The 144,179-nt window shown below is 46.1% G+C and overlaps 1 long non-coding RNA gene across 1 annotated transcript; it reads right to left on the bottom strand.

Annotated features, from left to right (window-relative positions):
• Nucleotides 1–42,861: 42,861 nt before the first annotated feature.
• LOC138283217 (uncharacterized) lies at nt 42,862–114,910 on the bottom strand. The gene is made up of 3 exons (XR_011201133.1): nt 114,844–114,910; nt 45,928–45,979; nt 42,862–42,948 (listed from the first exon to the last, which is right to left on the bottom strand). It is a non-coding gene; the product is annotated as an uncharacterized lncRNA (long non-coding RNA).
• Between the last annotated feature and the right edge of the window lie 29,269 nt (nt 114,911–144,179).

Below are 144,179 nucleotides of genomic sequence, written 5' to 3'. Positions count from 1 at the left end.
CGCCGATGTGCATCACCATTGGCTCCTGGAACCCATAGGGCCCAATGATAACCAATGCTGAATTGCGCCGCGGTCTTCGACCGCCTACCGCGACGGTGTACAATGCCAGCGCAGTTACCTCATTTCCCCTTGTCCCACCTTACAGGTCAGGCAGCCACCATTTCAGGGGGCCACATGGCAGGCTAAATAACTGCGTCACACCTATTTAGGCCATGAATACGGACAGACAAAGGCACACAAAGAATAGTTCACTATTGTGCTAAAAATCCTTGTGAAACCTATGTGTTTTATGACCCTCTGCTCGCCGTTCTCCTCCATAGGGCACGTCCGCTGGGGCAGGTGATGAGATGGCGGCATCCTCCGGTGTACAGACCCCTGGTGGACCTGTCGACAATGGAAGACAGACACATAATTATCACTTACATACTTGATTGTGCAACAATCCAGGAACTGTGTGCCCAGTTGGAGCCTGACCTGATGTCAGCTATCCGCCATCCCACAGGAATACCCCCTCTAATGCAGGTACTCCATTTCCTGGCCAGTGGGTCTTTTCAAACAACAGTAGCCATGGCATCAGGAATGTCCCAGCCAATGTTCTCTCATGTGTTGTCCAGAATGTTATCTGCCCTGCCGAAACACATGTGCAGCTATCTCGTTTTCCCTCAGGTGGAGGATTTGGCCACAGTGAAAGATGAGTTTTATGCCCTGGGACATATACCCAACATCATTGGTGCCATTGATGGTACACATGTGGCATTTGTCCCCCCCCCGCAGGAATAAACAGGTGTACAGAAACCGGAAAAGCTACCATTCTATGAATGTGCAGATGGTGTGTTTGGCAGACCAGTACATCTCCCATGTGAATGCCAAGCATCCTGACTCAGTGCATGACGCCTACATTTTGAGGAATAGCAGCATCCCTTATGTAATGGGGCAACTCCAGAAGCACTGTGTGTGGCTAATAGGTGAACCTAAAGTCCCCACACAGTTTCATTTGCTGTATGGGTATGGGAGATTCCCTAATGTTTGGAGGATGTCTAACAGTTGTCCCTCGATATTTGCAGGTGACTCTGGTTACCCCAACCTGTCATGGCTACTGACCCCAGTGAGGAATCCCAGGACAAGGGCAGAAGATCGCTACAATGAGGCACATGGGTGAACCAGGAGGATAATAGAGCACACCTTCGGCCTCCTAAAGGCCAGATTCCGGTGCCTCCATCTGACAGGTGGATCCCTATACTACTCACCGAAGAAGGTGTGCCAGATCATTGTGGCCTGCTGTATGTTGCACAACCTGGCTTTGCGACGCCAGGTGCCTTTTCTGCAGGAGGATGGGCCTGATGCTGGTCTTGTGGCAGCTGTGGAGCCTATGGACAGTGAAGAAGAGGAGGCAGAAGAAGAAGATGTAGACAACCGAAAAAACATCATCATGCAATACTTCCAGTGAGACACAGGTAAGAGGATGGAACTGCTTCCCACATCTCATACTATTGTAGGACCTAGCATAAATCTGCCTTTTTACCTCTGTGTATGGACCCTGACTTGTCACTTTGGCTTTCCAATTCACAGATCTGGGTCCCAATTTGTGTCCTCTGCTATGTTTACTGCTGGCCTATAGCTGTGTAACATTGGTATGTGAACAAGTACATTGACATTGCTATATTTCAGAGATGTTGCAATTACACATTTGTGAAAGCACAGACTGACTCCAGATTGTTTTATGATTCAAGGGTGTTCATTGCTGTGCTAATAAGTGGAGGGGGTGTGCAATGGGCTGGGGTGATGGTGGAGGAATGTCCATGGCAGAGTCCAGTCTCTTGGTCTCACAGGTGCATTGTCCAATGGGGCACAGAAAGGGGAGCAATGGCAGTTTAAGGTGGACAGGGTGACAAAGTGGGACAGAAGGGTGACATTCAGGAGGGTCTTATTTCCTGGTGGGGGTCTTGGCAATGTTCTCTGTCTTGTTCCTGGTGCTCAGAGACTGTTTGCGGGGTGGTTCTCCTTCTGAAGGGGGCGGGGTGCTGGTGGCCTGTTGGTCCTGTGGCGGTGCCTCCTGTCCACTAGCGCCAGCGGAGGTGGAGGGCTGTTCATCATCCAGGCTAGTGTCAGGGGCCCGTTTCTGTCCCACTGTGTCCCTCATGGTGTTGACAAGGTCTGCCAGCACCCCTGCAATGGTGACCAGGGTGGTGTTGAGGGACTTCAAGTCCTCCTTGATCCCCAGGTAGTGTTCCTCCTGCAGCCACTGGGTCTCCTGAAACTTGGCCAGTACCGTGCCCATGGTCTCCTGGGAATGGTGGTATGCTCCCATGATATAGGAGAATGCCTTGTGGAGTGTCGGTTCCCTGGGCCTGTCCTCCCCCTGTCGCACAGGAGTCCTCCCAGCTTCCCTGTTATCCTGTGCCTCTGTCCCCTGAACCGTGTGCCCACTGCCACTGACCCCAGGTCCCTGATTTTCTTGGGTTGGTGGGTTTGCCTGGGTTCCCTGTAGTGGTGGACACACTGCTGATTGACATGTCCTGGGGACAGAGGGATGGGCCCGCTGGGTGTGTGCTGTGCTGGTGTTTCCTGAGGGGGGAAGGTCTGTGGTGGCTTGTGACAGTGGCAGGGGAACCGACTGTCCAGAGGTCCCTGATGGGCCTGGGTGGTCATCTTGATCCAGGCGTGCAGAGCTGCTGTCATCACTGTGGGCTTCTTCTGTGGGGGGACTGGATATGTCTGGCACCTCCTGTCCAGTGACGTTGGGTATGGGTCCTGTTGGGATGTAAATGCATAGTTTTAGTATCTGTGTGTGCCATCTTGTGCATTGGGTGAGGTACCCTCTACTCCTGTGCTTGCATCATTGTTTTTGCCCTTTTGTGATAGTTGGTATCTGGTCTGTGTGGGTATCTGTACTGGATATGCTTTGGTGACGGTGGTCCATGCATAGATGTTGCATGCAGGGCTTTGGTATTGAGATGTGTGGGTTGTGATAGTGGGACATATGTGAGATGATGGAGTAATGGGAGTGAGGGTAAGGGCAGGGGTATGTGATGGCATGCAGGTGGGGTGGGTGGATATGGTAATAAAGATATGACTCACCAGAGTCCAGTCCTCCTGCTACTCCTGCGAGGCCCTCAGGATGCAGTATTGCCAAGGCTTGCTCCTCCCATGTTGTTGTGGGGGAGGAGGTGGGGGTCCACCGCCAGTCCTCTGTACAGCAATCTGGTGTCTTGATACCACGGAACGCACCTTCCCCAGTATGTCATTCCACCTCTTCCTGATGTCATCCCGTGATCTTGGATGCTGTCCCACTGCGTTGACCCTGTCGACGATTCTCCTCCATAGTTCCATCTTCCTTGCAATGGAGGTGTGCTGCACCAGTGATCCGAAAAGCTGTGGCTCTACCCGGATGATTTCCTCCACCATGACCCTGAGCTCCTCCTCTGAAAACCTGGGATGTCTTTGAGGTGCCATGATGTGGTGTGGGTGATGTGTGAGGTGCTGTCTGTTGTGATGTGTGGGGGGATGTGTTGGTTCGTGTTGTTTGAGGTGCGTGGATGTTGTATGGGTGATGGTGTTGTGTGTCTGTGGATGCTGGTGTTGTGTTTGCTTATCTCTCTCTCTGGGCTTCTTCCAAATTTGTTCGTTGTAGGGTTTGTGGGTAATGTGGGTGTGTGATTTATAGTGTTTTGGGTGTGTGGGTGTGGTGTGTGTATGTGTATCAGGTGTGTGTATTTTGAATTGTCCAATGTGGTTGTGTTTTGTAAATGTGTGTGTATCATGATTGCCACAATGGTAACAGCCAAAGGATTACTGCGGTTGAAAGACCACCGCGTTGATTCGTGGGTCGTAATAGTGTGGGCGTATTCTTGTTGGCTTCATGGTGTAGGTTTTGGTATCGTCAGTTTATCACTGACCTTTGGTGTGGTGGACTTGTGTGGGTGTCTGTATTGTGGCGGATTCTGAGATGTGGGTCGTAATACCTGTAGCGGAATTCTGCTGCCACAACGGTATGTTGGAGGTCTTCATCACAGCGGAAAGCGGGATTTACCGCCAGGGTTGTAATGAGGGCATTTATGTCTTTTCATGTTATTGAAAGATGGTGGGGGTCTTTGTAATAATGACTCTTGTCTTTACATTTCTGTTTATTGCACTGTTCATTATCCTAATCATTGCAGCCCATGCAACTCATCGCAAATTGCAGTTGTGTTAAATAAAAACTATTGAAACTTTACTGCATCTTCGTTACTGCCTGTGTTTGGTTGAGACATGGTATATCTGTGAGAAAGGGGTAGTCTCCGTTTAACCACGACACTTCCTGAGATGTCATATTCTCGACTCCATGCGTAAAGGCTGCCACAAATCACCTTTTACCATTTGGGTTTTTGGTGAGGTGCTGCTAGTGAGCCGGAAGGGTTGGGACAACAGCTGTGACTTGTTGTAGGATAGGCATAGTCGCCTACAAACATAAGTACTGTCATCCTTAAACCAGCAGTCTTGCCTAGAGCAAGAGTCCAAACTATGACAGACCGTGCACTTTCACGATTAGTGATTGCTATAAATAAGGGTATTAACACTAATGCACTCCAGTCAGGCGCTGGATCGAAAATCGATCTATCCCTGGCAGACAATGCACATAGATAGAGCACCAAGATCGACCATAGCACCAAAGAGTGAGAGTGCGACCCATTGGTTTGCCGGCAGTGCCAGGACTAGCACCAGCAAGCACAGACACCGCAGGCATGTTTTAAGGTATGGGCAAAGCCTATCAGGGACCCCTAATAGAGCAAGTTCGGTTCTGCAGAGAGTCTTGCACTGATGATCTTGAATAATTCTTAAATAGATATTTCAAACACCATTTTCCTTTAATTTGTGCAAGCGCCTATTACAGACATGTTGCCGAGAAATGTTGCTGAGAAATGTTGCTTTATGTTTTATGCAACATCTATTTTAAAAATGTTTATTTTGGATCAAAACAGGACCTCACAAATTAGAAAATTGGGAGGTTGTCACTGAAATTATTTTCAGTAATACTAGTGAGCTGCTAATGTGTTACAATATTGAATACATACCTCTGTCACTATACATGAATATCCATGAACATTTTGAATTTGGACGAGTATGCCTGTGCACCAGAGTGTATGAAAGAGATGAGATTGGATCATAAATTCAAAACTGTTCCAAATAGAGCCCCCATAGAATACATTTTGCCCTGGGCCCAAAAAAATCTTAAGATGTCCCATAGCCCCCTGGAGGATCCAGTAAGAGTCTTGGCCCACAACCACCGATAATTGGCCCTCCTAGAGCCTCCTTCAACTAGCTCTGCTTTTCAAAAAACAAATCCAATTTGTTGAGCATCGTTAACAAAGATTTGTATTTTCTTTTGCCCATTGCTTTTCAGGATCACCAACGACAAGCACTGGCAAAACCAGACAGTTAGCAAAGGTGAGACCTCTTGGTTTTGCCAATGGGTGTTCTCATATTGATGTAATGAAATTACATTTTTACTGTGTACAAGAGTAATTTACATGCATGCTAGCACGTGTTAAATCTGTCTGTGAACTTTTTATCAGCACAGTGTAAAGAGCACAAAATTCTGTTACAATCATAGGTCTCCATCTATTTTATATACAACATACTGTATTAATTCATCTGTGCACCAAATTCTGATACAATACAATTGTGTTTAGGCCTGCCTAATTTATCACTCTCAAATAATATATTCTTTCACGAATATTTTATTTATATATCATCCACTATTTAAAGAAAGGATAGATTGGCAGAATCACATGTACAGGGTGACCATAACCCACATCTGTCACCTCATAGAAATTTCTGTCAATTCTGTCAGAGTGACCCCTACTTTGTAAGAAGTGAAAGTCACATGGCGTCATATCAGGTGATGATATCACGGTCAACTGTCACAATTTCACATTCCGTAACGTAGTAAAGGACAAAGATCATGTGATGTCACTTTTATGTGATGTTATCACACAGAAAATGGTGTGTGATATCACTTCCACTGTCAGTTTGGTGAGTGATGACTACAGGTGTTAATTTGTCAGAATAGTGATGAAAGCGATTTTTTTGGGAAAACTCATTGAATATTACATTTAGGGACCTTCCAGTAAACTGTGGTGTTCAAAAGGAGCAAGTGTTAGCTTTCTATGTTGTTAGGGATTTTTACAGGGCCTTTCACTGTTAAACCTCCATAAAATGGGTGTATGTACCACAATAAGCAGAAGTCAGATTAACTGGTAGGTGGAGTGGTATGAAGTGGCATTATGATTTATGAACTTGTAAAAATCTTTGACTGAAATTAATGGGGACAACGTTTCAGAGAAGTCTGGCAGTGCGCTTTGCCATGAGAGGAGTATGGAGCAGTGTCTCCTGTTTTGGAAAATGTAAATAACTTCTTTCATAAGAACTTTATACGAGATGGAATGTATACTCTTACGGTGAAAACTATATTACTAATGTATGTCCCCCTTCTCACAAATGGGATAAGTGTATTATATGTGAACCATGGTATTGGATGTATATAAGTTTAATTTGTTTTTTTGTCTTTCCATAAAAGGGTTTTCTTGTGAGTGCTACACAGAGCAGCACATAATTAACATTTGATGTTTTGTTTTTACACATGAATTCGGTCCATGCTGTGATGATTAACTAATGTTGTGTCTAAGGCCACTTGGTGGCCATTCTGCTTTGATTAACTTTCCAAAAGTGGCATTTTCAAAAGTGCAATTTACAATCTGACTATACCATAAGAAATTATTTTTCATTACAATTCCAAAGACACCAAACAAGAGCTGGGTACCTGTTCCCGTTTGGAAGTTACAGTGAATTTAACATAATAAGACAACTCCAATATTATCCTATGGGAGAGGTAGACCTTGCAGAGGTGAAAAACACATTTAAGAGTTTTTCACTACCAGGGCTTACATATCTTAAAGGTGCATGCCCAATGTTTACAATATACTGCACCCTGCCCTCTGGGCAGTTCAGGGCCTACCAGAGACCTACATGTATTTAGCCCAGCAAAGGGTTTATTTTGACAGATCAAAATGATTGCTTAGAATTGTCTGTACATACAGGCTGCATTTGCAGACCTGAGACATGTTTAAAGAGTTACGTAAGTGGGTGGCACAATCAGTGTTGCAGGTCCACTAGTAGCATTTAATTTAGAGGCACTGGGCACAGGTGGTGCCACTTTACTGGGGACTTACAAGTAAATTAAGTATGGAAATTGGTTATAAGCTACTTCTACCATGTTTTAAGGAGAGAGCATAATAAAGTAAAGTGTGCAGAACCCTAGGGCCAACAAAAATGAGGTCAGCAAAATAGAATGTTTCAGTTTAAAATATTAGAGGGGGAATCGCTCCAAGGCTGCCAAGTCCCCCAGCTAAAAGTGGGGAGAACTACCCAAACCCTGAGAGTTCTCATCACTTAGGTGGAAAAACCTGGAGAAACCATTGGCATGGGTGTGGTCTGTTTCCGGATGGTGTTCCACCATAAAGTCCAGAGAAAGGCCACCTCAACAGTTTGGGGTTTTCACCCTTCATCTCCAGCTATCTGAGGGATCTATGGTCTGTCCGAACCCAGAAGTGTGCACCAAACAAGTATGGTCTCAATTTCTTCAGTGCCCAGGGTGCTACAATGGCTTCCCTTTCCACTGTACCCCACCTCTGTTCCCTCGGAAGTAACCTCCTGCTAATGAAGGCCCTCTTTGTTCAGTTGTGAGAGCATGCCCCCCCAATGCCATGATTTGAGGTATCATCTTCACAATGAATTCTCTAGAGAAATCAAGGGCCCTGAGCATGGGTGCTGTGCACATGGCCTTCTTCAAGGTGTCTAAAGCGTCTAGCATGCCTCCTCCCAGATCACCTGTCTGCTTCTTAGAAGTGAGCTCTGTCAAGGGAGCAATGATGGTGCCATATCCCTTGACAAATTTCCTGTAGCATTTGGTGAGGCCTAGGAAGGCCCACACCTCTGTGTGGATCTTAGGGGTGTTCCCAAGCTAGAATGGTTTGGAGGGGCTACATCGTTCCTCTTCCCACTAGGTGTACCAAATATACCACAGAACCCTGCCCTATCGGGCAATCACAGGTTTTGATAGCTTTGATACTGTGCTGGGATGAGATGCAGTGTGCTCCTCCCCCATTGTGCTCACCTGGGATGCACCTGTGTGTCTGTGGAGTGGTACTGTGATCTGTGAAGACTTGGGTAGCATTTCAAAAACACTAGATGACTTTTCTCTGCTGTCTACTACTTCTGCTCTCTACTGATGAAGGGCTAAATCCAGAAACACATGTCTAGAGATAACAGCATTACCTGCACCGACTTTGGTGAAAAACGAAAGCAAGTTTGAAATAAGCATACTACCAGGATGCAATGGGGTGAACTGTGCTGGGATGAGATGCAGTGTGCTCCCCCCCCCTTTGTGTTTAAAAAGCTATGATAGGGCCTGAAACACTTCCCTGAGGTGAAACAAATGGTCCTCTCAGCTGGAGCTGAAGACCACAATGTCATCTAGGTGGGTGGCACTGAAGTTCTCTAACCCAGTCAAGACCTGGTCGACCAACCTCTGGAAGAAGGCAAGTGAGTTTTTCAACCCAAAGGGCATTACCCAGAACTGGAGGTGCCCTTATAGGATATAGAACAGGGGCTTTGCTTTAGCCCCCTCATTCAAGGCAATCTGCCAGTACCCAGATTTTAAATCTAATGTGAGGAGGAACTTGCCCGGTGCCAAACAATCTATGAGCTCATCAGCTCAGGGATGTGGTGTGTGTCAGTGTTGGTAACGGCATTGAGGCCACAGTAATCCACACAGCACCTAAGTTTTATGGTGGTACCTGGAGGAGCAGCTTTGCGGACCAATACCAATGGGCTGTACCAAGGAGTGTTTGAGGATTCAATGACCCCTAGCTCCAGCATCTTGGAGACTTCCCCCTTTATGCTGGCTCTCATCTTATCAGCCTGTATATTTTAGCCTTCACAGGCATACTGTCCCCAGTATCAATATTATGGGTGCATCGTGTAGTGAGTCCTGGGTGAAGCGAGAAAAGAGAGAGAAATTGCCCCAACAATTGGCGGCAGTTGCTCTGTTGCTCTAGGGTCTGGGTAAGGGAGAGGCTGCCACCCTCCACTGACCCATCCTGCTTTTTGGAAAAAAGGAGGTAGAGAAAAGGTTCACTCTCCTCCTCAACTCCATCATCCATGACCAGTAGCATGGTTACCTTGTACCTTCCAAAGTGGGGCTTGAGGCGATTGATATGCAAAACCCCTAAAGGGTTCCTGGGAGTCTTGAGTTCCATCAGGCAGGTGAACCCATTTGCATACTTTTTCACCTCATAAGGCCCAGACCAGCAGTCTTGCAGGGCACTGGGTTCCGCAGGCTCCATCTTCCATATTTTTTGGCCAGGCTGAAACTTCGACCAGAGTGGCTTTATGGTCATACCACCTTTTCATTACCTTCAGACTGGCTTCTGGATTCTCTTTGGTCATCTACTATCTGGATATGGCATGCCAGCTTGTGGCTTGCCACATCCTGGAAGGCTTTTCTCAGAGCTTGCTCCCAACCCTCCTTCACCAGACTGAGAAAACCTCACAAACAGTGTCTATATAATAGCTCAATGGGGCTGAATCCAACCTGCTTATGTGGTACCTCCCTGTATGCAAACAACAGGCATGACAAGAGGATGTCACACTTTCACATTAAGGACTCCGATGGGCCCATGACCATGCACTCCAGGGTGTTATAGAACCTCTTAAAAAAGCCCATTAATTTCAGGATGGCAGAGTGTGGAGAAAATATAGGTTATCCCACACTCCTTCCACATGGACTTCATGTATGCAGACATTAAGTAGATACCATGGTCAGATCATATCTCCTTGGAGAACTCCACATGGTTAAATATCCCCATCAGTGCCCTGGCCATCGTGGGTGCAGTCACTGTTCTCAGAGGTGTAGCCTTCAGGGTACTGAATGCCATGGTCCACCAAGACCAGGGTCAACCTGTTGCCCAAGGCTGTCTTGGGCTCCAGAGGTTCATCAATGCCGATGACCACCCATTTATAGAGGTGCCACTGACAGGAAATTACTGCAGGGAAGTCTTGCGCTTCTCTCTGATAGGAAATGATAGGAAATAACTGCATGAAAGTCTTGCACGTCATGGCATATACGGCATGACGTGCAAAAGGCATCTGAGGTCATCCTCATCTGGGGCCAATAGAAGTGGGTGACAAGCCTTTCAAAGGTATTTTCCTGCCCTAGGTAACCTGCCACGGGAACAACATGAGCCAGCTCCAGTAGGAAGGCCCTGTAACACTGGAGGACTACCAAAACACGAGTCTCGCCAGGCTCAGGAACCTTAGGCTCGCTGTACAGGAGACCATTCTCCCAATAAAGCAGCAAATCACTTTAATTTACCTCTTATAAATGATGCTGTTTGTGCATCTAAGTGTCACTTAAGTGAATAAATCGTTTTTTTGATACAGATCAAATGACTTCTAGGGAAACATTTCAAGACGGACAAAGGAAAACAAACAAAAATACAATAGAGGAAATGGAATATTAAAGTGACAGAACATTATTTTAATTAGAAGAAACTCATCAAAGAACACAATATACAGATTAAATGCCCACACTTTTAACATCTTTGAGAAAGTATAGCATGTGTAGTCTAGTTTTGGGGGTGAAAATCTGTAATAGGTTTTTACACATGAACTACTATATGATAGGTAAGGGTCTCACAATAAATACACAAAATAATGCAGAATGTCTAATGTAGGAAACTCATTGCCTAAAAGGGCATTTGTCTGGACCAAAATAACTTCCTACCACTCTGCGGGAAAAGTTATGTGATAAAGTGAAAAAAGTGTGAACAAATCAAATAATATAAAAACATTAATGTGCCTGTTTTCACAATTGTTGTCACCTGTAAAAAAAAAAGTAAACAATCAAGAGACAAACATGTATTACTTGGATATCATTTCTAACAGGATTGCATGCAGGAGTGTGTAGTAGCAGAACTTCATACCCCAATATTTAAGATTTTACACCAATAATCATAACTTCTCAAAATCTTCAAAACCCTGACAATTACCTCAGGAGGTTCCACTTCGGTGTGATCTTGCATAAAAGAACACCTCAGCCAATATCAGTTTAGCAGACTAACATAACATGTCATAATGACCTCTCAGTAACTAAGTTCTACATCAGGGAAATGTTGAAGGGTTTTATTTAAAAAATCTTGAAACTAGGTGGTTTAGTATAATGTCATGAAGGCTCAAAGTATAAAAAATAGTCCAAATCAGAAATCACTTTAAGTCTCAAATGTACAATCAAATCACAAGACTTCGGCCAGCATCATTAACGAAATAGGAAGATCTTCAAGCAAAAATCTAGCTCACCCCCAAAGTCAAGGAGTTTTATACACAATTCTTGCATAGAAAATAAGCTAAAAGCACCAATTCAGCATGGCATGATCCATGTAACACTTCTTTGGGCAAATCAGAATACACCACGCCAATGACATAATATGAAAGCACTGTCCCATTTTCTAAGAAAGCAGGATGCTCACTAGTGATAACAGTCTTCCGGTCAAGTTTTGAACATAACTTGCAACATCTAAGAGAAACTATTCATGAACATGTGAAATTAACTCATGGAAGCCCAGAGGAAGAAACCTTGAAAGTAACAACTTTCCTAGTGCATTATAAGCTTAATTTAATAGGTCTTTGAACTATTGTTATTCAGGAAAAAAACATTAGTTGTTTTCACTTTTGCAGAGCCTGTAGGGAGAGAATGCACACAGAGGAACCTGGTGGGCGGTGGTGAATGCAAGAGTGAAGACAGAGACAGAAACAGAACCAGCATCCATTTTTATTAGCAACGAGGCTCTACTAAAATATAGCGTGGCCAAAACATGGGAATAAACACACTTCGAAAAACGTGTATAAAACTCACTTCAAAGGTATGCGTACTAATTCAGCATTTGTGTATTTAATCCAACACAGAAATCGTCACTGTTCAATGTTATTTGTCACACAAAAATGTGAACATAATAAAACTTTCAGAAGTGTCATACAGCAACTAATGTCAATGCCAATCATATCATGCTTCTGTTTTGTGCAGTGAACGTGAACGTGATGAAGGTGAATCAACCACTCCTATGAATTTGCATAAGGTATATCCCTAAGCTTACCCACAACCCTGAGATGCTTTGTCTCAACTTGCAGTTTCTGAAACAAATGAAAAAACAGGGCTAAAAACGGGGATGGAAAAGGTTACAAAACGTGAAACAGCTTTCCGAGTCATTAAACCAAAAAAAATTAATACAGAACTGTATGTGCAAGCTGCTAAGAAATATGCGTCACAATCTTCAATAAGAAGGATGTATGGTTTATTTGTCCTAGAAATACGTTTGGGTGCACTGGTGTTAAAGTTCGAAATATAATGGCAAGTTACATTTGTAATTCCGTATTACTCAAAAGAAGAAAGTGTGTAGGTGTCCTCGTAGTCATGGTTTTCCACGCTCACTAATACTGTCATCTGTGTGATTCGAATGATGTGTATAACATACTTTCAAACATCAGCATACGTTAGTCACTTAGCAAGTTCCAAACCAGAGGCATAGAAAGAGGGTAAAAATGCAAAAATGTTCTACCGCTCATAGTTTGCTATCATGGCCATTCAAACTGCCTGGAGCAAGGAAACAACTGTCCCAGATAAAGCGGTATTGGGAACCAACATGACGTGTATGTGCTGCATATGTTCTGCGTGGAATCAATGGAATTGTAGTCTCGGTGAAGCCAAACTAACCATAGCATAGCATAATACAATGATCTGTTGAGGAAAAGGAGTATAAAATAATAATAAAAATCAGATATGGGATTGTAATCCGCTAAGGAGCTGTCATAGTGTCATACAGCTAGCCACTTATCATTACAAATAGAATTTAGCCTGGTGTGCAGAATGCATCTGCATGGGGACCCAAGAGGCAATATATGTCTCTGTCAGAGGAGACAAGGATGTTAATCCATTTCGCTGTATGATGAGAGCAATGTGGCACAATCCTCGAGGCCAATATACTATCTCAGACAATCATAATATGAAAAAACGGAAAAGCCTAGTCAGAATATTGAATGCACTTGTATATGTATCATGTGCAGAAAGGGTGGGTGAAGGGGGTAAAGGGGTGGGTTATTTGAGGGGTGACCCTGAGTCCCACTAACAGTCTGGGGGAGTCATATTGTAGTACAATTTAACACCATTGTTCTTGCATGACATAGTTCCAAACAGGGAGAGTAATTGGCTGAGTTGTGAGCATCAAGGTGCTATCAATTTCTCTGTTATGTATATTTCCATTGATTCAGATTATGCTGGGGAATGTCCACATTCAGGCCCACAATATGGATTTTAACCTTAAAATCCCAGCGCTGTTCTCCTTGGTAAAGAAAATAATTCCCATCAGATCCATTGGGTAGGTGTTCAGTTTTATCAATGACAGTTCAGAATATATCATTATCACTATGATTCTGGTCAGGATAGTGCCTGGTCATCTTAATGTTGTTGAAATTGTTGTTTGGTGTTTTGGTATTGTTGCAGTGGCACCTAATTGTACAGTGAAGATCCATTATTCTTATCTTAATTTTGCATGCGGTCATGCCTATGTAGAATAAGCCACAAGGATATGTAATCAAACAGATAATGTTCCTACAATTACAATTGCAGTGGTGGCTGAGCTCCCATGGGGTGCGAGACCCAAGTCAATCTCTGTGTCATTTCTGGTAAAATGGCATATCCTTTCAGTCTAAAAAGTGACCATAGCATTTCTTGATTGTTCCATTTCTTGGTTCTGGGTCTTCTATGTACCAGAATGTTCCTCAAGCTAGGACCATGTTGGAACACAAATATCCATTTAGCCAAATTCATTGATCCTGTATTCATGATGGTCCAATTTTTAAGGATGGTTTTTCAAATCAATGATTAAAGACTACAAAAGGTACTCATTCATATCAATCTGTCACAGGAAGAAAGTTGACGGTTCTCTAGTAAAGAATCTCCGTGTTTGTTGCGTGCCCGCTTAGCTGCTCTATAGAGCAAATGAGGTGCATAATGTCTCTCAATCAGTTGTTCGCTAACATCAAAAAAAAATTTTTTCATTCTGTGAGTTCTGAGCAGTTTCATCCGACTATACGAAATTTAACCATGTGTGAATTACCCTATAAAGACCTTGGAAGAAAACTGTCTTAGAGTAATAGGGAGGTTCTTGCCATAGCTTTCCTGTATGGTTCTGAATTGAAAGATTCATTCTTGGGATAGAGCAAGAAGTCAAGGAAGGGTAGTTTCTCCTTGCTGAACTCACAAGTGAATCTCAGAAAAGTGCTCCTCCTATTAAGCCACTGTAGAAACATTGGAATATTTAAGGCCTTACCTTTCCAGAATCGTTAATGTAACCCTTCCAGGGTTTTACATTCTCTTGATAGCAATTATCCTCTGTGTAGATGTAAGTACTTTCAAATCCGTGCATGTACAGATTTGCCATGCTGGGGGCAAAGGTACTGCCCATTGAAATTCCAGAAACCTGCAGGTATAGTTGATCCCGGATCCTTGTATTGGGAGGATTTTCTTGTGGCAAACTTTCAACAATTCTTACGGTGTCATCTTGAAAGGAGACAGGTGTAGAGAGATTCCACATCTAGCCCTACTAGTGGACCCTTATCAATATCAAACAACAGTACCCTCAATATTTTCAGGATGTGTTCTCACAATAACATGCAAAGCAAATCTGACAGACAATGTCAGTCATCTCACAGCCAGAAGGGGAATTCATGTCATCAAGTAACCTACTGACCAATGGGTAAAGCTCCTACATTACACACTGATGCCCATCACAGTTTCGAATTATTAGACCTTATAAAATAATGAATGTATTTTCTTTCCACTCAAAGTTCATTTTTTTAAGGGACATTGTGACCATAGTTGCTAGTAGCAACAAGAAATTATGTAATTTGCAGGATTCCAGATGCTCTCTGACGATGTGGGAAGCAGGGCTGGCATTTACCCTCACCCTGCCATTCACCCTGATGTCCACCCTCAGTGCTCAGTTACTTCTAGGTAACTGAGCACCATACAATGTATTTCAATTCACACATTCAAATTAGTAAATTCAAAGCACATCAATGTTGTTTCAAAACATAAATGTATCACCATGACAGGCTGAAATAACTAAACCGGTATGGTACAATTTAAATCATTCACTTTGTAATTAATGTCAGCTGTATAGAGGTGGCTCACACAAAATAAGAATTGTGGTAGGATAGTGGTACCAGGTGCGACAGTCTTCGTTGGCGCCCACTAGAGACCTTTGTCTCCGTGGATTCCCTCTCTCCCACCCTCCAAGGTGCCCCTCGCTCACAGGTGTTTAATTTCTTTATGGGTGTCAGAGCACTTTACATCACACATGCATTGGCTAAAGGCAATTAATCATACAACTGTGTAAGTCAATGTGTAGGGAAGACAATAAGGGCTACAAGGTGTCAGGTGTCATCTGTATTAGTAGACAGTGCATTTTAAGAGTGCTCGGTGTGGAGAAGCACAAACATAGGATTTAAAATGTTACACAGTGGTTGGGTTGGCTTTACCAATAATATATTTGCACCAAAATGAACCCTTTTTAGCAAAGACAGGTTTGGAAGTGAACATAAGGTTCTAAATCATTGCCTTGCAGTTTTCATGTAGCTCCTTGTTGCCAGTCATAGCTTACTGCCCTATATTACAATGATTGTAACTTATAAACTTCAAGTCACAAAAGGATATCTGTGACAAAAACAGTAACCCACTAAGCTAGCTACATAAAGTACAATTCTGTAATCTGTATCTTACATGTGCTCTGCAGTAGTCACATTAAACCTCTGCACTACTTTATGATGAGTCAAAACTACTGGACAAAACTCAGATCTCTCCACGGGTACATTAGTTACACTAGTTAACTTAGCATTTTTATTACTGCCTGGAAATTTCTGGGCACACCAGGAACTCTCCAGTGTTTTAATTAAAAATTTCCGCTTACTACTGGACTCTGGGCAATGGACCTTAGGTTTATGTGAGTAGGAAGGAAGCTGCAAATCAAAACATCAATAACCCTCAATTTGTCAATGACATTTCTTTATAGGAGTCAATGTTGAGAGATGGAAGAAGGTTTAATTTATTTATTATCAATTTTTAGTATCTCATCTTTATTGACAGATGCAAATTATATAATCAAAGATCAATAAAAATAGTGATAAATAGAACAATGCATAAAGTGTGCTCCATGCAATAATTTCCCTAATTTTATGTAAAGGATGGTTTTGTAAAGGGAAAATAGTCATCAATCACTCAAGTAGAAGAACCCATAGTTTGTAAATCAGGGATGTGAAAGGGTTCAGAAACTCAGTAGACTTTTGAAGCAAAATAGGTTTCAGGCAAAGAGTCTCAAAATGAATCTAAGGGGTCTATTTATTACGTTTTAATGCCGTGTTTGCATCACAAAAGCGACGCAGAACGACTGTCAATCTTTTTTTCATTAATTTACATTGAAGCGCTAAACTTGTTTAGCACTGTAAATTCACTTGAATGTAGCACCAAGCATGGCATAGCGCTGCTTTGCATATGTTAGCACAGAGGGGGAGTACCATAGATGGTATCATGTTCTAACATTGCTACTAAACTATCTACTGGATGCTGATTCTCACTATTGTTAAAAATAGAGGAGAAAAAAGTTCATGATTAGTGTAATGCATACTTGCACATCACATTTCCTTTTCCATATGACCTTTTCTATACAGCTTCTTCATTAAAAAACAGATTTTGTGATTTCAAATTAAACATTGTATTCATTTAATGCGTATATGAACATGTGAAGGTTAGAAAGACCATACTTTTCTACAGAGACTTACTGTTAAATGTTTCTAGAAATTAACAGTTATTCATAATACTACAGGGACATGTAGAAATTCGTCTCTAGGGTTTGGTATTGAAGTTGTGGCGCTAGAAATCTTCAAAATGGTCCTTGTGCCTGCCCGCACGCAGCCTGCCTGTGCTCATTAACAGTCTCAACACAGCAGATGAGGCAGAGACATTGAAAATGTTTCCCACATTAGTCTATCACAGTCACAACACCTCTGAGACTGAAGAGGTCCTCACAGTAAATAGTACGATCTCTCTTTCCCACCCTGGTCCCACATTTCCGACCTTTTCAAAGTTTTAAAAGGAAGGGAACCTAAATCTTCTAACAGCGAGGCAAACAGAAATAAAATGCAGGCGGGCTTCTGTGTTGCCATGACAACATAATAGTGTGCAGTGACGACTAGAAAACTAACGACGTGACAGCAGGGTCCATAATAAGGTTATGGGATAGATTCAGGAGACCAAACTCAGGGCCTCTTTTACAATGCCTATGGCGCAGGGCATCAAGCGCTTTGCTGCGCCACCCTGCGCCTCCGGGAAAGGGCAAAAATGCACTGCATCTACAAGATACTGCATGTTTCTGTTCTCTCCCCCTGTGCTTGTGCACAACTTGCTGCCATGCACCAAAGCAGGCACCCTTGCCCCATGGCTGGCACACTGCGCCACCGGAGCGTCAAAAACATGATGTTCTGGTATCACTGTGTGCCACTAGGACTTAGTAAATGACGCCCTCGGACTGTTGGAAGAAATGTATGTGATTGCTGGCATGGGGAGAGCCAGTCTAAAACGGGAAAGCAGCAACATTTAAAAAAAATATAATATCGAACAGACACAGGGGCTAAATTTGTTCAGACGAGAATGCGATGTCAAACAACTCATCAAAGTTAAGCAGGCAACTGTTCAAAGCATCTCGGAGACCCCTACCAACAGGATGGTCGGTAATACCAAGGTCTGTCAGAGTAGGCTTTCATACACATTCTGCCAGAGTGCCAAATGCTGAATACTTAACAGTGCTCTACAGTATGGAGCTGTTTGCAGAGGAGTTTCTCCGCCTCGCCATTCCTTCTCATCTTCCCACAGCTGTTCACACCTAAGGTTCTGTTCGGACAGCAAAAGGCTCCTTGCATAACTGGCTTTCTAGCCAGTTGTCAAGCTGCACATGTGCCAGCGCAGTGCTCACACCGCCCCAGAACCCGGGCCTTTGTTTAGTTTCGCCCTTTTGACTTTGTAGCCTGTTATAGTGCAAACGTTTCTGGCGCTGAAAGATCTGTGCAGCTCAGTCCCAGGAAGACTGAGCATGCCACTTCACAATGCATATTTAAGGTAATTAAACTCCATTTTAGGGTGACCAGAAGTTGAAAACAAAAACAGGAATTTACCTAAACGTTTATATGGGACTACAATTATGAACAGAGCGAGGGTCACAGAAGGACTCACCAACATACAAAAGACATAACATGAGGTATTAAGGGTAATTAAATGCAACGTTTACACAGTCTTGGTAAAAATTATTTCTCATGTATTCCTAATTGTTTCATCTATTAACCTTACAATTTTTATTATTTTAAAATAAATAGAATTAAAAACAAATGAAACAACATCCCCACATCTAACACATTTAACGCAGTAAAATCTAAAAAGTCGCCTAGTCGGCTTGCATTCTAGGGAAGTGCAGATGCTTAATAGTCACTGAAAAAGAAAATCATTAATTAATTTACAGCTAAAAGTCATGCCAATAGGAATTAGCATTAGAAATAATTTCGTTTGTCACAAATGACCGCCATCAATGTATGCCTCTAGCACATCACAAGACAGATATGGTCACCTTGGCACATCGGTAACCGCAGCGAGGGTCAGTTAGAAAGAGCTCAGTTTAAGAAATACTACCCCCACTAATCAATTATGCAACTAGGTAGCAAATGCAATTCTATGCACGGGTCGAATTTATGCTACTGGGGTCTGATTTTTTTGTGTACTGCTAGAGTCTATTGTACTGTTGGCAGGCTCAGCATCTCCAAGTCAGTTTTTTGCAGCGGTTAGCAGTTCCTTCATCGTGGTCAGGCGGCCCATAAATACGAGGATATTGGCTAAAAAATATGTTCGTTGTCTGACCTGAAACAGAACGATAGCACTAGTGGCTTTCTATCACAGCCACACATAACAAAAGTTTTAATGAAAAATTCCCTAGCTATCATAACACAAAGTTTCAATTTTATTAAGAACACGGAGGCGTATATTAGGCTTATCTCGCTTCACTTTATTCACCAGCAGCCATTAGAAAGTATATGTAAACACATTTTCAACATTAAACTTCATTTCCCATGTAGCATTGGGAATGATATCAAAGAGTCAACAGGTCAACCAATCCCCAATCTGGACGCCCTTCAAGATCCTCTGTCGACGCTCCTTCACCCCCCTTCTTCCTACGACCACAATTGATGCAAGAGAAGTTCAGTCTTGTTTATTGCAATGCGTCCCTGAGAAACAGAACAACAAGGTAAACATCTCAGTTCCTAAAAACGGTATGTAAACATTGTAGACATAACATTGCTTGTTAAAGAGAAAAAATGCAACTGTCAGCATATAGATGAATAGTCAGTCACGCGAACACCAGGAACTCAGAGTCCCAGCAGCAGCAAGGAGCAGGGGGTGGTGCCTTTGCCCCAGTGAGTGCTACATAGCGCCGGACAGCTTCCCGCCGCGTGGGACAAGCGAACACCAGGGACTCCGATTCCCAGCAGCAGCAAGGGGACACGCGCGGGCCGTGCCCAGGTGAAGCCCGGGCCAAGGGCAGGCCCGTCCCTTGCTCGTCATTGACCGGAAGAGGCCGGGCTGGGCCATCCCTCTTAGTCTTGGTAGAGGGGGTAAGTGTCCGGTTATTAGCTTTTATATGGTTTTTATGTAAATATATTTTTTGTTTTGCATAATCCCCATTTAGCTCATTTTTACGGTGGAGGGAAGTCTCTGAGATACCAGTAATCAAAACTGTGGGTGCTTTTTGCGACAAATCTGGGAGACTCTTGAGGTCCCAGTGGTAATCCGTGAGGATGGGCAGGATAAGGTCTTTGCTAAATGGGGAACAGAGTGGAGGGGAAAAGGGGAAAGTAAATTCAAATTTGGAATATTTTTCTTGTGCGTGCTGTTGGGGTAGTCAGGAGGGAGATTGACCTGGCAGAAAGGAGACTTTCGCTGGAGATGGGTGACTGGCAACAAATTTCTACAGAGAATGGGGGTCTGGGATCTATTGAGGTTGAGGACGGACAGCCTCGGATTGGCCAGGGAGATCATCCCAAAACCTCAGTACAAGCAGAAACAGGGGCATCAGGGGCAAAGGACTTGGAAGGAGGCATAAGGAAGAGTAAGAGGCTTCCTTATGCCGGGCAGCTGCAGTCCTCCTCCGAAAAAGAATAAGACGACAAAAAGACCTGGGAAAAAAACAAAATTGCCCCTGCTTGCCAATCCTAACTCAATCCCTCTGGGCCCTGTGGATCAGTACCCTGGTCTCTGCTTAGAAAATCTATTGCCAAAATTTAAAGAAATTGTTGAGTTCTGTTTGGCCCTGGTTATGGAGAAACTGCGGGCGCTTGAAACTGCAGTTTCCCGGATGAGCGGTAAAGAGTGGCCAAGGACGGCTCCTGCCATAGAGGGCCTCTTGGATTCTAGGTATCAAAGTAGTTTGGTCGAGGGGATGCCTCAACAAAAAGAAAATCCTAGCCCCATGCTGAGAGAGATGCAACATCCCCTAACCTATCCTATCCTGAGGGTCGCTGGTCATTGCATGGAGACTGTTTCGGGATATTTTTCAGCAATCTCTGAGACAAACTGTAGGGGGCAGGGTCTGGTCGGACACGCAGCAGTGGGTACAAGATAGTAGCGAGACTCAAAATCCAGACATGGTGCAAGGTCCCCCCCTTGTCTGCTGAGAGCTTCCTCCAGCTTGTGCACCCTATGTGGTGGTGCTCACTGATGTTCACCCCTTAGCATTGGGCATAAGTGAATCCAGGGTCCAATTAAAGAACAAAACCTGCCACTGGCTGAGTAAAAACTGTGATTTTGTTTGCAAGGATTTTGAGGATATTCTGTTTGTCAGAATAATTGACTGGGTCAGGCCTCGGGTAAAGGTTGGCAATTAGGATTGTGTGATTGTAAATTGTAGATATCCAGGTCTGGCTCAGAGGATCCTTTTGTCACAGATTTTGTCATTCCAGCTAAGAGTAAGATTGGTGTGGTCCCTTTAGTTTTTTTTTTATAACCACACCCAGCTGAGTGACAATACTTCAACTTGGAATTCTAATCCAGGGCAGGGTGTCTTACAGCTAAACGGTATGGGTAATGATTTTTCTACCTCCCCAGAGTTGAAGAGGGGGGATTGACGATATGTACAGAGACACATAGAGGGGGTGATAGAATCTCCTTCCGATGCCTTGATCACTGAAGGTCAGGATGGTTTCAATATGAAGTGTTGCCTTATCTCATGGAATTTAGCAGGGTATGATTCTAAGCTTTTAGACAGTAACTGGGTAAAGTTGTGGCACATTCATCATCATCATCATCATATACTTTATTCGACCATAGGTCATAAAAGTTACATATTAAATTGTACAAAAAAGGTACGTTTTCTTCATTATACTTTTACACTGGCTGAAAATAGTAAGGTTTAGAATAGGAAAAGCTTCTATAGGCAATGGCCTACTATAATCCACCATTGATCCCGATACATAACTTAACATTTAGATACCAGGGTTTCTGAGACAATTGCTTCATAACGTTAAAATAGTACAAATATTTAAAACTCTTAAAACAATATGGGGTGATTTCAAAATACATATTTCCCAGATGGTATCATCATCAAGATAAATACAAACTATCCGACCCAAGATGTAAAAATTTAAAGTGCTGATTTGATGTTACATAATAATATAATTCCTTAATAATTTAGATGGCATACTTTAACAAAGAGAGCCTACTACCGGCACAATCATTTGGCAAATTTAAGCACTGTCAAGTCGTTAAGACACAAGCACAGTGTGATAAAAAGCTTATATATTAACTTAAAATGGTTATCGGATTCATGTTAAAATGGCACGAGTACCAGACAGATGCATAAAAAATAGCTCTTTATGGCTAAAACTAGTGTTAAAATGGCAGAAACACATAATGATTACCTACATAATGTCTGAAAAATCTATTCCAAGCCCTATCCAACCCACTTCATCCAGATCATCTTCATCATCAACTTAGTTCATCAATGACCATAAAAGCACATAAAACAGAATATAATAATTCTTAAGTAAATAAATAAATACATGTCTGTAAATAGGTGTAAAATATTAAAACAATAACTTGATTTGCACATATGGCTCTAAATCTTACCTATATAGAGATAAGACCTTAAATAACTTTTTGAAGATGGCAACGTATGCGCCAAGCTGTTGCTAAATACTTACTTACTGAAAGAATTAAGTCAGCTGAATTATGGCTTTTTAGAACCCGTAGAGCCAAGGAGCAATTCTTGAATCACATGTCCCTGCAAATCTTGCGGATCCATTTTGTTCGCGGAATCGCATAGGCTGGGCAGAAGAACATAAAATGCTCAATGGTTTCAAAAATACTGCCACAGGCAGGGCATGTATCGGGAAGATTAATCGACCCCCACCTATGAATCAATGACATCAGGGGCAGTGAGCCAAAACGAAACCTTGGGTATAAGCTCTTGCCTTGCAAGTCCGGTATCACATCCAAATAGGATTCAAACTTTGGGGACCATTTAATATCAGTAAAGGAATTAGTTAAGCGACCATGGGATTTATGGATTATGTAGTTGTCCTTAACATAAGACCAATAGGTTAACTTTAAAACATTTTTGTGCCGTCTCTCTAATTTGTGGGGATTTTCCCAATAGTCGCCCAAGCCCAAAAGCCTAAGCCAATGGGCCACATGGCGAATCCAGGGAAGAGTATTAGCATTTTGGCATTTCAGTAAATCGAGTAATGCGGTCTTATATATATCTAGTTCGGGGGTTGTCCATAATCTAATCCAATAAAGGAGAGGTCTTAGAGTAGCTAGATCTGATATATTGCTCTGATATGATGAGGGTTGGACACCACTTTTGGCCATGTAATCTTGGTGAATTTGTTATTCCAACAAGATGGCGGAATGATTGTGACATGGTTATTAAGTGTTCTCCTGAACGTTTCTCAGAAAGAGTAAGGAGCAAGGGGAAATGGTCACTGTCACATCTTACTTCTATTTTCATATCTACCAATTGGGGCCACAACCTAACATCGACCAAGAAGTAATCAATAGTGCTTGTCGACATGCCCCTTTTAAAAGTAGGTGCGCTGTTCATATCAGATGGAGTTCTACCGTTACAGGCCCTAAAGCCATGATTTAAACATAATGTGGCTAATTGCATGGCCACCCGAGATTTTTTGCAAGGCTGGGTAATAGATAGTTGTGGGATCCCCCACTGCTCATCTTCTTCATCAGTTAAACCACTTGTGAGAATAGAAGGCTCGAAGGTACAGCTAAAATCTCCAGCTATGATTAGAATAGTTGAGGGGTGGAGGCTGCCTACAAATTCAGACAGAATAGCCAGGGTATGGGACTCGGAGCCATTTGGGACCGATCGTATATAAGCATTAACAATAACAATTGATAATCTTCTGTTAAACGTAATACACATGGCTTTTAGATCTACAGAATCAATTCCCAAAAGCTTGTAGTCACACTGCAAATTCTTGTTAACAAGTAATAAGAGCCCACCTTTTGCCCGGCCCCTCCCCTTCTCTGGAGGTATAGCAGGTGCACTAAATGAGAGAAATCCATCTATATTGGTGGCATCCTCCGCCCAAGTTTCCTGAAACAAACATATGTCTGTTTTTTTAATAAAAGAGGCCCATTCACCATCATCTAGTTTCTTTGCCAGGCCGGCAACATTCCATGACATAAGTTCTAATGTACATTTATCTTGGTTTGTCACCACGGGTGTGCATCCAGCGTCTACCACACTCGAGTCAGTACTACAAATGTTTGGTGATAATGTTTTGTCATCCCCCGTAAAATGTAAGGCCTTGGAGCAGGCCGTCACATTAGTTACTAGTTCAGTAGTCAGTCATACAGGATTGGGCAACAGCCTGGGATTAACTTCCTTTCGTGCAGCACCTCCGCGGGAATTAGTTAAACCATCAGATCCTGCCAGTCCCATGGCTTGTCCAGTATTTTGTGGGTGTAACATGAGTCTAATTCCCTCCCTGGTTGTTGCATATTCCAAGTGGGTACGATGATCAAAATCCATTAATTGTGTCACCATATACTTGTCTTCAAAATAGATAGTTATTATGTCAAGATTGGTCCCTGTGATGCTGCTTCTCTTGGCCGATATTATGTCAGAACGAATAACAGAGAGACAACTTCGTCGGGAACGTATCCAATGTATGACTTTGTTGATCAAGGAAGCTTGATTCTCAGCTAACCCTGGCGATAGTTTTGGAACATTAGTCAAATAGATTTTATTTGTTCCCTGACTTATAAACAGGTCCTGTTCTTTATTAACTATACTCTCAGTATTGTATCGGGAGAGAGTGATGTTGTTAGAGGGAGTCTTATGTGACTTGTTGGGGGGTTGTGTAAGGCTGGAATCTTGGACAGTTTCCGGTGGGTCGGATTTGCTAGTCCTACCTCTGGCCCTGTCACTAGTAAGATTACTTGACCAACTACCTTGACGGTCTCTGTGCCTAGGTACATTTGTAGACCTCCTGGGTCTCATGTTGTCGATATTGGGATCACAACGGTAGTCTTCCCTCCCTAGAAGAGCTGTCCCCCTTCTAGTGGGGAGACAACAATTGTCCCTTAGCTCCGTCCCCATTGGTGGGGCAGATAATGGGAAGGCTTCTTCCCCCCTGACCTCCCCACAGACTTTACAAAGTCCAGCACAAGCACAATTGCTCTTCATAAGATCTATTAATACTAAAACCAGTCCCTTAACTTCATCAACTCTCTGGAGAACTGTAGCCAGGTTGTCTCTACTAGCTGCTGGTTCTTTGCCTTCTGGCTCGAGCTGGGGGATCGGTGAAATAACACTAGGGTTGGGTTTTCCAACTACTGACTTGCACTTGGGCACACTCGTGGGCACGGGCGAGTCCTCTATTACCAATAGAGGTTCAAAACGATTAGTACAGAATAGGCTAGGGACCACCTTGATCACCGGAGTCAATGGTAGAAGGGTTGGTGTATGTGGTACGTGTGGGAGACCCAGCTGGGATACTGGAGAACTCGCTATGTTATAAGTGGGTGACGGTAGGGGGCCCTTGCAATTATGCGGGCCCCCGTCTCCATCTACTCCTATTATAGTATCTGTAGGATCCCTTGACCCCTTCTTTTTAAATAACTCTGGGATTTTCCTATCGTTAGGGGGGCCTCTCTTTAAATTAGTTGCCCCTAGAGTTGTTTGTGTACCTAACATAGACTCAACTTCTTTAACTAGGAGATCTATTTCATCCAATGGGTTTAACCCATTGGGTATAGCTGGATTCAAAGGTCTGCTTGGGCGTTTTTTTGCGATTTTAGTACCCTTGGATTGTGCTGGTAAATCTATAGCCTTCCTTTTCCCCATATTGGGAAGATGCCCGCAATGGGGTAGCTTAGAGGAGGAATTAATGGGGGAAGGGCTGAGTGAAGAATAGGCTTCTCAATTTAGGAATAGTAGGATGGTGCTATAATCTGTACTCTCTTAAACAACTCTTAGATAACAAGTAATTCTCTTACTACAGGTGAAAGAGATAGGGCCCAGCCCAGCCTCCTCCGGTCTCTGACGGGCTAAGGACGGGCCCGCCCTTGGCCCGGGCTTCGCCCGGGCGCCGCCCGCGCGCGTCCCGCGCTGCGGGAGCGCGAAGATAATTTAAAGGGCTCCTGCCCTATTGCGTGACTCTCCTCCCGGCCTCCCGGCTGTGACAGCGCTACCCGCGACGGCGGGAGCGCGAAGATAATTTAAAGGGCTCCTGCCCTATTGCGTGACTCTCCTCCCGGCCTCCCGGCTGTGACAGCTCTACCCGCGACGGCGGGAGCGCGAAGATAATTTAAAGGGCTCCTGCCCTATTGCGTGACTCTCCTCCCGGCCTCCCGGCTGTGACAGTGCTACCCGCGACGGCGGGAGCGCGAAGATAATTTAAAGGGCTCCTGCCCTATTGCGTGACTCTCCTCCCGGCCTCCCGGCTGTGACAGCGCTACCCGCGACGGCGGGAGCGCGAAGATAATTTAAAGGGCTCCTGCCCTATTGCGTGACTCTCCTCCCGGCCTCCCGGCTGTGACAGTGCTACCCGCGACGGCGGGAGCGCGAAGATAATTTAAAGGGCTCCTGCCCTATTGCGTGACTCTCCTCCCGGCCTCCCGGCTGTGACAGCGCTACCCGCGACGGCGGGAGCGCGAAGATAATTTAAAGGGCTCCTGCCCTATTGCGTGACTCTCCTCCCGGCCTCCCGGCTGTGACAGCGCTACCGTGCTTGTGGCACATTATAATTTCAACTTACTGCAAGAGACATGGTCGGATGGGCTGGCTGTGTGGGATGGCTTTCAAAGATTTACAGTCCCGGGCGTAAGGTCTCAAGGTGGTCGCCCCAAAGGTGGCTTCGTCACCCTAATCCGATCTTCCAAAATAGCAAGAGCCTATCAAATTACATGTAAACATCAGGGCTTTTTAATCATCTGGGTAGTCTTTTTAAACAAATTTAATGTTGTACTGGTTAACTTCTACAATGCTGTTTGGGACTCTGGTTGCCACATTGAAGTTCTTTTTTCTGTTTTGCAGAAAATGAAGTGTAAACTGGAGGGGCCTGGGCTGGCTTTCTGTGCTGTAGTGTCAGGGGACTTTAATGCTAAAATAGGGAGCCATAGTACTACGGAGAACCCTTTTGAACAGGATTATAGGATAAATTCAGCCAAGGGATCACACGATGCGAGGGGTGGGGCTTTGATCAAAGGTCTAAGGAGTTTGGGTCTTTTGAACTTCTGCGACCTGGGAGTGGTGGGTACACAGCAGGCCCCTACTTTTGTAGGTAGGGGGGTTGGAACATCAATTGAGACGGAAACTTCTGAGGGCTTGGGTTGCAATATTGCCCCTGAGACTTGGGTGGCCTATTTTTGTGGAATTTTTTCGGGGTGCCTCATAGGGGATTTAAAGGGTGATCAGCAGGGACATCCCTCAGATCTGGCCATTAGGTTCAACCTTGAGGAGGTAAAGGAGGCACTGCAACTCAGCGCTAGCCATAAAGCACCAGGCCCTGATACTATTCCAATGGACTTATACAAATATTGCCCACAGTTGTGGGCACCCATTCTGCTTAATGTCCTCAATGCGGTGTTTAGTGCAGGAACTCCAGCTACTTGGAGATCGGCATTTATTGTACCCGTCTACAAAAAGAGCAATCGTAATGACCCGAAGATGTATCATCCGGTTTCACTACTTGATTCTTCAGCAAAAATTCTGGGTTGGATTATCCTAAAATGTATTGAGGATTGGATGTCTGACAGTACAATCCTGAGCAGGGTTCAATACGGCTTTAGGGAAGGGTTAGGTACTCTAGAGCAGTGTCTAAATCTTCTTATGTTGATTGGCAAATATACACAAGCCAAGAGGGGTACCCTGTACCTTGCCTGTATGGACCTAAGCTGCGCATTTGATAAGGTAAATCGTAGCAAGCTCTGGGATAGGCTAATCCAGATGGGCATGAATTCCCATATTGTGGTGTTTCTGTGTTGCCTCCATTCAGGTACTAATGCTAATGTGAGGGTTGGGGTGCATGGTGAAAGTACGGAGCTGTTTGAATTGAATAGGGTCGTGCAACAGGGGTGTGTTTTGGGCCCTACCCTTTTTCTGTTATATGCAAATGGGTTGTATGACTTTTTAGCTAAAAAATGTAAGGACGCTCCTAAAATCAATGGCAAGAGTATCCCAGTATTAATATATGCGGATGATGCAGTTCTTATGGCCCGCACCATAAACGGTTTACGCAAGGCAGTTAAAGCATATGATACTTTCATGTCAACCTTAGATTTAGAGATAAATTGTACCAAATCACATTTTATGGTATATGGCAAACCTCTGAGTAAGGTGGGTGTGTTGAAAATAAAGGAGCAGGTCATTGGAAAGGTACAGGACTTCCCTTATCTTGGAGTGATTTTTGATGATAAGGCCACTTGGGAAACGTGTATCTCTAAGAGAGAGAGACTCTACAATTCCACTGTAGGTGCCACATTTGAGTTTGCTGCCAGGGTGGGTAACACACCCTTTTAAGCCCCTGCTGGAGGTATACAGGTGCAAATGTCTTCCAGTTTTGATGTATGGGGCCTCACTCTGGGGCTATACGGAAAATAGGGTCCCTGTGATTGAGGAAAACCATTTTTATAGAAGGTTATTAGGTGTGGGTCAAAACACTTCTGGGTTTTGCTTACATGTTGAGTTTGATCTGGTTTTCATAGAAGACGCCATTAAAATAGCTCCCATTTTATTGTGGATCTCAGTTTGGACTAATGAATTTGCGTCTTTTAACAGGGAAAACCTGCGGAATTGTTTGTCATGCGACCACGCTAAGGAAATTCCCTGGTTGGCTTATGTAAGAAAGGTAGCCAGTGCTTTGGGGCGATTAGACATCCTTGATGCTCCAGACCGCGGACAAAAAGTGGGTGAAGGAGAATTTCTCAAAAATATTAATAGCTAAGAGGGAGGAGGTGGAGTTAAGGAAAAAATCAGTGAGGGATTTTATTATGATAAACAGGGGGGTGGGCCCAGAGACCTACCTCCTGGAGGTAAAAAATGTATGGGAAAGGGCCCTCATTGCACAATTTTGTTTTGGGTAATCAGATGTAATTTGTGTTTCCCGTTAGGGCAGTTTGACCAGAACTCTATAAAACTGTGTCCATGTGACGGTGTATCCCCACAGACCCTAATCTATTTTACTATTTTTTGTGACCTTTATGCACCTTTTAGGCAACAATACTTAGTCCCCCTTCTGAGGGAAAGGGGTTTTGTGCAATACCGCCCAGCTTTTATGTGGTTGAGTATGACATCTAATGAGCGGGTCTGGCATGGGATTGGTTCCTTTTTAAAGGGAGCTATAACCTGGTGGAACAGCGTTAATTTTTAATCTTGTTTAGTGTTGGTATTACATTTTTGTTTTATCATGGAACCATCAATTTGAGTACTGTAATTTTGAATGTAATCTTTCTCTTAATTGTTTTAAAATTTAAATTGGGGAATATGAGGTCTGAGAGTTTTTGATGTGTTGTGTATTTATACGTATTTATATGTTTTTATGGTTGAAAATTCTTAAACCAAATAAAGTGACTATTGATTGATTGATAGTCAGTCAACAAATAATCCACATTTATTTGTAATTCATACAAATGCTCACCAGAAAAATAACATTGCATAAACATTCTAAATAGGTTGGGTAAAAGAAATACTCTGAAAGGGTGGGCTAATCCATGCCACCATGTCCTTAATAGAATTGAAATTGTCTGTTACGATAGCTAGGAACTTTTTCATTCTATGTCAGGGCCGGAAGCAATGATTAGGGTAGTTTAAAGCTTTTCCACCACAAGTGATGCTGGTTCCAGACTGGTTTAAAATAGAACTTCTTAAATGTACAGTCCGAGAACGAGTCCGCCACATTTAGAATATCCTCCCAAGGAAAAAGCTTTAGAGGCCATTGCCCCTCTGACTGAATGAGCTACTTCTATCAAAACGTCAATGACAGCTTCTTGCATGGCCCACCGAAAACACCTGGCAATGGTAGGAGAGGAAACTGCCTTCTCGGGTTTTGTGAGAGCTATTAACAGCTCTCTTTACCCTGGAGGACGGAGCTCTTCTGTCAAATTCTCATAGGCCTTTACTCACAGCACACAACGTCGGGACATCTGCAAACACAGGATAGGAATCAATTTTTGAATTGCATTTTGTTCTTCTACAAATATGAAAAGTGACTCCCTCTGAGGTGAATACTCTACCTGTTATGTCCAGGGCTCTCACATTTGAAATCCTGCAGCAAGACACAAGACACAGTAGGGTTCTAGTTTCACAGGCCTCTGTTTCCTTGACAGATACTTATTCGAAGGCCAAGATTTAAAGATTTGTAAGACCTCATTAACATCCCAAAGTGTAGTATATCTAGGTTTAGGAGGAAAGGACATCTTGATGCCGCTCAGAAATTACATACCAATGGATGTTCCCCTACCAGACAGCCATCTTCTGGAGAGTGGCCTGCCAAAATGGTAGATATAATGCCAACCCGTCTAAGACCAATGAAGCCAGGAAATTCAAGATATGGACAGCTCATGCCCCCATAGGATCAACCTCTCATTGATGACACCAACCCATCTATCGAGCCCAGGCTGTATCATTTAATGGTACTATTCTACCAGGCCTTGCTGAGCAGAAAAGCAGCTTTTCTTGACATGTCTGGGACTTTCCAGCCTTCCGGGTAATCCTCATGCCATGAGATGGAGGGAGCCTTCCAGGACCAGGTGATGTTTTTTACCCCCAGTGGTCCAGGAAGAGATCGGAAAGCAGGGGTAGATGGATTGGAAAATCCCAGGAAAGTTCCATCAGAACTGGAAACCAAACTTGAGACCTGCAGACTGGAGTGATAGTTAACAGGTCCTCCTGTTGCCTCTGAACCTGGGTGAATACTCTCATGATGATGGCGAAGGGGAGAAATGCATACCCTTTCTCTTGGCTCTAATCCTGGAAAAAAGCGTCTGTTGCCACCATTTTAGGATCCAGTCTCTTGCTGCAGTACCAGTCCAGTTGATGATCTAACTGTGAGGCAAATAGATCCATTGTGAAAGGGCCCCATATTATTGGATCTTTTGAAACACAAGAGGGTGCAGTTTCCACAGGCTGCCATCTTGCCAGTTCCCTGAGTGTCAATCTGCTACCTGATTGGAGATCCCAGGTAGGTGCTCCTCTGATACTGATAATCCGATAGGCCAGGAAGTAGGACCAAAAACTCCAGATGAGGTTGGAAAGGGATTTCAACATCATCCCTCCAAGATTGTTGATGTAGCAGACTACGGCTGTGTTGTCGAATTTGAGGAGAATGCAGCATTGCACCTTGCTCTTTGTCGAACATTTCACGGCAAAGTACCCAGCCATCAACTCGAGGCAGTTGAGGTGAAGAGATTGCTCCACAGAAGACCATTTTCCTCCTGTGGAGAAAGTTCCCCACATCAGGCTCCCCAGCCCAAACAGCTGGCATCAGACTCTATCACCAGGTCGGGTTGGGAGCCAAATATGGCCCTGCCATTCCAGGTTTCCATCTGGGAGATCCACCACTACAACTCCTCTTTGGCCCCCTCTGAGAGTGGAGTGGATTGTGAGTAGGTGTGACCTCGATGCAGATGGGAGGTCTTGAGATGTTGTAAGGCACTATAATGCAGGGGACGTGGAAATGTGGCCTGTATAGATGAGGACAGAAGATCCAAAAATCGGGCTAGGCGCTGGAGAAAGATAGTGGGTCTCACCAGGGTCCGTATGAGTTTGTATATGATTTTGGTGAGTTTCCAAGACGGGGGACTCAGCATAGCCTGGACAGAGTTCACCACAAACCCCAGGAATTTTGGTTTGGGTAGGGCACCAGGGAGAACTCCAGAAGGTTGATGATCACCTGGAGATGGTTTGTTGGACATTGGTCCACAAGGAGGAAATGAGCCAGATAGAAAATAAGTCGAATACCTAAGATTACAGATGTTCGACTACCCATTTCAGTTGCTTGGTGAAACGCCAAGGAGTTGAGGACAGACTGAAAAGAAGGGATGTCAACTCAAAAATTTGTGACCGCAAATGGAACTGAAGGAAATGTCTGTGAGGTGGGAAGATAGAAACCATGAGGTAGATGTCCTTCAAATCCAGGCACACCATCCAGTAATTCGGTTGGAGTAGATCGCAGAGGAGATGGATGCCCTCCAAGTGACAAAAGTCAATCCCCTTGTTGAATTCCCACAGGATAATCACGAGGCATTAGCCCCCATCCCTCTTTTTCACCAAAAAGAGATTGATGAGAAACCCAAAGAGATGCAGCCTGGATTGGACAATCGCCCCTTTCCCTAATAGCTGAGTAATCTCTGAGTCCACTAGAGTTGTTTGGATTGGGGAGAAAATTAGGTTAGGTTCTTTGTGGTTGGAACAGTGAGCCATAAAGTTCTATCTGATAACCCCCACTGACTGGAGAACCCAGGCATCTGACATCTGAGCTTACCAATGGTGAAAGAATTTTGACAACCTGCCCTCCCAAGTTTGACCCCCGAAAGATGATGTTGCCTCTGAAATTCCCTCTGGAACCTCACTCACATGGGTAATTACACCACATGGCTCATACCATGTTGTCACATTTCGGCAAATATGATAATGCCTCTGGGATCTTTGTTATGCTTACTGAATCTTCAAAAATGCACATGAGTACGTATTTTGGAAAATCTTTCATTAAATGAGCATCTCTAAGAATCTTCTGATGTCTCTAAATTTACTACAAGTCAAATTTGCATTAATATTTAACCACAGACTGGAGTAACTATGGGACTCTTCATCCTACAATAGATACAGCACAGACATTGAAGGCAAGGAAGAGGAAGGTAAGACCGAAGAAACACGCAGAATCAATTGTTGCAGCTTGTAATGTGTAATCTGAAGGGAGTTAGAGGTAGAGACAATCCCTAGCTCACTCATTTTCACCATCAGTCTGCCTAGAGCCCTGAACACAGTCTACATAAAGGAGGACAGTAGGTCCTGAGAAAGGATCTGGATAGACGTGATACTGCTCATTTTGTTCATATCACTAGGGATTCATGTGGATGTTGTGTCACATGTGCTGTAAGCAAGAGAGCATGAGAAACACAAACAGAAAGAAGGAGAGGAAGAGCAAGAACGGGAAAGGGTTCATAATAGGTGCCAAATAGGTCGAAATTACATTGGTTTAAATATGAAACATATTTAATATGTCTTTGTGCATACTGGGCTGTTCACACATGTTTTATTTGTTTGCATGCACTATACTGTTGGTACATTGTAACATTGATACGAGGAATCAATATGTTGATTATAGAAATGGTAAACAATTGGAATACTAATAAACAACATTAGTTTACATGCGAAAGCATACAATTTAAGGTGTGTACTTTTTAAACACATACCAGTTTATGTTCCATTATACTGGTTAATATCAAAACGATACTGCATTAGTGTATACAGAGTATGCACAGTAAATAATGGTGTGTGCATTAATCAATGGTATGCTTTCACAATATATTGGTTTGTAGAAATACTCTATAGGTTTCCCTCATAATGAGATGGTTCAGATGGATAACGTTGTGATTCACATGCATACCCTACTGCTGTGCATGCATAACACACTGGTCCAGACGTGTAATCTATTGGTTGAGATGCATAATATATTGGTTGCCCTCATAATGTAATGATGTTATGCAAAGCACTCTGATTCACAGGAACATCTTACTACTTTGAAAGTAATACATGGGTGCAGATGTTTGATGATGTTTTCATACACACTATAGTAGGCCACTCTTGTAATGTACTAGATAAAGGGGATGATTTATCAAGGTTTTCCATAACGCAACGCAGCAAGACACCTTGCTGTTTTGCAATGTGTAAAAGGGAGAGGCAGAAATGCGCTATATTTAGCATTATATGGCATATTCCTGTCCTATCCGTGCACTGACATCTGCTGCCTTGCACCAAAGCAGGCACTGTGGTGCAATAGTGCCTGGGCTGTAGGCAGGACTGTTTTTGTGAAGGAAGGAGCATCTTCCTGCACAAAACAGTCCTTGGAAGCTATCTGCAGCACACTTAGAAAGAATAAAAATATGGGGAGAAAAAAAAATATTTCTTCTCGTTGCACCACCACCATGCAGTGAAACGGAAAGCAGTGACTTGCGCCGTCGTCCGTTACACCAGATTTACCAAACCACACAGGGTGGCCTTGCATGGCTGTGTAAATCTGAATCTAGGTTTTGCAGAAAGGTGACGCAAAAGATTGATACATTTGGCCCTGTATGCGTAATATATTGGTTGTAATGCACAACCTATAGGTTTGAATGCATTAAATGCTGATTTTCACATGTAATGCATCGGTACAATTAAATAACCTAATGGTTTGCATGAATGCCACATTGATTTGCATGCACACTGTACTGGGTGCCCTACATAATTGTGTTTTTCATGTACGTAATAAATCGCTTCATTTCTGTAATGCACTGGTTTGTCTGTCTAATATACTGGTGTAAATGTATAACCCACTGGATTTAAAGTGTTATTTGTTTATTCCCATGCAGGATATAAGGGTTCCCAAGCATAACCGGCTGGGTTGCATGATTAACATTCTGATCTGCATAAATAATGTACTGAAAGACGTGCATAATTGTAATACATAGGTTTGCAGGCACACACTATAGGTCTCATTTACAAGAAATGACGCAACGCTGGCGCAGCATTGCATCAACATTTTTAATGCCATGTAACAACAGTTCCTAACGCCATGCTTGCACTGTTGTTTCAGAATGGCGCTACATGGCATTAGAATCTGTGCAGCGTAAAAAAATGACGCTAGCTTGTGTGCCGCGTCATAAACTAAAATGACGTTAGTGCTGCAAAAGTGACGCTAGCCTGATGTGCGGCACATAATCTGATGCTAGCCAGCCTAGCATCACTTTTGTGCCTAAAAGCATTGGAAAAAACACCTGCTTCTCAAAAAAAACATGCTGCTTCATTAAAAAATGCAAACAGGAGACACTGCAGAAAGAGAAATGGAGCCTCCTGGAGACCAGACATCCCAGGACAACTGCTACAACCCCAGTACCAGCCAGGATGTCCAGACAGACTCCCAGGAGGAGGGGAAGAGGAAGTGCAGGTTCAGTGAGAAGGAAAACAAAATTTTCATCCATGAGGTGACACAGCATCAACAACAGCTATTTGTCACCTCAAAATTGCCATTAGAGAAGAGAGAGGCCATATAGAAGTCCATTATGGACAAAGTCAACAGTGTGGCAGAGGTGAAGAGGACAATCATCCACTGTAAGAAGCGCGGGCACAATTGCAAGTGCAGAACAAAGGAGAACCTGGCCAGCAACCACAAGACACCATTGCAGACCCGAGGTGGAAGCCCAGCACCCCGGGAGGAGTTAGATGACTTTGAGGAGATAGTGGTAGCTGTCATCCCTGAGGACTTGTTAACAGGAGTCCAAGGACACGACAGTGCAGCATTTGATGAACTACAACAACCACAGGGTAAGTCAGAGTGGGGGGCAATGTGGTCACTATGCCCTCCCGCCCTCGCCGGACCACAAGCTCCCTTTGCCGACTCAATCACAGACTACATCTCCGCACAAGCCATCACAGCCACCAATACACCCTGCTGGGAGACCTCAACTTCCACCTCAACACCCTACAAGACCCTGACACCACATCCCTTCAAGACAACCTCCACAACATAGGGCTCTGACAGATCGTGAAGCAGCCAACACACTCAGCAGGACACACCCTTAATCCCATCTTCACAACAGGAACCTCCGCCTCCTTCAGTCACACCTCAGAACTCTCATGGACAGACCACTGATGCATCCATTTCACCTTTAACACACCCATCGTCATCAGACACCAACACCAACCATCACATAGAAACTGGACAAGAATCAGCTCACCGCCGCCCTCGCCAATGCTGCCCCCACCATCGCACACAATGATGACCCAAACACCGCAGCACGCACCTTTCACAAATGGATAGCTGACTATGCCAACACCATAGCCCCCCTCAAAAGAACAACAGCACACACTCAAAGAAAGAAAGCTGGTTCACCCCAGAACTCAGAGAATCTAGACGCACTTGTCGTCGCCTCAAGAAAATCTGGAGAAACACCAAATCCACAGAACCCCATTACAACTTCAGAGCTGCCATCACCACACACCACCAGCTCATCAGAAACACCAGAAAGAAAGCTATACAAGAGAGAATCTCCTCCCATGCACACACCAGTAAGGAACTCTTCAGCATCATCAAGAAGTTTGCCTAACCCAACAGTGAAACAATGGACATCCCGCCCTCACTGGACCTCTGTGACAGACTCAACACCTACTTCCACCACAAAATCAAGACCATCTATGAAAGTTTCAGCAAGGACAGCCTATGCGCAGAACCCCCTCTACCAAAACCTGACACCAACAAACCAACAATCACCACCTGGACCCCCATCACCACCGAAGATACTCTGAGAACAATGAGGTCCATACACTCCGGGGCCCTCACGGACCCATGCCCCCACAACATTTTCAATAGAGCCGCAGACACCATCGCCCCCAAGCTCTGCCTCACCATCAATCACTCACTAGCTGCCGCCACCTTCCCCGTTGACTGAAATACGCCCAGATCAACCCCCTCCTCAAGAACCCTCAGCAGTCCCCACCACCCTCAAAAATTTCAGGCCCATCTCCCTACTCCCATTTCCTGCGAAAGTCATTGAAAAAGCAGTCAACAGCCAACTCGCCACGTTTATAGAAGACCACAACATCCTCGACATCTCCCAATCTGGATTCAGGAAAAACCATAGCATCGAAACAGCCCTCCTGGCCGCAACAGACGACATCCGCTCCTTGCTGGACAAGTGAGAGATGGCGGCACTGCTAGACCTCTCGGTGGCTTTCGACACAGTGTCCCATCACACCCTGATACAAAGACTCCAGGAAGCCAGCATCAGAGACAAGGCCCTCGACTGGGTCCAATCCTTCTTCTCTGGCAGAACTCAATGAGTGAGACTCGCCCCCTTCCTCGCAAACCCCACACCCACCACCTGCAGAGTTCCCCAGGGATTCTCCCTCAGCCCCCTGCTGTTTAACGTCTACAGGGCCCCGCTAGCCACCATCATCAGAAGCTATGGAATCAACATCATCTACTACGACAATGATGACACCCAACTCATCCTCTCCCTCTCCAAAGAACCCAACAAAGCCAGAAACAACTTTCATGAAGGCTTGGAAGCAGTCGGGTAACTGGATGCGAAATAGCTGCCTTCAACTCAACGCAAACAAGACAGAAGTACTCATCATGGACCCTCAACCCGATGCGTGGAACGACTCCTTGTGGCCACCCATCCTCGGAAAACCGCCCACCCCCACTAGCCACGCCCTCAACCTCAGATCATCCCGGACTCCAAACTCAGCATGAACTATCAAATCAACTCAGTCACCTCCACCTGCTTCTGCACCCTCCACCTCCTACACAAGTCCTTCAAATGGATCTCCCTTGAACATAGAAAGATCATCCTCACATGCCCTCATCCCCAGCAGGCGGGACTACGGCAACGCACTCTGCGCCAGAATCAACAAGACACTCACCCACAAACTATAAAACATCCAGAATGCCGCTGCCAGACTGATCCTTGACCTACCTCATCTGCCACATCTCGCAACACCTGCATACACAGCACTGGCTTCCCATAGAGAAAAGAATCACCTTCAAGATCCTCCCCCACGCACACAAAGCCCACCACAACACCGAACCAGCCTACCTGAACGAGCGACTCAACTTCCACGTACCCCACAGGGCCCTACGCTCAGCCTAGCTCTCTCTTGCCGGAATCCCCAGCATCAGGAAAACCAGAACAGGAGGGCGCTCCTTTTCCTACCTCACAGCCACCGCCTGGAACAACCTTCCTCTCCACATCAGACAAACCACTTCCCTCCTCAGCTTCATGAAGGAACTGAAAACATGGCTTTTTTAAGAACCATTGTCAGAACTGAAAACATGGCTTTTTTAAGAACCACCTCACCGGTAACCGCTACACTTTACCCTCCAGCGCCTTGAGGCCCTAAAGGGTGAGTAGTTGCACTTTACAAGCACTGATTGATTGATTGACTATGTCATGTCAAAAGGGGGTGGCAGCCATGTCACAGCACTAAAATGCACTGTCTGCAGGCTCAAGTATAGTATGCTGGCACACTTATGGGTAAATAGCAAAGAAATGTAATGTGCACTGACCTCACACAATTAGCCTATTCCAGGTCAGAACCATCACCTCACTTTCTTCATTGGGTGAAGGGCTGCATCATTCCACCTTTACCTCACTAAAAGCCTCAGTTACGAGGCACTAGCAGCACACCATGCATCAGAGTGTCAATTTTTATTGATGCTCAGAGGTGAAATGTGCCAGCCCATATTTACAAGGCCATGCAAAGCTACCTTGCACTGCTTGTCATGGCCTTGTAAATCTGGACACCTTTCACACATATCACTGCATGAAATGGTCATTACATGGGTGTTGCTTGGGGTGTTCACACTCAATACCCATTGAGCCCGAAGGAATCTGACGCATTCACAGATTAACAAGTCTGGGAATGCATCAGATTCCTACGCCACCCCAGGGATGGTGTAAGATTGACACAACGCTGTGAAATATCCTTATGTCTCTCGGTTTTTGACTCCTTCTATGTGTGCTGCAGAATGCAGTACACATACACCTTTTGCGATTGTGTTGGTTCAAGAAGGTGTCCCTTACTGAACAAAAACAATCATCCTTGCAATGCAGGCATCCTGCACCATAGTGTAAGGGTGCCTGCATTGGCACTAGGCAGCAATTTGTGCACCAGCGCAGGGGGAGAGAAAAGAAATGTGCCAGATCTTGTAGATGTGGCGCATTTCTGCCTTTTTCTGGTTGTGCAGGGTGTTGCAGCAAGGTACTTACTGTGCTGCCCTGTGCCACCTCCCACGTAAATGAGGCCCTTTGTGCCTCATGTACAAGGAAATGATGCAGTGCAGCTCAGCCAGTCAGCTTGCTGTGCTGCGCTGTGTCATGTAGAAAGAGCAGGGATGCGTTGTATGCATGGAAATTCAACGCATCCCTCTACTTTCCTCAGTGATTGCACTCAAATTTCTGCCTATCTCCAATGCAGGCATCCTTGCACCATGTAGCTACTCGGTATAATTGGGTCTATGCTCACTAATCTACGATGTAAATCCTCTGAATGAAATGGATGTGTCACAGGACAAACAACTCTTCTGAGAGGGGTCAGGTGTGGGTGCTGGGAGGCATACACAGGTAGGGACATGGCAAAAGACATGTCTTTTGTACCCTGCATGAAACTAAATTGCACCCACATGACATGGCGGGCAGGAGATTATATGTGGGCATGGTGGGACAGTGCTACTGCTCTGCATGTTAAGCGCTGACTTTTCATGGCAAAACTATATTTAGTGTGAAGGGGAGTCTGTAGATACTGGGGAGGTGGAAATGGACATGTGTATTTCATGGTACCTACACATCTACACATTCATCACTGGGTCTGACTAGGTGATGATGTTTGGCACACCTGGGAAGGGATGACAGAGAAAAACAACCCACTGGGGAACACAACCAACATGTTCTGTGGACCCGGTGTAATATGCGGCACATGCCAGGAAAGACTATGATGCAACAATGTCTTATGGTGCCACATGTGCAATTTGGAGGATATCAAACAGGGATTTGACAAAGGGATACCAAGAAACACCTAACCACCACAAATCATGTGACCCATAGAGGAATTTAGGCTGAAGTGGGTGGGCCCACTGATGTGGGATTCAGATGTAGGGACTTGTCACCAATCACAACACCACTACAATATGGTATGAGGCCCACAAATTGCTGTCTAGAGCAAAAGAACATGTAGTTCCACTGGATATGGACATGCAAGATCCACCTGCCGTAGGCATGTGTGAATGAACGTATGAGTTAGGTAGGATCAATGTGTGCAATTTACAGAAGCCCAATTCCTCTGAGCAGGCACACGGTGCCTGTGAGGACAATCCATTTGCAATTTTAATTTAGGGAAACAGTGCATCAATACCCATGCCCAACAGGTGTTTGACACATCACTGTCCAATTCAGGCCCCATGTATGAGGAGATGATGCAATGTAGTGCTGCAAGCCAGTTTACTGTGCTGCATCATTTTGAAAGTGCAGGAATGCGTTATACCTACCAAAATGCTACGTCATCCAAGACAACATACTCACTGCTTCCTAGCGCCAACACAAGCAGCTTTGCACCTTGGTGTGGGGGTGCCTGCGTTTAAGGGATGAGTGCTCATGTGCTGAAAAGGAAACTTTCTTGGATTTGAACTGTCAAGAATGTCATATTCCACTTTTTATGTGTGCTGCAGAATGCAGCAAAGATTGAAAAAGGAAACAAATGGGGGCTAAAATGTCAATTCTCTCAGTTGCACCACATCAATGCCTCCCCTGAGGTTGTATAGAATTCTGACGCATTTCCAAATATCTAAATCTGGAATGCATCACATTCCTTTGAATTCAATGGGTGTTGCAAGTTAACACCCACAGCAACACCCAAGGAACTCAACTTATTTGTAGTGTAATGCGTGAAAGGAGTACACAATTACAGGGCCATGATAAGCTACACAAGTTGGCGTGGGGTGGTCTTGTAAATTAGGGGCCTGCACAATGTGCCACTGGAGCATCAAATTCAATGACACTCCAGTTGTGCAGTTTGCTGCTAGAGCCTTTGAAATTAGGCATTTAAAGTGCTCCCTTGGAAACCTTGATTGTAAACCTGATCACTCATGTCAACATCCAGCAGAGCTCAACATTAACTTATCTCCATTTCATTGCAGAGGATGACACCATACCTCCTGGCTAGTTGCCTGTCTTGGACTTCTCCAAAGATGCAGATGACCAGCTGCAAAACATTAATCCAGATACCCTCCACCAACTCCTAAGTGCCATACAGACACCATCTCCGGTCGCAGGGAGGCTAGACAGCAATGCGGGGTCTCTGGACGATCCACTCAACAGCCAACATGTACCACTTGCCAGCTCAACCACAGCTCTGGACTCTTAGGACCCAGCACTTACATTCCAAAAAACTGCAGTAGGAGTCCAGCGGGAGATGGCAGATGTGGTGTGGGTGGGGATGGAGACTGTGGCAGGTACCCTATGGGCAGCCCTGAGGTGGCTCAATACAAATGAGGAAAACTCATCTTGCATACATGGCACCTACTCTCGGCTTCCTTGCCGCCAGCAACACCTGGCTGACATTGATGGTGTCATGAGGCTGAGGCACGAGCAAATACCCAACCCAAGTGCCACCAGCAAGGTTGCCAACAGGCTGGGGGCAATACAAAATGTCCTGGAGTCCATGGAGTGGCAGCAGGACTCCCTCATTTCCACCATGGGTGTCCTTCACTGTGACGTTGCTGCAGTGTTGCAGACCCTGCAGGTCTTCCTTGCTATTCTGCCTCATGTATTCCCACAGATGAGAGATGCCATTAACACATCATCCACATCTTTAGCCCATGATGTGTGTGTGCCTCCCTCTCCTTCAGCATCTACAATACCCCTGTCACAGGAGGCACCACATAATCAGAAGATGAAGATGTAGAAGGAACATCTTTCACCAGGAAAACTGCCTTGCAGCTTTCTTCTGAGGCACATAGCCCCTTTCTCCTTTGCGCTGTACTTAAAATAATGCCAGTGTCAAAACACCTGGCTCCTTCCTAAATTGGAATCTCCCACTATTGACCTCTCACATATGTGGACTGCCATTGTGGTCAATCTTCCCTAATGGCAATGTGGTCCTTCTCCTCAGTGAAGCACACCTCTCCTACACATGTGCCATGACATGTTCACCCCCATGAGCTCTGTCTGGACATCCAATGGCTCAGTACATCTGTTGGGGTTGTTGTCTCACGGAGTGTACATCAGTACTGCCCGTAAATTAGCACATGTAAATAAATTCAGTTACTACAACCTCGGTGTGGTATGTGTGTCTGAAGCAGGAACAACATGAACATGATGCATTCTGGGAAGCTAATACACTGACTGCATACCAAAGGTGTATGTGTGAATTGCAGTCCAAGAAAAAGCCACACAGACTGAGTGATGAATATGATATGTACGTTGATGGAAAAACATGTTTTGAGCCCCCTAAGCATGTAATGTAACAGGTAACAGGCAGTCATTGTGACAGCTAATGTAAACAAGGACAATAGTGATAATTTCACATTGATGTGACAACCAAATGATGCTAGTTTAAGTCTGTGAGGGGCAGGTATAAGTGTGTAAGTAACAAACCCATGATTTTGGGTAACTGCAAGACAACAACATCCCTGTAACTGGGTCTCAGGGACCCTGGTTATGATTATCGGCCCTGGGCCGGCCAACCGATAATCTGGGGGGGCGCCGACGGGAGACAAAAAACGGAAAGGACATTCACAAACCCGGATATCCGTGTTACAGAGGAACAAAAGGAAGGTCTACCGGCGTGCTCGAGCGCGGGAGAGAACGTGGAGGACGGAGACAGACAGGAGAGCCAGGAAGAGCGACCGGACCCGAAGAGCGAAGGAGGAAACCCAGGAACCGACCTGTAACCAAGGCACAGGTACACCGGCAGTGAAGCAGCATTTGGAAGCAAATTCCCACCACGTCCCTGGACTAGCTATCTCAGGTACCTGCTTCTTGAGCCCCATAACATATTTTACGGGCGGGAGGGGAAGGCGGGTGGTGTGGGACAAGCGCTGGGAAGGGATAATGAAATTAACTCAGCGTCAACGATTTAGTGATTACATTTTTTTTTGTGTATGCCCTACCTATACTTACTCATGCTTATAGTCACAGACTACAGAAAACGATGAGTTCTGTTTATCTTTCATTTTTTCCTTGGTTTCTTGCTCCTCATTTCTACTAACCCGCACAAAGGGAGTGCTGTGAGTATAACAGGCTTGCATATAAAATAAAGAAAGAAAGCTTCAAGGATGCAAGGAGGTACCCCAACACACTGGTGAGAATTTGGACACCTATTAAGGTATTTTTTCAGTCCCGTCACCCACCACTCTGCACTTTCCCTTCTAAACCTCCCAAAGCAAACCACTTACCTTTCTTAATTTTTTTTCATCATTTTTCCGATCGACATCTCCTTGCTGTTCCCTCCTGACGTCGGCGAGACTCCAGCCTAAGAAGAAGACCCCCTAAATAGAAACAAAGAAAGGAATTAGAGACAGAGGGAACAGAGGAAAGGAAGAGGCACAGAAGAACAGAAGGACCCACAGAAAGAAAGCCAAAGCAAAGAGAACCCAGACTGTTCAGGATTCTTGAGATAATAGAGACTTAGATACATATAAAATACACAACGTTACTACAAAAATATTGGGTCTCCAACAAAATTATTCTTACCTCTCCTTCAGTAACGCTATACCCTAGCCTCTACAATTCTACAAATGCTCATGCCTCACCAACACAGAGCAAATGCACATGAATACCTGTTATAGAATGTGTATCCATTCACATCCAGATCGTCACTTGCATTTCTAAATGATGTTCATAGATAGCTGATGGGATCCCATTGCCAGCCAGACAGGTACTTGCCCATAAGGTATACACCTTATCACATGTTTGCAAATACTGCTTGCAAAGCCAAATGCATGTACCGAACATAACCTGTACAGACATGATAATTCCTAGAGAGTAAATCATGATGGAGACCATTATGTATGAGACAATAACATTTCATAAAATGTTTAATTTTATACTAAATACTACCTAAGTACCTAACCGAACTATCCTTACCTATCCTATACTACCTTAAAATACTTTATAACTACAACTAACTTAACTTATCTTAACTTATCCTATACATTTAACCCTCAACCCCCTTAAAACACATCTGTAGACAAGGACAACAGTACCTACAGCTATACATAAGCTAACTGGACATCTAGGTCTAAACAATGATATACTTTTTGTATTTTTTTAAAATATATATATGTACACAGACCTAAAACATCAACTTCCCCTACGAACCCCCGATAATAAGAAACCCCAAAAACTACTACAAACTAAAACTACCCTACAATACACTAACTTACCTAACACTATCTAAAACCTCAACTATTAAAACCTATATATAAGGGGAAGGGAGGCCAGTGTTTGTATGGGCCATCCTGCTCCTCATTTCTTAATCACAGTGGCCTTGATTTCCCAGAGCATGATAAGCATCTGGTCCTGTTGTTTGTTGTCCATGTTTGAGAGGTGTAGCTGTATGTCTGCGTCCACTCAAAATCCACCCAAAGTACTTGTGATGGGGCCTGTGGTGTGGATGGGGCAATTGTGGTGGCGATGGAGGTGGATGGACCTGTCCCTGCAGTCCCACTCCTGTCTGTGGCCCAAGAGTTGCCCTATTGATGGTAGGTGGAGGTGGCTTTTTCCATGGCTGGAGACTCTTGGGGATAGGCACTCCAGGACCCCCGATGTTCTCCCCTGGTCATATATCTTGCCCATCCTCTTGAACACCTTTCTCACATGGCGGATGTGGCAATAGTGATCTGCCCTTTTTCAAAACTCTATTTTCTGGGATAGGGGCATGCTGCCTGAGTAAACAGGAGGAATACATGTCATACAAAGGTTCATTGGACAAATAAACATTAAGCATTTCATGTAAATTTTATCTGCAAGCATCACATGATGCACATCACAAATAAAAATAACATCATGGAGGACAATGTGAACAGACATCTGCCCAATACTCATCATCTCCACATTGATTATGATTAAGATATCAATGCCAAGCAAATGTTACACAATAGCAATGACCCGTCTTGGGGCATCTTTGAATGACAATGTCATCATTGACAATGGTTATGAGAAATGCTGATTTATGATTATGGTATGACACACCCACCATGTTGCATTGGTCATAAATGCCCCTTTTCCATACTCCATTGCCGTCGCATCCATTGGCATTTAGCAAAGTCATCTGAGCAAGAACTGTAAGTTAGATAGCATGTCTCACAATTTCATTTGCCTGATCTGGCAAGGGCACATATCTGAACACATTGCTATATACAAAATACATGTGCCAGTTGTCATATATGAGAATGGGGTGTGTATCGCTCACTCACATCACACAGAGATACATGAAACTACTCCCATATCCACTAATGTACATACATGGTGGGCTGTGCGATGATTCCTAGCCTACTCCCTGAGTAACTGTATTTGTCTCACTATGCAGCCCACTGCCTGTACATATGGGTGGACAGTTCATGCCACCTTGCTGTACACCAGCAGGCAGCACAGCCAAGATCTTGGAACAGCAATGGCTAGGGCCGTTCAATGTATGTACCCGTTTGCATTACATCCTGTAGACTATCAGGGGCAGCACTATATGAAGGTGAATTTGGTATTGGCATGTTATATGACACTGTAGTACTGACATCCCTAACAGTCTAAAACACAGTTCCAGATCTTTGAAGATAACAGGGGATAGCAATGTTGTCATACACAACATAGCGCATAGGGCAAGACACCACAGGAGTGGGCAGATCAGCTGCAAATCCAAGTGTGGTATGTTGACCACTATCCTGCTAATCTTACGGCCCTATTCACATGGTTCTCTGTCCTGGTAGTACATGATTTACTGTGAGGTTCCAGTGGCAAACACAGCAGGAATATGTTATGTGAACCACATATTGGCACCCTGCATAGTTGTGTAGGACCCTGTACTTCTGGCACATGTTCTTACTGTCATCACTGTGTTTTTGTTCATACACCATGTTTGGGCTAGCCAGACACATCAGACATAGATTGCACCATGAGTAACAACAGCCTCTCTGTGCATATGAAAAGCTTTAGTCAGGTGCACAGTGCCCTGCAATGTTCAGTTATGATTCCACTATCACATATGTTCACAGATCCTGGCATTGTGCTCATTGCTCTTTGGTCATGCCAGTAAATTTGTGGGCCCTCAGTTATAGTAATCAGAACCACCTTGACATTAGTCAGATGCAAAAGCACATCCTGGCCAGACCTCTACTTTACAGTCCATACACATGTATAGCCTATGGAGTTTCACTTTGAATGCGTGCACTTCGTACTTGGCATTGCACACAGCATACTACATCACACACAATCCTTGCACTAGTCATTACAAATTAAAGGATGACACTCACTGGTAGCATTGGAGTCACAGAAGCTCTCCTGTTGTGTACGGCTCGGGTCCACCTGCAAGACATAACATGAGACATAGCACTGTGAATGTTGAGCAATGAACACTGTGGTCAAATATTGCACATTACATATGACTTGCAAATGACCATTACAGCTTTATGGTTGTGACATATCTAACGGCCATTGGCCATGTCTAAATGTTATACATTGGTAGGTCAGGCTGATATGTACAGATATGTGATGGTACCATGCATACATGTCACAGGTACATAATGTAAGGCTTTCAAATGACTTACTACCCTATGTTTTTTCAATGATAGCTGAACGCAGTGGTACACTACACCTATATGACTCACAGAACATGCTCAGTCATGACTAGCAATACTCCTGCCTCACTCTTGTCACCACATGTACATAACTATGCAACATACAACACTAGTTGGACATCCTTGTTCCCTAATTTAACAGACATTGTTAGATGTCATTTCTGTATGCTCCAATACAACAAACATACATGTTTTCTACATGCCCAAACCACTACTTTATCATGTCATTCACTGACATTTGTGTGATATAATCAGGTGTCCGACATTCAACAAGTTATGACTATGTTCATAGTCACATACATCATGCCTCATCTACGTGAAATATGAACCAATGTGGTGTTTCGAATTTTGATCTCCAATGCTAAGGGACATCTCCCTGATTGGCATATGTTGACATATGCCTTGGCAGCAGGCCAAATATAGGAAATGTGCACATATCCTCAGGTTGTCCACAGCACATCTGGTGACATGTGCACTGTGATGCTAACAGGAAAGTATCTGACAGGTATGCTAGGGACACTGCTCAGTGTGGGTGCATGCCAGCCCAGAATTTGGAATCCTTTGAGCCATTGTTTGTCCATGAAATGACTGGTTTGGGGTTTGATGGCATTTGTGCCCTGACATATGTGAACCACTGACACCATAGGCCACGCCACATTTACAAGCCCAAGTTTCACCCTGGACCACCAGAGCAACATTTCTGGTAGGTTTCTGTGGCACAGTGTCCCAGAACATGATCCAAAGGCTGGTAATTCATTAGATGCTAATGCCACCTCAGGGGTAGCGTCACAGTGGCACAGTGGGAAAGAAATACATGATCACTACTTGTGTTTCCTCCTCCTATGTGTGTTGCTTTCTACAGCACACATATATGAAGAAAAATGCCATTGATGATTGTGTATGGGCAGAAAGGTGTTGCTTCCTGCACATGAACACTCGTCCCTGTCAACCATGTACCCTTGCAGCATGACACAAGGGTGCCTGCATTGGTGCTCGTCAGCAATGTGTGCACATGCTCGGGGGACAAGGACAGGAGTGTGCCATATGTCATAGTTACGGTGCATTGCATTGCTGCACTTGTTTGAGATGCATATTGGCACAGCAACATGACTTGCAGACCTGCCCTATGTCCTAACTTAGTAAAGGAGACCCTTTGGGCAGCATACATCTAATTGCAAGCGCACTATGAGGAATCAGCCACAAAGAGTGTGTACTAACCAACAGTTCCTCCAAACTCAATTCCAAGGTATTCAAGTAGGTTACATGCCCTGCTTATGAGGTCTGCCCATCGATGTTTCATCTGGTGGGTTGTGCTCTCCAAGATCTACAAGATTTCACTGTGCCATTCTGTGGCTTTACTGCGTCAAAATGTAAGGCCTGCTGAAAGCTGGATGCCATATCCTTGGTCAACTGAAATGTAAGAAAAAAATCAATGGCATTGTTTTAGATTACTGTATTTGCTTACGTCCTGCCTATGTGTGTTATGTGTATTGAGTTTATCATGCACTTCACCCAATTATGACCACATGAAATGTTGGTCATGGCAGAGTACTGCAGTTTGCAGGGACCTATTCACTCATTGTATGGCATGTCAAAAGCAGTGAATGGGCAGATACATCATACAATTACTTCCTTACTGTTATATTTATGTTCACAGTACATGTGTGGTGAGACAAACTGTGGATGTAAATTTTGTTTGTAGGTCAGCCTAGGCTGTTGGTGGCATGTCAGACATGGCTAACACAGACACATGTTTAGGTCCGTGCTCATCCCTAAATGTTGGTGTTGCCATGTATTATATTTGTCCATGCTTTGGATTGCCCTACATTGTACATGCCAGTTGACATGATGCCATCTACACAGTATGTACTCACACATCCCATCTGAGTGGCATGATGTGAACTGCCATTTTCCAATGCATTGTTTCGTGTCACAGTGAGGGAACATTGTGCACATGTTTAATGGCATTGTGCCCAATTTGTGCACACAACACATATATCCTGCCAATTTGTTGGTGGTCACATGCAGTCCAGCTGCACTACTTCCTGCACTGTGCTACAGGAGGGGAACTGGTGCACAATGCTTGGAGCCTATTGCAGATTCGGGGTCTATACAACTAAACTTACACACAAGTTGTCTAGCAAGTACACATTCACACTTGTACCAGGGGATGTAGGTGGTCTCCTTTGTTTTCAGGATAGGATTTGTGTATGTGGTTGCACCCTCCAGCCAAGGCTATTGCCTCAAAAGCATGGTAAGTGATGTCCGTGTATAGCATTACACTTCACACATGTGAGATGGGAGTTATTTTACATACCATTATACACTTGTACAGTTACATGTCACCTGCCCATGGGCTATGTTTTGTCATCTGGCACGTAGGTCCTCATTTACGGGGCCCAAGGCACAGAACATCGCAGCAAGTGTCTTACTGTGCTGCCATGTGCCATCAGGAAAGGGTAGAAATGCACTGTATCTACAAGATATCGCACCTATCTGTCGTCTCCCCCTGCAGTGGATCACAAATTGCTGCCATGCACCAGCACAGGCAGCCTTACACCATGGTGCATGGGTGCCTGCATTGTGGGAAAGACTCAATCATAAGAGGTGTTTCCCTTTCTCTATGTGTGCTGCAGAATGCATCACACATAGTAAGAGGATGATACAGGGAGAAATAAATATATTTGTTCCCGTTGTATCACTCTTATGCCACCCCTGAGGTGTTGTAAGATTCTGCTGCATTCCAAGCATTGTTTATCTAGGAATGCATCAGATATCTTCAGCTGCCATGTGTGTTGCATGTGTACATCCAAGGCAACACCCATGGAATGCACCTTTCACATGGTGTTGTGCTCAAAAGGTGTCCATATTTACAAGGCCATGAAAAGCCATGCTTGGTGGCTTTGCATGGTCTTGTAAATATGGACTGACACACTGTGTCACCGCAACATGAGTAAAATGTTGCTTCAGTGTACATGGTACACCTCCCTTGCACATAGAGAAGTTTGGCAGATTTCCTGGCTGACATGCATAGCTGTATGCCTTTACATCACTTAACGTGTGCAAAACTAGGTTGAGGTGTGTTCACCTGTATGTCAGGGTGTTTTGCATTACATATGTGCGCTGGATCATGGTGCATATAAGTGTAAGAGGCCTCATCCTATAGTCCCTGTCTGTGCAGGCACACATTTACCTGTTTATTGTGTCCTCCATATCTATTTGTTACTGTGTATGTTAGGTACTTGATGTTTACTTACCTGCAAGCAGGCTATTTCCACATTGTCCATCCTGAACTCTCTGGTTAATAAATGACTTCTGGAGGATGTAGGCATCATGTACACTATCAAGATATTTGGCCACCACATTCAGGATCTACCCACGATGATCAACCATGGCCTGTACATCCATTGACTGGGTATGTTTCTGGTTCCTGTATACATGTTCAGCTGCTGCAGGAGTAACGAGTTGCACATGTGTACAGTCAATGGCACCCAGGACATGCGGAAGTCCAGCAATGGTGTAGAATCCTTGTTTTATTTGCTGCTGCAGTTGCTGGGTGTTAGGGAAGAGGATGTGGTGGGGTGTGATGTGGATGATGGCATCCAGGACAGAGGGAAGGAATGCTGACAAGGATGGCTGCAACCCTCTTCCCACTCGTGCTGCAGTGGCCTGGGAGGAGCCTGACGCAAGCATCTGTAGCATGGCTAGGAGCTTGGTCAGTGGTGGTATGTTGGTGACCCTGTCTGCTGTAGCCTGCAGTCAGGGTGCAATGAGGTGGAGCAGTTGGATAATGGTCTCCCTGCGCAGCCAGTAGAAAGTGATGATCTCTTCCCCTCTGAGGGCAATCAGGGATGTGCGCTGGTGGTAAATGCACTCTTTTCTCCTGAGTTGCATCTGTGGTGCGGGTGGTAGTGAATGTGGTGGTGTTGATGGATGTGGTGGTGATGGTGGGGGGTTGTGGTGGTCTTCTTGGTGCCCCAAGCTGTAATAGGAGGAGATTGATGCTGCCCTCCAGGTTGACAGGGTGTTGTGTGTGTTCTTGTCATGTACCTGTACCAAAGAGTCATTCTAACGCCTGTCCTGACCAGGTGTTAAAATTTTGACACTAGTCAGATTTAGCACGATTTTTCCTAAGTGTACATCATTATTCGGAAAGCTTGTAAATAAGGCTGCATCGATGCAGCATCATTTTTTGAGTGAACACCTACCTTGCATATCATTGTCGGTATCTGACGCAGCCAGATTCAACACTATTGAAAACTGACGCTAGGATGGAAAAAGTGACGCTAGAGGCCTCTAGTATCACTTTGTAAATATGAAGTTGTTTTTTCCCCACCACTGCGTCAAATAAAATGATGCAGCAGTGGCGCAAAATCCTTGTAAATTAGCTTCTTTGTTTTCTAAACGTCATTTTCTGGTTTGCTTACAAATTATGAAGGTGCATACTCTTTGCGTGCTTTTTTTATTTATTGGTCATTTCCCTAGTAACATTGGTTGAGGAACAGCAAGCACCTTGGTTTGGATGGAATTTACATTGAAGCCTCTTCTTCATACTTTGGTTTGCTCGCAATACACAGTAGCTTGACTCAGCAAATTTGAGGGGTCAGAGACAATGATATGGGTCTCTCCAATCTAGAGACTGAGGCCCTGATTTAAGAGGACCTATCACCACTTTAGCGCCACCTTAGCATCATTCTTTTTACACTAAGGCGGCGCTAAGGTTGCCTTTTCCCTGTGCTATATTTACAAAGTGGCTCAATGCATGCGTTGCAACACTTTGTAACCCTTTGCACTACATTATGCATGTGCCATGCATAATGTATGCAAAGAGGGTGTTCCCCCATTAGAGGGGATGAAAATTGGCATAAAAAATCTAAGACATTTCTTTGCATCATTTTTGTTGGCAGTTCTAACGCCTGCTCAGAGCAGGTGTTAAAAGAGGGCACACCATTGTTTTCAATGGTCCCCTATGTACTGTTCAGGGTTAGCGGCAACATTGTGGTGCTAACCCTGAACAGTACATCAATAGTGTCAAAATGAATGGCACTATTGCCCCCTACTCTGCGTCATGGTGCGCTGTATCTTAGACACGGTGCACACATGGTGGGGATAGAGGGGCACAAGGAAAGTGGTGCTGCACTGGGTGCAGGGCCATTTTCCTTAAATCCGTCCCTGAGTTTGCTGGGAGAAGCCACTTCCTGTGAAGCTGGGGAAGCACTTGCTGTTAGCCCCCAGAGAGCAATGCCTTGGATTACTTACTCATGTTTTCTGTTCATAACTTCAAAGTTGTGTTTTTGAAAGTAAGGATTTGTAGTTTATGTTGCTTTGTCTTTTTGAAGTGTGACTCAGCAAATTGAAAAACAGCGTGTAAACCTTACTTTAAAGAGTGTGCTGTCTGTTACCATTACTTCCAACAATAGTTAAATCCAGGTAAATGGGCATTTCTTGAAAAGCAGTGTCTGATAACCTACGCATTCAAAACATTTATATAAAAAATACATATTATGGCTTACTACTGCTCCACCTCAGTTTCACAGAGAGTCTTATGCTATTTTGAGCTCAGTGGCTGTTGACATATTCTACAAAGCATTAGAATTTTGATATTAGGGGCCACCGGGGTCTCAGGTTTTTGTCAAATAACGGAAACTTAAATTTTGCAAGCGAACTATCTGAAAATTTCAGTACAGCACACAACGTCTTAAAAAAATGGTTCTTAATTTTAGTTTAGAAAAAAATTACTATTTACTGTTCACTTAAGCCACACCGTAGAAAGTGTCATTGGTTGAAACAAAAGTGTGCACCTGCTTTTTGCATCCTGAAGCACCCTGGTGGCACCTTGGCATTACAGAAGGGGCCACAGATACTTGTGAGGCCCCTTATTTTAGACAGATAATAATGAAATCAAATGTGTGCCAACATAATCTCAAGAGGGTGTACTCTCATTGGCGTGTAATGTGATTCCAGGCACGTAATGACATCCTTTGTCATTACAACTGTTCCATATTATAAATGCAGGCGAAACGGCATAGAGGACATTGGCAGGCACATTGATAGTGCGCCTCATAGAGGTGGGGCATAGTACCAACCAAAATAGAATTAAACCCTCTGCAAATCTGTGCATGAACACTTGTAAGCCATGCAATTCGTTTTCTAAACAATAATTTTGAATGTGTGATCTATCCGAAGTTGTGCCCATCTACCTAGATTCAACACTGTTGCAAGCAACGACAGCATATAGAACACTCTTTAAAATAATGTTTAAATTATAACTATTTTATATTCCACTACATCACAGTTCGAAGAGGCAAACCAAAACAATGTAAACTGTGAAATATTATTAATATTAAGAAAATAACCTCGCAGTTGTGTAAAGATAATCAGAGTAATAGATCCAAGGCATTTCTCGCTAAAGACTCATACGAATTGCTTCTCAGCTTCACAGTAAGTTGCTTCTATCAGAACCTTGTGACCCCTATCATTGTCTCCACTCCTTCAAATCTGTTGAGTCAAACCATAATATAGTGTGAGCTCCCCAATGCACATTGGGCAGGTTGCAATGTAAAACCCAATGAACCTAAAGTGGTTGCTGGCAGTTAACCAGTGAGATTCAGAAAATGACAAATGAAATGCAATAAGGAATCCAACATATGTACCTGTATATTGTGCACACAGATCAGTAGGTGATGGTTAAGAAACGTATAGTGTGCTTTCAAACCAATGCCCTATTCATGAGAATTATACAATTATGCGTGCCTGCCACTAATTTATGTATGGAAATCAATATGGTGGAAATGCAAACCAGGTTATACATATCAATAAATAATGCTTTCAAACCAAAGGGTTGTATATTTAATACTCTATATTACACATGTAATAAATGACAAGAATGAAGCAACATGTTATGTGTATGAACTAAGGGTGGGCAGAACTCTGACAACTCAGTGTTACTATTGTATCGCACAGTTTCGGCCAAATTTTGCCAATCACCACTTAGGAGAATTTTTTCCTTCAAGCAGCTCCCAAGTGGTAAATTGCCAAGCGAGATTTGGCATCCCAATTATCAGTCGCTAGGAGGACATCTTGCGAGATTTTTCTACTGCAAGTGGTGGCAATGGTTCACAGTCGGAAGGCTGCTGTTCGCTTACAAAATCCACTCGAGCAGCAGCAAAATCAGCTCAAATAGCTGCACCCTCTGGCACACCATATGTGCCATTCATGCTGATTTTTTCCGTGCTGTATGCACTTCTGGCACTAAGTCACAGCACGAGCAGTGCGACATACCTATTTCTGCCTATTGGGAGAATTCTGCAGATTCACACTGAGTTTTTATGTAACTCTGGGACACTCAATAGAGTCAATTCTGCCTACTCCCAGTATGAACCATATAGTTATGCCAACTTGTGCAGTATGCATGCAAGTAAATATGGTATTCATGCAACCCAGTGGGATATGGCTGTTAACCAGTGCATCATGTATCATGTATCATGTTATGCTTTCAAGCTAATTGGTTGTTCATTTACAACAAATCTATTACGCATACTAATACATTATATATCCAAAACAGACAATAATGTTTGTCTTTGAGCACATTATGAATGGAAACCAGTACATAATGCTTTCAAACTAATAGATTGCACATTTCCAAACCTATATTGTGCACACAAACCAACACATTACAAGAGCGGCTTAATATGGTATGTGTGAGAACCAGTACATTAAACATCTGCACCCAGGTGTTACTCTTTCAAAGCAGTATGGTATACATGTGAATTTGGGTGCTTTGCATAAAACCAGTACATTGTGAGGGCAAACTAATATGCATCCCAATGAACACATTATACATCTGGACCAGAATACATGCACAGTACAAAGGTATGCATGCAGACTGCAAATTCATTATGAAGGCAAACCAAGGGATTATGGGCCTCATTCTGACCCTGGCGGTCACGGACGGCTGAAGCACTGCCAACAGGCTGGCGGTGCTTCATTGCCCATTCCGACCGCGGCTGTAAAGCCGCGGTCGGAAAACTGGGTCCGGCGGTTTCCTGCCGGATTTCCCCCGGCTGGGCAAATCCTCCATGGCGGCGCTGCAAGCAGCGCCGCCATGGGGATTCTGACCCCCTTCCCGCCAGCCTGTTTCTGGCGGTTTTTACCGCCAGGAACAGGCTGGCGGGAACGGGTGTCCTGGGGCCCCTGGGGGCCCCTGCACTGCCCATGCCACTGGCATGGGCAGTGCAGGGGCCCCCTATCAGGGCCCCAGTATGCTTTTCACTGTCTGCCTAGCAGACAGTGAAAAGCGCGACAGGTGCAACTGCACCCGTCGCACACCTGCAACACCGCCGGCTCCATTCGGAGCCGGCTTCAGTGTTGCAGGCCGCTTTCCCGCTGGGCCGGCGGGCGCTATATTGGCTAGCGCCCGCCGGCCCAGCGGGAAAGTCAGAATGGCCCCAGCGGTCTTTCGACCGCGGAGCGGCCATATGGCGGTTCCCGCCAGGCGGGCGGCGACCGCCGCCCGCCAATGTCAGAATGAGGGCCTATGTCTGGAAACCAATACGGTTGTGCAAGCATACTATGGGTTATACACACACTGTTAGCTATTGCCCATACACCCATACACTAAATCGACACAACCGTGTTCTGTGGACTTAAAGTGGTATAATGGGCACATGAACAGATATGTGTGTTTTAAAACAACATACCTTAAACTGTGCACTCTCTTACATCAACCATTATTCTTTGTTGATGTTCCAATAGTTTATCTTTGCATTAACTATCATAATGATTCCCCCAACCAATTATACTGTATGACAACCATTAAAGTACATGCAAACTAATAAACCTTGTGTGACCCAGTGCAGTACCCTCACTGACACATGCTATATGCTCTGATATAACCCAATATGTGACTCTTAGGAGGTAATTGAATTTTGGCCTGTTTGAGCCCTTAATTTCAGATTCCTATTTTATCTTTTCTCCTCAATGTATGTCTCTGTATTCTTCTCCCTGCTTTCACATAATCTTCAGTTTTGAGGAGATATGAAAGATATTGAAATATATTCAGAGTCATGAATTAAAAGTTGATTTAGAAGAATGTCATAAAAAGACATTTCTTGCCAAATGAAGGAACTTTTATCCTACTATTAAACCTGTGCCTACTTCCTTACTTTAATCTCATTGTGTTAGCACTACTCACCTCTGATAACAAAATAATTCCTGAAAGAATGAAAATCGCCATGCTGAGCATATCACCAGCTGTCCCTTCAACAATAAAAGGTATATCTAGCATTCAGAAGCCTTTTGTCATGCTTCAGATAGCAGAAGAATTCCAATGTCATTCTGTCTCTCTCTTCCTTAAGGTCAGCCTTACCATCTGTCTATCTACAATGTGGGCTGACCTCTGAAAGCGAAAAAGGGAAGGAAAGAGAGAGCGAGAGAAACATACTGGGTGATGGGTTCACTACTGGATTATGTCTTATGACATGATTCAGGAAAGTCAAGTGTAAAAGTCTTTGCATCCTGGACGTGAGAGGACATATAGCACAACAGTTAAGAAACTCCATTTTATGATGAACACATACATATAAGACCCAGAATATGCTCAGCATACTTACATTTACATGAGCAGGGCTGTAACTAGTCCCTGGGCATGCCAGTGTACCTGCCTAAAATCTTGTGAAAGTGGCTGTCGTTAGTCAAAGAGTAGACACCTCTACTTAAAACTGCTGGAGAGATGGAAAACTAGTATGGACCCTCTCCTAAGGAAGAGAGATTTTACCAGTGGCGGTTGCTCCATTTGAGCAGAGGAGCATCATCGCCTTTGCTGTGGGCACAGTCAAAGTGGAAATAAAGCAACTTTATTACAATTTCATTTTTTGTTCTGGCAGCCACTGGTGCTGAGTGTGAGGACATTGCGGGCAGGGCCATTGCTTCAGTGCAGGCTGGGAGCAGGGAGGTGGAGTGCCTGGCTACACTAGTTTAAACTGCGCATGTCATGAGCAGTTTAAACTTCTCCAACCCGAGCTGTGTTAGACAGCCAGGTGGATAGGCAGCAGAGGCCCCTAGTACCAGTATGAGAGCAAAGCAAGCCCTCTCCAGACAATCCTAGTGCTGCTTTCATGGTTAACAGCATAAGAGCAGCATTAGAACTGGTTAGGGAAGTTGGCTTTGAGGGTGCCACCAAGGCCATGCTCGGAGCCAGAAGATTGAAGAAATCACAGGAACAGAATGCCAGATTTATGGAATTTGGAGGCCTGAAATGGTACTAAAAGACAGAGCGAAGTGTATTGGAGGCGGCGGGGATCGAAAGTGAAACCCACAAAAGTAAAGAATGCTGTTTAAACCGGTACGGACCTCAGAGTGAGAGGTCAGAGTCTGCATCATTAGACCTACGAGAAGAGGATCCTTGGTGTGCTTAGAAATGAGAGCAGGAGCGTTACCTAGAGAACATTTGCAGAATGCCTCGAGCAGGTGGTAATGAGGCGTATACACAGCAACCGGGAGAATTCCCCCCACATTGTAAGATGCCCACGTAGAGCACTGTGGTCCTTTTGTGAAGACTGCAGTTCTGAGCAATGGAAAAAAAGGAGCCCTCTCTTCTCCTCTAACAACCTTCCTTGGAAATACAGTTAACCAGCACTGGGTTGGCATTTGGAGAAAAATGCCTTAGGCATCCTGAGACTGGGATAGGTGTAAGACATTTAACAAGTTCCATGGTTGCCTCTGGAGGTTTTTCAAGATAAGCTGTTAAACAACAAATACCAATGGGTGATGCAGGATAATAACCTAAAGTAGAGAACGTGCCCCATGATAATGCTTGATAGACTTGGTCTTTTTAACTGACTTAGGAGATAATATGGCTACTTGAAGGGTTCCTTTTTATTAGTTACATACATAGCATATCATTTTCTTGAAAGCCATTCTAAGAAGATCATCCAGTACCTTTTAGCTCTTACATGAACATGTGTCCATGAGAAGCCATGTTACCATGCCCATGGTAAAATGAACAGGTCCATTGAACCCTTTGTCCCTAAATTTAAAAGCATGACACACTACATTAAGAGGAAAACGGATCCTACAGTAGTTATATATCAAATATATGTACATCAGATTGCTGCTGGAATCACACCTCTCCCCCACTGTAACCGAAAAACTGAAGAGAGGTTGAGTGGTATTTGGTCTACGAAGAAGTTACACTTGTAAGGAACCAAAAACACATTCAAGGAACTCATCAATACACATAGGGTGGTAGATATACTATTAAAAAATAACTCCCTCTCAAAATTCTGAAAATGTAGCAGGATTAATATGCATGACTTGTATTCACTAGAATTAAGGTCTCAGATGAAGTAATGATCATGGGTTCCATGTGTGCACCTATTTCTGCTCTGTCTCCTTTTTTAGAACATTGAGGTGGTCATTCCAACCCTGGCGGTCCGAGACCGCCAGGGCTAATAGGACGGAAGCACTGCCAACAGGCTGGCGGTGCTTCCAGCCCTATTACGACCACGGTCGCAACGAGGGGGCCGGTGGTTTCCCGCCGTTTTAGCCCCGGCGGTGTTAATCCGCCAGGGCAGCGCTGCCCTGGGGATTATGACACCCCTACCGCCAGCCTGTTTCTGGCGGTTTGCACCGCCAGTAAGAGGCTGGCAGTAAGGGGTGTCCTGGGGCCCCTGGGGGCCCCTGCACTGCCCATGCCACTGGCATGGGCAGTGCAGGGGCCCCCTAACAGGGCCCCGGGCAGCTTTTCACTGTCTGCATAGCAGACAGTGAAAAGTGCGACGGGTGCAACTGCACCCGTCGCACGGCCGCAACACCGCCGGCTCCTATGTTGCGGCCTCATCCCCGCTGGGCCGGCGGGCGCAAACTTGGTTTGCGCCCGCCGGCCCAGCGGGAATGTCATAATGGGGGCCGCGCGAGCGCAGTAGCTTCCCGCCAAGGCCGTAATGACCCCCTGAATCACCTCATGGTTGAATTCATCCATAGCCCAACAATTATATAGGAACATTGGAATGTGGCACTAAGGAGTCTCAGACAAAGGGTTTTTTAGCTGACAGCCTAGTGAGCCAGGAGGACACCATAGGCTGGTGCATCACAGAGCTGCCATTAGGGGGCGCATCTGAGTGAAGACAGGTATGACCTCCTTGAGCAAGAGAATGACTTGGTGATCCACAGGTAAGGCTTTTAATCTCGCTGTCAGCCTTGTTCTCTTGTTCTGCTTTTAGAGGGTGTTTTCTAATGATATTATGCGTGGGTCACTATTTAATTGATGGAGACGTGTGGCTTTTAAAACACCCAGGAGTGTTCAGAAGCATTGTGCGTGCTAAAATGGAGCCTGCCTCAACACCAGCCTGGTTGCTCGCCCCACCACTTTGAAATGCCCCCAACTGCCACTGGATATTGCGCATGGAACTGGAATATGTTAAAAAAAGAACAAAAGTGAGGGCATGCCATAGTGTTGCTTTGCATTACTCTGCATCCGAGGGGTGATACATAGGCATACCCATGCTACCACCTATGCTTTTAGATGCAAAACTCTACTAACCATCATAGGGGGTCATTCTGACCTCGGCGGTAAAAGGCCCTTACCGCCGGTCATAAGACCGCCATAACACCGCCGCGGCCGCGGTCAACCGCCACGGTCATTCTGACCCACAACGGCCAAACCTCCAAAAATCCGTCCTCCACTGCAGCCCGCCACATCTGCGGGCAGCGATAAACTGGAGATGACCAAACCTCCACCGTCACGCCAACAGAAATACGCCCATGCCATTACGACCCACGAATCCACACGGCGGTCATTCAAACGCGGTATTCCATTGGCGCTACACACCGCCGCGGTCAGAATACACACACATCACCAAAACACAGCCACATTGGACAATTTGAAATACACACACCTGATACACATACACACACCACTCCCACACAATCAACCCACTATAAAACACACACCCACATCACCCAAAAACCCCTGCGACCATAATTACTGAGAGAAGGAGAGAGAGACACAGCAGACAATCCATAGCAAGACACACTGAGGCACACTACACCATCACACACACCACATAGTAGCACAAAGCACCACTCACCAACATACTCCTCATCACATACACCACCCCACACCTCACCCACACCACCCCATGGCACCCCAAAGGCACCCACGCTTTTCGGACCAAGAACTCCGGGTCATGGTGGAGGAAATCCTAAGAGTGGAACCCCAGCTCTTCGGCTCGCAGGTGCAGCACACCAGTATAGCCAGGAAGGCGGAGCTATGGCAGCGGATCGTGGACAGGGTCAACGCGGTGGGACAGCATCCCAGGAATAGGGAGGACATCCACAAAAGATGGAACGACCTACGGGGGAAGGTCCGATCGATGGTCTCCAGGCACAACATCGCGGTCCAGAAGACTGGCGGCGGACCCCCACCCACCCCTCCCGAATTTACATCGTGGGAGCAAGAGGTCTTGACCATCCTGCATCCTCAGGGCCTCGCTGGAGTAGCCGGAGGAATGGACTCTGGTAAGTCCCATCTCAACTACTATATCCCCCCCACCCCACCAGCATGCCAACCCACACCCCCACCCTCACCCCCAACCCCCCAGCACACATCCTCCCTGACAATGTCTCACCAGCACAACCCACCCATCCCAACACCAACTCCTGCATGCCAACACAAATCATGGGCACCCATCACCTAAGCATGACCACTGCACTAACCCCCCCCCCCCACTAACTACCCTCACAACACCTCCCTCAAGGGAATGCCTGCACTGGGGGACAAGGGCACCCATAACACGCACGCTATTGCACACACAGAAACAATAACCAAACTCTCTTACCCCATGCAGGACCCGAACGACAACACACCAGCCAGGAGGGTCCAGAAGTGTCCATCCCACCACCGGAACAGGCCCACACTGAGGATAGCAGCTCTGTCGACAGTGAACCTGATGACCAGCCCGGACCATCGGGGACCTCTGGGCAGTCGGTTCCCCTCAGGCAGCCACAGGCCACACCAGACCCGACCCCCTCTGCCAACACCAGCACAGCTCCCACCCAGCGGGCCCATGCCTCTGTCTCTAGGACAGCTCAATCAGCGGTGTGTCTGCCACTACAGGGCACCCAGGCTAACCCAACACCCCAACAACAACAGGGACCTGGGGGCAGTGGTAGCGGGCACACCGTCCAGGGGACAGAGGCCGGGGGAAACCGGGCAGCTCGGAGGGCTGCTGTGTGACAGGGGGGGGAGGAGAGGCCCAGGGAACCCACTCTCCAAGAGGCCCTCACCACCATCATGGGGGCCTACCACCACTGCCAAGAGACGATGGCGACGGTACTGGCCAGGTTCACGGAGATCCAGGCACAGCAGGAGGAACGCTACATGGGGTTCAGGGAGGAGCTGAGAATCATCGGGACCGCAATGGGGACCATCGTCCTGGCCCTCAACAGGATAGAAGACGCGTTGCGGGACCATGTGGCACCACACAGGGCCCCTGTCACTAGCCAGGACCAGGAACAGCCTACCACCTCCGCCGGCGCTAGTGGACAGGAGGCCCCAACACCACGGCAGGCCACCAGAACCCCACCTCCTGCTGAAGAACAACCACCCCGTAAGAGGAGCCTGAGATCCAAAAAAAAGACAGAGTAGGATGTCAAGACCCCCGCCAGCAGGACATACCCCCTGAACTCTTCCCACTGTCCCACATTGCCACCCTGTCCAACCATGAACTGCCTCTGCTCCATCCTTCCACAGGCAAAAGGACAATGCACCTGTGAGACTGAGAACTGGACTCTGCCATGGACATTACTCCACCCCCACCCATCACCCTTATAATCACATGTACCAATATCTAGCCCTGTAAATAAATCACATATTGCACACAAATCAGTTTGCAGTCATGCTGTATTATAAGCAAATGTATTACATATTACTGTTCAATATCTGTTCTGTCAATTAGTGATGACAACATACCAATGTCAATACGCTGTAGTTCATGGGCAAACCAAGCAGAAGTCAGGCACTGCGTCATACAGCACTGAGAAGGGAAGGGAAAATCTAAAATTACCCAAAAATATCTGGTGGGAACTACAGAAAGTACAGATGCAGGAGGCTAGAAGCAATTGGGAAATGGCGTGGGTGATTCTTACCTGGGTGTTACTGGAAATACTGTTGTATCACTCTGTCCCTATTGTCTGTGTCGTCCTCTGAGTCTTCCTCCTCTTCACTCTCCACAGGCTCCACGGCTTCTACAACACCACCATCTGGACCATCCTCCTGCAGGAAAGGCACCTGGCGTCGCAAAGCCAGGTTGTGAAGCATACAGCACGCCACGATGATATGGCACACCTTCTTTGGTGAGTACATTAGGGATCCACCTGTCATATGCAGGCACCTAAACCTGCCCTTCAGGAGGCCAAAGGTTCGCTCAATCACCCTCCTAGTACGCCCATGGGCCTCATTGTACCGTTCCTCTGCCCTTGTCCGGGGATTCCTCACAGGGGTCAGTAGCCACGGCAGGTTGGGGTAACCAGAGTCACCTATTAGCCACACACGTTGTCTCTGTAGCTGCTCCATCACATAGGGGATGCTGCTATTTCGCATCACATACGCGTCATGCACTGACCCTGGGAACTTGGCATTTACATGGGAGATGTACTGGTCAGCCAAACAGACCACCTGGACATTCATCGAATGATAATTTTTTCTGTTTCGGTACACCTGCTCATCGTCTTTTGGGGGTACCAAAGCCACATGGGTCCCATCAATGGCACCAATGATGTTGGGGATATGTCCAAGGGCATAGAAATCACCCTTTACTGTAGGCAAGTCACCCTCCTCGGGGAAAATGATGTAGCTCCGCATGAGTTTCATCAGGGCAGACAACACTCTGCTCAAAATCTTAGAAAACATAGGCTGAGACATTCCAGATGACATGGCCACTGTGGTCTGGAATGACCCACTGGCCAAAAAATGGAGGACTGACAAAACCTGCACCAGAGGGGGAATCCCTGTGGGTTGGCGGATGGGGGACATCAGGGCTGGCTCCAGCTGGGCACACAGTTCATGGATAGTGGCACGGTCAAGTCTGTATCGAAGTATTATATTGCGTTCTTCCATTGTCGACAGGTCCACCAGCGGTCGGTACACGCGAGGATTCCTCCTTCTCATCGCAAGTCCCAGCGGACGGTGCCTAGGAAGGACAACATGGAGCACAGAGTCAGCCAAACCACAGGTACGTACAGGCAGCTTGCACAGTTAAAGAATGGCAATGGGTTGAAAGGCGTGTATGTGTGGCAATGCAAGGCCTAGGCCTGTGTGTCGCAGTCAAAATTAAGCCATGTAGGCCCTTGAAATGGCGCCTGCCTGACCTGTGAAGTGGGACAATGGGATGTGAGGTCAATGCGCTGGCGGGGCACACCGTGGCGGTAGGCGGTTGAAGACCGCGGCGCAAAGCCGCATTGGTTAACATTGAAGCCTATGGGTTTCAGGAGCCAATTACGAAGTGCGCCGGCGGTCGCGGTACGCACCGCCGCGGGCGTGACCGCCATTTTCTATCTGCTTAATCACTCGAGACCTGATCATCCACAGGAGAGGACCTATACTGCAAGTGCTGCTGTGACCTCGGTCTGGAAGATACAATGGCTGCTGCGACTGGGGAAAGGGCCCCTGCCTTCACGTCTGAAGAGTTGGAGAAGCTCGTGGATGGGGTCCTCCCCCAGTATGCGCTACTCTACGGTCCTCCAGACCAACAAGTGAGTACACCGGGTGCACATGGAATGGGCTATGCCTGTGTGGATTGGGGTGGATGTAAGTTTGTGGGGTGGGGGGCGAATGAGGAGTGCAACGCCCGACAGATGAGAGCATGTGCCATATGGCAAAGTGGGTGGGGGGGGCCAATTACATCTAACATGCAGGTCATTGATGATTTCCTCCTTTCCACCCTGTACATGTCAAATAGGTCAGCGCCCATCAGAAGATCGAGATTTGGCGTGCCATCGCCAAGGAAGTCCGGAACTTGGGGGTCCACAACAGACGGGGCACCCACTGCCGCAAGAGGTGGGAGGACATCCGCCGCGGAACAAGGAAGACCGCAGAAACACTGCTGGGGATGGCCTCCCAACCTAGGAGGGGTGCCAGTCGCACCATGACCCCCCTGATGTCCCGGATCCTGGCGGTGGCCTACCCTGAATTGGATGGGCGCTTTAAGACATCACAGCAGACACAAGGGGGTGAGTATCAGCACATTCTCCTATCTTTCTGCGCAGTGGAGGCGTCTGGGTGGGGGAGGAGGGCTGTGGGTGACATTAGGCCAGGGCGCTTTCTGTAGTGTAGTCCTCTCCCTTAGGCATGGCCCTGTGCCCCCGGCCCCCACCTCGGTAGGGTGACAAGTACAGCCATTGAAGGTCCAGCATCTCCCATGTGCGCGTTTGACGTCTCTTGGCCTGTTGTCTTAGTCAGTAGTACTGAGTAGTGTACCCCGAATGCGCGGCTTAGTGCATTAGGCACCTGTGTCTGTCCTCTCCGCCAACGGTGTTGACATTGCATGCACTCAACCTGGTCTTCTTTTTTCTCCCCCCACCCTTTCTCTTCATCTTCTTGTGCATGTGTGCATTAGCATCATCAGGCGGAGGAGATTTGGCATTGGAGCACGAGGGAGCTGCAGGACACAAGGCCCCGGTGGGCCCAGGAACAGACACCGAGGGCACCAGTGATCCGGAGGGCGAGGGGAGCACCACGACGGGGACCGCTGGTGAGAGCAGCGAAAGCGACACGTCCTCGGATGGGAGCTCCCTAGGGGTGGCGGCAACATCCGTGCCCCCCGCCTCTACAGGTACAGCCGCCACCCAGCGCACCAGCCCCACCCTCCCAGCAGCCCCTCATTCTTCGCTCTGTGCCGGTTCGCCCAGGAAGGCGCGCGTCTCCTTCGCCCCAGGCACCTCAGCCCCTGCCCCTGTTGCCCCTGCTGCCCTCAGTGCGGAGCTCATTGACCTGGTAAGGACGCTCATTGTTGGGCAGACGACCCTTTTGAATGCCATCCAGGGTGTGCAAAGGGAGGTGCAACAGAGCAATGCGTACCTGGAGGGCATTCATTCGGGTCAGGCTGCCCATCAACGAGCGTTCACTGCTCTGGCCTCAGCACTGACGGCAGCCATTGTCCCTGTTTCCAGCCTCCCTCTTCTTACTGCCTCCAGCCTTTCTCTGTCTCCTGTTCCTGAGCCTATCCCATCCACACCATCAGACCAGCCTGCACACACCTCAACACCCAAGAGCAGCTCATCCAAACACAAGCACCACAGATCCCACAAACACTCACCCAAGCAACACCCAGATGCAGACATGCCAACAGCCACTGCCACCCCTGTGTCCCCCTCCACCTCGTCTCCCTCCTCCCTCCCTGTGACGTCTACACTCACACCTGCATGCACCCCAACATCAGCCAGTGCTTCCATCACCACCTCACCCTCCAGGACAGTCCACACTCGTGCAGTCACCACCCCCACTGCCATTTACACGTCCCCTGTGTCCTCTCCCACTGTGTCTGTCACCCCCTCGACCAAGACACACAAACGCAGGCAGACACCCACCCAACAGCCATCCACCTCACGACAGCCTACAGCACCAGCACCTTCACCCAATGACAGCACACCTGACTCTCCTACAACCACCTCCTCTACCTCCACTTCCATCTCCACTTCTCCTACCCTTTACCTTGGCCCTAAAAAACTTTTCCTGGCTAACCTTAACCTCTTTCCCCCCGATGAGCTCCGCCATCCATCTTCAAAGAGTCCCAAGAGCACCGCAGCCACCACCAGCCCAGCTTCGGGTGTCACTGTTGTGCCTGGGTTCTGGAGCCCACCCTTTGCCAGCAGTGACACATCGATCAGCAGCAAGGACACGTCCAGCCCCCCCCCCCCCGGCAAGAGGACCCGCAAAAACAAGGGCCGCCGTGCGAGGACCGACAGGGCTGCCCCCAAGGAGCAATGTGCGGCCACTTCACCACCCACACCATCTAGGGGAGGCAAGGGCCCGAGAGCCCCATCAAAGGAGCGGAAGGGCAGCAGGAGCGCGGAGAAGGTGGACCCCACATGCCACATCCCAGCTGGGAAGGAGGACACTAAGGAGGCCAGGAGTCCGTCCCCGAAGGGTCCAGAAACGTCACGGTCCGAGGGCGACTGAGTAGGGAGTCCAGGCCAGGTCTGGCTCCCTTGACCTGCTGGATGAGCACCGCTGAACAGGGCCCGCGGTGCAGAAGAGCACCGCTGAACAGGGCCCCGCCGTGGAGAAGAGCACCGCTGAACAGGGCCCGCGGTGCAGAAGAGCACCGCTGAACAGGGCCCGCGGTGCAGAAGAGCACCGCTGAACAGGGCCCGCCGTGGAGATAGGCACCGCTGAACAGGGCCCCGCCGTGGAGAAGAGCACCGCTGAACAGGGCCCGCGGTGCAGAAGAGCACCGCTGACCAGGGCCCCGCCGTGGAGAAGAGCACCGCTAAACAGGGCCCGCGGTGCAGAAGAGCACCGCTGAACAGGGCCCGCGGTGCAGAAGAGCACCGCTGAACAGGGCCCGCCGTGGAGATAGGCACCGCTGAACAGGGCCCCGTCGTGGAGAAGAGCACCGCTGAACAGGGCCCGCGGTGCAGAAGAGCACCGCTGAACAGGGCCCCGCCGTGGAGAAGAGCACCGCTGAACAGGGCCCGCGGTGCAGAAGAGCACCGCTGAACAGGGCCCCGCCGTGGAGATAGGCACCGCTGAACAGGGCCCCGCCGTGGAGAAGAGCACCGCTGAACAGGGCCCGCGGTGCAGAAGAGCACCGCTGAACAGGGCCCGCCGTGGAGATAGGCACCGCTGAACAGGGCCCCGCCGTGGAGAAGAGCACCGCTGAACAGGGCCCGCGGTGCAGAAGAGCACCGCTGAACAGGGCCCCGCCGTCTCAAGCACCGCTCCGCTGGGCACCGCCGTCTCAAGCACCGCTCCGCTGGGCCCTTCCTCTCAAGCACCGCTCCGCTGGGCACCGCCGTCTCAAGCACCGCTCCGCTGGGCCCTTCCTCTCAAGCACCGCTCCGCTGGGCACCGCCGTCTCAAGCACCGCTCCGCTGGGCACCGCCGTCTCAAGCACCGCTCCGCTGGGCCCTTCCTCTCAAGCACCGCTCCGCTGGGCACCGCCGTCTCAAGCACCGCTCCGCTGGGCCCTTCCTCTGAAGCACCGCTCCGCTGGGCACCGCCGTCTCAAGCACCGCTCCGCTGGGCACCGGCGTCTCAAGCACCGCTCCGCTGGGCCCTTCCTCTCAAGCACCGCTCCGCTGGGCCCTTCCTCTCAAGCACCGCTCCGCTGGGCACCGCCGTCTCAAGCACCGCTTCGCTGGGCCCTTCCTCTGAAGCACCGCTCCGCTGGGCCCTTCCTCTCAAGCACCGCTCCGCTGGGCACCGCCGTCTCAAGCACCGCTCCGCTGGGCACCGCCGTCTCAAGCACCGCTCCGCTGGGCCCTTCCTCTCAAGCACCGCTCCGCTGGGCACCGCCGTCTCAAGCACCGCTCCGCTGGGCCCTTCCTCTCAAGCACCGCTCCGCTGGGCCCTTCCTCTCAAGCACCGCTCCGCTGGGCCCTTCCTCTCAAGCACCGCTCCGCTGGGCCCTTACTCTCAAGCACCGCTCCGCTGGGCACCGCCGTCTCAAGCACCGCTCCGCTGGGCACCGCGTAGGTAGGATGTTTAATTCGGGTTCCATGCTGTCCTCCTTCCTCCTGGAGTGCGTAGTGGTGAGCGTTTTCCCGTCCGTAGTCTGTTTTTATCGGCGGTGCTCCCGCCCCGGAAAAGGTGGCGTATTGGTGAATTGTAATAGTGTGGGCGGTACATTGTCTGCCGCCTGTCTGTTGGCGGTGACCGCCGCACTGTTTGTTTGTACCGCCGTGGCGGTCGGAGTGTTAAGGTGGCTGTCTGTGTTGGCGGTTCCCGCCAGGCTCAGAATCCCATTTTTTTTACCGCCAGCCTGTTGGCGGGTTGGCCGCCGCTTTAACACCGACCGCCAGGGTTAGAATCACCCCCATAGACAGTTATGTCACAAAAACAGAATGCCACTTTGAAGCAGGTGTTAAAAAGATAAATACTTTTATTTCTTTGTTCTTTTATGTCTTTGTGTGTGTGCTGCACTGTACAGCATACATACAAAGTTAGAGAAGTTTTACAGTTTGTCTAGCCATAATATTTTGTACTGGAAGGGGACTCTTCTAGGATAAAACCTATGCTGGACTCATCCAGATTCACTTGTACTATGGTGCGAGGGGGGTCGGTGCGTGGGGGTGGTCAGCCTGATGTGTGCATCAAAGCTCAGGAGAGCGGGGACCAGAGTGCCATGCCTCTGTACGTATGCCGCTTTCCACCTCTCACACTGTCACGCAGTGCAAAAACTTTGGATGATGTGCTGCGTTGTGCGAAACAAGTGTAAATCTGGTCACTAGGGTTGTTCATACGGAATATGATTCTTGTTTCTCGGTCTTTAATCGAAACAGTTTTTAAGGGCTTTGAGTCTTTACACCTTTCATTGGAGCGTCTTTGTGAAATTTCATAGGGCCTGACTAAGAAATCTACAGAACAGGTGCACTGCCATAAATATTTGGAGCTTCTTCCACTGCTAACCATGTGGTTCCCTTATCTTTTTATCTCTTTTGGATTCAGAGGGAGCTGCAAGGTTTCTGATGGCAGAATATCAATTCTTCATGATGTCACAAACCCTTGAACCAGTGGTCTATCAACCACTGTACTATTAAGTTTGTCTCAGAAAAAAGGCTGCACAGTTCCAAAGGAAATGAATCAATATAGATCATCTCCTAATCCAGGGGAGAACTAAAACGGTCCCTGTGGATAACTTGTATCAGGAACAAGATAGGTTGAGTGACTATTGATGTGCTGATTTGTTTGGATGTTGAGGCCTTGTATACTAATATACCACCACTAATATGCCACCTTAGAAGGCGTCGAGGAGATTCTAACTTCAAACTTGTGGACTTACAAAACCCCAATAAGTTTGTCCTAGATTGTGATAGCTTGGCTCTAAAGGAGAACTTATTCCATTTTGAAGATGATTTATACCATGAGATACAAGGAACTTCTATGGGCAGCACCTTTTCTCCCAGTTTGGCCTGTCTCTATATGTACACTTTTGAGAAACGCTTCCTCTTAGAACCTACACAACCTTTCTTTTCCAACATCCGGCTATGGTTGTATGGAAGTGTGGAATGGATGAGGTGAGTAGTTTTGTGGACTAGGTCAATACATTGGACTGACATTTGCATTTCAGTGCCACTACTTCCAACAAGGAAGTAGTATTTTTGGACCTACATATTATTTTGAGAGACAGGATTTTACATTCTTCCATCTTTCATAAACAAATTGACAAAAATAGTTTATTATTATTTGACAGCTAACACCCCAGATTCCTAAGGACTAACTTACCTTTTGGGCAATTTTTGAGACTGAGGTGCAATTGTAGTGACATCACTGACTTTCACATACATTCTGACAAGCTCAGCCAGAAATTAAGGGACCGACATTTCCCCTCTGTTCAGGCTAAAAAAAGAGCCCACAATATTCCAAGGGAGGTTTTGTTGACTGACTCTACAAAAAAATAACAGACTAGGTTAACTTGTGTGACTACTTTCACACCTCGGAGCAATCTTTTAAAGAAGATCATCAATAAGAAATGGCCGATATTAACTAGCACCGTGGAATCTTTGGATAACCCCCTTTTTGCTTTTAAGAGGACACAGAATTTCAAGGACCTGGTAGTCCACACTAGACCTAGACTCAAAAGGACTGTGGACACCACTGCACTTCAACCTTGGCTGAAGATGAAAGGACACCACCCATGTGGACATTGCAATGTCTGTCCCCTATCTATGAATGTTGTAGAATTAGATTTAGGGGTGACCTATAAATGGCAGTTGATCAAACACACAAACTGTCGCACCAAGAATTGCATTTATATGATTATATGTCCTTGTGATCTTCGCTATATAGGAATGACAACCAGGATGGTCAAAACAAGAATTAATGAACACAGGAGTACAATAGGATGTCAACGAGCCATTACTAAGTTGACAATACCTTATATTGAACGCAAACACACACCAGATAACATGAAATGGGTAATTCTTGAGAGTATCACAGGCAACAGAGAATGCACCAACAGACTTTTTGAGAAGGAACAACGTTGGGTACACAGATTAAGGACCCATATTAGGGGCCTCAATGATGATGTTCCTTGGTCTGCATTAATATGGTTCTCAGAAACTCCCCCCTTTTTTTGATAATATGGGCCTGGTAACTTTAGAGGAGATATATACAGGGGACTCCGTCCCTCATATGTAGTTGTAATCTAACACTATGATTCATATACATCACAACAGATCTCTTACATTCACTCTATTGACTTAAGAATTGTTTTTGGAGATATAAGAAAGAAAAAATAAATCTTTGGATCCCGACCTCCAGATTTAGGAAGTCACCCTTACTACTTCGCTTCCAGTTGCCTTCACTATTCTTTTTTGAAGATATTTAATTATGTCTAGTTTTAACTCCATATATCATCCCCAGTTAAATTGAGCAATTCTCAATTATGGTAAATGAGTGTAGTAGTATCAACATCATTTTTTGACTTGTTAACTGATTTTCCTATTATATGTGCGTTGATTGCCCTTTCTAAAATGGCAGCCACTGCTTTTGACTAGCAACGCCTTTCCCTTTTCTATTTTTATGCTGCACCTCATGCAGCCAATGGTCTAGACACTCTGGCCTGATTACGACCTTGGTGGAGGGGATTACTCCGTCCCAAACTAAGGGATATCCCGTCCGCCGCTTTACAAGTTACATAGGCTATAATTGAACTTGTAATACTGCGGGTGGGATATCCGTCACGTTTGGGATGGAGTAATCCCCTATGCCAAACTTGTAAAGAGGTCCTCGGTATTGATGCCAAGATGGTGACCGACATCACCGAGGGGTCACACCAGTCCCATTTCTATGTCCTTGCACTACTTCCCCCTTTAAAATCAGTGCTCCTCATACTGGTGTCATTACCGGATACGTGGGGCAGGGGTAGGTGCTCAAGGAAGCCTGGTCGGATACCTAAGTAAGTACCTCGGTCCCGAACCGTATTTTAACTCGGTTCTCAGGAACCGGGTGTGCTTTTGGATTTAGATCTGGGTTTGGCACACGATCAGGGCTGCCATGGGATACCTTTTCTATTTACGCTAACACCTGTAATTCAGTGCAGCTAATCTAGATCCTGTTTGACTAGGGCACCTGAGCCTACTCACAAAACCATCATTATGTATTCCCACACATCTGCGAGGCATCTGCACATTGGTGGTAGCTGTCGAGTATTTATTATACTTTGGACTTGTCTGAGTTACTGCTTTATGAAGATGAAGTGGATGTATGATTTATGTCAGTGCCTCTAGCCCGAGCCCTAATTCACTAAGATGTCTTGGCCCCCTCATAAAACAATCACCAGGTCTGGCTATTGATTTATAACTCTGATGATGGGGCTGATTTATGCACCTAATGCACTCGCCCCCTGGTGGAAGCTGTTATCGATCATATGAGGGGGAACATCATTTGAAAACGCAATGGATTCAATCCAGATTGGTGGGAGCTGTCATTCGATTAATAACAAAAATACATCAGTGATATACATAAACATTATTTTCGTAGTACAGACACTTTCTTCAGAACGAGGGAAATAAGGCCCATGAAGCCTGTGGATGGGTATCATCCATGTGATTACTGATTGTACTATGAAGACTGACAAAGGACACCACTTGTAGTCCAGTACATGAGTTAGGGATAACATGACATACGACTTAACACTAGACTAGAGGTCTATATTCTGATCATTCAGGTTGTTTTTCTACAAACGTTTGAAACCCAATAATGCCAGGGGATTAAATTATGGATATACAATAACTATTTATTCTTCCCTGTACCCCAGACATGCTGATTATTATATTGGCTGGACCACTTAGGCTCTCTGCTACTCCTGTTGGGGCCCATCCTTTAATATGAGGAGGGTAAGAACCTCAGCCTCTTTCTATTTAGAAGTGTCCATTCACATGTCACCAGAGAACTGCTAGGAATTTTCACTAGTGTTTTTGAGTGACACTGGCATGCTTATTTGGCACTATACACTACTAGGATATTGTGTTCTTAACATGCTTGTCTCCTTTTAGGTTCCTGTACCACAAACTTCATCTTATCTATCAGAATTGATGGTATGATATATTTTTGAGGTCCTGACTAATCGCACTAAGATCTTTATAGATTTATTTTAGCGAGAAACATGTTGACCTTTTCAATTTAGGCAGCGTAGGGATTCCCAACTCTGCCATGCACGTACTTGATCCCTAGATTAGAGGGTTCACAAACATTAGACAGTACATTGAGAGTAGGGAAGATAGACATTATCATTCCTTTCCCCTACCCATTTTGTTTTTAATCTTGAAAGAGGCCCATTCTTTCAATAAAATACTTCGCTATAGGGTTCTTCTAGTCAATTTTAACAGTCCATCTCACCAGTCCCATGCTATTGCATTCACTTACGGCAATTCTCTTCAAAAGAGCCCCCATGATGGGCCCATCAAACATTGCAGCGCCGGTCTGACAAGGAGCAAAGCCCAATGATGAAGCATCCCACCAATTGGTGAGTGAGGGCTCTTGTTCCTGATACAGGTTATCCACAGGGACCGTTTTAGATCTCCCCTGGATTATGGGATGATCTATATTGATTAATTTCCTTTGGAACTATGCAGCCTTTTTTCTGAGACTTATATGGGAGTGACATGCACAGGACCACCACTTTTCTAAATCTCCCACTAAAGAAGACCTTCTTTTGGTTTTGACTATTAAGTTCGTCTCCATGTTTAAGCCAAATTAGGAATCACTGGGCGATAAGGTTTGCAGTTAGGAAATTCCTATGAATGAAGATGTTTTGGGTCTTCCTCCTATTAGGCTTTGTGAACACTGCAGTGCAAAAAACCTAAACGTAATACTTCAGTTCATCAAGAGATGGATCGGGACCCTCCTAGCACTGGCACTGCATGTCAGAGCAGGTGTTAAAAAGGGGCAAACCATTTGTTACAATGGGCCCCTATGTACTGGTCAGGGTTAGCTCCAAAATGTTGGTGCTAACTCTGAACAGTATATCAATAGCATCAAAAATTCTGACGCTATTGCCCAGAACCCTGCGCCATGGTGCGCCGTGTTTTAAATACGGTGCACACATAGTGGCGGTTGTAGGGCTCTAAGAGGCGCAAGGAAAGTGGAGCTGCACTGGGTACAGCGCCACTTTTCTTAAAACTGTCCCCAAATGTCTTAATACGGAGTTTCTGCTAAATTGGGAGGTAAATCTCTTATCAAATGTCAGAGTTGATGAATAGTGCACCATAAAGAGCTTTCTGACCAAAAGCAATATTCTCTTCCACTACAACAACTGATTAAAAACACTCTGGATCTCCATGGATACTTACAGTGATGCGAGGACAGTGGTCATTTTCCTCCTATGAAGCAGGTTTATATCTATCTTTGATTATATTGTGTTTCCCTTTTAGAATGTTGGATTAATGTAGAGCTGTTGCAATAGACCGACGGATTGAACATGATCATAGCCCCATTTCACTCATAGAAGGTCATGCTCTCTGATTGATATGACATTTGTGCCTGCTCAAAAGACTCACCAGAGACATGAAATACAACCCACTTAAATTAGAAAATCGTTTTCGGGAAGAAAGATTTTACTATGGAACAGAAGTAGCTGGAAATGTAAGAACTCATTCAGAGCTTCAGTGAAGGTTCAGCACCAGAAACCACAGAGAATGGTTCCCTGAAAAAGACTCTTATTTAGCTGTAATAATGTTGAGGCAATGCTTTATAGGAAAATCATGTTTACAAATGTACAAAACTAGCTGGAGGAAGAACGTGGGTTCTCTACTTTGTGTCAACATTAATTCGCAGGTACTTAAAAAATATACATGCAGTTCAGCTGAAGGGACAATACTTCACTACGTTTCTGGACTGTAGCTGTCTCTCACGCTCTGATTTATTAGACAGAGAGATGTTATGGATCAAACATAACAAAACATCAATAAACCCCCACTACAATAACTGTTTTCATATGCCACAATGCAAAATGCAAGTGGCATAAGGACAACTTTGAGTGCTTTTACAACTAAGTAAGGTGTTGGTTGTCGTGAATAAATTCATAGCTTTTCTGAACTGCTTTGATAAAATACAGAGGATACCTGATACATTACCACGGGTAACCTACTACCTTGTTTGCCACTTCTACCAAACAATTCCCACAACACAATTTCTCTACCATACAGTACAACCTAGATCACCACATACACCCAAACCTAAGTGTGCAATCAACCACACATCAAACAACACATACACTACTTATAACGTATAGCCTATCCATGCACCATGGCCTACATGGGCACCCAAACAATCACTTATGCCCAAGACCACCACCCACACCCCCATTGATATTCTACATTACTAACGTTGGTTGAAGTGAAGAGAGAAGGGGGTGTAGCAGAAAGAAGGGACATTTGTTTACAGCGTATTATGATAGATACTGGGGTGCCAATTACCAGACCTGCTCTTACTTAAATATTTGAATCCGTTTTAACATGGCTAACAGTTTAAATCTTTCAGAAAACAGTTGTGCTAAGAGTGAAAACGCTCCTCTTTCCATTTATAAGCTATGCTGTTTTCCTAACCATACCAACAGAAGCATGGCAAGTTCGCTACAACATTGTTAGCCCTTTGCTAATGTTCTTGGGTGTGCTCACTCTGAAATGTCACTCCTTTATAAGAATGAAGGAGGAACGTCTTGGACGAAGGTTCAGGATTTAAAGAGGATTTCACTAAATTACCATGTAGCACTGCAAACGCCTTTGGAAGGTAAAATACAAGTTTGGACTTGCATGGGGGGGTGAGGAGAGTAGGGAGATAAGAGGTAGACGTATTCACCTGTTCTGGCAGGGCAATATCATGCCAACTGCTTTGTGTCTCGCTCTGGGATGTGCAAAATGGAAGCCTGGTTGAGGAGATAGGAAAAAGTGCTTGTCCAACTGGAGATCGTGTGCATTTGTGGCCATTCTGGAGCATAAAAAAAGCTTGGGTTATGAACCCCTGCTGGAAATTAGTCACTGTAAGCCCAGGGAAAAGTGGTCTTGTTCAGCCACGGTAATGCAGGCTAAATCTAAACCTCTAAAAGTTCGCATAGGTTCTGCTCAAGTCACCAACTGTGTTTCCTGCCTCAGTTGTGTTTACACTTATTTGACCTGATTGTAGACCATTAGTCATTATTCTTGACTTCAAATGGTTGCTTCTTATGTTTTATCTGGATTAATGAGTCTGAACTACTGTAATTACACTCTTTTAAGCGAATACCATCCAGAGCTATGTTGCTCTGCTGGCTTAGTTTGTGCTATAGGTAAACGCAATAGGAGAAATATTGAGACCATGAAACCACACACACAAACACACTTTAGATAACACACCCCACAATCAAAAAAATGTATATTCTACAATGTTGCACATATTAGTGCAGAGATATGCAGATCATACTTGCCCACTAAAGTTGCAGTGTACACAACTATAACACCTGCTAGGAAACAACACACAACGTGCAGAAAAATATCCTAAACTTAAAACTGAGCACACATCCAACACAACTAAATTATTCCATATATTTCAGTGTCACAGAGGCTAAACAGTACCATTCTTGATAGCATGTAATCACCACCTCTATCTCAGCAAACACATCAATCCATGACTGCACAAAAACCACTCAACACTCCACAGCTAGTCTGGTTTAAGGGTGGTGTGGTCAATAGTAACAAGATGACAAAATCTAAAATACCTCAGACGCCTACTTCAAGGTATGCAATGCACATACCAGTTCTTTCAGGTGGCATATAACAGAATTAATAAAGACCCCTGTCTACCCACACCACACAACACACATTTAAATGTGGACATGGACGTAGCATAATTTTCACACTCACATTACTAAGGATCCAAGACAAAAAAATAAAAAAAAAATAGACTCCAATCTATGATGGAGTCTGTCAAAACACGATGTGAAGAGGCCCAACTCTGACGATGTTGTGAGGCTTACCTATTGACATCATAACATAACAAAATTAACATGACCGGTTTGCACCATTATCTTTTCCCTATATTGTACACCTTGACCTCTGCTACCTTAACTCTGCATCATTATGCCCTGCTCAACTTACTTCACCCCTTCACTTTTACACCACTAGCACCATGCACCAATATACATTTAATGCCTCATACGTTTCCATTGCTTTCAATATACACGACTATCCTAAACCCACGCTACACATGTTTTAAACTGTGAGCTACAAACTAAACCAGCCGATCTCGTTGCTGCTTACACCCTACATCCAAAGGCCATCTGCAACATTGATATTTGACACCAGGCCCTATGCTACTCCCTACACCTCAAGCCACCAGATATACCCCACATCACATACTCCCTACAATAAATGCAATCTACTCAACAATACACATTAGAGGCCCTACGTATTTTCCAAATTAAATCATCTATCCTAAACATATTTGATAAGCAGCCGTGGCTCCTCCACTATGGCAGAGCAGCGTCGCTCCCCCCTCCCCTGCCAACAGCAACAGCTGCAAACCTTTAAAAATAAAACCATAATAAACAGTGTTTATTATGGTTTTATTTTTAAAGGGTATGGGGCCATGTGGGTTGACAGGGACGGAGGGGAGTGCTGTGCCCGTCTCGGGCTGGCCAAATACATATGAGCATTGAGCTCTCTCCAACCCGGCACTGTGTTGCCAGGTTGGAGACAGCAGGCCCAGGCTCCCAGTCTGTCTGGGAGCGTAAAGCCAGGGCGCTCCAGCCAATCCTAATGCTGCTTTCATGCTGTCAGCAGCATGACAGCAGCATTAGGATTGGCCGCATTGCAGGCTGGGAGCCTATGCCTGCAAGTGGAGCCAGAAAAGCAGAGCGGCGGCAGGAAGTCAGCTACGTTTTTTATATTTTTTATTTAAGGTTTCCTTTTGTTTTGTCCACCACCCCACTGCCCAACACTTCCCCACCCCTTTACGTTGCCATAAGCCATGACTGTAGATAGATAAAGCCTCAATATGGGGAAATTCAGAAGCAGACAAACCAGAGAACTACAGTCAGAGGGAGAGAAAGAGAGAGTAGAGATTTTCACATTTGGTCAGTGACGAAAGAGATGCAAGGCACATTGTAGCACTGAGGAATGCAAAAATTGATTTCATAGAGCACAATAAAAGGTCAAATGTGCAACAGTCAGTGTTTTTCAAGTACTGCTACTTACAGATCACACCAAGCCTAGATAAGGGTTTCAGTAATTGCTTCCATGCCTATCCCTTTGAATCTTAAACTCAGGCATGGCACTACTTTGTGGCTCTTTGGCTTGTTGTTAAATTTTCTGCTCCCTCTTTCTTTGCAGAAGAAGTTGGGGACAGTTTGCCTCAATCACAGACATGGTCAACTCTGAAAGAAAAGAAGGGGCATATTTACAAAGAACTGCTGCAGTGCAGCACTGTGCCAAAATTGGCAGCACCGTGCTGTGTCAGTTTTGAAATGTAGGGATGTGCCTTAATCCTGTGTTTCCCACTGCGTTGGTGCCAAATTAGCTGCCTAGCCCCAATGCAGCCACCCTTGCACCATGGAGCAGGAAAGGACACCTTACTGCACAAAAACAATGTTCAATGGTGATTTGCTCTGATTATGTGTGCTGCAGATTGCAGCACACATAGAATGAGCAAAAAACAAGGAGTAATGATAGCATTTCTCCTCGTTGTGCCATGCTAATGCCACTCCTGGGGTGACGTTAGATTGTGACACTGCCACGGATTTATGATTTCTCATCAAAATGCAAGGGGTGCTGCTATGAAACGCCCACAGCAACACCCTTCCACGCAAAGTGCTGCGTCTGAAGGGGCCATATTTAGTAGGTGGTGTTAAGCCACAAAAAGTGGCTTAACGTCGCAGTGTAAATACGCAACAGTGCACAGCGCCACCGGAGCATCACAAAAAGTGATGTTTCGGTGGTGCTAGGGGCTTGTAAATGTGCCCCTAAGGGTTGTCTTAAAGCCATTGGAGATTGTGGACAGAACATACCAGACTTGTAATTACTTTGCCTATATGAGGGTCTGGATTTGCTGAACAGGTTATCAACACTAATAAGTTTGTATGTTCTAATCCCTTAATCAATCATAGTAGGATTTTCAAAGTGGTGCACGTCACCCAGAAACTGAGGGCCAGATTTGAGAGAAAATGAAGGCGTGCAACGCTTCGCCAAATTTGGCAGCGTTGCATACCGTAATTCTCAAAATGCAGGGATGTGCTGTATTTACTAGAATACGGTGCACCCCTGTGTTTCCTCCCGCTGGCGCTTAATTTGTGTGCCAGTGCAGCAACCCTTGCACCATAGGGCAAGGATCACTGCGTTTAGGGGGAGATTGTTTTTGTGCAGGAAGGAACACCTTCCTGCAAAAAAACAATCTTGAATGGCGATTTCCTCTTTCTCTGTGTGCTGCACACATAGAAAGAGCAAAAAACGAGGAGAAATGAAAGCATTTCTCCTCATTGTGCCATGCTAATGCCACCCCAGGAGTGGCATTAGATTTTGGCGCTGCCTCACATTTACGGAAACTCATAAATCTGGGGCAGCGTCAAAATGTAATGGGTGTTGCTGTGGCACACCCACAGCAACACACATTGCATGCCCCTTCCACGCAAACTGCTGCATGTGAAGAGGCCATATTTACAAGGTGGCATTAAGCCACACAAAGGGCCTCATTATGACCCTGGCGGCCAGCGGTAAGCTGGCGGTAACACCGCCAACAGGCTGGTGGTGCTCCACCAGCTATTATGACCGTGGCGCAATAGCCACGGCCATACCAACGGCCCCTCCACTATACCGCCAGAAATCCCCAACCACCAGCCTGGCCACGGTGGTAAACAGCGCCATGGAAAGGCTGGCGGTAAGGGGGACTTGGGGTGCCCCTGGGGGCCACTGCACTGCCCATGCACTTGGCATGAGCAGTGCAGGGGCCCCCAGGCATAGCCCTGTCACGCATTACGCTGCCCGAATTTCAGGCAGTGAAATGCGCGACAGGTGCTACTGCACCCGCTGCACATCAGCATTGTCGCCAGCTCTATTACGAGCCGGCAACAATGTTGATGTGACTTTTCCGCTGGGCCAGCGGACGGTAACACTGTTTCCGTCCGCTGGCCCAGCAGAAAAGTCATAATAGGTAGCCAGAAATACCGCCGGCACTGGCGGTATTCTGGCTCCCGCAGCCTCTGCGGTCTTTTCAAAAGACCGCCGAGGTTGTAATGAGGGCCAAAGTGGCTTAATGCCAACTTGTAAATATGGCACAGGGCATTGCGCCATTGGACATCATGGAAAGTGACGCTACAGTGGCACTAGGAGCTCTCAAATGTGCCCCATAATGTTCAACAAAAAGATCTACAGGTATCTATACTAAAGTCACTGCGTTACCCACTGTGACATGAATTTGCTGTCAGATGCTGTAAGGGGTCCTCGTGTGCAGGCAACAGAGTTACTTACTATCTGAAAGGCAGAAGCTGACTCTCAAATTAAGGTTGCTACTTTATCACATGCAAGTCTTTGAGGACATATTCTTGCAATCAGGACAACATAAATCTAGAACGCTTTTAATCTCTATGGAAGAAAAGTGTGACTACAACTTTTCTTTTGTATGGTGAAATGAATGAATCTAAAGCAGTTACCTCTTCTTATACTATTACCTACATTGTGTAAATATTGTCTCATTGAAACCTAAGATTGGTAGTGCTCCCCAACAGTGCATCCACCAGTATGTATGTCATCCATCACTGAGGTAGTTCCCAGAAATACATGTTGAGAAAGGAGAGAAAGAGATTATTTCTGGAAGTTACACAAAAAAGTAAAAATACACTTTCATTGGAATTAATAATTATAAACACTTCAGGAAAGTAGCCTATTTTAGCATGGTTCCCCCCATTGTTTGCCTGATGTCAGTGTGTTTTGACTGTGTTCACTGGGAGCCTGCTAACCAGGACCCCAGTGACTGTGCTCACTCCCCCTAACTTTGGTTGCTTGCACTTCACCCACCCCACATTTGGCATACAGGTGTCCCCACATAAGTCCCGAGTATATGGTACCTAGGTACGCAGAACATTGGGTCTCCCCATGGCCTGCAGCATGTATTATGTCATCCATGGGAGCTTGTGTAAAACGTGTCTGAAGGCCTGCCATTGAAGCCTGCATGAAAAGATGCATTCATCCTTTCACTTCAGGTCACTGATCCAGGTCACTGTAAGGCACTCCTATGGTAGGCCCTCCTAGCACAGTGGGCAGGGTGCAGGTGCCTGTGTGTGAGGGCACTCCTGCATCAGCAGAGCTGCCCCTATGAACTCCTGCTCCATTACACTGGACTTCGTAAGTGCGGGGAAGCCATTTTACCCATGTACGGGACACCTGTGTCCAGCTACATATTGGTAACTCCGAACCTGGGCATGTTTGGTATCAAACATGTTGGAATCATACCCTGATACTGTTGCCAATATTGGTTGTTTGATTCCATGCACTCTGGGGGCTCCTTAGAGTACCTCAAACATTGCTCCTACGAGCTTTCTGGGGTTTTCCGGGCAGCCCACGCTTCTGCCACCCCTAAGATGGGTTTCTGCCCTCCTGCTGCTTGGCAAGCTCAAGCCCAGGAAGGCAGAACAAAGTTTTTCCTTTGTGAGAGGGAGGCAACACCCTCTCCCTTTGGAAATACAGGGAGTGCAGAATTATTAGGCAAGTTGTATTTTTGAGGATTAATTTTATTATTGAACAACAACCATGTTCTCAATGAACCCAAAAAACTCATTAATATCAAAACTGAATATTTTTGGAAGTAGTTTTTAGTTTGTTTTTAGTTTTTAGCTATGTTAGGGGGATATCTGTGTGTGCAGGTGACTATCACTGTGCATAATTATTAGGCAACTTAACAAAAAAAAATATAGACCCATTTCAATTATTTATCATTACCAGTGAAACCAATATAACATCTCAACATTCACAAATATACATTTCTGAGATTCAAAAACAAAACAAAAACAAATCAGTGACCAATATAGCCACCTTTCTTTGCAAGGACACTCAAAAGCCTGCCATCCATGGATTCTGTCAGTGTTTTGATCTGTTCACCATCAACATTGCGTGCAGCAGCAACCACAGCCTCCCAGACACTGTTCAGAGAGGTGTACTGTTTTCCCTCCTTGTAAATCTCACATTTGATGATGGACCACAGGTTCTCAATGGGGTTCAGATCAGGTGAACAAGGAGGCCATGTCATTAGATTTCCTTCTTTTATACCCTTTCTTGCCAGCCACGCTGTGGAGTACTTGGACGCGTGCGATGGAGCATTGTCCTGCATGAAAATCATGTTTTTCTTGAAGGATGCAGACTTCTTCCTGTACCACTGCTTGAAGAAGGTGTCTTCCAGGAACTGGCAGTAGGACTGGGAGTTGAGCTTGACTCCATCCTCAACCCGAAAAGGCCCCACAAGCTCATCTTTAATGATACCAGCCCAAACCAGTACTCCACCTCCACCTTGCTGGCGTCTGAGTCGGACTGGAGCTCTCTGCCCTTTACCAATCCAGCCACGGGCCCATCCATCTGGTCCATCAAGACTCACTCTCATTTCATCAGTCCATAAAACCTTAGAAAAATCAGTCTTGAGATATTTCTTGGCCCAGTCTTGACGTTTCAGCTTGTGTGTCTTGTTCAGTGGTGGTCGTCTTTCAGCCTTTCTTACCTTGGCCATGTCTCTGAGTATTGCACACCTTGTGCTTTTGGGCACTCCAGTGATGTTGCAGCTCTGAAATATGGCCAAACTGGTGGCAAGTGGCATTGTGGCAGCTGCACGCTTGACTTTTCTCAGTTCATGGGCAGTTATTTTGTGCCTTGGTTTTTCCACACGCTTCTTGCGACCCTGTTGACTATTTTGAATGAAACGCTTGATTGTTCGATGATCACGCTTCAGAAGCTTTGCAATTTTAAGAGTGCTGCATCCCTCTGCAAGATATCTCACTATTTTTGACTTTTCTGAGCCTGTCAAGTCCTTCTTTTGACCCATTTTGCCAAAGGAAAGGAAGTTGCCTAATAATTATGCACACCTGATATAGGGCGTTGATGTCATTAGACCACACCCCTTCTCATTACAGAGATGCACATCACCTAATATGCTTAATTGGTAGTAGGCTTTCGAGCCTATACAGCTTGGAGTAAGACAACATGCATAAAGAGGATGATGTGGTCAAAATACTCATTTGCCTAATAATTCTGCACTCCCTGTAGGTGTTACATGGCAAGCCACTGGTATGCTTTTTCAAGGGCATATTTGCTGCCCTACTTGAATACATCAGTTTGCATCAGTTCAGGAACCTCGAGGCCCTGCTCTGGCATGAAACTGGACAATGGAAGGGGTAGTAACCACTCCCCTGTCCATCAGCACCCCAGGGGTGGCGCACAGAGCTCCTCCAGGTGGCCACTTGTTTCTGCCATCTTGAATCTAAGGTGTGCAGAGGCCTCTAGGAGCATCTGAGTGGCCAGGTCAGGCAGCTGAAGTCACAGCCCCCTCCTGATAGGTGGTCACCTTGCTAGGTGACCAATCCCCCCTCCAGTGCTATTTAGGGTCTCCCTCTTGGGTGGGTCCTCAGATTTGACATGCAAGATTCAAGCAGGACTCTTCTGCATCATTTACTTCATCTTATGGCCACTGTAACTGCAACTAGGCCCTCCAGGAACCGACAATCTGCATCCAAAGCGGGGACTCTGCTTGCAACATTGTTTCCAAGGTTCCTTCCAGCAACTGCAAAATTTCCCCAGCTGTGCATCCTCTGAGGGCAGCAAGTCTTCAGTCTGCACAAGAAGAAAGAAGGAGTCTTCATTGAAGTGAAGGAGTCACTTCCCTGCATCTGCAGGCACCAAGTACAATGACGACAGGCTGCGTGGATCTCCTTTCCTCCAGAGCTGCATGGATCCTGCAACACAGGTGGTGGTCTGGAGTGGTCCCCTCGGTCCTCTCTGCCATCTGTCCAACTTTGTAGACGGGAAGTCCTTGCCTCTCCACTCAGGAGAGTACCCCAATGCACCACGTCTCTTGCAGCTACCAAGGCTTGTTGGTATCTCGTCCATTGATCTTCAGGCTCTGTGTAGCCCCGACTCCCAGCACTCTTCCCTGTGATGCTCAGCCCTCTGCGTGCTTCTCCAGCGATGTGGGACTCCTTTCTAGGTGTGCTGGCTGGGCCTCACCTCAACTCCTGGGCTTGCTGCCTGTGGGTCGCTTGTGGGGGCTGCCTCTTCTTCCTGTGACTCTTCCCAATGCTGAGGGTCACCGGGGACTCCACTCTATGTGTTGAGTCCTCCTGGACCTTGCTCGTCGCAGCAGCCTGGCATTCCTTCTCCAATGACATTTGTCTTTGCCCAGGCTTGTTGGTGTTTTTCCACACCACTGACCGACTGCAATCTTTCTTAGGGTGTGGGACGTCAACTGCATCACTTCAGGAAATCTTCAGCTGCTCTAGTGCTGCACCACTGACCATCTTGGTCCACTGTCAACTTGGTCCTGCATCCACAGATGGGTGGGTAATGGCTCCTGCCATCACTGGATACTCCAATGTGAACTGGACTTGGTCCCCTTCCTTTCCAGGTCTTCCTACTCCAGGATCCACCTTTGGTTTCTAGCAGTCTTGTCTGGGTCTTGCCATATCCTTTTCTGAAGACCTTTTGGTGGGCTTGGGGAACCCAGATACTTATCTCTCTTCTCCTGGTCACTGGGGACACTCTGGTACTTACCTTATGGGTTTTCTAGTTCCTCCAGCTCCCCTTTACTGATTCCACTTCCTTGGGTGGGGGCCCGACTTTCGCATTCCACTTACTTAGTATATGGTTTGGTACCCCCAGGCCTTCAGTATTGTTTTTGTCTATTGCTTTCACTGTTTTCTATTGCCTTTTTATGCTCATCTCTGACTCCTAATGTGTATATAATAGTGTGCTTTCTTACCTCCAGTTGGGGTATTGCCAATACAGTATTTTGGTATTTGTGTTACCATAGTAAAGTACCTTTATTTTTGTAACACTGTGTGATTCTATCATGTGTGTAAGTGCTGTGTGACTACAGTGGTATTGCATAAGCTTTGCATGTCTCCTAGATAAATCTTGGCTGCTCATCCACAGCTACCTCTAGGGAGCCTGGCTTCCTAGACACTGACTACACCTCACTAATAGGGGATATCTGGACCTGGTATAGGGTGATAACACCATAGGTGCTCACCACACATCAGACCAGCTTCCTACAACCACCATTTTAATCATGCCTCTCTGGAATGATGTATTTAGACCTTACGTATACATTTCGGAACAAATTGTATTTTCCACTACCTGGCTATAACACAAACGTAATAGTCTCTAAAAGGTGAAACATCATTTTGCATCCCCTATTCATATAACTGCCTTTCAGCAACACCTCTGCCACACCTTAAACATTCAACACTGCCCCATACTTCTTCAATGTCTACTTCCGTCCTGTATCAGATCTCATACTGAAACTAGAGAACCCAAAGACTCATGACAGAATAGCCAACTGTCTCTGAACCATCCAACAACTGATGTTGATTTATTATCTCAAACATAATTCATCTCAAACAGAGATCACTGGTTCTCCAAGTAACACAAATCATGCCTTTAAACCATGCAAACTCTAATCCAATTCTTACCACCTCTAGGATTCCGACAGAAGCTCCAGTAGGAGCTTTACTCATTATAGTGCATTTCAACAATGAAATGTATTTTGAGCATTGAGCTATGAAATGCTCTGCCTCTTTCATGCAAAAAACCCCTACCCCCTCAAAGCCTTCAAAACCAAACTGATAACGCTCTTAATGATCAACATTCTCTGGACACATATTGACATACCAATTACACTTTCCTTTCCTTAGCTGATATGCACATAGGTGTTGGAGTTCAGAAGGTGAATGAGCAAAACATCTGCCTTTTATTTTTATTTTCATTGTGTCACATTTGTTGTGCATTCAAAGATGGAGGTCAATTGTAGGCTATGCCTTCTGACAAATTGCTGCCTATTCTTTAACATGGCGATTGGTGGTTTTGTTTCTCTCTCTGACAACAAAGTTAGAGGATTTTGTAAAGTGAACTATCTGACAATATTGCTGGATGTATAATGAAATGCTGTGGGATGTCAGTTTTTTCAAACATCTAACATTTCAATAGCTGTAAAATTACCATACAAATGTTTCAAAATATATCAGCACTTATGAAAAACAAATGAAGTATATTTTTTTGTAATTCTGAAGTGCAATTTAAAGAAATATTTTCAAATAGGATCAAAACAAGTTAAAACACTGCACTTGATGATGTGCAAATGGTAAATATTTGTTGAATCCCAATATCCATATATCATCATTTATATAGTTTTAACAGTAAAACTGCATGTCACTGCAAATTATGTGGCCAGTTCAGTGGCAATTGTGCTGTCTGTAAATGCCCATGTGTGAACCACATCATTTGCAATAGTGTGCTTCGAAATGCACCACCAGCTGCATACCACACCCTTACCACTCTCCTTATTGGGTGTGACTTATGAACTATAATTGTTCTTTGTGTGATGCTTGGATTTTCACAATCCCTATAACTTAAGTGATGTAACATTGGTGTCATCACCACCACATTTACAATTGTTCCAGCACCACTGAATAGGCATATTATATTCAGAAGCTATCTTGCCACCAAATGTTCTGTAATTAACATGTTTTCTCCAGGAGTGGCTCGTGATGTAAATGAGGGGCGGGGTGGCGCATGCAGGGGGTCATTAATAAAAATAAATTACCTGAATCACTGTCGCCGCCATGTGCTGCTCCTCTCCTGAAGACAGGCTGCAGACAAAGGCTCCCAGCCTGCCCTGCGGCCAATCATGACACTGCTCAGGGCAGCGGCAAGATTGGCTGGGAGCACCTAGCCAGGGTGCTACCAGGCAGACTGGGAGCCTGTGCCTGCAGTATCCAGCCCAACAACACGGTGTTGGGCTGGAGGGATCCTACTGCATATGTGTATTTGGCTGGCCCGAGGCAGCCGGCCAAACGTACATGCGCTGTGATGGGAGTGCTGTGCGCTTCCCCTCAGAGCTCATCACAGTCTTTGGCCCTGCCCCATTTACCAAAAATCGATAATAAACACAGTTTATTATAGTTTGTTGGTAAAAGGTTTGCAGCTGCTGCTGCTGGAGGGGGGCAACACTCCTGTGCCCTAGTAGTGGAGCTGCACCTGGTTTTCTCACTTCTTTACCTGCGCCCCTTTCTATGCAGCATGATTAAGGGATTGTGTTGAAGGTTTCTCCTTTCAGCTGTGCTCTCTTTTCACATTGCTCCTGATTTCACAGTCTTGTACCTTGAAACTCGACTTTTCATATGTATTGCACAAAATAAATAAATTCAAATACAAAATACATTAGCAGCGGATCTCATTCTGGTTGCTGAGCTGACTAAACGAATCCAGAAAGCTGCAGCAAGACAAGTGCTTTTTGTTTATCCACAGGATTAAATACCACTTCCCTAGAAGAATTTTATTTGCTATGCATCTCTAGACATTCAACTTACAAGACCCTGTGTGCCACACACACAAGCCATCAATGGCAAAGGCCCAGCTCCATACTAGCAACACAGCTGACCATCCCTGTCTATGAGGCGAAATGCAATATAGAACCTCCTTTTATGAACAAATGGCCAAGGCGTGGAACTCTCTTCTAGTGAAGAAATTAACCACTGAAAAACACACTGAAATCTGGTAGGTTGTGGTTATCTGGCTTTTCCAGTGATGAGTTTGCAATAACTAGACTTAACCATCTACAATGATGAGAAGGAAGAAGCAAGGACTACATTGCTGTTCTGGGTGTACTCTATGGAGCATAAACTCCATCTGCACCAAAAGACCTGATGCCCCAAGAGATTGCTACACACAGATTCAAACACCACCAGGACGCCCTGCAAAAGACTCAACCCCTCCACACATCATCCAGCATCCAACCATTTGACAACAAATGGTTCTACAACATTTAATGCACAATGCCATGTGGGAGACACTATCCCACCAATTTTCCTTAAGTACACAAGAACTGTAAGGAATCCAGATTCTCGTCCCTCTGTTTGAACAACATCACTGACATTATGTTTAATTAGAGTATTACTGCCACAGATTAGTGAATCTGTTTGGTGCTCACTTGTACATAAATATTTGGTCTGAACGTGTCTGAGTGAGCAGCAGCACTGAAACACAGAGTTATTGGCTGTTCTACTACAATCAAATTATTAATCAGTTTAAGTTCCTCCTAACAGAGTTGCATTAATCTATGCCTTGGTGCCCACAACACTTTTTAAGTGAATTTTGCTAGCGCCAGTGGAATACAACATAGTTGTGGTACAACTGCGAGTTTCCAACCCACATGAACTAAAGAGTAACTTGATGTTTGTGTGTATGTGTATTTAACAGTTTAAAACGTAATTGGCTTACTGTTATTATACTAATCTGTTTCAGACTCATTGACTTAAAAGGAAAAGGAAATCTCTTCATTATGTAAATAGCCCCAGTAGTGTAAAATGGTAATTAATGTACTGCTGTAGGCAATCAATTAGGCACCTGCCCACCTGGCATGCCACTGCCTGTGGCTTCCAGTTCCTGCTTGTTCCAGACTGATCCAGTGACACCACAGCTTCCTGGTATTTTTCGGCAGGGGTTTTCCCAACCAGGTTTTCCCACTCACCATTCTTCCCGCCAAAGGAAGCCCAGCCCAACCCAGGACCTCCTTAATGCAGGCCACAGTGCAATCAGGCAGTGGACGCACACAGCGAGTGCGCCTCTGGTGTTCCAAAGGCACGACAAAAGCAAGCCCATCTGTACCCGCCTGTGCCTGGAACGTACCCAGTGCCACGACTGCTGGCCCCGCCTCTCTCCAAAGATGCACCATAACCGTGCTCTACACCCTGAACCCCAGACTCTGCAACAAACACTGCCACCACGCTAAACCCACACTCCATGTAAGGACCTTTCACCTTCAATCACTGCCACTTCACCGGCCACAGCACACACACTAGCCCACTGACCAGCCCCACCCGAATACACGACAGACACCACCTGAACAAAAACACCAACACGAGTGCGCCCTGCTCTACACACGCTCATTACGCAAGCATACCATTGAATTATGGGACCTCATCGCCACCCTCGCACCCAATATCATCTTCCTCACTAAGACCTGGTTCAACCCCACATCCACCCCAGACATTGCCACACTGATCCCCGAAGTATATAAAATCATTCACCAGGACCACACCAACAAGCCGGGAGGAGGAACAGACATCATCCACAACAATACCATACAGTGCACCACCATAACTGACAGCACCACAACCCCCATGGAACATCCCAACTTCAAGCTCCACACAGTTGACAAAACAACCATCCGTGGCACCCTTACCTACCAACCCTCAAGCCCACACTCCAGCTTCTGCAACACCAACACAGACTTCATTGCGCCCCAAGCCTTAGATTCCAAGGACATCTTCCTCAGTGACCTAAATTTCCACATCAAAGACACCAACGCCAACAACACTGCACACTTCCTTGACAGTATGAGCAGCCTAGGATTGACCCAAATACCCCACAACCCTACACACACCGCAGGACACACGCTGGATCCCATTTTCACCTCTAGCAACCATGTAAAATACAGCCATGTCACAGAACTCACATGGACCGATCACTCCATTGTCCACTTCAGCATCTCCAGCCCCCGCACCTCCACCCCCCAAGATGACCAGTGTTCCCCCACCGGAGGTGGAACAAAATCGCAGAGACCAGCTGGGCAGACATCCTCAGCATCTCCAACCCTGCTACTGCCACCAACCTAAAACAGGGAGTGAAAAACTTCAACACCCGCATCACTAATTGCACCAATAGCATCATCCCCATCAAGAACAACAACCAGAGAAAATCCTCCAAAAAGACCAACTGGCACGCTCAAGAACTCAGAAAAGAAAAACGAGACAGCAAACAGCTGGAGAGGAGATGGCACACCAGCAAGGATGCCTCCGATAGAGCAGCCTTCAAGACCTCCCTCATCCTCTGCCACCCCCTGCTAAGGACAACAAAGAAGACAGCCCTTGTCGCACACATCGAAACTAGTGGCAGCAACACCAAGAACAGTTCAACATTGTTAAGGAATTCTACAACCCGGCTACTGGTGAAAACACCATCACACCCTCACAGGAGCTGCGCAACAACCTTGCCCACTTCTTCAATTACAAGATCTCAGCCATATACAGAAACTTTGAACCCGCTCCTACAGACTTCCGCAATAGATATGTTACCACTGTAACCAACACAAACCACACACTGACCACCTGGAACATTCTCTCCAACCAGGACATTACCTCCACCATGAAATCCATCTACTACGGAGCTCCTACAGACCCATGTCCACACCACATCTTCAACCTTGGCAAACAAAGTATCGGCCAGGAACTCACCACCATGCTCAACACCTCTATCACCACTACAACATTTCCTGATGCCAAGAAACATGCCGAAGTCAGACCACTACTCAAAAAACCCTTCGCCGACCACAGCGAACTCAAAAACTACTGGCCAATCTCCCTGCTCCCATTTCCAGTGAAGGTACTGGAAAAGATCATCAACAAGCAACTCATGACATACCTGGAGCTACTCGACACCTCTCAATCCAGCTTCCGCAGCAATCACTGCATTGATGCTGCCCTGATCACAGAACCCTCCTCGACTTAGGAGAAACAGCAGCTTTGATCCTCCTTGATCTCTTGGCAGCCTTCTACACCGTATCCCACCACATGCTGGTCAAAAGACTTCTCCACACCATCATCCAAGGAGACAGATGGATCGCCTCCTTCCTCACCGGAAGAACCCAGAGGATCCACCACCCACCATTCACCTCTGAACCAAAGGAGATCACCTCCTGCATCCCCCAGAGCTCATCCATGCTCTTCAACGCATACATGACCCACTGGCCAACATCATCAGATCCCACATTCTCAACATAATTTCCTATGCAAACGACTACCAACTCATCCTTTCACCCACTTATGACCCCTCCACCACCAGAACCAATTTCCATCGATGCATGGCAAGCGTCACTGACTGGATAAAGAAAGACGGAAGTACTGATCTTTGGCAATAGCAGCAACACATGGAATGAGTCCTGTTGGCCATCATAGGACCCGCACCCACTCCCTGCAACCATGCCAGAAACCTCAGAATAACCATTGACAACAGGCTCACCATGAAATCACAGATCAACACCATCTCCTTCACCTGCTTCCTCACTTTGAGCATGCTATGTAAGATCTTCAAGTGGCTACCCCTACACACCAGATGTACCATGACAAAGGCCCTCATCATCAGCCAACTGTACTATGGAAATGCCCTCTATGTAGGAATCGCCACACACCTCCTACAGAGACTTCAGACCAAGGGCGGCTGCTGCCAGGAAGGGGTGGTGGGGCAGCTTGCAGAGCGGGGGGAAGCATGCAGTGAGGGCAATAGTAAAAAAATAAAAATACACTTACCTGCTGCCTCACATCCACCTCTTCCTCTGACTCATTGCTTGAATTGCTCCCCTCCACACCCAATTCAGAATCTTCTCTCATGCTGTAACACAGCATGAGAGAAGCGCTGGGACTGGCCGAAGTGGGCTGAAATGCCACTCAGGGAGGGAATGGGAGCCTGCTCTTGGTCTCCACCCAGATGTGATATACAGCTGGGGTGGAGAGTTCTAAGTGTGCATGTCAGTTTGGCCGGCCTTTTTGGCAATGCGGCGATGCTCCTCAACCATAGCGGAGGGGCCACCACTGCTTCAGACCATACAGAACACAGCAGCCAGACTCATCCTTGGCCTTCCCTGATGAGCCCAAATCACACCACACCTCAGGCAACTCCACTGGCTCACCAAACAGAAGAGATGCCAATTCAAGCTGCTTACCCACACCTCTGGAAAAACCTTCGTCCTAGCCTACCTTCACATGTGCAGTCTTGAGAGGTTTGCTATGGCATTTTTGTCCCAAGATATGTTACTGTGCCATGCCTACTCCAAAATTCATTCTCAGAAAAAGGTCCTCCATGCCATCTTTTCCTGTCTGCCACTGCCCAACCACTCTTCCGTTCATCCTTTGAATTGTTTGAGTTTGTGATGGGTGGTGGTTCACAAGACTGGTGGTTTTGTTGCAGCTACCAAGAATTGGCAGTGAAGGTTACCTCAAAGAGCTTAGGACTCAATACCAATGTCCAGCTGGCTTCCCCAACCCATTTTTGTCTTTGCTATCTTGCCGGGTCCACAAAGACAGAAGGGGCACAGCGTTTAACATTGGCCATCACTCTGTGAGAAAGCAGCATTGAGTGATTTGGTTTAAAACATTTCTTGTGGGGGGCGGAGCCAAGATGGCGGCGGTGTAGGAGTGCCTCCGCGGACCTCCGTCATCGGCTGCAGGCCACAAGCAGCCACAGAGATGGTCGGATCTCGCGGTTCAGCTCGGAGCCACAGGAGACTTCTGAGAAGCTGGTGTGGTGCTTTGGGGCCCCGCGGGGGTCAGATGGAAGGCCTGGTGGACCCAGACGGAACTGCGGAGCCGTAAACAAGGTGGCGGCTGCGGCTCCAAGGCGTAGATAACCCAAGCATGAGGAGACACAGACGGACTCGTGTGGAGAAGAACAGCGCTCTGACCCAGTGAGGTGGGGGGGCAGAACCTGCAACCCCCAGACGAGGGGAGAAAGGAGCTGTGGCTGTCCCCAGTGAGCTGAAAGGAGGTGGTGGGAAGCCCTGACCCCTCTTCCCCCCAGATCAGAACCAACGAGTGGCGTGAGCAGTTAAGTGCGGCCCACATCCTCAGGGAAGAAGCAGATTTAGATCCTGGGGACCTGCGGGGTAACCCAAGGGGACGGAGTGGTCCCGCAGATTGCAACGGTCAGACCGGGGGGTACTTTGGCCCATAGAGGGAGCGGACAACTGGAAGTGGAGATACTGCGGAGAGCATGATACGCAGGATGGCGTGAGCGGAGTGAGGATTGGGCCAGCTGGTACAGAAAGTGTCAGTACGTTGCGAGACCAGGTGTGCGTAGGGAGGGTGGCCCTACTTCTTAGGGTTGACACTGCAGAACACGCGCACAAGAGCTGGGCCTCCCTGGGTGACAGTTGGGAAGGGAGAGACTGTGGTTGGCAGCTGGACCTTGGAGGCCTGGAGAAGGGAGCTGGAGCCTTGGCACTGACTGTAGGGCCTTGGGCCCACACAGAAGGAGTGCCCAACACAGTTGATCGAGCAGTGGGTTGGGATGGGAGAAAATGGCATCCCGAAAGCAGAGCAAGAAGGACAGCAACTTGAGAGATCTCTTCACTAAAACCCCGGTAAAGAAGCAGGATCCACACGCGAGTTGGGCTCTGACCCCGGAGGTGGCAGCGGTGCCGGGACTGTAGATGAGGATGCCAACCCAGTGACGAAAGCCTTTATGGAACAACTATTTGGGACACTTCGAGAGGATCTTGCTGCCCTCAGGCAAGAGCTAGCTATGACAGTCAAGGAACTGAAGGGAGAAGTGACGGAGCTGGGCCAAAGAGTGGATACAGTGGAACGCACCTGCAATAGACAGGAGGAAGACCCGGACCTCCACTGACAGGAGATCATCGCTTTACAAGACAGCAACCGGGACCTGCAGTATAGTCTTGAGGACTTGGAGAATAGGTCCCGATGATCCAACATTCGAATACGAGAAGTTCCGGGGCAGGCTATCGTGGGCCCTTTGGAGGGATTTGTAATCAATCTGTTTAAACATGTGGCACCGGCACTTGACAACCAAGATGTAATATTTAATCATACACATCGAACTGGGCTTCCCTCTCAGTCTCCAGCCAGCCGCAAGATATTCTCATATGCCTTCACTATTATGGCAGAAGGAACAAATTCTGACTGTGGTCTGGGACAAGAATGCCATAGACTTTGAGGGACATAAGTTATATCTGTTTCAAGATCTCTCATCACAGATACTGCAGCGCCGACGCACCTTGTGGCCTTTCATGATCCTACTTCAGGGAAAGGGTATCCGCTATAAATGGGGCCACCCTTTCCATCTCCAATTTGTGTGGCAGAATGAGCTGCACAATATACGTTCACTTGCAGATGCGGAAGCCCTCCCTGGCATGGACTTGAGTTTGAAAGATAGACCACCTGGGGAAAAGATGGACTCCTTGCGAATTTTAGGCATTTAAATGCGCAACTGGTGCTACTGCACCCGCTGCACATCAGCATTGCCACTGGCTCTATTACCAGCCGGCAGCAATGTTGATGAGACTTTTCCGCTGGGCCAGCGGACGGTAGCATTGTTACCGTCCGCTGGCTCAGTGGAAAAGTCATAATAGGAAGCCAGAAATACCGCCGCCACTGGCGATATTCTGTCTCCCGCAGCCACAGGGGTCTTTTTAAAAGACCGCTGAGGTTATAATGAGGGCCTTAGTCTTAATGTCAGGGGTCACAATTCCCCAGTGAAGTGGCGGGCATTGATAGACATGCTGAGAGAGGCCAAGGGGGACATATGCTTGCTCCAAGAGGTACACTTGCTGAGATCAGATTGGAAGAGTCTGAGAACACAATGGTTTGATAGACAATATCATTCTTCTGGGCTGGGGAGGAGGCCAGGAGTGGCAGTCCTGCTGGCCACACATTTATGCATGCAGGCTGAGATGAACGGACGACTCATTTCCTTGTGCATAAATATCAATGGGCATGCTATTACAATTGCCTGTATAAACGGCCCTAATGAACACCAGGAGGAGTTTTTGAGGGAGGCCATTGGGCGGGTGCTGGCTACAAGAGATGCAGATGTTCTTATAGGTGGGAATTTTAACTTGGTCCCTGACACCCATGTAGATAGGTCAGCGCAGGGAAGGAAAAAGGCAAGGGCGTTCTCTGTGGGTTTTCGAAAGTGGTTGGAGCAAGGGGGAATGACGGATGTTTGGCATACACAGAATCTGACCCTGCAGGCGTATATGTTTTTTTCAGCCACACACCAGAGCTATGCAAGACTTTATCTCTTTCTGGCCTCCCCGGGCCTGCTGCATGCAATTACACACTCAGGGATTGAGGTGGCGTCTTTGTCCGATCACAGTAAGCCTTACACTGCTGGGCCCGGGTAGAAGACTCCGGCTATGGAGGCTAAATACCAAGCTCTTTGCTGATGAGGGAATACGTCAAGAAATAAGGGATACAATTACATCATATTTAAGCATTAATGATATGCTGGAGATTGTGGTGGGGACAGTCTGGGAGGCGCTGAAGACTGTGGTCAGGGCGCAGTGTATAGCTATTGCAGCTTGTGCCAACGCTTTGCAGATGGATAAGAGGCGGCAGCTAGAAGATCAGATAAGAGAGCTGGAAGGGCAGCATGGGGCTGCGGGTGCACGGAGAGTGAAGCGTAAGTTGATGGTTGCTCGGAAACAGTTGAAAGCAATAGATATGGATGGGGCGGAATTCGGTCTTCTGTGCACCAAACAGATCTACCATGCTGGGGGCAATAAGGCAAGGTGGCGCCTGGAGCACCAGTTGCATGCTCAGGTGGCACACTGCCGGATAAACTCAATGCAGACTGCCGGATAAACTCAATACAGACAAGAGGGGGGGTGCTCATTACAGAAGAAGAGCTGATCCTGAAAGAATTTGAGGCTTTCTATACCTCATTATATACCGCAGAGATCCTAGATGAGAGGGCAATAGCGAGATACTTAGATGAGATACTCTTGCCCCAAGTGCCTAATATGCTAGCCAGTGAGTTAGAAAAGGATATTACTCCCGCGGAGGTCCTGGAGGCTATCAGGTGGCTTTGAGAGGAGAAGGCGCCAGGACAGGATGGGTTTGGGGTGGAATTCTATAAGATTTTGGGTGTGCTCCTGGCTCCGGTGCTGGCGAGGCTGTTCAATGGTTTTGCTTCTGCCGGATTGATGCCCCAGTCAATGCGTAAGGGCACTATTACGGTTGACAGGAAGCCTGGCAAAGACCCAACTCTGTGTGCATCGTACTGACCGATCACATTATTGAATGTGGACGCGAAACTAATTTCTGGCATCTTGGCGCACAGGATGGGTCCCTATATGCAGGGCCTAATAGACCCGGACCAAACCGGGTTCATTCCGGAGAGAACCTGTGCGGATAATACTAAGAGGCTCTGTCACCTTTTAGATAATGTATAACAGGCCCGTATCCCCTCAATATTGCTTACTATCGATGCGGAGAAGGCCTTCGACCGGGTGCATTGGAGTTTTTTTTTTTTTCGGTAGTACCTCAGTAAGATTTGGGCCTGAGATTTTGTGACTGGGTATCGTCTCCCCCAGGCCTGGGTGAGTGTGAATGATGGAATTTCAGAGATTTTCTCTATTGCCAAGGGGATTAGGCAGGGCTGCCCTCTCTCGCAGCTGTTGTATGCGCTGTATATGGAGCCCTTCGCGGAACATATTCAGCAAAATCAGGACATCAGAGGCATCTCAATGGGGGGCAGATCCCATAAAATAGCGTTGTACGCTGATAATGGATCTCCCTTGTGACAGTGGTGAATGAGTTGCGGGCTTTTGGCGAGGTGGTAGGCTTTAAAACTAACCTGTCTAAATCCTCTATTCTTAATTTGACATGTCGGAGAAGGAAGTGGAGGACTTGAGACCCCTCTTTCCTTTTGTTTGGGCCTTGCAGAAAATACAATATTTAGGCTTGCATAAACGTCCAACGCCGGTGGCTATAGTGGAATGTAACTACACTGCCCTGCTTGGCGAGGCGCGGGAGGCTCTGGCCCGGTGAAGGGGATTTGGTCTTTCATGGCTGGGGCGTATTGCAGCGGTGAAGATTACTCTTTTGCCTAAAGTGCTGCTCGTCATGCAAGTTTTAGCACTAAAGCCCCCGCTGGGCGTCTGAGAGGCAATGCAGAGGTTGATATGGAATTTTATATGGGCCGGCAAGAATGGGCGAATGTCAAGGGAACAGGCCTACCTGCCGCAGTCAGAGTGGGGGCTGGGAGTTCCATATTTTTTGGGGTACTATCAGGCTGCCCAACTGCGATACTTGGTGGAATGGTCTCATACAAGTACTGCAAAATACTGGTGTTTCATTGACCAGGCAGTTGCGGGGGTTCATATTTGGAAGGTCTCCTGGCTAACGAGGTTGTGTTGTCTGAGAAGTGCATATGTGTCCCTGGTCCTGAGAGCAACCATGGAAGTGTAGGATAAAGTACAAACGCGTAAGGCCCTATCCTCACCCATATCCCTGCAAACGCCAATTATTGGCAACCCGGGCTTCGCCCCTGCACTCCTGGAGTCTGCCTACCAATCGTGGCAGAACTCCAATTGTAAAAGGGTGGGGGATCTGTTTGATATGCAGGGAACCCTGAAGTTTCCCCAACTTAAGGAGACTTATGGTCTGCCACAGGAGGCCTACTGGCAGTACTTAGAGATCAGACGCTGGGTATTGGCCCAAGCGGTAAGACCCCATGCAGCACGGCCCATCTTTCCCTTTGAGCGCTGGCTGTTGACGCGCTCATCAGATAGGAAACTTATCTCAGATATTTTTGGCTTCCTATTAGCGCGACCGGATCTCCTCTGGACTTCGGCGAGGCAGAGGTGGGAGGTCAAATGTGGGCGGGCCTTTACTGAAAAGTATGACTACTAAGGAATTCCTTCTGAAAATAGTGCACTACTGGTATTACACTCCGGCGTGGGTGGTGGGCTGGTGGACGGGCACCACGGACAGTTGCTGGCAGGGTTGTGACCAGAGGGGTACACTCACGCATATTCTATGGCAATGTCCACGTTTGGCTGCCTTCTGGGAGAACATACTGGACGCTATTGACAGAATGTATGACACAGCAGTTCCCCATTTCCTCAGCTATGTTTTACTGGGACTTCCAAACCCACAGACCTACCCTCTCAAGGCTCCAATGGGTAGGGACATTAAATTACGATTAGAGCTGCCAAAAAGCTACTTTGTGCTAGATGGGGCTCAGAGTTGGTGCCCTCACAGACGGACTGGCTACACAAGCTGTGGGACATCCGGGGATGGAAAAATTGACAGCAATGGCCATGGGATCCCTACTCCAGTTTGATAAGGTATGGGGGCCCTGTATCTCCTACCTTTCAGATGAGTTCAGGGAGCAACGTGCCCGCGCTATTTGCAAGTGCTGCTCTTGACGAGTTTTACTACAGCCCCGGCGAGAGGGACAGTTGTGACATGAGTTGGAGAAGGCCAGTGTGAAGGGGATAGAGTGAAAAGGTGATAACGCAGGATATAGGAATGGTACGGGGAGGCATAGTATTTTGTTATAAGTTTTTGTTCAATTTAATCCACCGGCCAGTGGTTGTAGGAGGAAATGTTGTACATGATAAAATGTCAATAAAACAGATTAAATCCTAAAACATTTCTTGTGTAGCACATGCCTGTAACCGTAAGAATTTGTTTTGCCATTTTTTCATTTTTGTCTTCAAACATTTGAAACCGCAAGACAACTTTTGTTCTTGTTTATGCCTGGAACGTCCTGTAATTTCAGATTCTTTTTTTCCAATATAAAACAGCATAGCAGTGTGTTGGAATCCAGATAGGTAATTGATTTGAAACTACAACTACTTTAATTAATGTGTGTGAGAAGGTTAGGGCCATATTTATCATGGGCTTATGTCTTCCTTGCGTCACACATGGTGCCCCTTCCTGCACAAAAACAATCCTGGCTGTCACGCAGGCACTCTTTCACCATGGCACAATGGTGCCTGCATTGGTGCTAGGATGCACTTGGTGCACCAGCACAGACAGGAAGCAGGAATGTGGCATATCTTATTAGATATGAGGCATTCCTGTCCTGTGCCTGTCAGAAGTACAGCAAGTTGTCCTACTGTGTTGCATGACTTGTTAGTAAGTCTGCCCCGTGGTTTGTAAAGGTATCTGTCCAGCATGTAGCCTGTTTCTACGGACAGAATAAACACAACAATGTGAATGTGGTGTTAATCAATTACTTTAGTTCAGGGCCACATCAAGCACCCTTAATGTGTGTAGTCCCTTGTTTTCTATATAAAGTTAACCACAGATACTGTATATGAATGCCCCACTGCTACCAATGATATTTCTGCCATATTTTTGCTCCAGTATGGGACTAGTACACTAAGGCCGGTATTAATACTTTTTTAGCGCCGCATTTGTGCAGCTTTTTGACGCAAAAGTGCCGCAAACATACAAAATACAATTGTATTTTGTAAGTTTCCGCCGCTCTTGTGTCAAAAAGCTGCTCAAATGCAGCGCTAAAAAAGTATAAATATGGGCCTATATAGCCATAGACATATTTCTTGTGCAAGTGTAATATAAGATCATATGCTGTGTTTTTCCTACCCAGCTAATGCTAGACATAATTTATGAGTTCTTTGGCAAATTACCATCAGATTATGGCACATGCAATGCCAAGAATGAATCTATAGCTACTGCCTTATGCATATTGAATAAGCTGTGTGGCTCATAAAAAATACTTGCTTTGGTACAGGATACCTCACACAAATAAATGTAATTACTCCCCATTTAACAAACCCTCTCCAAAATCTATTTTCAATAAATGTATGACCACAGAGGGTGACTCCCTCTGACCTGGCCGTGAAGTCCTAACAACCCACAGTTAGGTTACGATTTAGTACATGTGAATTTGGCCACCTATTCCTCACGATTCATGTGCAGTGTTTTTGCTTGTAGTGCAGTGTCACCAGTGTGCCACCTTTAAGATGGTTTGCACTATTATGAATGTAAAATGCATGATTTTTTAATAATCTGTGTCCCTAATATCCACAGATTAATGTATATTTTGTATTCCGAGTTTCCTAGTTTCTTCATTCGGAAGTAGGCGTTTTCACACATACATATGTAGTAGCTATGGGAGATGGATCCTTGGAACCCTGATAAATGCCTCTGACCAACTTTTGGCAGAAACATTTTGGCTTGAACTGGATGAGTGGCCATTATACCCTTAACCATCCACTATTTTTTTTTCATTATACCTGATGTACTTACAAATAAAGGTATTTCCTGAAGATTTATCTCAAGGTAATTTTCTATTCACCTAGATCCCACCTTTATCCAGTTAATTTTCTTATGAAGAAGTACCTTTTACTGAGGTTGAGTCCACCCTCATAGTACCATCTTACCAGGGTGGGATGAAGATGCTAATGATGATGCAAACCACAAAAGGTGTCTGAGGCTTCCTCGTCCAATGTCACACACTCACCTGGTCCCAACCGTGGAGACGACACTGAAGCTGATGCTGGACCTCCTATCGCTCTCAGGATGATGCAAGATCCAGAAAAGGAACTCAAAGATCCTGCCCCATCCAGAAGGGGAAGGCAGGTGAGACAAAATGAGAAAAAAAGGAGAGAGACTTGCGGTGCAGGATCTGCTCAGCAATGGTAGAACACCACTTAAAAGGAGACATCGCTCCTGAGATCTTCTAGATATGCAAAGGTGGACATTTACAGGACTAGACCTCTGGTTTTGTGAAGACGCAATACACAGGGAACAACAAGAAGAGGCAGTCAGTTACTATCAATACACTAGCAAGCTTCTACATAATTAAAAGTGCATTGCTTCAGTAACCAACACTTACATATTTCTTCAAAATCACTGCATGAGAGCAGACTAACCAAGTTCTTGGATAAGAATCTCTGAGACGCTCCAAGAAGAACTTGAAATACTAATAGGAGCCTCTGATAGTCCCGGGATAAACTTGATACATAGATTTAAAGATTGGAGTTATTGACACTCCCATGGTTACACTTGATACACAGGTTGGAGTTAGAAACACTCCCATGGTATACTAGAAACAGGGTTACACTCAGAACAAGGTTGGACTTACTGACACTCCCAAGGTTGTACTCGAAACATGGGTTGGAGTTACTGGCACTCCAAACATTACGCTTGGTACATAGAATGGAGTTACAGACACTCCCAAGATGACACTCAACTCATGGGTTAGAGTTACTGACACTCCCAAGGTTACACTCAGTCAGTGGTGGCTGATGACTTTTTAAAGTGGTGGGGCGTAAAAGTTGTTTCCAACTTTCACGGCATGAGCCACAAGGTCCCAAGGTCTGAACTGCACAATGTCAAAGCAGAAATCCTGGGACCAATTCCGGCTTCCCGGCTTGACCAAAATGTGTGATCCAAGGCAAATATTTTATTTCACTAAGCCTCCCTTGTCTTCGTTATCACATATGAGTGCACCTTAAAATACACAAGTTCTGGAATATATGTTCGATAGAAAGACATGTTACATTTGATTTAAACAAAAATGACATTGCTTCAAGTTAATGTTGTTCATGTATCATAAGAAACTAGGCCACATGTACAGCGGGGACCTCAAAAGGATTTTGGGGCCCTGGGCTAAACGAATTTTGGGGACTTCTATTTGGAACGGTTTTGAATGTATGATCCAATTTCAGCTCTTTCATGCAATCTTTGTCCTGGTCACTGACAGTGCACAGGTGCACTTGTGTAAATTGTAAATGTGTTTACATCTAATATTTATGGATGGTGACGTGTTTTCAATATTGTAACACAGCAGCAGCTCACCTATTACTGCAAATAATCTCTGTGACTCTAGATGATTATAGCCAAAGTAGTCTGGGATGGTGAGAGCTGGAGGTTATTTCAGAAACAAAGAAACCTGAAGACAGTGGACAGACCAGGGTACCCAGGAAAGGAGCAAATCTGAAATTACTGGCCTGCAGTGAGAAGAATGCTCATTCAGATATGGGGCTGTCCCTTGATACCTAGGACACTGAGGAAGGTGCTGCTCGAAGAGTGGCAGCTGCAGAATGTGTGAGAGACCATAGAGTGGGAGGAGAGATGCCAGGTCCTGGTGGCAGGTCTTCAGGCTTCATCGAGGACGGACAGAGGGAGCTACCGGGAGAAGACACAGAGCCAGTGAGTGGTGCTGCAGGGCCTGGGTTGGAGGTCATACAGGCCATCAGCAGTGCATTGAGAAGCTGCAAGTCCTGATGATAGGTGCCCAGTAGTGGCGATCTCTAGACTGGCTGTGAAGGTGCCCGGACAGGGCTTCTTTTCTGAATGGCTCTGGGGGTCACTGGGAAGTATCAGAAGTCCAATGTGCAGCGCTTCAGATCACAGCATTATTACTGTCACTAGATTGTGCCTATTACTTATTGCTTTCTCTGGTTTTCCCAGCGCCCCGTTTCTAAAACCTACGTGACCCTCCCTCTACCATAATCCACCAGAGGTGCTGGCACACAGTGCAGACATGAAATTCTAATAAGCAATTTAAAGTATGGAATTTTACAACGCTCCCCAGCCAACACACAGAAACCCTTTGTAAGCTGCCTTCTGTCAGGTCTGGTACAGATCCCTACGAAAAAGCCTTTAAAGCAAATCAGGGAACACTTGTGCAGCCTCGCCTGATCGACAATGGTTTTTCACCCTTTTACGACTTCCAAATTGTTGGTCTTGCCGAGGGCATCTGGTTCTTTTAAAATTTATTGTGTTTATGGAACAGGAAATCCCTCTCATTCATGTGCATGGTATTATTCGGCTGCTATCTGCTCGAGGTCGGATTAAACGTCTGATTCACCACTCCAAGACACCAACGCAAACTAACCATTCCTGCAACATGAGAGACGCATGAGGATTGGATGGAGCAGACTAACCAAGTGCTCCTTTTGAGTCTGGGGGTTTGTTTGATCCCCTGGCTATTTAATACAGCTGCTGTACAGGTGCAGGCAGAAGTGCGCATGTCGGATTGGCCGTCGGAAGGCAGCCGGCCAATCCAACATGCACACTGTGTACTTTGCTATGCCAATCCTGCTGAATCATGCCCGCCCTCACACTCGCCGCGTTCCACACATCATAATAAAATGGTGTAGGAAATTGGCTTGGTATATACTATCTCAAAGTGAGAGATAGTGTGCACAGAGTCCAAGTGTTCCCCCTAGAGGTTGATAGTGGCAAAATTAGATAATACTAATGCTCTATTATGTGGTAGTGTGGTCGAGCAGTAGGCTTATCAGAGAGTAATGTTAAGCATTTGTTGTACACACACAGGCAATAAATGAGAACACACACAAAAGACTTAACTCCAGGCCAATATGTTTTTATAAAGAAAAAATAATTTTCTTAATTTATTTTAGAACCACAAGATTCAGAATTCAAGTAAATACATAAATTGTAAGGTACTTGGCATGGGCAAATATGGAACTTTGAATTAAAACAGTAATGTACACAGTTTTGGCAAAAATGGCAATAAGCTATTTTAAAAGTGGGCACTGCAAAAATCAACAGTTCCTGGGGAAGGTAAGTACAAGTTAGTTTAGCAGGTAAGAAAAGCACTTACAAGTTCAGTCTCCGGGGGCATAGGCAGCCTACCGTTGGGGGTGCAAGTCAACCCCAAACACCCAGCACCATGAACACATGGCCGGTCAAGGGCAGAGGTCAAAGTAGGACCCAAGTAACATATGCACCTATGGAAACTAGGGGTGCTCCGGTTTCAGTCTGCTAGCAGGTAAGTACCTGTGTCCTCTGGGAGCAGACCGGGGATTTTGTAGAGCACTGGGGGGGGGGGGTGACAACCAGGCACACAAAACACACCCTCAGTGGCAGAGGGGCAGCCGGGTGCAGTGTGCCAAGTAGGTGTCGGGTTTTAGATTTAAATCAATGGAGAGACCCGGGGGTCACTCTGGCAATGCAAGCAGGGCACAGAGGGGCTTCTCAGGCCAGCCACTGACTGGGCAATGATGAGGGCTGGCTGCTGGTCACTCCTGCACTGGTAGTTGGTTTCTCTCGGGCCTGGGGGCTGCAGGTGCAGTGCTTCTTCCAGATGTCGATTCTTTGTTACCGGGCAGTCGCAGTCAGGGGGAGCCTCTGGATTCTCTCTGCAGATGTCGCTGATGGGGTGCAGGGGGGTCGTCTCAGGGTGTCCACGCCGTTAGAGTCACCTGGGGGTCCTCTCTGCAGTGTTGGTTCTTCTGGACACGAGCCGGGGGCATCGGGTGCAGAGTGTTAGAGACTCACGCTTCCGGAGTGAGGCTGGAGTCCCTTTAAAGTTGGTTTCTTCTTTGTTGTTTGGACAGAGCCACTGTCCTCTGGAGTTTCTTGGTCCTTTGGGTTGCAGGACAGTCCTCTGAGTTGGCAGAGGTGGCTGGTCCCGCTGAAATCGTCGCTGTTGCAGGTTCTTTGAGTCTGGAGACCGGCCGGTAGGGCTGGGGAAAAGTCAGTTGTTGTCTCCATCGTCTCAGTGAGGCTTTCAGGTCAGCAGTCCTTCTTCTTGTTCAGGTCATCAGGAAATCTGTTATCATGGGTTTAGGGTTACCCCTAAATACTCAATTTAGGGGTGTGTTTAGGGCTGGAGGGCAGTAGCCAATGGCTACTGTCCCTGAGGGTGGGTACACTCTCCTTGTGCCACCTCCCTGTAGGGAGGGGGGCACATCCCTAATCCTATTGGGGGAAATCCTCCAAAGCAAAATGGAGGATTTTCTAAGGCAGTGGTCACCTCAGCTCAGGACACCTTAGGGGCTGTCCTGGCTGGAGGGTGACTCCTCCTTGTTTTTCTCATTATCTCCTCCAGACTTGCCGCCAAAATTGGGGGCTGTGTCAGGGGGCGGGCATCTCCACTAGCTGGAGTGCCCTGGGGTGCTGTAACACCAGGCTTGAGCCTTTGAGGCTCACCGCCAGGTGTTACAGTTCCTGCAGGGGGAGGTGTGAAGCACCTCCACCCAGTACAGGCTTTGTTCCTGGTCACAGAGTGCACAAAGGCACTCACCCCATGTGGCCAGAAACCCGTCTGGATATGGAAGGCTGGTAAAAACTGCTCAGCCTAACACTAGTAGTTGGGCTGGTTTACAGGGGGAATCTCTAAGATGCCCTCTGTGTGGATTTCTCAATAAATCCCACACTGGCATCAGTGTGTATTTATTGTGCTGAGAAGTGTGTTACCAGACTTCCCAGTATTCAGTGTAGCCATTATGGAACTGTGGAGTTCGTGTCTGACAAACTCCCAGACCATATGCTCTTTATGGCTACCCTGTACTTACAATGTCTAAGAATTGGCTTAGACACTGTAGGGGCATAGTGCTCATGCAGCTATGCCCTCGCCTGTGGTATAGTGCACCCTGCCTTAGGGCTGTAAGGCCTGATAGAGGGGTGAATTACCTATGCCACAGGTGGTGGGTTGTGGGCATGGCACTCTGAGGGGAGTGCTATGTCAACTTAGTATTTTTCTCCCTACCAGCACACACAAGCTGTGAGGCAGTGTGCATGTGCTGAGTGAGGGGTCCCCAGGGTGGCATAATAATGCTGCAGCCCTTAGAGAGACCTTCCCTGGCTACAGGGCCCTTGGTATGAGGACAAAGGACTTATCTGTGTGCCAGGGCTGTGTTAATTGTGGAGACAAAGGTACAGTTTAGAGAAAGAAAACTGGTGCTGGCGCCTGGTTAGCAGGGTCCCACAACACTTTCAATCATAACTAGCATCAACAAAAGGCAAAAAGTTAGGGGGTAACCATGCCAACAGTGGCATTTTCCTACAAATGATAATGAATCCATTTTATTATTTACATTGGTGCAATGCTGCGCTCAAAGCAGGCAGGGCGATGCTCCTCTGCCCTAACCTCCGCTGCAGTCAGTACTGACACTCTCATGGTATGCTAGAAATACAGATTGAAGGCTACAAGGTTCATACAGATAGCAATCGCTTCTAAAAGAACATTCTTCTTGACACTACTGTTCAATAGAGAAACACTGAATTAAGGCCCTCAGTATGACATTGGCGGTAAATCCCGCTTACCACCATGCTGACTGCCGCCAACATAACGCCGCCACGGTGAAAAACCACCAAGCATACTATGACACTCATATACGCATCCGTCACTATACAGTCACACACACAAGTCCGCCAGCCCAAAGATCAGCGATAAGCTGGTGGTAGCAAAACCCACACCGTTACGCCACAGAACTACACCCACAGCATTATGACCCACGAATCACCGCGGCGGACATTCAATGGCGGTAAACCATTGGCAGTACATACCACAGCGCTTAAAATACACACACTCAAACAAAACTACACCACATTGGACAATTCAAACAACACACTCCTGACACCCATACACACACCACATCCACACCATTGTAGAACACACACCCACACTACCTACCACCGATTTACGACTAGAAAGAATTGCCACCAGAAAGAGACAGCAAGAGCACACACACAACCAGAGCCACATAACATCAGCACCTATACACCATCCACGCACCTTACATCACACACCCCAACACATCACCCCACACACCCTCACCCACACCACTCACACTACACCCATGGCACCACAACGACACCCCAGATTCTCTGAGGAGGAGCTGAGGGTCATGGTGGAGGAAATCATCCAGGTAGAGCCACAGCTATTTGGAACACAGGTGCAGCAGACATCCATTGCTAGGAAGATGGAACTATGGTGGAGAATCGTGGACAAGGTCAACGCCGTGGGACAGCACCCCAGAACAAGGGACGACATCAGGAAGAGGTGGAATGACCTACGGGGGAAGGTACATTCCACAGCAGCAAGACGCCAACTAACTGTACAGAGGACTGGCGGTGGGCCCCCACCTCCTCCCCCACAACTAACAACATGAGAGGAGCAAGTCTTGGCAATCATGCATCCTGAGGGCCTGGCAGGAGTAGGAGGAGGACTGGACTCTGGTAAGTCAAGTCTCTATTACTATCACCCCACCTACCTGTATGCCATCACAAACCCCCACCTGTACCCTCACTCCCATCACTTCACCACCTCCCACATACCCCACAATCACAACCCACTCATCCCAATACCAAGCCCTGCATGTAACACCAATGCATGGACACCCCTCACAGATCTGCATGGACAACTATTACCACTGCACGCACACTGGAGAGAATCACCTAGCCCACCAAAAAGCTACTCACTCAAAGGCAAATCTGCCAGGGCAACAACAACCATAGAGGTCAACACACCCATGCACATGCTGTCACACGCAGAAACAATAACACTGCATTTACATCCCCCAGGTACCCCAGCCAATGTCACCGGAGAAGAGGTGCCAGCAACATCCAGTCCCCCCCCACAGAAGAGGCCCACAGTGATGACAGCAGCTCTGCTCGCCAGGCCTGCTCGCCTGGATCTGGATGACCAACCTGGCCCATCAGGGATCTCCAGACAGTCGGTTACCCAGGCACACACTCGCCTCCCCCCTCAGGAACACAACCACAGCACTCACCCAGCGGGCCCATACCTCTTTCCCAGGACACGTCAATCAGCGGTGTGTTCACCACTACAGGGCCCCCAGGACACCCCACAAACACAGGACGATCAGGGACCTGGGGTCAGTGGCAGTGGGCACACAGTTCAGGGGACAGAGCCACAGGACAACAGGGAAGCTGGGAGGACTGCTGTGCGACTGGGGGAGGACAGGCCTAGGGAACCGACTCTCCAGGAGGCACTCACCATGATCCTGGGAGCATACCACCATTCCCAGGAGATGATGGGCCAGATACTGAACAAGTTGCAGGAGAACATGCGGCTGCAGAAGGGACAGGATCTGGGGATCAGAGAGGACTTGAAGGACATCAACGCCACCCTGGTCTCCATTGCAGGGGTGCTGGCAGACATGGGCAACACTATGAGGGAGGCAGTGGCACCCCACCGGGCCCCTGCCACTAGCCAAACTGATGAACAGCTCTGCTGCCGCTAGTGGACAGGAGGCCCCGCCACAGGAACAACAGGCCACCAGCACCTCTTCCCCTGCAGAAGGTGAACCACCCCGCAAACGTTCCCTGCGATCCAGGCATAAGCCAGAGACTATTGCCAAGACCCCCACCAGGAAATAAGACTCACCTGATTGTCACCCTTGTGTCCCACTCTGTCACCCTGTCCACCTTGAACTGCCATTGCTCCCCTTCCTATGCCCCCTTGGACAATGCACCTGTGATACAAAGAGACTGGACTCCAACCTGGACTTTCCTCCATCATCCCCCCCAGCCCATTGCACATCCCCCTCTACCTCTTAGCACTGAAATAAACACCCTTTGAAAAATGGAGTATGTCAAATGATTTAGGTACATATTCGTTTAACAAGGTTTAAACATTGAAAATCAACTGTATACAAATGTATACATAGGAATGACCTGTAGTTGGCTGCAGTCAACACACCAGGAGCGATAGTGGGGCACAAATATCTGCAAATAGAGATGCCAAAGGGTACAGTGAGTGGCCATAGAAGTGGGAAAATCAGCCTGCCAGTGACAATGTCAGACAAAAAACTGTCAATTAAATATGAAGTTACACTGTCTTACCTGTGTGTCATTGGAAGTATTGACAAATTATTGCACTTCTGTTGTCCTCACCCTCATCCTCTGCCTCCTCATCTTCACTGTCCACAGGGTCCACTGCTGCAACACGGCCATCTCCAGCCTCATCCTCCTGCAGAAAAGGCACCTGGCGATGTAAGGCAAGGCTGTGCAACATACAGCATGCCACAATGATCTGGCAGACCTTCTTGGGTAAGTAGTACAGGGATCCACCTGTCGGATGGAGGCAACGAAACCTGGCCTTCAGGAGGCCAATGGTCCTCTCTATAACTCTTCGCCCATGTGCCTCATTGTAAGGTCCTCTGCCCTTGTCCTGGGATTCCTCACAGGGGTCAGTAGCCATGAGAGGTTGGGGTAACCAGAGTCAACTGCAAATATCGAGGGACAACTGTTGCCACACACCAACCCTTAGGGCCCACACCATACCCATACACCAACATCCACTGGGTGGGAACCAGGGCTTACCTATCAGCCACCCCCTGTGCCTCTGGAGTTGAGCCATCACATATGGGAAGCTGCTATTCCTCAGGATAAAGGCATCATGCCACAACCCAGGATATTTTGTATTCACGTGGGAGATGTACTGGTCCACCAGGCACACCATCTGCACATTCATCGATTGAAAGCTCTTTTAATTTCTCAACACCTGTTCGTTTCGCCGGGGGGTGACAAATGCTATATGTGTACCATCAAATGCCCCAATAATGTTGGGGATATGTCCCATTGCATAGGATTCAGCTTTCACTATAGCCAAATCTTCCACCTGGGGGAAAACGATGTAGCTGTGCATGTGTTTAATCAGGGCAGACAACACTCTGGTCAGCACTATTGAGAACATTGGCTGAGACTATCCTGCTGCCAAGCCCACTGTCACTTGGAAGGAGCCAGTTGCCAGGAAATGGAGCACTGATAGCACTTGCACAAGAGGGGGGGGATCCCGGTGGGGTGACGGATAGCAGAGATTAGGTCAGGCTCCAATTGGGCACACAGCTCTGTGATTGTGGCCCTGTCCAGTCTATGAGTGAGGATAATGTGCCTGTCTTCATTGTTGCCAAGTCCACCAGGGGTCTGTACACAGGGGTATGTCTCCATTTCCTATTCATCCACAGCAGTTGCAATCTATGGGGCAAAATGGTGAGCAGCTGGTCAGTATCTCTTATTTCCAACCACTACACTTCAATGCATGTCGTGATTGTAACAGTATTTTTTTGGAGAGGTCCAAATGGTGCATATGTGTACTGTGATACAGTTAGGAGCCATGGCCTGCACTGAAATGGCGTCCGCCTGTCCTGTTTGGAGGGACAGGTGGAAATGAGGTAATTCCACTGACGTTGTGCGCCGTTGCGGGAGGCTGTTGAAAACCGCCATGCAACTCCTCATTGGTCAACATTGGGCCCTATGGGGTACAGTGGCCAATGGTGATGTACGCCGGTGGTGACATTATGCACCGCCGCGGACGTGACCGCCATTTTCTATCTGTTCACTCACTTGCTACCTGACCTTCAACAGGAGAGGACCCACACTACAAGTGCTGCTGTGACCTGTGTCTGGAACTGACCATGGCTCGTGTCACTGGGGAAATGGCCCCTGGAGCGACTGGTGGATGGGGTCCTACCCCAGTACCGAATGCTGTATGGGCCTCCAGACCAACAGGTGAGTACACCGTGAGTACGATGCATGGGGCGTGAATACACGGAGTGCTGTGTGTGAAGGCCTCATGTGGGGGGGGTTGGTGGATGGGCCCTGGGCAGCGTGTTGCGTGTATGGTGGGCCATGTCTGTGCTAATGGGGATGGGAAGGGGAATGGTGGGCCATGAGTGTAACAGGCAGGACGGTCGGACTAATATCTTTCCCTGTGTCCATTTCCCTGCAGGTCAGCGCCCATCAGAAAAAGGGAATATGGCGGGCCATCGCTAAGGACGTGTGGACCCTGGGGGTCTAGGGCAGGCAGAGCACACCCACTGTAGCAAAAGATGGGAAGACCTGAGACGCTGGGCACGGAAGATGGTGGAGGCCCAGCTGGGGATGGCCTCCCAACAAGGAAGGGGTGCCCTTCGAACGCTGAACCCCTGATGGCCCACATACTGGCGGTGGCCTATCCAGAGCTGGATGGGCGCTTGGGGGCATCACAGCAGCCACAAGGGGGTGAGTACAGTGCCTCAATATACAACTTGCACCTGGTGGGGTGGTATCCGGGTGGGGGATGTGGGCCTGTGGGTACCCCTAGGCCAGGCCTGACATTGCAGAGTAGGTCCCATGTTGGGCAGGGTTCTGATGTAAAATACCTCCAACCAAGCTAGTAGGCATCCACTACTGGGCAGGGGTCTGTGGGTCTCAGGTATGCTGCTATTGGCGTTAAGTGTCCCTATCCATGGGCTGGTGACTAGCATTGTGACTGGTAGTACATTGCCTAGTGTGTAGGGCTGTTCCCTGTGTCTGTGTGTGTGTTGTGTACACCAACTGTGGTGTTGTTACCACCATTGACCAAATGCATCCTTTGTCTCTTCCCCCTCCTTTTTGTTTTGTCACCCTGTCCTTATGTGCATTAGCATAATCTGCGGAGGATCTGTGGCACTGGCGATGGAGGGAGCTGCATCCCACAGGGCCCAGGAGGCCGAATCCACTGTCGGTGAGGAACCAGTGGGACGGAGGGCGAGGGGAGCACAACAGCGGAGACAGGAGGAGACAGTTCGGACATGGATTCCTCCCCCGATGGAAGCTCCCTGGTGGTGGCGGACACTTCTGTACCCACCCCAGCTACAGGTACAGCTGCCACCCCCGTACCAGCACTGCCCTCCCAGCAGCCCCTTAGCATGTTTCCCGTGCCCGCTCACCCAGGAGGGTGGCCCTCTCTTTCGCCCCAGGCACCTCAGGCCCTGCCCCAGTGAGCCCTGCTGCCCTGAGTGAGGAGGCTATTGACCTCCTGCAATCTATCTCTGTTGGGCAGTCAACCATTGTGAATGCCATCCAGGGGCTGGCAGCCCAAATGCAACAGACTAATGCATTCCTGGAGGGCATTCACACTGGCATGTCGGCCCAACAGAGATCAATCCAGGCTCTGGCCTACTCTCTGATGGCAGCCATTGTCCCTGTTTCTACCCTCCCCCCTCCAACTTCCTCTACCCAGTCCCATTCCCCTCAACCCCAACCTATCTCAAGCACACAGGCAGAAAGCAGGCACCAAGGACAACACACAAAAGTGGATATGGCATACACAAGCACCACACTTCATCCCACAGGCACAAAGATCATCCAGATGCAGACATGCCAACAGCCACTGCCTCCACTATGGCCCCCTGCTCCTCTTCCTCCACCTCCCTCCCAGTTGCGCCTACACTCACACCTGCTTGCGCTACATCCTCATCCACTACCCCCATCACCAGCACACCTATCAGCACACGCCCCTCACTGGCAGTCAACACCCTCACTTCCATGCACACATCCCCTGTGTCCTCTCCCACTGTGTCTGTGCCCCCTTCTCCCAAAGTACACAAACGCAAGCACTCAGACACCCAACAGCCATCCACCTCACAACAGCATCCAGCCCATGCACCTGTACCCAAACACAGCAAACAGACACCTCCTACAACAACCCCTTCTACCTCCACTCCTAAACCATCTCCCTCTTCCTGCCCCAATGTCCCTAAGAAGTTTTTGTCTCCACCTTTGACCTCTTGCCTAGCCCTCCCTTCTGTCCCTCATGTCAGGCCAGGGTGGTCAGAACCTAGCCAAGCACCTCAGCCACCCAGTCCAGGGGCACAGTAGTGTCCACAGCTATACCAGGTGGGAGAGGATCCCGGGCACCAGGCAGCCACACTGATAGGGTGCCTGCACCAAGTGCTGTAAGGAAGGGCAAGGAGGCACCCCCAGCTGGTAAAAGGAAGGGCAAGGGGCCTGCACCAGCATGCAAAAAGGACAGGAGGCCAGGTGCTGGGACTCAGTCGGAGCCCCCACTACCAACCATGGTGGTGCAGCCGTCCGAGGCTGCAGGGGATGGGCTGGAGCCTCCCCCACCCCTGCTAGCACCAGCACTGCCACCAGCACCACTGCCAGCAGCAGCAGCCCCAGTGGGCAGCCGTCCGGGGCTACAGGAGAAGGGCTGGAGCCTCCCCCACCACTGCTAGCACCGCCACCAGCAGCAGCAGCCCCAGTGGGCATCCGTCTGAGGCTGCAGGGGAAGGGCTGGAGCCTCCCCCCACCACTGCCAGCACTGCCACTGCCACCACTGAGCAGCCTTCACTGCCGGCGGACAGTGTGTAGTCCTACATCCATGGGCTGTTGGCGGCCTGGCACATGCACATCCTGTGGGTCTGACACCCAGGTGAGAGACTGTGACCTTGCACTCCCCAAGATCTGAATCACAGGGCACAATTCCCCCTCCAGAACCAGTGGAGAAGCCCTCCACTCACCCCATCCTCCACAGGATGAAGCACACTGGGCACAATGCCCTCTCCAGAACCAGTGGGAGAAGCCATCCTTGCACCCCATCCTCCACACGATGAAGCACACTTGGCACAATGCCCCCTCCAGAACCAGTGGAGAAACCATCCACTCACCCCATCCTTCCCAGGATGAAGCAAACTGGGCACAATGCCCCCTCCAGAACCAGTGGAGAAGCCATTCACTCACCCCATCCTTCCCAGGATGAAGCACACTGGGCACAATGCCCCCTCTAGAACCAGTGGAGAAGCCATCCATTCACCCCATCCTGCCCAGGATGAAGCTCACTGGGCACAATGAACCCTCCAGAACCAGTGGAAGAAGCCATCCACTCACCCCATCCTCCACTGGATGAAGCACACTGGGCACAATGCCCCCTCCAGAACCAGTGGAAGAAGCCATCCACTCACCCCCATCCTACACAGGATGAAGCACACTGGGCACAATGCCCCCTCCAGAACCAGTGCAGTGGATGAAGCCATCCACTCACCCCATCCTCCACAGGATGAAGCTCCCTTGGCACAATGAACCCTCCAGAACCAGTGGAAGTAGCCATCCACTCACCCCATCCTTCACAGGATGAAGCACACTGGGCACAATGCCCCCTCAAGAACCAGTGGAAGAAGCCATTCCCTCATCCCCATCCTTCCCAGGATGAAACTCACTGGGCACAATGCCACCTCCAGAACCAGTAGAAGAAGCCAACAACTCACTTCATCCTCCACAGGATGAAGCACACTGAGCACAATGCCCGCTCCAGAACCAGTGGAGAAGCCATCCACTCACCCCATCCTTCACAGGATGAAGCACACTGGGCACAATGTCCCCTCCAGAACCAGTGCAGTGGATGAAGCCATCCACTCACCCCATCCTCCGCAGGATGAAGCTCACCGGGCACAATGCCCCCTCCAGAACCAGTGGAAGTAGTCACCCACTAGAGAGACTGTGGCCTTGCACTCCCCAGGACCAATCACAGGGCATGTTTCCCCCTCCAGAGCATGTTGGCAAATCACCCACTTGAGAGACTGTGGCCTTGCACTCCCCAGGACAGAGTGATGGGCATGTTTCCCCCTCCAGAGCATGTGGGCAAGTCACCCACTTGAGAGACTGTGGCTTTGCACTCCCAGGACCAGTGGTGTTCCATCTTCCAGCTGAGGTGCCCCCTAATCCCCGTCCCCCTGAGGTGCCTGTCTATTTTTGACCTGTTGCCCCTGCAGTGTTCTCTCTGTGTTGTTGCAGGAGTGAGGTTGGGCCTTGGACTTTGTGATGTGGCCCTGTGGCCCACGAACATTGAGGACTGGGCAGTGTCCCTTGCATTGTAAATATGTATATACTTTTTTATTTGGATGCACGGATTTCACCTATATTTATCTTATTAAAGCCTTTTTACACTATAGTAGTTGTCCTTGCATTATTCCTGAGGGGTACAGGGCAAATATGTTCTGTTACTGCATCTTCTTGTGTGTATGGTGTTGAGGGTGGGGGTGTTGTGCGTGTGTGTGTGTCACTCGCTTTTTCCTCCCCCCCTGTGTGCTAGGTGGCTGTACTCACCGTGGTCGTCTTAGCCAGCATTGGTGTTCGTAGTGGAGCAGGTAGAAGAGCATGGGGAAGACATGCAACTCGGGCACCATGGCGGCGTGGTTCTTCCTTGAGCCTCCAGAGGTGAGTCGTTTCCCTTCTGTACAGTGTTTCTTTTGATGCTGTTGGTACCGCCCCTGAAAAGGTGGCGGATAGGTGTGTCATATTACTGTGGGCGGAACATTGTCTCCTGCCTGGCTGTTGCCGGTTACCGCCGTGGTGCCTGTTGGATTCGCCATGGCAGTCGGTATGTTAAAGTGGCTGTCTGTCTGAGCGGTTTCCACCATGGTCATAATTTCATATTTATTACCGCTGGCCTGTTGGCGGTATTACCGCCGCTTTATCATCGACCACCAGGGTTGTAATGAGAGCCTAAATCTGTAGTCCATGAGCAAAAACAGTGCAAGCGCCAAGGTTGAAGGGAGAGTCCGGAGTAAGAACAAGCAAGGAGCGCTTGTGGAAAATTACAGAGAAGAAAATGGAGAGGAGTCTAGAGTCTTGACGAGGCTGATAGGCAGGCCTTCTTATTACTGTAAAAGGATTAGTGTGCACTAACATGATGGGAAAGTAGTTACCCTTATCTAGCACTTTAACTGGAATCCAAAGACTGCAGGAGGCTCAGTGCAAGAAGCTCAAGAGGAGGTAGAATCATAGCTCAGGAAGGAAGACACTAGAAGCATCGCAGAAGCCAGGTTCACAGGATCATCAGGAAGGCTTGGAAGACTAGAGTGCTGAAATTTCCAGACAACTAAGGAGATGAGTACAAGGATGAAGTTTGCGCAGGACTGGAATGCTGGAAGATCTGGCCGGCTCAGGTGGTAAGTGCAGAGATGATGCTTGCTCAGGTTGCTGTAAGCTCAGAGAGTATGTCTATGCTGGAAGAAAAGGTCTTCCAAAAGGCATCTGTCACACGTGGAAGCGTGGAATATTCCAATGAACCTGGGAAAGCTTTTGTGTTACATACAACTGATAGAAGGCCTTGCAGGTGGCAGGTGCAAATGGTAATTGGCAACAATAAACAAGTATAATGGAACACCAAGTGCATGATGGTACAATGCAATGGTTCACAGTGGCAGTGTAACTATCCTAAATAGACAGGTTAGAATCTGCAGGTGTAAAAAAGTCTAAACTTGCGTAGCAACAAAACAAGAAAGTTAATGGTCCAGGCTTCCTGGGATGGGCACCATGGATTGCTCGAGACTGGAAGGCACCACAAGGGAAGCGCGATTTGGAGTACTTGGGGTAGGGAGATGCCACAAGGAAAGGGTGACTTGAGTACAACCCACCGCACATGGGGCACATGATGGAGTCGTGACATCCAATATGACTGGCTTATTAGTAGATCTTAAGTTTTAGGCAGGTGCCCTGAAGAGAACACTACCCTCACCACCACTGTATAGTTGTGTGTTTATTCTGAGAACTTCCCGAGGGTGTGCGGTGGTTGAATCTCTGTCTGTCTCTCTTTGTGATTAAATAGAAATACTTCTAAGGACACCCACTTTTAGGCGATAATGTGTGTTGTTCTTTTGGTATGTGCATGTGCAAATGGCTACTACAGTCTGCCCTTATAACGCCTTTTTGCATGTATGTACAGACTGCAAAAGCTCCTTTCATGTATTCTCAGGCTGCTAATTCTATATATAAATGTTTCAGAACAGGTTTAGGTTGGTTTTTCTTTCAAATATCCTTGCCAGGCTGCTCTTGAGACACAATGTAATTGTGTAATTGTGTAATGATGCCCCTTACAGCAGAGTAGTCTCTGGCCTACTAATAATCACACCTAACTTCTATTACTTTAATCTATCACAAAGAAAATGAAGTGAATTAATGGAAGGGTTTGCTTGTGCAAGCAAGAATAATTCCTAGAAGTTACTATAACCAAAACACTGGGTTCCGCAGAAACATGCTGCACAGCGTAAACTGCTTCAATGCCTTGTCTGGGGTAATAAGAGCTATGTAAATGCAATTACAATTACACATACAACACCAAAATACTTACCACACAGGCAACAGCATGCATCCTAGCCAGCTATACACCAACTTTTAACACAAAAGTGTACCGTGCATTGTTCCTTTTTGCTTCAGACACACACCAAGGCACTGTTAAAAAAACAAAAACATGCTGCTTAATTGCCAGAACTGTCATTACACTCCTCCAGATCAGATGAGAGCTGAAGATTAACCTCCTCAAAGAACACATAACAACACTATGAAAGCCCTTAACGTTTTTGGTACTATGCTGTAATTGCTTTTATAGCGATTACTAATGTTATCTACAGTAAATCCCTTGCAACTATTTAACATTCCTAGACTGGAATCTACCATTTGTACAGTATTCAATTGCAGGCAAGGGTAGGTTCGCACACTGCAACTACCCACATACATACACTCAACTCTGGTCTTCAGCAGATCATAGACATAGCATTACATTCATGGCAGGCACACATACTTCCCTCTTTAGCAGTGCCATGCAGTAGTATGCCATATGCCTATATATACTTAATTATTACAGTTCAATAGGGCAGGGACATAAATGCACATCATGCAGGGCACATTCTTGCCCAATATTCACACCTCGGAAGAATTACCAAGCCGAATAAAGTGTCTGGCCCATTCCTTACCAGCCTCATGGAGCAGTATGTTACTTGTGAGGTAGTCTAAATTTTAGTAGTCTTCCTAATGTCACAAAAGTCATCATAATGTGACGGCTTATGCCTTATGTTAATCAAATGGTTTGAATGTAGAAATTTCACTGACACCTCTCTATTAATGTGCATTCATTTGTACTGTAGAGCTCGACATAGGCAATATTTGAATTAAATCAGATGTTAGAAGGATTAAACTGATATTATATTGCAATTTAGACCCTATGCTAACAGAATGTATTGAAACGATATTGAATTTCTAATGATTAATGATTTAAATATGTGTGCAAAAATGGAAGAATTGTAGTTCCCCATTATACCTATTGAAATGCATTAACAGGATCAGTTTTTTCTCTCTTGTTTAAAGTAAATATACCACACATAATAATTAAGGATGATTAATGTTGAATTAATAAGTTTGCATATTACGATGTGTTTATTAAAATGTACTAATTAACTGTTTTGCTGTAATTCTCTTGTGTTAGCCAAAGTGAGGCCTGTTAAGCTTGTATTTCGTGACTGAGCAAGGAATGCTGATTCATTCCTTAATGTGAGACTTCGTTCCAATGAGAAGACTACCATTTGGTAATAGGTCCTACTGTTTAGACATAGAGAGAAAAATGTAACATTGTCCTTGAGTATGGTACATTGTGAAACATGGACTCTCGTTTCAAACTTGCACGGAGTCACACAGATGGAAGATGTTCCCATGACAGACCTGAGAAGATTTATGGATGTTTCAGTTTGAAGTCTGCTGATCGATTTCTATTGGATGGTGCCCCTTCAATGTAAAATGAACTACTACCTTTGGCAAACCAAAAAGACGTATGAACCTCGATATATTGATGATCAGTGGGACTTTGGGCAAATGCTTCCCAGATTTCCCACTCTGATGCTGTCAGAGATCCAGATTCCTGAAGATGAGAAGGTGGGGCCCTGTTCCTGCATGCTGTGCCCCTTGGAGAAGTATCTTCTTCTCTGCTTTCCCCTTTGTGATACCCTTTGAGACTTAAAAATCTTTCTTCCAATCCCCTTCAGAAGACTCTTGGTCGAGCTTCTAACATGCTGATGCCTCCCCAATCCTGTGTCCACCTTAGCTAGTAGCTTGCAGTCTGAGATTATCTTTTTTCAAATTATTTTTGTTCTTTTTGTATTTTTGTCTTTTGCCTGGATGTGTTCCACCCCACACGTTTGCCACTGATTTGGCTAACTGTAGGGTTACTCCTGTGCCAACTGAATTATGACTCTAAAAAATTGAATTCACTGATGATTGCCAACCCTGAGCAATGCTTGATGTCTGTATCTCAGATATTCATACTGATCATATGTATCATTCTTCTTGAATGCTCACTTTTGTTAATGTTAGTCCGTCTTAATTTATTTTGTTGCTTTGAGCAACCCTTGGTGATTATGGGGCATATTTATACTCCGTTTGCGCCAAATTTGCGTCGTTTTTTTCGACGCAAATTTGGCGCAAAACTAACGCCATATTTATACTTTAGCGTTAGACGCGTCTAGCGCCAAAGTATGAGTAAAGAGCGTCATTTTTTTGCGTGAACGCCTTCCTTGCGTTAATGAGATGCAAGGTAGGCGTTCCCGTCCAAAAAAATGACTGCGACGCAAATGCGTCGTATTTATACTCCCGGGCAAAAATCACGCCCGGGAGTGGTCGGGGCAAAAAACCCCGCATTTGCGCCTCTTTTTAACGCCTGGGTCAGGGCAGGCGTTAAGGGACCTGTGGGCTCAAAATTAGCCCACAGCTGCCCTCCCATGCCCCCAGGGACCCCCCCTGCCACCCTTGCCCACCCCAGGAGGACACCCAAGGATGGAGGGACCCACCCCAGGGACATTCAGGTAAGTTCAGGTAAGTATAAATTTGTTTTTTTTTTATATATTTTTTTGGGCATAGGGGGGCCTGATTTGTGCCCCCCTACATGCCACAATGCCCAATGACCATGCCCAGGGGACAGAAGTCCCCTGGGCATGGCCATTGGGCAAGGGGGCATGACTCCTGTCTTTACTAAGACAGGAGTCATGTAAATGGCGTCTGGGCGTCGTTAAAAATGGCGCAAATCGGGTGGAGGTGATTTTTTAGCGTCAACCTGACTTGCACCATTTTTAAGACGCCCTAACGCCATTTTTCCCTACGCCGGCGCTGCCTGGTGTACGTGGTTTTTTTCCACGCACACCAGGCAGCGCCGGTCTGCTTGCGCCGGCTAACGCCATTCAATAAATACGGCGCCCGCATGGTGCTTCAGAATGGCGTTAGCCGGCGCAAAACATTTTGACGCTAAACTGCGTTAGCGCAGTTTAGCGTCAAAAAGTATAAATACGGGCCTATGTATCTTGTATGCTGGGGTAACCATGAGAACAGGAGTGTATTGTCCCGCTACCTTTCGGATATAAAATTCCCAAATACCAGGGTCTGCCACCAATGTGGCCACTGCCTTATGCTCTATACTTCCAGGGTCCCCATAAGGCATTTCCACCAGGGGCGGGTCCTCCGCAATGGCGGAGGAGTTTCGCCACACTGGCTAAGAGCAAGCAGTAGAAAAATAAAACAATACTAAATTATCATTTTATTTTTCTGCTGTTGGCTCAGCCAGCATGTGAAGAGGGGGGCAGGCTGGTCCATGAGAGGGCAAAGGAGGGAAGGAGGAAAGGAGTGTTTGGCCTGCCGTCTTAGGCTCATGCACACCTTGGTTTCTCCAAGCTGGTAAAACTGCACAGACCTCAGTGCACTGTCTGAGTGGCAGACCAAGCAGCTCAGAGCAATCCAGATGCTGCTCTCATGCTAGGTATAGCATGAGAGCAGCACCAGGATTGCTGGGGAGGCTGTGCTGGTGTCCCAGTGAATGCTGGAACACCAGAAGAGCAGAGGAGCGAGGCGGCAGGAGGCGCAGACGGGACAGTAAGTGTGTTATTATTATTATTTATTTCCATCGGCCCCGTTGTTCCTCCACCCCCTTCTTGACATTTGCGGCGACCGCAGCTGATTTCCTCAAACTTTCAATTTTCCTTTTAGCCCACATTTTGTAGGCAGAGGCTGGGGCAGAAGAAAAAGAGGAGGGGGCCAAAAGAGGGTACAATGGCAGGAACCACCAATGCCAATGCAAAGACAGAGAGCCAGACCAGAAACAATCCAAAAAGCTCATAGTGAATCTTTTGATAAGAGAATTGTCTTACACAGAAATGGCAGCACTATAAAAAGGCTTGGGCTTTGTACCCACTGCACATGACATATTCTGCCCAAATTGGGAGTTACACAATTGGTTTTGCAAGATGAGCCTAAAAGCATTTTTTTCAGGTGAAAACTCCTAGTGAGATATCAGACACAGGCCTTAGGAACCCTTCCACTGTGGGGGCAGTTTTTGTCCTTCTTTTTCTTTTTTCTCTTTACCCGGCACACTTGGTATAGCAGGTGATGCTTATAGTGACACGCTACTATCAAGATGGCTACCATCAGCTGGGAGGTTTAAACATAGCGTTACAGCTTTCAGAGGCACATCATACCACACTTGGGCCGCATCTTGTAGATTTGTTCCCTCTAATAGCCGCCCACCAACTTCAACAGCTACCTCGGCGGAGGCAAAGGATGGAGTAGGTCATGGGCACAGTTTGCTCTGGCAACCTGCAAGTACTTGATACATTGCCCTGTCGGTGTCTCGACTAGCCCACTCGTATTTTAATTGTTGCTTCCTTTTCTTTAGCTCTCCCCTTTCAAGTTTCCAGTGAGCGCTTCTTTGCACTCATGCTGGGTCATACAATATAGCCAAATACGGTATGCCTTATTTCTATTCAGATACGGGCACTGGGTCTGCTGAGCACCGCATGTTTATACATGGCCATTTCAATCCTTTTCACTTTTTACATTGTTTCATGTGTCTTTGTTAATAACGTTGGGTCACGTAGCCCTAAGATGGGGCCAAGAACCATTACAGGGGTGCTTCCATTTTGACATGTTTTTTCACAACATTGTTGAGCACTTTAGTAGATGTTAATGCTATATTTTGGTGTTATTTTTCCATTTCAGGTTGGTTCTCTACTTGCAAGGTACACTTTTAGACCACTTTCTTCATGTTCGGGGTAGGATCTTAAGCATTCCTCAATTTTTGGCACCTCATTCATGAGCAGATTAGGGTCTTGGTCATGACGAATTGTCCAGATCATCACTGACTTTTAAGAGGCAAGAAATCTGTTGACATTTTTCCTATAACTTACCTGTTGAGCCAGCGAGGATACTTGTACCCACTTCTGGCCAGTGACATTTTTAACATTCTGCATATTAAATGAGATTAGGATAGCCCTTAGTTATTTTTAATCACCACTTTACTCCAGTCTACTCATTACTCAGAACACTGCACCTCACTCTTCACATCAGCAGTCAACAAAAAAGAACTCTGGCAAAGTGCCCCTGAGAGGAGCCCTTTGGGTATTGCAGTGCCGGCCCAGCGAGGAGCTCCCAATGATGAAGCATGACACCCTTTAGGATGTATGAGGGCTCCAGCTTCTGAGCTACCACATCCTCTGATCCGGTGGCTCAGGTCGTTTCCGCTCTGTTCTGCTCTTTCATTCTTAGGAACTGCATACTCCTTTAATTTACTATGTATCTTTATAACTTGGTCTTACGAATTATTATAGTTCAATAGGGCTGACGTGACTGCACATCATGGAGGGAACATTCCCGTTCCAACAGCCACATCTCAGAGGAGTCAGCAAGCCACATAAATTGTCTGTCCATTCCGTAGCAGCCCCATGGAGCAGTATGTCTGCATATACACAATTATACCAGTACAGTACATCCGACTCTCCTACATCCTGGAGAATTACGGTGAAAACGTGGAATTCTAACAAAATGTGCAATTCTAGCAAAACGAGTGTACGTCAGAAGACAAAATAAGCAAAAGTGTCTGTGCATCAGTATTTAAGACGTTTACAAGGCTGCCCACTTCAAGAAATAGGTCCCATGTCTCTCTCTCTCTCGTCTTCTTTGCTGACGTCATTACTGTTCTACAATCTGGCTCTCGAACCCACCCAACACACATCTTAGCTCCTAGAAGTGCATTTATGCGCTATACAAATGCTAAATTATTTTGGTACCAGTGTTGCTTTTGCAACACAGCATGTGCCTCGGAGCATCTCAAAAATATTTTAAACAATGGTTGTCAATCCACCTCCCAAATGACTTACCACCACTATAAATAGGAACGCTGGCAAACATGAAATGTTGGTATTTTCTTCATGTGTTACTTTGTGGCTTGGCCTTTCTCGAAAATGTCATTTTCTTGGCTCTATCTCACAATATATTTCGTTAAAAATATTCAATTGATCCATTATGCACAATAGTCCGGCTCTCCACTCTGCGCTGCTTGAGAATTGTAAAAACGCATGGAAAGGCCAGCTAATCTTTTCCTGTGCCTTTCAGCCAATATGCGGAGTCCATTGTGGGCCATCGCAGCAGGCTGGTTGAGTCACACTGTGCTCCGATACAGAACATGTCAGCTGGAAAATGAGGTCCTTTCACAGGAGAGTTCGATCAGAAAGAGGAGGCAAATTAGGAGACCTTAGGCAGCCCTAAGAACTGGAGGTGGTGACCCCACACTAAGCGTGTTCATGCTACAGACACAATTACTTGAGATTGGGAACACAATGCATTCCGACCCCACTCTTTTCTTTCTATTCGTCGCACTAGTGTATTTAGGTTTGCACCTCCCAGTCCTCTAGCTCTCTCCTAATCACACAAGCATACAGTTGTTATCTCTAGTTAATTGCTATTAAAATTATTTGCATAAATTGAAACGTTTTTGCACCATCAATTCGGATTCACAGACTGAAATATGAGGGCGTCTTCACATATAATACTCTAATACTCCGCAGAAATACTCTAAGCATTGCTGCTTGCTTAGCACTGGGGATATTTTGATTAGCAAGGGAATTAGCCAAATGACATTCTAGGGGTTGTGCCAGGCGTGGGTTTTGCCCAAGCATGGCAGTCTCAAGGACTGGCCATTTACCTCCAAAAGAGATTTCCGGGAGGGGCGTCACTCCTGCCAGCTCCCCGGGTTTATCACCCTGGCACAGTGGGGCATGAGCAGAGTTGGAGAGAAGGGAACCAGAAAAGGTAGTGGAGGAAAAAGGCCACATGATAGAGATCAAGATAAAGAGGGACAAGAGAAGAGACGCAGAGAATGGAGGGTTTGAAAAGAGAGACATATGCAGAAAAGGGAGTGAGGCTGGTGTGAACATTTTTGCCAAGGTTGCTTGCGGTTCCCGGCCTTACCCTGGCAGTCTAGCTAGTCACACTGGCACAAGTTTTCAAAACATGTGGTGGATCGTACTAAATACTGATGCAATCGTTGGACATTACCCAGTGATTAATTTCCCAACGAAAAGTGCAAGGGGCCTAAGTTTTGCTCAGAAGTCAGAGACCGATGCTACGCCTGTAGTGGGTACCAAATAACAGGCTTCTTAGTCTTGATTTCATTTCATGCCTTTTTCCTCCACCACCTAAAACTTCCTGACCCTCTAGCTCTCTTTTTCAGAGCCTTCTTCGTCTGTTTTCCTCCTTTGTCAGGTTTTTTTCCGTCTTTTTATTCCTCTCTCTTTGTCTTGTATTAGTCTCTCTTGCTCTAAGTGAAAATCTGATAACTCAAATATGTGCTGGTCTCTAAAACTGAATTCCGGTGTCCACCTCGTGTAACCACCGGATCAAATTAAACACAGAGTACACCTTCATGCACCAGACGCTTATGAAATATTAAATGATTTAATGAATTGTGTGATCGTGCTTAGATGAGATCATTGCCGAACCTTCATTTTCGATTAGATGCAATACCAGTAAAAAAAAATTACAGTGCAGGGAGTAATGCTACTGATCAGCAATGCGGACCTCACAGGTTTTAGGTTGGGAAAAATGCACATGTTTATTCATCACAGTGACACACAGGAAAGTTTAACTAACGGCTAATCTTAGTTTTCAGCCCGTTTTAAACTCCAGTAGCTGACACCCATCCCAGAGTCCCTTGGAATAATTAGATTATTTTGTGGTAAATTGAGGTCAGGTGCTCAACATTTCAACAGTGGGCACCACACCATTCTTGAGTTGTTTTACCTATGAAACATGGAACAAACTGAAGCCAAACCCCCAGCTGTGAAATTAGAAGTTGCCATTTATAGGGAAAATGAGGTTTGCTGTTTCATTCTTCTCAAGGTCCCCAATGGCCAGAGGGCATCACGTTTATAGCCCCATCTTCCATTTCTAAGCACTTTGCAGGGGATAACGCAAAATGATGCCCCCCCTGCAGAATGTAAAAAGGGACCGGTTGGTCTTCAATGTTTCACAGCTATTCATTGGCTTTGACCTGAATGAGGGCCCTCTGAAGGATTTAGGGGCCACCTGGAGGGTTGGGAGCCTCCTGGCAGCGGGGCTGCAGGGACCTTGCGCCTCTGGCAGGTTGTACTTCATGGGTTAGTATCGCCTCCTTCCCCTTTAACTTGGCTTGAAAATATAAGCATTATTCCCTCCTCTCAAAACAATGGATGGGAAACATTGAAGGGGCTGTCTAACTAAGGCCCATATTTATACTTTTTGATGCAAAACTGCGCCAACGCAGTTTTGCGTCAAAAAAATTAGCGCCGGCTAACGCCATTTTGAAGCGCCATGCGGGCGCCGTATTTATTGAATGACGTTAGCCGGCGTTAGCCGCCAGCACTGTCTGGTGTGCGTTAAAAAAAACGACGTACACCAGGCAGCGCCGGCGTAGGGGGAAAATGGCGTATGGGCGTCCAGAAATGGTGCAAGTCAGGCTGAGGCAAAAAAATCGCCTCAACCCGATTTGCGCCTTTTTTTTACGACGCCCATCCCCCATTGAAATGACTCCTGTTTTAGCAAAGACAGGAGTCATGCCCCCTTGCCCAATGGCCATGCCCAGGGGACTTCTGTCCCCTGGGCATGGTCATTGGGCATAGTGGCATGTAGGGGGGCACAAATCAGGCCCCCCTATGCCACAAAAAAAAAAAAAAAAACCATCAACCTGGACTTACCTTAATGTCCCTGGGGTGGGTCTCTCCAGCCTTGGGTGTCCTCCTGGGGTGGCAAGGGTGGCAGGGGGTGTCCCTGGGGGCGGGGGAGGGCACCTCTGGGCTCATTCTGAGCCCACAGGTCCCTTAACGCCTGCCCTGACCCAGGCGCTAAAATCCGGCGCTAATGCAGGTTTTTTAGACCCGCCCACTCCCGGGCGTCATTTTTGCCCGGGAGTATAAATCCGACGCAATAGCATCGGAGTCATTTTTTAAGACTGGAACGCCTACCTTGCATATCATTAACGCAAGGAAGGTGTTCACGCAAAAAAATGACGCTAACTCCATGAACTTTGGCGCTAGACGCGTCTAACGCCAAAGTATAAATATGGAGTTAGTTTTGCGCCGAATTTGCGTCGAAAAAAACGACGCAAATTCGGCGCAAACGGAGTATAAATATGCCCCTTAGTGTCACCATCAGGAAACGTGGGCCACATGATTGTACCGTGGGCAGTAGGGCACTGGCGGGCTTTATGCTTTTTTCACACAGCCCCTTTTAGCTTTGAACAAATGGTGCATTCCCCTTTTTAAATATTATGAATCAGTGGCGTAACATTAGCCCCCCACACCACCTCCGAAGCCCCTGCACTGCGTGGGGCCCGTGAGCTCCAGGCCCCTCACAGCACAGTACAATTGGCCTGAGAGCTTCTGACTGAGGGTGTGTGGAGTGTGGCATGTACTTTGCACGGGGGCAACGGGCTGGGGGGGGGGCTCAAGTTTCGTTACAGTTGGGAAGTAGGATACTTTGCTTTAAAATTACACCACCACACACATAATACTGGCACACTGCTTGCATATGGGCAGCCTACAGGGAGACCTGTAAAACATAAGTCTCGTGTTCTACATGGTGTCGTGCTCTAAAAGTGCATTAACCTAAGTAATGTGTTTAAGAGCAGGGAAGGTGTTACATGATGGTAACAATATTTTATATTACCCATGCTCTATTATGGTTCTTATGCACTTTCCTATGGAACATGTTTTGATGCTTAGATTAAACCTAGGAAGAAAATAGGTGTATATGGATTTTATTAGCCCTGAATTCGCTAAAAATTGTAATAATCTTTATATCTGAGTCAGGATTACATCGAGAATACTAACTAGAGTGAGAATCTATCGAATTTTATTTTTGTGTGTTAAAATGGCTGTTGTAATTTTTGTGATTAAAATCGTATTTCCTTACTCTAAATATTTTTATGTAATAATGTTATATGAATGGTTTATAGTGTCAAGTTAAATTGTTTAGTACACAGAGAGATTAACTTAAACCTATTGTTGGCACATTTTGAGCCTACGACTAGCCTTGTGTAGCTTCAGAGACAGAGACTTTCTAGAACTTTAATATCATTGCCTTCTTTAAAGCTATGGTCCACAGCTCAATAATCTGGTAATAGGGAACATCTATATTTTTCCTGTCTATTATTTATCCCCTCTCGTTGGTTAAATGATAACTTAAAACAGTATTTTTTTGGTGACTTGTGGTTTCCTAGGCACCATGCAGGGCACTTACTGTTTTCGAAGAAGTTGTTACTGGTCGATGTTTTGTATGAATAGTCCAGCTGAAATTTTGGATTTTAGTGCATTAAATGGGTCTATAAACGGTTGGCAGAAGGTGACTAACCAACCTCTAAAACAGTGGTTCCCAAACTTTTTGGGCCTACGGCTCCCTTGACCTATGGGCCGTTGACCGCGGCTCCCCATTACGTTACTTTTGTTTGGAAAATAATGGGGGTGAAGCTGTATGTTGTTCTTGCCCCCTGTCTGTGTGTCCGTGCCTACTGTCTGTGTGTTCCTGTCTATTGTCTGTATGCCCTTGCTTCCTGTGTCCCCATGCCTCCTGTCTGAGTGTTTTTGCTTCTTGTCTGTGTCCTCATGCTTCATGTGTGGGTTCTTGCCTCCTGTCTGTGTGTTCCCGCCTACTGGCTGTTTGTCTTTGCCTCCTGTCTTTTTTTCATGCCTCCTGTCTGTGCCCTCATGCCTCCGGCTTGATTGATATGACCTACAAAAAATTGACAGATAAGTTGCTTATTTATTTTTCTTGAGCTTTGGTGACTTCTTTAATTCCTGGTCCTTTCCATCAACATTTGAGTAAGGGCATGCTGCAGGACAAGCTCAGCATTTTGCCTCCATGGAACTGCCTATATTTTGGTCAACCTGGCTCGCATGGGCACCCCACAAAAACATATGTCTTTGCCCCAAGCAGCTTGGAAAATAAGAGCACCTTTCAGAGACGGCAAAAGGGTGGATCCATAAATGACTGACATGTACAATTACTGTGGTCTAAAAGCAAGACTTGAGATGAGAACCCGCAATTTCCAGGTGTCTCATACTTTGCCACCCTCTCCTAGCCGTGCCACAGCTGAAAAAAAAGTTTGGCTCCTTAAGACTGCAACCCACCAGCAAACAAATATGATTGGGGAAGGCAGCGCTCTTAGACCCCTGCACATATAAAGTGCCTCTCTAGTGTGTACGTAAGTCTAAATGACCGCTTTAACATCTAGCACGCTGTCCTTAGCTTCCTGCAACAGGGTGACAAACTTGGTAGTGAGCAACCCCAGGCTTTTCTCATGGCAGCCAAAGGCACCGCTCTGTCACTCTGAGGCAGCGGCCATGATCCGCGCTTGCCTCCCCAGCCATCTTGCGTCATAGCCTCCTGTTTAGTGCAAGTAAATGCACGGTATCCCCATGTGGCGCAGTAGTGACAACACGATAACCCTGGCAGAGTTTCCACATAGGAAGTGACATTGCAGCCTCTCACAATTGCCAGAGTAACAGGATTGTTGGCCTGTGTTCGGTATGAGAAGCTGCCATGCTACTACACTATTAATGGTAATAGATAGAAGTGTTTTGACTAGTCACAGCACACCTGGCAGTAGTTAAGCAAAGGGACTAGCTGAAACACTTAGGGATCATGATAGATGGGGTCAGCGTATTGAGGAGTTTAAGACACTAACAATGCACAGCATACCTGATATTAAATCTTTTAAAGGAGAGATGTAATGGGAGGGGGGCTGTAAGGGAATGGGGTACAAATCGTTTACTCACCGGCCACTGGTAATAGGTGGCTGTGTGTGTTTAATTGTCTGCACTAAATTAAAAAAAAAAATTTAACCAAAAGGGATTAGTCAGTCATCTTTTTCACAACCAGATGCTATTAAAAAAGACACAGGAAAACAATGCCGTTTTCCTGTTGTTTTTTGTTTCATAGAAGGACTGAAGTGTCCATTTCCTTATACATTCTCATTTGCTTTTTAAAGTACAAAATCGAGAAAGAGTTCCACATGAAAAGCGAAAACAAACCACAATAGATGGAAAGGTCGAAAGTGGCCCTCTGGTTTGCAGTTTATAGCTCTCGAGTTTCTGAAAGAATGTCCTTGAATGTGGCATTCCGGAGATTTCGCATTGGCCCTCAACTGCTAGTGTATGTGTCCATAAAATATTTTCTTTTGACAAGGTTGAGTTGCTAAGAATGGATTAAATATGTAAAAGAGGTGAACATTTTGTATTGTTACATGCATCTTGGGAACAGTGTCACTGTTGCTTATTTTGACCAGTGTCAGTGGAAAATGTTTCCCATTCAGACACTTGCTATGATCCAGTGATTCCCTGAACTCTGTGCTTGGAGCACAGCGCCCCTGGCTAGTTCTGATGGCGCACAGGGGTGCCACGGTGCACAGTTTGGGAACCACTGCTCTAAAACATTAAGCCTTAGGACTCTTAGAGGATATGTGATGACCTGTGTGAGAACACCAAGGTCCCCTGATTTAGTTGCACTAAGCCAAAAGAAAGGCAGTGCTTCTTGACTCTAATGGAAAGTAGTGTGAAGAACTAAAATACAATGAAGAAAGTTAATGAGCCAGTATCTAAGGGGGTTCCCTCAGTATTCCGGGAAGCTAGCGACTCCTTTTCATTAGAAGTGTTTAGGGGCAGTTAGTGCATATTGTTTCAACAGTACAATTTATTTCCACTGTGCCTGTTTCATTATAATGCTCGCTTCAATATGTGCCACTGTACCTCATTAATGTGCCCTAGTGGCTTGACTCACAGCTGCACACCCTTTCCTCTCCCCTAAAAAAGAGCATCATTTAGTACCCAAGGACGTCTGAGTGAACTACTAAGTTTAAGAATTACATATTTGTATCTCAATCTGTTTGAGACTATTAGGCCCTGCATCTTTGGCATGGTTCCCCCCTGACTTTTTGCCTTCTGACCTCTTGTTTTGCTGACTTTGCATTTGCTGGCTTTACAATTCTGGGCACCTTACCACTGCTGTCCAGTGCTAACTTGCATGTGCCCTTTCCTTAAAACATGGTAATATTGGCCTATCCACAACGGGCACATTTAATTTACATATACTTATAAGTCCCTAGTAAAGTGCACTACTAATGTCCAGGGCACTACTAGTGTCCAGGCAGGGCTACTAGTGGGCCTGCAGCACTGATACATTAGCCCTTTAATCATAGGTCAGGCCTGCTAATGCAGAGCCAGTTTGTGCAGTTTTAAACTGCCATGTCATCCTGGCAAGATAACCCACTTGCCAGGCCCAAACCTTCCTTTTTAATACGTATAGGTCGCCCCTAAGGTAGGCTCTGGATAGTCCCAAGGGCAGAAAGCAGTGCATTTAAAAGGTTGGACATGTACTTTTTAGTTTTACATGCCCAGGTTGTGAAAAACTCTTAAATGCATATGTCACTAGTGCAAGGCCTATATCTCCCATAGATTAACATTGGGGTTGTCTGAGCACATTTTATAAATGTAATTTCCAATTAGGAGCAGATCTATATATTTCAAGTTTGCTGTCTCTGGATTCACAATTTAAAATCACAACTTATGGTAAAGTTGGATTTTAAGTTGTAAGTCTGAAAATGCCACTTTTAAAAGCGGCCATTTTCAGACTTTAGCCATTCTGTGCCTCTGCCTGCCTCTGAATACACATCTGGGTAGGTGACAGCTGGGCTATTGTGCATTCCCTCCAGACAGCCACACATAAAGGGAGCTTAGGTGTGACTGAGTGGCCATCTGAATGTTGATGGCCCATCCTGGGCAGGATGGGAAGGACGAGCTGATACACCTGAATGGACTGGGTCCTGAGCCATCACAAATGGCTGCATAAGCCCCTGTAGAGTGTCCAGAGCCAGGATAGGAAGAGCAAGGACTCTGTGCACTTTAAAGACCTCTCTTTGAAATTTCCCCCCACTTCAAAGGCTAAACTCGGTATAAGTACTAGACCTCAAACACCACCAAATCAGTATACTTCTGACCTGAGGACAATCTGCCAGGAAGAAGGACTGCTATGCTGAAGGGTCTGTCACACTGTTGGACTCCTGCTTAGATGTGCCTGCCCTGCTGCCTGCTGCCTGTTGCCCTCCTTGCCTGGGAGTGAGAAGGACTGGATCTGCATCTCTACATCCCCAGAACCAAAGTGACTCCAAGGACTTTCTGGCTTTCCTTCCATTCTGAAGTCTCAGGAACATCAAAGACTTCACTCACCCCTGACACAGCTACTGGATTCTGCAATCTGTGAGTACTGCCCTGTCAAGTGGTGCTAATCCAGCCCAGGGCCCTTAGAAGTGAGTTTCCCTCTACTGATCCAGGAGAATTTACACATTGCCGTCACTGCACCAATCAGAACAGCTGCATCTCACCTTGACACCAACGCATCGCTGCTGCCACTGAGGATGAGGACATTGCAACACCAATAGTGCGGCTCAGGATCGACGCATCGCCATCAGCCTCGATGCTTTACCCACTGCGTGGCCCAATGAAAAATCGTCATCTTCTTCATAAAGGGTTCAACGCCACACCACTGCTCGAGGATTGTGACTGCGTGGCACACCAACACTGCATTTCTGACTGCACGGATCGGAACCAACACATCGCCTTTGCATCATCTCCTCTGCTTCTCGCATTGGATCTTTGACATAGACGTAACCCTTCCCACAACATACTGTTTTAGCAGGACAAGGTTAGTCCCTGTAGCCAACCTGCGGTCCATCGAAGTCAGTCTGAACTTTGGATTTACCCTAGTCTAGCACAATCAGATAGCCCTGGTTGGCCCTTTAAGCTTTTAAGCACTACAATTGCAGATATTCTTTAAAAATTAATAACTCGACTTCTACTTATTGGATTTTTTTCATTTTGGTCTTGTTTCACTCATAAAAATATATTTATTTATCTAGCTTGGTGTGGAGTCTTTTTTGTGGTGTTCTCACTTTGTTACTGTTTTAAATGTTGCACAAATACTTTACACATTGCCTCCTAGGTTAAGCCTGCCTGTTCTGTGCCAAGCTACCAGAGGGTGGGCACAGGTTAATTTATGAGGTACATTTCCATATCCTTATGTGAGGGGCTGAAAAGAAGAGGTTAAGGCAGTGGTTCCCAACCTGTGGGCCGGGGACCCCTGGGGGTCCGCGAAGCCTCCTCAGGGGGTCCGCGGCTGCTTAAAACATTTAATAATATTAGGTCCCAGTTATCAGTAATGACTCCTTGGGGGTCCCCATGTTCCAATAATGATTCAGTGGGGGTCCCCGGGCTCCAGTATTGATAAAATGGGGGTCCACAGAAGTCAAAAGGTTGGGAACCACTGGGTTAAGGGATTTGCAGCAGATGAATAGCCATATATTTTGGAATGGAGAAACTCTGTGGCCTGTCCTGGTGCCCTCCGCCATGTCAACAGCTGCTCCTGGTTCCAGTAGTATATGGCCACCTTTGATCCTCGAGAAGAATAGATGAGTGGCTGTCCTGTGACTACAGGCCAAGCATGGTGTTGGGCTTGGGTGCCCTGACGCTACAGGTCTAGACCCCCAGTTCATTCCTGGGTCAGAGTGTGTGCTGTCAGAAGATAGGTGTGGAGATTTGTAGAACCTGGAATAAATGCAGAGGCTAATGGGTTTCATCAGTGGAGGGTATTTAGTTTGCTTAAGGTACTGCGAGTTGTATTAATTGCTCCAAGTACCTGATGCATGAGTGAAGTCTCAGGCACCACAGGGAGACAACAGGAGAATTGAAAGAAATGTGATGCTCTGTGTGCATGCGTGTTATGTTATGTTGTGAGGATTTATAAAGCACATGGCTACCCAAAGGCCTCGCAGCGTTGTATGGAAATCTTCAGAACACAAGCTGGAGGCAAAGATCAAAATAGCCAAGTTTTAAGCAGACGATGAAAGGACAATTTGTGGCTGGTTAGTCGTAGGCCCATAGGCAGAGAGTTCCACAATTTAGCACCAAGATAGGCCATGGAGCTTCCGCCTCATTTAGACTTTTGTATTAAAGGGATTATGGCAAGAGCTGCCGAAGAAGCCCTGAGATGTCTAGTAGGATTGTGGAAAGAGGCAAGAGTTCGCAAAAGCGGGGGACCTTTGTTATAAAGGGCTCTGTGGATGCAACACAGTGTTTTAAATTGTATCCGTTGCTCAACTGGGTGCCAATGCAGAATAGAGAGCGCTGATTTGGCCAATTCATGTCAAGGTATATTAAAGAAAAGGCAGGTGGGAGTGTTTTGCACCACTTGTAGTTTCTTTTCAACATATTTTGGTGCACCGAGGTACAAGGCATTACCATAATCCAGACGAGAAAAGATGAGTGCTTGGATGATAAGCCTCTTCCCAATAGGGGAAGTATTTTAAACACCTTTCTAAGGAGTCTTAGCGTACCAAAGCAGGTGGAAGAAATTGTCTTAACCTGATGGTCCATGGTTAGCCATATTCCTAAACTCTTGATGTATTCCTTAGAAGGGGGCAGGTTACCAAAGGAGTGAAGCACAGGAGAAATAGAATTTTACCGAGAAGGATCGTCTAGGATCATGACCTCTGTCTTATCCCCATTTAACTTGAGCTTACATTCAGACATCCATTTGGACACTGCCCTTAAGCAAGGGGCGAGGGCTGTTTCCGATGAATTCTGCTCAGTTGAGAAGGAGACTACCAGCTGGGTGTCATCCGCGTATGAAACTAATGAGAGACCCTATGGCTCCACTATCTTTGCCAATGGTGAAATATAGATGTTAAATAAAGTAGGGCTAAGTGAAGAGCCTTGAGGTAATCCCCAGATGCTATTGAAGCAGCTGGAGAGAAACAAACGGTCTAGTACCTGAAATGATCTTGCCTCTAAAAAAAGAGGAGAACCAGCTCAGAGCCTTGCCTGTCACTCCAGTCTTCCTCATTCTTTGAAGTAGAATGCTTTGATCCACAGTGTCGAAAGCGGCACTGAGATCAAGAAAAATAATCGCTGACACCAGCCCCCGATCAAGACGCTTTCTGACCTCCCCAGTGACTCCAATCAGTGCTGATTCTGTGCTGCGTAGAGGTCTGAAGCCAGTCTGGGAAGCATGAAGAATATTATTGTCCTCAAGAAAACTGGAGAGATGAGTGGTAACATGTTTTTCTAATATCTTGGAAAGATTGGTGAAGTAGTGTACTATTGGTGAAGATCATTGGTTGCGAGGGGAGTAGAAGACAGCACTGCAGCAAAGACACAGCCAATGCAGTGGTGTCATAAGCAGAACATTCTGTGATTTGCTGCACAAAACAAAGGTCAATACTTCCTTTCTGGCTGCAAAATTTGACAAGTTTCATGGGGCTGATTCAATACTGTAGGTCAGAATATTGCAGCAAAAGTGGTGACGCTGGGAGGAAACATGGAGTTCGACACAGTTCCTAGCAGTAACATGGGAGAGCAAACACTGAAGGAAGCAGGAGGGAATGGAGAGGTGATCTCACTATGTTTGAATGACACCACAAGCCCACATTACACGTAGTCACACCTGATAAAAGGCATTTCTACTAAAGGTACTTGGATAGGGTGTCCACCTCACTGCATGTCATTAAGCACTCTGCCTCCATTCCTGAATATTTCACCTACAAACCACTGATTTCAAATGTGTTAGTCTAAATATTGTAATGGAAACAAGTCAAGACCGAAACACCCTGAGTGGATTAAGCTAACACACAATATCGGAGGACTGGTAACAGTGTCCAATCTGGAGGGAGCTGATCACCCCATGCTTGGGAAATCACAGAAGCATTCCTGAGAAACATCACCTCTAGCCATGGAGCAGTGTACAGATGGGAATGTGTGGCAAAAGGCAGAAATGAGGCAGGAGGCTATGCAGGCTTATGTGAGAACCACGGGGAGCCTGTCTGATTATGAAAGCCCCTGGAAGACAGCTGGAAACTTTAAAAGAGTGCGATCCGTTATGCCACTTTAATGCGCCCGCAAATATTTTACAATAGATGGATGAATGTGACATCTGGAGAGGGTTTCATCTTTGGCTCCATTTGAAAAGAGTAAAGTGTGTTCTTAAAGCCATTTATACATTACCTGGGAAGTGCCCTTTGGATGTCCAAATACTGATGGAACGGCCTCCTCCAAACACCTCGGAAGGTAGCCACTGTTGTGAGTAGCGAGGTTTGAAACTATGAAAGACAAGTTAAAAGACAAGTGCACAAGTGGAATCTCGTTGCAGCCCACATTTCCTTATTCCTTGATGCCCTCCTTCTCATCACCCCTTGTGTCTCTGCTCTCTATGCCTGTCCCCTTTGTCCTTTTTGCCATGTCTGAGAAGTGGGCTGATGGCCCTCAACCACTCTGTCTTTGCTCTTCCCCATTTCGCGTGTCTCTTCGTGTTTCCCTTTGATACAATGAAAGGAGAGGATATGGGCCTGTTTCCACTTTCTTGCAACTTCTTGAACCCGACTTATTAACCTCTCCACCTCTTTTATTTCCCTCAACTTCTTTTCCATCGAAATACTCCTTATTGCCTATATGGGGCTCCTTGTAATCCTACACTGGTGTAATGATATGAAGGGCAATGGACCCGTAAGAGTACCCTGCCTAAACCCAGTCAAAACTAGAACTGTGAATCCCATCAGAGAACTACAGGTTACATGCAGAATGTGCACTTTTCCGATGTTGTCTGTGTTATGTGCTAGAGCTAGGAGGTCTCATTTTATACACTGTTCGCATGTTTCTGTTTTGCACAATGATGTTCCATAATAAATATCTCTATTGAAGGGCCGGGTATGTGGCCGAACTATTTGGTATTATGTTGTCACAAAGCATAAAAGACATTTGTGAATAGAAATACAAGTAAAAAAGCACTGGTAAAGCCAAAAGGTCTTTGCCCTGAAAGCTACTAGCACAGGCAATCCATGGAGTGCTTACAGTTAGGTAGAAACTGAACGAAAGTAAGGTTAGCAGTGGAAGGATGGAAGTCAATGGATCAAAACACCACAAAGGCGAAATGTTTATGAGCAAGCAATTAAATGTGGAGGAAAGTCCTCGCATCAGGAGCAGGGAAACGAGATAAAAAACAAAGTCAACCGATTACATCTAAAAGGTGTGGCTGATACCTAAAAGACACTTTAGCAGTTCCACTGGTATAACACAGGATGCTAAATTAATATGGTCATTGGAATATTCTGTTCAAATTCTTTGGTGTTCCTCGACAGAGAATATTTGGTAAAATGACAGATCCAGCTGGCAGTAGGCTGATGAATTATTTGAATCTGCTCAGATAGTGATCAGATGTCCTATTAGTGCAAGTGAAGTACTGCAACTCTAATATTTGAATACCGCTTACTCACAGGTGTATCTTCATAGAACTTCACAGCTCCAAACCTTTATTTGTCATTTTTCTCTACCTAACAAGTTGCGTTTGAGGGAACTAAAACCGTACAACTCTTCAGAATAATAAAAGGCATAGATATATGAAGAATAGCAGAAGTACAGAAGAGGAGTCCTTTACACACCTAGTATACCCTGGAAGCTGAGGTAAGGAAGGCTATCATGCACACAGGATGACCTCAAACACAAACACAGAAAAGATTAGCCTCCTAATCTCCCAGAGGAACATGATCATAAATTCCATCGTAGGGAACTAAAGCAACACCAATTCACCCGTAAACAGCAATAGGCAAACGTGTTCATTCACACTTCATTTACTTTTTAATTACAAGCATTGTATTCCTAAAGTGAGGCGGAGGGCTCTCCAGATTAGCTCGAGAAGCTGAATTAGGAGGTGCCCTATCACACAATGATCGGCAAACTGAGGCAGACAATATGCAAATAGCGCCCATTCATCAGAGGAATGTGAACTTTGGTCGAAGCGAAGTTGAAATAAACACTTTGGCTGATGTACTGTACAGAGACCATTGCGAATGGATATGACTTTTGTGATTCAGAGAATGTTGCTGAACACAAAGACACACAAAAGCCAACCCTACAATTGCTGCAATACGAGGGAATGGCGAGACTAAATTTTTGCATATGAATTACAGCAAATGCTCACCAGAGATTTGTAAAATAAATTTAGACGATTTAAGATTTAAGTACCCATTGTGCAACAAAATGCTTCAAAGACACTAGCAATGTTGCAATAATACTATGTGGGAAACGAGGTGGGAGAAATTACAGGCGATCGAAAAGCTGGAGTGATGAACAACATTAATTTCTTTTACTAAGACACTTTAAAAGAAAATACATGGTTCCAATGTGAACCCGTTTAAATAGATTTTGTATTTTGCTCTTTTTTTAAAGATGAGTTCTACTCTTTGTTGTGTATTTAGATGCTACAGAGAAACTAATCACATAAACGAAGACTAGCAAAGCCAGTAGGTTTGGCCTTGGCAAACTTGCGTGATATTTACTTTTTTTTCATTGAAGGCATACCCAATGAAATATAAAAAATAAGCTGTTGTACCCTCACAGCCATAGAAACCATTTTTATTTATAATGCACATCACAGGAAATTAAGATTCTTAATGGTACAAAGAAAATAAAGATAGGATCAGATTTGAATTGCAGTAATTTGGAGCCATAGTTAAACACAAAGGACGGCTAAAAAATAAAAAGAGGGTAAAGGACCGAAAGAAAAAACATTGGCAATGTAAAGTATCGGGCCACCAGCCCTTTCTTTGAAGTGTACTTGTTTTAGGTGGTCGTGCACTTGTAATTAAGAATAAGAAAAATGCCATCACTTACAGGCAGCAGGGCCAATGGCTGGCTCATTCCCCATGACTATTGCTGTGGCGGGCAGATGCAAAATAAGAATTGAACAAACCAATGAATCAAGAGGGTTGATTCAAATGCCCATATGTATGTATGTATTTATGTATGTTTTTTTTATTTATGATATTTTATATGAAATGACTCTAGTCAGAAAGCTAAAGCTTTCTCGAGGCCTGAGGTGAATATACTCTCATTTGCATTTTTATATAACCAATGAACCAGGCAACTAACTGACTTTCACTTGGTCTATCCTTTACTGTTCATTAGACTGTTTTTTTCCCCAAAAGAGACATCTCTTATTACGACTACACCCAAAAAAACAAACAAAAGTAACATTTGTTTGAAAACAACAATATATTTGCTTTGTTTAGATCTGTGAATGGAATGGAGATAGTTAAGTTAATGGTAAATCCAGATCTGTGAACTCTGTCTTTCCTTTATGTGTGGCTGGAACACCAAGCACCAATGGGCTAGGTAGAAAGTGGTCGCTATTTAGAATGAATAAAGAACGACGTTTTGTGTGGTATACCAATAATTAGCATTATTATGATGCAAATTTTGATGTAGGTTTAGATGGGAGTTGTTCTCACTGATGCCAATAAGGAGAATACTATTTCACAATAGATCTGGTAACTGATATTATACAACAGTGGAGGTCTAAATCATGCATCAAAGTTGACTAAATTACTCAGCCATGGAAAGGCAAGTTATGTAAAATAGAAAAGCAAATAATACAATATTTTGAGAGATAAAAACTCTGTATTTTGCACATTCTGTTGCATTAATTTCGAGTTACTTTGACATTGCAACTAACATTAGTACAAAAATGGGCCCAATTCTATTGAAAATAAATATATTTCTTATAAATGAAAACTATGGCCCTCATCACAATCCTGGCGGTCCGAAAACTGCTAGGCCGGCAGTGAATACTTCCAAATTAGGAGTTTGGCTGAAGTTAAACCGCCGAGCCTCCACCTGTCCCGCCACATTATCGCGTTCCTGTTGCCAGGATACACTCATACACATGTCCACATACTCACACACATGCACTCACATACTCCCACACACAAAAACACCCCCACTCACCCACACACTTGCATCCTACACCCCCATTCACACTAACATACATGCACAAACACCACACTCATACATGCATTCACTCCCGTCTCCCCAGCGCACATAGATACATTCACGCCCCTCACCCCCCTCCACCACGTACATACATTCACACCCACCTCCCCCTGCACCACATACATACATTCACACCCACCTCCCCCTGCACCGCATACATACATTCACACCCCATTCCCCCTGCACCACATACATACATTCACACCCCCTGCACCGCATACACGCACTCACCCGCTCTCCCCGTTCACTCACACAAACATGCACCCCCCTCCTGTCCACTTACAGAAACACTCCACATCCATTTACACCAACACTCACCCCCTCCCCATCCACTTAGATACACATGCATATGCATACAAACACTCACTCCTTCCATCCACTCAATCACACTCACACACTCAATCGCTCACTCAGACATGCATTCACCCCATCCACAAACACTCACTCACACCCCACCCCCATCCACAATCACTCTCACAGGCAAACAGGCACTCACCCCTCTCCCCATCCACAAACACTCACTCACCCCCACCCCATCCACAAACAATCACTCACACATGCAGACACGCACCCACAAACACCCCCCCAACATTCAAGACATTCACACACACACTCGCACATGCAGACACGCACACACACAAACGCCCCCTCCCCTGTTGGATGATCCACTTACCTTGTCCGTCAAGGAGGTAATCCAGGAGGGGAAGAGTCCTGGCCCTTTCACCGCCGGCAGTGCCTTGCCATCTGGACACCGCCACACCGTATTACAGGTTGTAATACAGTTTGTGGTCTCTTTTTTGGCATGGCGGTACTGCCTCTGCACTTCCGACCGCCGACTGCCAGCACGACTGGTCTCAGAATTCCACCCACTTTTGGGTGGAATTCAGAATCAGTCATATTAGGGCAGTCTTCAGACCACCAGCACCAGTGCTATTCAGGCGCCAGCGACTTCGGCGGTCTTTGGAAAAGACAGCCGAAGTCGTGATGAGGACCAATGTTCTGTCAACTGCTTCTAATCTGAATGTTATTTAATAACACTGAATTAATTTGCCTTACATGTAAGCTCGGAGCACCATTTAATTCTCCTAAGAAACTAATTCAAGTACAACATCTTCATCAGAAACCAATCCTTCATGTACACCTTCCTTGTAAAAATAAAATGTGTTTCCTTTTTTATGCTCATGCCACATGTATTTTAAAATTAGCTTCCAGTTCTAGATTCGAGATAAGCATTGGACCCTCAGAGCTAAACAAAGCAGATCTGACCAAGAACATAAAACGTCAGTTTTCCAGGGCATATGGTCACCTTTCCTAACACACGTAAAAGTTCATTATATAGGCAACCACAATCATACCTTTTCACAACCATTACAAAATAATGAAACCACTGACTAACACACTTGTGCGCAACAGAGCACAAGAGAATATATCAGGCCCTCCAAAACCAATGATACAAGGAAATAACCTGGGTGGTTGAGAAAAACAAGATAAATGCAAATTGCTAGGACCAGGAGGCATGACTGCTGACACACAATGAGTTGCAAGACACTTATAAGGCGTTTAATACTTTGCAGTGAGGAATGAAACAGGAGACTGGAAGCATATATGCAACTTACACCCTAGGGTAAGACACCCCAATAATATACCAGCTATGTAGCACAGAGAGAAACCCCTTAGAGTCCTTTCCCCGCCATTACACACAACACATACCAGATAGAATGTAACAGAGCCTACAGGGGAATAAACAGAGCTGAAGTAGGAGTAACACTCCATTAACAATGTAAAGATCTTGTAGAAGCAAAAAATGAGAGCTTGAAAGATGAAGAAGAGCCAAGTCTCAGCAGAAGTGTGATGTTCAGTATTTAATACTTGAATACCGGATGATTTATTAATAATGTCTTTTGCTTACTGACCTAGGATTAGTTACAACAAGGTGCAGAATGACCCAATCACTCCGCTCCACTTCCTTTCTCTACGCCACCCATCATCCTTGTAATTTGTCCCTGACGCCTATTTGAAGGATTCCATAACAACCCCTCCTGCTGGCAGACAATTACTGAAATTACTACTGGGATTTTCAAGATTTGGAATGTTACATGTGTGAGACACAAAGCTAAGCTTACCTTAACTATGCCAATGCCCTTTATTCAGATCACGAAGCCTCACAATGCACTTTCTTATCCACAGTACTCTCATACGAGAGGACTTCACTGACTGTCTACTCTTAACTGTTCTACTTTCAAAGGCCTCTGCATATGTTTTAAAGTACTTTGCAAGAAAAGCTCTTCCTTAAAATACCAGCTCTTTAAATGATTGTTGGACTTGACCCTCTCTGCAGAGTCAGCTCTAAACTCAGGGCACAAGTCGGGGGTACACGCAGGTGGACGGCACCCACCCACTATGGACCCACAGTAAAATATGCTGCATCTGTCCCGGTGTAATTTTCAAACACCGGGACACATTCATCAGTGCCTGCACTTTGTCTGCTTTTAATCCAACAACATGTTTGGCAGATAAGGGGCTTTCCTGTTTCAGACTCCAGGTGGGCCTATAACAAAAGCGTATGTTAAGAGGCCATCAGGCCACCTTTTGTTCAATTTCCTGGCTAGGACCTATCTGGAACCTCACATCTAAATGTAAATGCCGTGGAGGGGGAACAAAGGCACACAGCTTGTTAGCACTTCATAAGTACTCAGGAGTGTCACACTTTCACTTTGTGCAGTCCCTGTATATAATATAAGAAATATGTGTGCACTGTAAGCATGTGAAATATGTTGGTCTGTCCCAGTATTTACATAAAATAACAATTTCAATACTACTATATTTTATTTCTTTTATAGCGCTACTCATCCCAATGCATGGTGTCAGAAGTCTTTACATCACACATACACAAATCATACAAGTGTACAAATCAATATACAGGATGTGTTACAGTAGACAGTGAGGGTTAAACAGTATAGGAGTCACATGTCATCTTTGATAGCTCACTGTGAAGTACTAAAGGATTACAATTTATGAACAGCAAGTAACAAAAGGATCACTATTAAAAGCAGTAACTCACTTACTTGTGTACATAAAATAAATATCTGTCATCATAATGTTACATGATGTGGTTTGCAGAAGACCCATTGGACCAGATTTACCCAATTTCCATGTAGCGCAGCAGGCAAAAAATATGCACTGTGCTGCGCTGCATGAGAAGGAGAGAGCAGGAGAGGGCCATATTTACAAAAATATGGTTCTCTCCTCCCCTCTCCCTAGCGCCGGTACTGATTTTAGCTGTCGAGCACCACACACACATACCTTAGCCCATAGTGCAAGGGTGTGTGCATGTGTCTGGCATAGGTTTTGTACTGGAAGGGTACCCTTCTAGTACAAAATACTCTGTGTACACCCACTTTAAAAAAGTTCATAAGTTGTATGTGTGCTGCACAGTGCAGCATGCAAGCAAAGTCAGAAAAGAAAAGAGAAATTAAAACATTTCTCCTTTTAACTCCAGCTTTTCAGTGGCATTATTTTTAGTGCCAAACCCTGTCTACTAATGTTAGCAGATAGGCTCTAGCATTAAAAAGCAAGGGTGGTTGCATGGGAACACCCATGTACCACCCATGTAACGCCCCCTTGGCACTAGGCAATGCAAAGCAGTGCTTTGTGCTACTTTGCCTTACTTTTAGGGTTCTTTCCAGTGCAAAACAAGTTTTTAGCTGGAAAGTAATTAGGTAAAAAAAGATCTTGCGTCGATTTGTGTCACTTTTGTGATGCAAACAGGGGTACAATCTTAGTAAATATACCCCATTACCTTTCTATGCTACTTCGAATCAAAACTGTGACTAGACAAAAAACAGAAGCTTCCATCAAATGCATTAACCATGTTATCTTACCACTATTATTATTGCCTCAAATTTACAAGTAACACAAAATTCTTTAGACTATCCAACCAATTAAGCAGAACAGATTTACTCTCTCGTTTCCCCCGTGTTGTTAATTCCTTTGTGGCAGACTTAAAAAACAAAAATGTATAAGTTGAAGGAAAGATTTTGAGTTGGTTTGTGTAACTTTTCTGGCCAAGCTCAGACACAAAATCTATTTTGGGATTTACAGTGACATACAAATTCTGTTTGCATGGCTTTGTAAAAAAAAAAAAAAAACAACTAACGCAAGGCAGCACATTGCCCTGCCTTTCCTTGAATCGGTTAGACGTTACCTGGGTTGGTGCTTGGACATTCCTGTGCACCCGCCCAAGTATTTTGATGCAAACCCATTTTCACAAAGACACCTTAACATAGGTTTGTGCCAAAACTGGTGAATCTTCCAGTCCGAGTAAGACACCCCTGAGGCCAGAAGGCCCATAATTCAGCCTTACTCACTCTTGCTGGAGTGGAGGTTTGGAGTGCTCTGACATGCTTCTACAACGTTTGGATGCTATGGCAGGGGTGCCCGCGTCCACATGCTCCTCTGCCAATGCTGTAAGTCTCCATGAATCAGGCGGCTGGACGTTGGTCTTCCTAGATTGTTGAGTAGTTGAATCGTTGTTCTTTCTCTGCACACAGGGATATGGCCCCTTCAGGTCACAACATTGCACAGGGTGACTGCCCTCTCCTTGACAAAGCAATGAACCAGGGACCCAGCCCTCAATCATCACTGTGGTCTTCTTCTGGCATATGTAGGTCATGAGCAGCACATAGATTTGCTGCATGGACATCCCTTTATTTCTCCTATTTCACATCAAAGGTAATGTGTTTAATTCTTGTTGCATGAGGTTAGAGTGTGGCCAGCAGGCAGAAGCCAAGAAAGTCAAGTGCCAAGTACATCCTATATGTGGCCTAGATTCTTATTATATGTGGTGCAACATTGTAGCCTATCAAATCAAACACAATAGAGAGATTTGCCTGCGATCACACAATTTGGTCAAGCTGGGATTGATCCTAGATTTTCTGCTTTCACATTGTTCATTTCAGTCAGGAGATGGGCATCGCTTCATTTCTCCTATTTCTCCTGTTTTACCTCAAACGTTAATGCTTTGTCATTAATTCTTGGCACATGAGTTTGCAGCATGGATGGCAGGCAAAGCCACATGCTAGTCAATCGTCATGCACACCCTATAAATGGCCTAGATTCTTATTAATCATGGAACAACATTACAGTATAATTGATTAAATCACATAAAAGATGCATACCTACCATTTATAGCTAAGCCCCAATTCAGCTTCCACTTATTGCTGTATGTTTGTGAAAGTGCATTGACCCATACATGTATGCTACACTGGTCAACTTGAATTGATAATTTCATGCTTGGTTAGTACCACAGATTGATGCACACTTATTTGCTAACTTTTAAAAAAACACGCTTGTTTCTTCTCTCATTCATGCTGCAATGGTGCATTTTTCACTTCAAATAAGGACTGCCTTGCATAATCCTGCTTTCTCTTCCATGACGCAAATATTTCAGTTTTGTGCAGAACTATCAAATTCTGTCACACCACAACAAACAATTAAGGCCAATATTTACTTGAAAGTGCTGGTTGGGAAGGGAATTGCATGTCCCTTTTTTCTTGTGCTATATTTAACAGCATTTCCTTCTCATCCTTGGGATACTTATTTTGATGTGGAGCTGATACCTCTTACTTTGAAATTTATGGTCCATTCTTTGTGTTGGTCTTCTGGTTGTACTGTTTTCAGGGTGAGCTTTCAGGTTGCAGTGGTGAATGTGAGCGTGGCTTAGACATAGTTATGCCAACAGTAAGAACACAAGACATGTCTACTGCTAAATGTGGACGTGACATTTTGGGGGGCAGTATATAATTAGTAAAAACACAAATGCTCAGCCTCAAAATTGTTCTCACTGCCCTATTTTGCAATACCTTTTCTTTCACTACTCTACACTTGCTTATTCTTGTAGATTCTTTATTCACCACCTTTTCTGACTGCATCATTGTTTTCCTATCTCTCTTTCTCCTTTCTTTTGGTCATAGTCTGTTGGTGAAAAATTAGCCCCAAGCTCCTAAAATGAGTGCAGGTGTCCACCACAGACACATTGAGTGGTGGGAGAGCTTAGTAAGCGTACTTCCCATTAGAAAGTAGTCTCACCTCTGGAGAGTGCAGGCAGCTAAAGCAATCACATCTACATGGAAATGGGCTGCATATGGAACATTATGCCTTGTAGAGTAGGCTGGCAGAGATAGTTTGGTCAATCCTTGGGTAAAGGAAGCTTTATGTTGACAAAAGGCAACATTGTTGTGTGTGTAGCTTACAAAGGTTTCAAGCTTGAGTCTTCTGCCTAAAACAGGAGTGTTTGCATGTATACTCATAATCAACTAAAATGTAATCATGATAGAGCTGCTAAACATGTGTGACGTCTAACATCTAATGTCACTTCTTGTGATATCACTTCATGTAAAGTCATGGGTTGTGATGCCACTTCCTGTGATGTCATATGCGATGTCACGTGCAGTGATGTCACACGCCGGGATGTCACTTGTGTACTACCTAACTTGGTTAGTTCCCCCACTTCTTTCTTTAGGATTTGTGCCCTGCCTAAACTTTTTAACTTCATCCTCCTGTTTTCTGAACCCACTTTATTGGCTTTTAGGACTGTGTACACTTTACGACTGCTAACCTGTGCTAAAGTGATTCTGCAGTCTCCCTTAAAAATTGTGATATTGACTTACGCCCAAGTGGCACATTTAATTCACTGATAAGTACCTAGTAAATGGGCACTGCATATACCCAGTACCTGTACATTAAATGCTACTAGCGGGCCTGCAGCACCCATTGTGCCACCCTCCTTAGCAGCCTTTTAAACATGGCTCAGGCCTGCCATTGCAGCCTGTGTGTGCAATTTTAAACTGCCATTTCAACCTGGTAAAACAAACCACTTGCCAGACATAAACATTCCTTTCTAATACATATACGTCACAACTAGGATGGACCCTAAACAGCTGATAGGGCATGGTGCAGATTATTTAAAAAGTTGGACATGTACTTTTAAGTTTTACATGTCCTGGTAGTGAAAAGCTCCTAAAGTCGTTTTTCAGTACTGCGTCCCCTACCTCTCCCAAAGGATAACATTGAGTTACCTTACTACATTCAATAAGTGATACCTTTTGATTGGGAGCAGGTAGGAAAGTCATGCTTGAAGTCTGAGGAATTGTAATTTAAAACCCTCTTTAATGGTGAAGTTCGATTTTAAGTCACAATTTTTCAAATGTCACTTTCAAAAAGTTGACATAGATAGACTGGGATTGGGGCCGGAAGGTAGGAAATTCCAGACATCTCTGCAGGGGGGGACTTCAGAAGCTTTTCTCACTTCAAAGTGGGCACAGGTATAAAAAGGAGACCCTCAAACCCACTCTTCAGATCCCCCCTGGACCTGTGTAAGACACAGAGGAAGAACTGCTCTGCTGAAAGAAGCAGTGCCCAGCTAATCTGCTGCCCTGATGCCTGAGGAAAAAAGATTGAACCTACCCCTTGAACCTAG

This window comes from Pleurodeles waltl, chromosome 3_1, assembly GCF_031143425.1.
Source record: "Pleurodeles waltl isolate 20211129_DDA chromosome 3_1, aPleWal1.hap1.20221129, whole genome shotgun sequence".
Taxonomy (NCBI): domain Eukaryota; kingdom Metazoa; phylum Chordata; class Amphibia; order Caudata; family Salamandridae; genus Pleurodeles; species Pleurodeles waltl.
Note: the sequence above shows the minus strand (reverse complement) of the source record. Positions and strands in the feature narration are given on the sequence as shown.